The sequence below is a fragment of the Lissotriton vulgaris genome, chromosome 11, assembly GCF_964263255.1.
Source record: "Lissotriton vulgaris chromosome 11, aLisVul1.2, whole genome shotgun sequence".
Taxonomy (NCBI): Eukaryota; Metazoa; Chordata; class Amphibia; order Caudata; family Salamandridae; genus Lissotriton; species Lissotriton vulgaris.
Genome location: NC_141699.1, coordinates 119,234,591 through 119,378,769, shown reverse-complemented (window position 1 = coordinate 119,378,769; position 144,179 = coordinate 119,234,591). Strand labels below are relative to the sequence as shown.

The following is a 144,179-nucleotide window of genomic DNA, read 5'->3' as shown; positions in this document are numbered from 1 at the left end:
TCCTTAATATCTTGGCTGTGGCGGCACATAGAGTGCGCATTTATCAGCCCTCCTTTAAAAGTAGGATTGCCAGCTGATACAGCGACTCTAATGGAGACCATGATGAGGTCCATTTACAAGATCTGCATGTTAACGGGTCCCCTATCTGAGCCATGGAAATGCCACGTGGACAGTTATTTCGAGCGTTGAGCCTGCGGAGGTCATTTTCCTGATAGGTTTGTGTTAGGGGTATTTGTCCAACCTGGCCCGCGCCTGTCGCGATCTTGGTGCGGACGGGCGCTGACGGGCTTGCCTTTGGCGCGCCCGCAGCGCCCGCCCGCTGCGCGGACAGGAGCCGGAAATCATTTTATAGGGCGGGAGGCAGCCGACAGCTGGTGCGCTCACCTAATTTCCCACCTAAGATGGCGTCCAGCCCTGTCTCCAACCGCGACAGCGCCTGATCCTCTGCGCGGGGAGCAGGGTTAGAAATGCGGCGAGGGACAAGAATGAGTTCCAATGTAAAATGCAAAAATAAAGGTTTTACATATGCACAAATTAAATTTTATAATGTTTAAAAATTACAAGCTGTCTAAACCCCCCGCTTTTCGCCTTAGGGGAGAGTGCTGCACACTTAGTCTGTGCCCGCGCATGTCAGCGCGCTTTAAGTACCTGGGAGGGCGGGAGGCAGCCAACAGCTGGTGCGCTCGCCTAATTTCCCACCTAAGATGGCGTCCAGCCCTGTCTCCAACCGCGACAGCGCCTGATCGTCTGCGTGGGGAGCAGGGTTCGAAATGCAGCGAGGGACAAGAATGAGTTCCAATGTAAAATGCAAAAATAAAGTTTTTACAAATGCACAAATTAAATTTTATAACGTTTAAAAATTACAAGCTGCCTAAACCACCGGCTTTTCGCCTCAGGGGAGAGTACTGCACACTTAGTCTTAGGCCCAAGGGCAGGGTGCATTGTAAGCATAAGGTAGGACAAGCCCTGATGTGTGTGGTATGTCCTAGTAGTGAATTACAGCCATTTTTGTTTTTCACTATTGTAAGGCTACCTGCTCTCCATAGGCCAGAATGGGCTGCTGGAATTATTACACTATATAATCCTATCAGACTCAGAGAGCATGGTAGAAAGTCAAGTTTAGTATGCCTGAACTCAGAATAATAAACTACTTCTTTTAGTAAAGTTTATTTTAATATCCTTTGTTTGCAAATGCTACTTTTAGAAAGTTAGCCTTTGCTTGTCTGACTATTACAGCCCGCCTCTGCTAAGATGTGTATCTGCTGTCTGGTTTCTGTGAGTGACAGGGCTGGGGGATACCAGGAGACAGTCTGGGCTGCCAGGTGGTGAATAGAGAGATTACACCAGGTGGGTGGGAGGAGTGCCCCTTGACTCTGAATATGGCTGTGCTCTGCCACCACAATGCTGGCTCCACCTCCTGCGGAGCGTCTGATGTCTCTGCCCGACTCACTGAAAGAAGAATCCAGAGTCACCACAACCAAGTGCTCCAAAACTGGGCTGAACCAGGCTCAGGCCCCCTGACCTGCCAGAACTAAAGAAATGGTGTATAAAAGTAGGAGCCCTGCTCCCAAGAAATTAGATTCTGTTTACGCCAAGAAGGAACTCTGCCCGAAGAGAAGGACATGGGAAAGCTGCATGGAAGACTACTGTCTCTAGCCTGAGAGACCGGCCTGTAGAGGGTGCCTTGCTGCAAGAAGGAGAGAAGACAAAGACTGAGAAAGACTTTTTATTTTCAACTTATGCATTTTTGTGAACAATCTCCAAGGGCTTGCATGTTAGCCTGCCCCCTGAACTGCGCTCCAGGCTACCCCCCCTGAAGGAAGAGCTGTTAACTGTGCTGCCTGTCCCTGCTGTACTGATCAAGGAAAGCAAAGTGCGCTGTGAAACTGCATCACGCACTCTGAGAACCTGTGCACCCCTGTCCCGCCGAGCAACGCGACTTCTGCCTGGCTGCGCCGCAACTCGCACAGTAAGGACCAGCCCCGCTGGCCCGAGCACCGTGACTGTGGCCACAACCGAGCCGTAGCTCGCAACGTAAGAAGGGACCCGTCCGGTCCAAGCACCACGATCTTCTGGCCCCGAGCCGTAGCTTGCAAAGTAAAGATGGACTCCGCCCTGCGTTCGCTTTCCGATGACCAACGTTCTGCTGAAGCGCCCCGCTGCTGTTAAGTGAACAGCTGTGGCGTGTACTGTGGCTGGGTACGTCTCATACCTGTAGATCGTACCGCCGCTTGCACCGCAGTCAGCCGCCCCCCTCCAGGGTCGATGCGTACGCTGCATCGAGGACCTGCCCCCACAACACATCCCTAACCCGAACGCACCGTGACTACCCAGCCCCTCGAGCCGTAGCTCGCATCGCACCGGGGAGGCACCGCGACGTGGGATGTCTGACCTCCGCACCGTCCGCCTCGAACTCCCAAAGACCAAAGGTACTGTGAACGTGACGTGTGCCTCGGACTAGAGAGTCTGCGAGGCATGTGAGACTCTGGATACCCTTTTGTTTGTGATCATCCTACGAGTCATCCCAGAGCCCTACGACTCGCACCGCCTTTGTGTCAACAGTCCCCCCTGTGATCGCCTCGTGTTGTGCTGCGCCCTGGACTGAAGTGTACGCGAGGCGCTTACCATTTTGCAAGCCTTTGTGTCCTTTCAACGAGGTACGAGTCGCACAGAAGTGTTACGACTCGTACCCCAGTGTAATCCGGCAGCGCCGTACGCGTCGAACCGCGAGGCACGTGAGACTTGGCAAGGCCTTCGGGCTCGCACTGCACAAAGCGCACTGGAGCGTTACAAAGCGCACAGAGTGTGAAGTAAGCATTTTCTAGGAACTAAAACATTGCCAAAAGATCAGAAGCCTGCATTTAGTATTGTGGAACCGTGTTAAAAGTTATTGGAACTTGTGATTAAGCCTGCCTAAACCTATATATAAAGTAACTATATTTTTACAGAAAATTAGCCTGGTGTTCATTTGTGATGTGTCAATTGGTTGCTGTGTGTATTATTACAAATGCTTAACCCTACATGCTCTGGAGATTAGCCTTGTCTGCTCGCCCCAGGCCGCCTAGAGGGTGAGCAGGGGATATTTCTAGGAGTAGTCCTTTGCCCTGATTAGAGGAGAGGGTCCCTGCTTGTCACAACTGCATACCTGTTCCAACCAGAGACCCCTAATTCTAACAGCCTTCCTGGAGCTCAGGCACAGTTTGTGAATCACACTTGCTCTAGAAATGCCCAACTATGAGGTAGCTTTATTTATTTTGTCATGGAAAGGAAGTGTGAACATTTTCTGTTCTTATACACAAGCCTGGCTCAGGGAAAAAAACTCATTGCATACTTTTCTGTAACACCAGATCCAGTAGCTGCTGCTCTGTCTGGCTGTTTAAAGAACAGTGCAACTGCTGCTTTTGCAATAGTACAGAGTGGGAAAATTGTAATGGGGCATACACTTATTGTGTTGGTTCCACATTCACTTGCGACATTACTAAATCATACATGCACTCAGCATCTCACTAGCATCTTCTTGACTAAGTATGAATAGATTACATTGGAGGTAGAGAACATTTAAATTCAATGATATAATATCCTGAATCCTGCCATACTGTTGCTGCAAGGCTACAGACGGATTTAATAGAAAAGCCTGTTTGCAATTAACTAGCAACATCTTAGTGGTGATGTGTTTGTTCAGTAGATAGATTGAATCATGTATCATAAGGTGTTATAACACACTCACTGTTGCCAAGCTGTTACTGAGGTAATCGAGCCCTAGAGTTGGCTTGCCAACTTCACTAGATTCAGATAGGGGAACTCATTAAAAAAATAGGTTATGATGGTGCTATGCATTTCACTGAAAATGCACCAAAAGTTCCATTGTAGTTACTACCCCCAAGCAGCAGGTGTATGGAGAGTGCAAATAGTACAATGTGCTCCTCTACATCACTTCCTCTAGTTCAACTTGGTATGAGAAGCACCCCAAATAAAATACAGACTAACACCTCATGAGGTGTCAATGGGGAGAGCCATGAGGATACCTTGTATTCCTTTAGTTACTGGATTACTACAAAGGTTTGGCTGATTTGGTATGCTCTTTCTCTCACCTCCATCAAGCAACGAATCCCATTATAACATAGAACCTGGAGACTGGGTATGGAGAAGAAACATGTTAAAAAACATGCCCAAAGCCTCGGTGGAAGGGGTCTTATCAAGTCATATTGGTGACAAACACTGCCATGAAGTGTGGATGTTTGTTGAATAGGCTCCATGCATCTGGACTGAAGATGAAGAGTCAGGATACAAATTGTTGATTAACAGAGTCAAGCTTGAGTTCGTTACGTGTATCTTGAGGGGGAGAACAAAGAGTTAAAAAAGAAAAAGAACAAAAAGAAAATGTGTTTTTTAAAAATCAAAAAGCAAGAATTGACGCCCTCATTCAAACCTCTGCCCACAACAAAATTTGTCAACTAGAAGAAAATCGAATCACCACCATAAATCAGTTATCTAGTTGCAAGTTGTGCAAATCAAAGATAAAATCTTAATACAAGCTGAATGGTCTGAGGGTGTGAGAGAAAGTAAGAGATCATTGTAAAGGTCGAACATCCTAGAGAAACATGAGGAGAAAACATCTGAAGCAGAGATAGATCTACAGGACAAAGTACCTAAACCATTTGAAGTAAGAAAATGTACAATAGTAGTAGTGCCAAACATTAAGAATACAGCTCCTGAATAGACATATCTCACAAAGATTGAACCAGAAGTAAGAGACATTGACCTGAGAGGTTTTAGATTTTTGTTTGAAGAGCCTCCGTAAATTGACTTGTGAACTGAAAATAAAGATGATCAACATTGACTATTTTTCTGATGAAGTAATGGAACTTAATTTGTTTGAAGAAAAATCGGGATTTTTTATGTTCTTTAAGTCTATCTGCATAAATTTCTTAGGTAAGATTTTTTTTTTTGCCTACATTTTAAGAGAGCCTTCATCTTAAAAAAAAATAATTTTGTACCTACTTAGATTTCCAGCTCAAAATAGTTTTGAGTTTGTAGAGCTCGTTGTGAACAATTAAAGTGAGCTTCATTTCTTGCCTGCATGATTTTTATGAAGCTTTTAACCTAATTTCATGCTACAATAAACTGTTTCCCATGCCTTTATGATTTTTGGGAATATCTGAGTTGATGAATTATATGCCTGTATTTATTTTATTTTCTGCTCACATCAACATTTCTGAAGGACTATTTTACTGAGGCCCACAAGATTTCCCAGTATATTTTGTTATAAGGATTGCTGGCCACTTGTTTGTGGGAGCCAAGCTCCTATTGTCAGGCTCAGGGCAAAGGGGGATCCGGTTTAGCACACAAAGTCCACCCACAGTGGCGCAGGGGCGGCTGGGTGCAGGGTGCTGTTTTGGCATTGGGTGCCCTGCTCTTTTCAATGGGGATTTTCGGTTTAGGTGCACCGCGGGTTCTTTTCTCCAGGGCACGGGGCGGCAGGATGCAGGGGTGTCTTTTGAGATCGGATTTCACCTTACCGGGCAACCCAGGGTTGGGGGGTCTCCGTGAGAAGGCTGTAGGTGACATCGGGGAGTCCTGGAGGGGTCATCCCACAGTGGACTCTGACCCTGGAGTGCTGAAGGACCTCACTGGGACAGGTGGGCCACTCGAACTCGGGCATAGGCGGCAGGTGCAGTGGTAGTTCCAGGTGTCGGGTTTCTTTATCCTCAGAAGGCTCAGAGTCTGTTTTCAGAGTTTCTTTTCAACATGGCTGCTGGTCACAGGAGATCCGATCTTTGTTGAAGGCAGTCAGTCCTCCCAGGGATCCTGGATGTCGATGGCTGCAAGACAAGACAATTTTGTGGGGAAGGATCTCCGGAAACTACAGACAGGCCTTTAGGGTTGGGGCCAAATCAGTTGTTCACTGCTGTCTCCTCTGCTGGGCATCTTCTTTCATCCTTTTTCTTGTTAGTTTGCGGGAATCTCCCTTTTTGGTTCAGGGCTGCCTCCTAAATACTGTATTTAGGGGGCGTTTTAGGGGTCTTCAGGTCAGTAGCCAATGAGCTACTGACCTTAGGGTGACTACACCCTTGGTGTTCTCACCCCACGTGGGGGAGTGAGCACAAATCTTAATCTGGATTGGGGAGTGCCTGCCATCTGCAAGATGGCCAGCACTGAAGAGTGGGCTCCACCTCGCCAACCCCACCTGAGGGGTGGAGTTGGCGGTGTACAACCGTTACAACGAAACTTTTACAACGCACTACCATTACAACGCGACCATTACCACGCATACCATTACAACGCATTGCGCTGGGGAGCGCTCTAGGATAGGGAATAAGTTTAATTTACTATCCAACACCTTCCCTCGTGTCCACGGGGACTGGAGTTGGAATAGTAAATTAAACTATTCACTATCCAGCACCCCAAAGCGCTATGCGTTGTAATGGTATGCGTGGTAAAAACCGCGTTGTAAAGGTATGCGTGGTAAAAGTATGCGTTGTAACGTCATACATCCGGAGTTGGCTGCTCTAAATTTTCCCACCGATAAGGAGGGGAGACAGGAAGGGGCCTGCTCCTGAGAGCAGGAGAGGCTAGGGGTTGCATTATAAAGTCTGCCAGGCCTTTGAAGCTCCCCTGCCCCAGATGGCTCTTCCTGGCCTGGGGGAGTTGTGAACACCTCCTCCCAGGAAAGGCTTTGTTTCTGGGCTCAGGGAGCGAAGGCTCCCGCCCCAGGGGTCCAGAACCATGTCTCATGGTGGCAGGCTGGTGTGTACTAGTGAGGGAACTGACCAGAGGATAGTCATTTTTCAAGGGGCATCTTTCAGTTGCCCTCTGACTGCATTTTTCATTAAATCCCATACTGGCACCTGTATGGGTTTAATGTGCTGAGACGTTTGATACCAAACTTCTCAGTTTTCAGTATAGCCATTATGGTGCTGTGGAGTTCGTAAGGACAAACTCCCTGTACCATATACTCTTAATGGCAGTTCTGTACTTACAGTGTCTAAGAAGGGATTTAGGGCTAGATGTAGGTAATTCCCATTTACAGACTCTTAAATACCGAATTTTACCGAATCGGTATTTAAGAGTCTGTAAATGAAAAGGGGCAGATTTAGGTAATTCCGAATTTAGAAATACCGAATCTGTAAGATTCGGTATTTACCGATTCGGTAAATACCGAATCGGTATTGCCTATTGATTCCTATGGGCCTTGAAGCCCATAGGAATCAACGGTAAATACCGATTCGGTATTTACCGAATCGGTAAATACTGAATCCTGCAAGGGTGCAGGGGGTGTCACTTTGACACCCTCTAGTACCCCAAGTACAGGCTTGTGTGACATGTGGCACACAAACATGCCCTAAGGGCATGTCTGTGTGTCACATGGCACAGGTGTGCATGCACAGATGTGCATGCACAGATGTGCATGCACACCTGAATTCGGTATTTTACCACACAATAGGATTGTGTGGTAAAATACCGACTCTTCAGGGCCTGTGGCACTCTTAGGAGTGTCAGCTACATATGGATTTACCGATACGGTAAATATACCGATTCAGTATTTTACCGAATCAGTATAATTACTGAATCTGTAAAATTACCGAATCAGTAGGCCCCCTACATCTGAAAAGCCTAATACCGGTCGGAAACGGCCGAAATCGGCCGTTTCCGACCGGTATTAGGGCTCCTACATCTGGCCCCTAGACACTGTAGGGGTATAGGGCTCATGCACATGTAACCTCACCACTGGTATAGTGCACCCATCTTGAGGGGTGGCTGATCTATGCCAGATTCAGAAAAGGGGGTGGTGATGGCAAAGTATCTGAATTAAGCAGAACACTCGTACCCAGTCAACAGATCAGGGCATGATCCATCACCGTTTTTTAGCTCACTGCACCATCCCAGCTCAGAACCTGGCTACATGCAAATTAGTCTATCCCTGGCCCAGTGCATCATGGGAACAGGGCAGACCAAACTACCAAGCCAATTCTTTTACTGGAAAAGAAACAAGCTTCCGGGGACCGGTTTCTGGCATTACAGCCGTCTTAGGCCCGGCTTGCTTGAATCCTGATGGTGCAGTGAGCAAGGGACTCATGTCTGAGCATACCCTTCCACGCTTATGGTGGACAAAACGATTCAGAAAAGGGGGTGGTGATGGACAGAGTATCTGAATTAAGCAGAACACTCGTACCCAGTCAACAGTTCAGGGCTTGATCCATCACCGTTTTTTAGCTCACTGCACCATCCCAGCTCAGAACCTGGCTACATGCAAATTAGTCTGTTCCTGGCCCAGTGCATCATGGGAACAGGGCAGACCAAACTACGAAGCCAATTATTTTACTGGAAAGGAAACAAGCTTCTGGGGACCGGTTTCTGGCATTACAGCCGTCTTGGGCCCGGCTTGCTTGAATCCTGATGGTGCAGTGAGCAAGGGACTCATGTCTGAGCATACCCTTCCACGCTTATGGTGGACAAAACGATTCAGAAAAGGGGGTGGTGATGGACAGAGTATCTGAATTAAGCAGAACACTCGTACCCAGTCAACAGATCAGGGCTTGATCCATCACCGTTTTTTAGCTCACTGCACCATCCCAGCTCAGAACCTGGCTACATGCAAATTAATCTGACCCTGGCCCAGTGCATCATGGGAACAGGGCAGACCAAACTACCAAGCCAATTCTTTTACTGGAAAGGAAACAAGCTTCCGGGGACCGGTTTCTGGCATTACAGCCGTCTTCGGCCCGGCTTGCTTGAATCCTGATGGTGCAGTGAGCAAGGGACTCATGTCTGAGCATACCCTTCCACGCTTATGGTGGACAAAACGATTCAGAAAAGGGGGTGGTGATGGACAGAGTATCTGAATTAAGCAGAACACTCGTACCCAGTCAACAGATCAGGGCTTGATCCATCGCCGTTTTTAGCTCACTGCACCATCCCAGCTCAGAACCTGGCTACATACAAATTAGTCTGTCCCTGGCCCAGTGCATCATGGGAACAGGGCAGACCAAACTACCAAGCCAATTCTTTTACTGGAAAGGAAACAAGCTTCCGGGGGCTGGTTTCTGGCATTACAGCCGTCTTCGGCCCGGCTTGCTTGAATCCTGATGGTGCAGTGAGCAAGGGACTCATGACTGAGCATACCCTTCCACGCTTATGGTGGACAAAACGATTCAGAAAAGGGGGTGGTGATGGACAGAGTATCTGAATTAAGCAGAACACTCATACAAAGTCAACAGATCAGGGCTTGATCCATCACCGTTTTTTAACTCACTGCACCATCCCAGCTCAGAACCTGGCTACATTCTGTCCATCACCACCCCCTTTTCTGAATCGTTTTGTCCACCATAAGCGTGGAAGGGTATACTCAGATGTGAGTCCCTTGCTCATTGCACCATCAGGATTCAAGCAAGCCGGGCCGAAGACGGCTGTAATGCCAGAAACCGGTCCCCGGAAGCTTGTTTCCTTCCCAGTATAAGAATTGGCTTGGTAGTTTGGTCTGCCCTGTTCCCATGATGCACTGGGCCAGGGACAGACTAATTTGCATGTAGCCAGGTTCTGAGCTGGGATGGTGCAGTGACCTAAAAAACGGTGATGGATCAAGCCCTGATCTGTTGACTGGGTATGAGTGTTCTGTTTAATTCAGATACTCTGTCCATCACCACCCCCTTTTCTGAATCGTTTTGTCCACCTTAAGCGTGGAAGGGTATACTCAGATGTGAGTCCCTTGCTCATTGCACCATCAGGATTCAAGCAAGCCGGGCCGAAGACGGCTGTAATGCCAGAAACCGGTCCCCGGAAGCTTGTTTCCTTCCCAGTATAAGAATTGGCTTGGTAGTTTGGTCTGCCCTGTTCCCATGATGCACTTGGCCAGGGACAGACTAATTTGCATGTAGCCAGGTTCTGAGCTGGGATGGTGCAGTGAGCTAAAAAACGGTGATGGATCAAGCCCTGATCTGTTGACTGGGTATGAGTGTTCTGTTTAATTCAGATACTCTGTCCATCACCATCCCCTTTTCTGAATTGATCTATGCCAGGGCAGTGGGTTGTAGGCATGGCACACAGGGGTGTTTGCCATGTCGACTCTTCACTTTGTTCTGCACCAAAACATGCAGCCTGCAAAGGCAGTGTGTGAATGTAAAGGTACAGGACCGCTAAGAGTGGCATAATAAGTGCTGCATCCCTTAGAGGCCTTCCCTGGTCACAGTGCCCTGGGTACCCGGGGTAACATTTACCAGGGGCTGACCTGTGGCCAGAGAATGCCAATTGGGTTTGGTACAGTTTTGGGGAAAGAACACAAGCCCTGAGAGCCTGAATGGCAGGGACCCAGGGCACATCACGTCAAAGTGCATCAGGGGTTCTGGCAAAAAGTAGGGGGGTTACTGCAACAGAAACCCAGCTTCTCACACTCCCCCAATAGAGGGTCACGTGTAGTGTAAAGTTTGGTATTAAAAGACAAGAATGCCAAAGTGATCTCCTCCTCCCCCTCATCAGCGATGTTTCATCATCCAAATTTAGTTGTGTTAAATACATTGATTGGTGTTGGGGGTGAAGTAATCTGGCAAACGTCCTTCTGGGCCATTCACCTTCACCATATGCCCATGCTCTAGCGTGCTGGCCCAGATAGTGTACCTCGCATGCTGCCAATTTGTGGAATTCCGTTAGGAATGTCGCTCGTTCATGAAGCGAAGGGGGGGGGGTCGGCTGTCTGCACATCTATATCTATGTTCCGGAGTCTCCCCTCCACTGTTTCGAGCTCCCTGCGCATGGTCCGCAGCACTCCCACCGGTTTGTCTATACACGCCCCTCCAATATAGGCATTAAACACTTCCTATAGTGTGGACTGTCATTCCACTGTACCTGCGTTTAACTGAAAGTATTCACGAATAGCCACCCCAACCTTGCTATGATAGACCACATCTAACAGCGCCTCAGCATGGAATCTCCAGGATGAATAGGGATTTGCTACACTGGGCACCTACAGTGTCAGGAGGACAGGTGAGTGATCTGACAGTGTTCGCGGCAGATAGTCGATTGAGGGGACCGCTAGCAGGAGTCCGGGCGCGAGATACCAGTGATCTATTCTCGACCACGAGCTATGTGGGGCCGAATAAAATTAGTTATCTCGCGCCGTGGGGTGCTGAGCCCTCCATGGATCCTTAAGAAGAGAAGATTGTAACAGTATGGTGAGGGTTGCATAGCATGTGGTTTGTTGATATGCCCTGTACCCGTTGTGTCGATTGCGGGATCTAGGGTAAGGTTAAAGTCACTGCCCATTAGTATGTTATTGATATCCAAATGTGCAATGTGTGTGGTTACCCTGGGAAAGAACTCAGTAGAGTCCACATTTGGGGCGTATATATTAATCAATAGAAGCGGGTCATTTCCCATCACACCCGCCACTAGGTGATACCTACCCTCCTGATATTCCACAACTTCCCAAACTTGGAAAGGGAGCGTATTGTGAACCAGAATGCATACGCCCCATGAATATGCACTATAGTTGGCAAAGAATCGATTGGCATCCCAGTCTGTTGCAAATTGGTGTGAGGGGAGCCCTGCATAGTGTGTCTCTTGCAAGAAAGCCACCTGTATGGCATGTCTGGTCATATATGCCAACACTTGGCATCCTTTGCGGAAGTTAGAGAGCCCTCCAACATTCCATGACAGACATTTTAGTCGCAATCCCTCTTGTTTCACGCCTAACGGGGACATGTAAATGGCATAGTGTACCATGCACTGCTACACGAATGTGTGTTATGCTTACGATCATTTACCCATATAATCATTGCTCTGCATTCTAACATATGATAATATAACATTTTTGAAGAACTAGAACCCCCTCCCCACCTCCCACATCGGATATAAATAAACCAGCACCCAGAGAATCCCTTTATGTTCCCATAAAATGGAAACTTCTAGTCAAACAAAACAGGAAAATACTTTCTAGGGGGAAGGCAACACTCCCAGGATCCCATCTATTTAGAATTCAAATTAACAACGGTGTTCTTTACCGCCTTGTACAGGTAGTGTCTGCAGGTAGCAGGTTCTTCTGCCACTCAATACTATTGCGTCTTTTAGGTCATGGATGCCCATCGGTGTCCACCCGGCCTGATCTTTCCGTTCCGGCTCGGCCCTGGCAAATTGACAGAGAGAAAAAAACTGAAAAAAGCATCAGTCTGCCGATCACGGTTGTGATCCCATTTCCTCCTCTTCTCCCTCCGCTCGAGACTTCTTCCTGTTGGTGTTGTTTCCAGAACTTTGTGGCCTCTTCTGGTGACTCGAAAATGTGCACTTTTCCATTTATTTGAATGCGTAATCGTGCCAGATAAAGCATGGCATAGTGAATGTTTGCCTTTTGCAATGTTCGTTTAATGTCCCCATACGTTCGGTGTGCCTCTTGCACCCCCGGTGTAAAGTCTGGAAATAGCACTAGTTCAGAGCCTTGATATATGTTTGATCCCCGTTCTCAGGTAAATCAATGCGCCATGTTTCAATCCTGGTAGTGGAGGAGTCTTGCTATTATTAATCTCGGAGGTGCCCCTTGTGCCGGTGCGACCCTAGTGTTCTGTGTGCTCTCTCCACTGCAAACGTTCTGGAAAAAGTTTCTCTGCCAAATACGTCCGTCGACATATGTTTGTGGACTCGGCCACACCAGCAACACGTATGTTGTTGCGGCGCAAGCGTTCCTCCAAATGTTCAGCTTTGGAAGCCACTGTTTTAAGTAAGTACTCAGCTCTCTCCAATCGCTTGTTGGTAGAAGGTTGCGAATCCTCCAGGTTCGATACCCGCTGTTCCACGTCACCAATGCGAGTTCTGTGTTGCTCAAGTCACCAAAGTATGTCACCTAGTCAGGTTGTTAGTGCATCTAAGCACGTGTCAATGGCTTTAAATCCAGCGCGCAGTTCTGCCATGATGACAGCCGTGCCGTCCAGTGGAGGGGCTTCAGCTCCAGGAGGGCCCTCTGTTTCTTCTTGCCTTGGGGTCAGCTGGTCCTTCTTTGGGTCCGTACGTCCCATCATTAAATTCAGCTACTTGCGGCAGCCCAGAGAATATACGTTGGTCCGCAAGCCCCACAGTATATTCCAGTAATATAGTTCCAGTACCCTCAAACCAGGGGGCAGTGCAGCTCAAGTGGGCAGCGAAGTCCATCCAATTCTATCTATATGGGGCCAGCCTTCGCTGTAAATATAGCAGCCACGGGAGGGGGGGTGCAGCATACAACACAGTTGTCCATGAAGCTCTGTGCTCGATAGTTTACCCCCTTTACCCCGAGCCAACAGGGGGGGGGGGGGGGTTTGAAGTTTAGGTCACTGCACTTTATTCGAGCCACATAGGAGATCCATGCACCATTCCATCTTCCAGCATATTACGGTAGTGGCCCCTCTTGCCTTGCATTCTGACTTTCAATTGGCACTCCTGCCGAGCCTCCCAACGATGGTGGGGGGGTCTCAGTGCGGTTCGTCGCATGTAGTTTAGCCTTTAGGCACAGCAGCAGCTCTGTGTGCTGGCCCATCTCCCAGACCTTAGTCTCTGGCGATCCCCCCTGCCCCATGTACTCACTGGAAATCACTGCTGCAGTCCTTTGTCGAGTCTGCCGTGGTGGTCTGTGGCATCACCGGCAGCTCCGCTACCAGCAGCAACGATCCCCGCAGGTCCCAGCAGTTTGCGGGCCCTCCGGAGCTGGGGGCAGTGCTCTCTGTAGCTCTGCGCACCTGAGGCCCTGCCCTCAGGCTCACCCAAGACCCCTGTCATCTCGGGGCCTCCGAGGGCCACGTCAGGCCTCAGAGAACGTGTGCCACAGTGCTGTCGTCCGAGGGCCGATCGGGTCCATTAGCAGCACCAATTGTGCCCCAGTTTATCTGGAACTTACTCCTCACCCTGTGCCCTTTCAAGAACAGAGACGACGCAGCGGGCGGCCGATAACGCAGTAGGCGGCTTCAGAGCTTCTGAGTCAGGCGGCCATCTTGGTCGCCGGCTCGGCCATGCCCCATCATAATTATATAATTGACAGAAATGTTATGTTAGCTGAATACTCTATACTTACAGCCATGTATCACATCTTTGGTAAAACAGCTTATTTAACATTCTAAGTAACCGGGTAGGTCCTTGTTAATTAGCATTATTTTTCCTTAAAATCTATCATGTAAATAAATAAGTTGAATGAAAGGAGTGAAGTGAGTTACATATCAGTGAACGTGGGTTTGGCAAGTGCTTATGCATGTGTTTGGTGTATTGGTTCCTCTTATTGGTGTGGCTTTGAATGATGTGAAAATAAGAAAGTTGTCTAGTTTAGTGAAGTGTTTGCCTAAATACTGGAGGTGCATTCATTACATTAAGTAAGAGATGATTGCCATTCATGCAATGGTTATCGAAAACTGATTCGTTTTAGATATGCTTTTGACTAAAGAAGGTGGTTTGTGTTTTGTGATTAAGGTTCAACATTGTAATACGTTTTTGCCTGGTAACGGATAGTATGGCTATTGATAAATGTATTGATAATATAATTAACATTGGGAAAGAGGTTCATTCTTTGAGAGAAACTGGTATTTGGGAATTTGTTGGTGAAGAGATTAGTAAAATTGGTGAGGGACATGGGGAATGGTTAGGAAGTATTGGTGCTGTTTTCCTTCAGAAAATACTAACAGTAATAATAATAATAAGAATAAGAATAACTTTTATCATAATGAGCCTGGCACTTATATTGAATTTGTTGGAAGGTATTTGTTATAAGGGAGGTTTAAAATCTTGTTGTGAAAAGAAGAAGAACATGACCAGATGAAGGAAGAAGGAGGAAATCAAACTTGATGGCTTTAAAGGAGAAATGTTTGATTAATCGAAGGCCTTGAGTAAGATTAAATTGAAGGAGATGCAAATGATTACTGTAGCAGTGTAATGTAGTGTAGTATGATGATGTCAAAAAATCATCAGCGGGGGGAGTTGTGAGAAAATGTTTAATTTAAATTTGTTTTTAGTTACCCTGACTAGGCCTCAAACAGCTTGCACTGACATTGTTCACATTTGCTAAAGTCTTTTAAAAGAGCGTAACCTAATAAGAATAACTACTAAAGTATACAAAAAGTCATGGATGGATTGAATGAATTCATCTCAGCCACTGGTATTACTCATATCCTTATCCCAAAACATCATTATTTTGCACACATTGCCACCTGAGTTTGGACCAGATATATGCAAATTAGTCTTGACCCTCCTCTGGTGGGAACTGTTTAGCCCTAATTGCCAAGCCAGGTCCTCCCTGAGCCCTTGTTATAGGCTCATCGGCCGAGTATAGCTTGGTTCCAGTGGCACAGTGTGCACAGGATTCACATCTGGGCATAACTGTCCTACTTAGGGCGACATACTACAGTATATAAAAAGTGATGGATGGAATCTTTGCCACTGGAACCAAGCTTCACCTGGCTGAAGAGCCCCTATAAGGGTGAAACCTGTCCTGGGTTACTTGTTTTGCAGTTCAGGTAGCACATGACCTGGCAGTTCGGGCTTGACTGTTCCCATGAAGAGCAGTGTCAAGACTGATTTGCATATGATTGGTTCTAAACTAAGGTGGCATGGTGGGCAGAAAATGATGAATTGGGATGCGGCCTGAGTGAATGCCAGTGGCTGAGAATAATTCAAGGATTCCATCCATCACCTTGCTTTTGCATTTGATGCCCTAAGTGTGCTGGGTATACCCAGAAGTGGGTCTCGTGATCACTGTGTCACTGGAACCTAGCTATTCCTGGCAGAAGAGCCCAAATAAGGGGCCTGGGTTGCTTGTGTTCCAGTTTAGGGAGGACCTGGCCTGAAAGTTCAGGCTGGACTGTTCCCATGAGGAGCAGGGTAAAGACTCATTTGAATATGGCTAAGTCCAAATTGAGGCGGCATGATGGGTGAAAAACAATGGATTGGGATGCGGCCCAAGCGATTGCCAGTGGCTGAGATTAATTCAAGCATTCCATCCATCACCTTGTTGTTTTTGCAGAGTAAACGTAACCAAGCATAACTAACACTAATGTTCATGGGGCATGGCCTATGTAATTAAGGACACAGCTTAATGTATATATTCGCTAGAAGTGAACATTTCTATATTATTTGTGAACAAGATCTATTAAGGTCAAGAAGTTGAAGATTAATATGCAGATGATGTCCTTTTCTTTCTCACAGCCATGGATAGAACAGGGCTGCGGCTGCTGTGTATCATGCAGATTTGGCATCTGGATTATATATGAATCCTCATAAGTCTACAGCATGGATTCTTGGAGATCGGACGACTGCGGGCGAGTGGACCTCTTCTGTACAATTGGCGGTAGGGGGACTGAAATACCTAGGCGTATTTCTGTCAGATGTCCCAACGATCTCCTGGGAGCGCAACTTGTTTCTGGTGTAGGAACGCATACAGGAGGATATCAGGTCCTGGTCTCGAATGCCCCTGTCCATATATGGCAGATCTGCCATTTTTAAGATGGTGGCACTCCCCCAGTTTCTTTAACAGTTACAGAACCACCCTTATCAGATCCCACCCTGATGGTTTAGAGAGGTTAATGAAGTGCTTGGGCAGTTCCTATGGGAAGGGGGAAGGGTACGGGTAGCTTTGCGCACTTGCTTCCTGTCCAGCTACTGTGGGGGGCTGGCATCTTCTGATATCTTATCGTATTATCAGGCCTCACATTTTCACATTTGCTGTTCCTTAATGAGTGGTGGTATGGCAATAGGGATGACCCAGCATATGCGGTAGAACAGCGAGTTATGGGCACTTTCTCGCTGCATACACTCCTTTACTCTGCGCCATTGCGGAGCTCCCTTCCACCGGTTACACGGGTGGTGATCCAGATCTGGAGACAGGCTTTGCAACAAATGGGGTGGTGGGAATGTTGACCCGGGAGACTCCCCTCTGGAATAATGGGCGCTTACCATATCTGGCGGCCCTGCAAGGTTTCCGGGGAATGGACAATATAGGTATCTCAGCCCTAGGGGACATGATGAGGGGGCCGAAACTCAAATCTTTTCAGGATCTACAGAAGGAATTCCTTATGCCACAGTCCCAGTTCTATTGTTACCTCCAATTCAGGCATGCCCTGTCCCCTAACTTGGAGGGCGAGGAGTCCCTGCCAGAATTCAGCCCACTGGAGGCTAAGATATTTATGGGGGACCTCAAAGACGATACAATCTCCCAGATTTATCAGTCCCTGGTTACCCACTGCTCTTCCTCGCTTCAGAAACTCCAGGGGGACTGGGAGGGAGATGTGGTTCCTCTGGAGGAGGCGGATTGGACTGAGGCCTTGGCTGCTCCACGTGGGGAGATCATAGCCATTTGACTCCGCCTCATCCAATTCAAGTACCTCCACAGGGTATACTTTAAATGAGCACGTTTGTGGAGGGCGGGGCTGATAGCCTCTCCCTGGTGTCCCAGATGCAGTCGGGAGGAGGGCACCTTTATACACACTGTTTGGCACTGTTCTTTCCTTGATCGTTTTTGGAGGGGTGTGTTCATCTGCCTTTTCGGAGGTCTTTGGGTGGGAGCTCCCCTGCACATCACGGTTGGCTCTGCTTCACTTTATGGAAGGGATAGGGGGCAATATCTATAAGAGGGACCTGATGCAATTAGGCTTCATTTTAGCAAAAAGAGACATTGCCAGGGCATGGAAGGCGCCGAGGGCTCCCTCAGTGGCCGTGTGGAAGAATGGCTTGGATTTTTGAGGGGGCTGGAAGAACCCATCTTTGTTGCTAGGGGGTGCCCGCACAAACACACCATGATCTGGAACCGATGGGGTGATTACCGGGGCTTGTTGCTAACAGAAACATGGATGAATGCCTCTTCAGCCCCAGACATCACCATTGCCATCCCGGAAGGCTATAAGATCATTCGCAAGGACCGTACCGGCCACACAGGAGGAGGCATCGCTATCGTCCATAAGAAATCCATCCGCATCTCAACCAGCTCAGACGTCAATCTCGCCAACTCTGAACACCTTCACTTCCAGATCCACATCGACCCCAAGACCACACTCATAGGCACCCTCCTTTACAGGCCACCAGGACCCCGCGCACAATTTAGTGAAGACATCACGGACTTCATCACTCCACACGCGCTCCCCTCCGAGGACTACATCCTTTTGGGAGACCTCAACTTTCACCTTGAAAAGAACAACGACCGCAACACCACCACCCTTTTGGACAACCTCGCAAACCTCGGACTTAAACAACTTGTCACTACCCCCACCCACATCGCAGGTCACACACTCGACTCTATCTTCACCTCCAGCAAGCATGTTTCCTTCAGCCACACCACAGCTCTCCTTTGGACTGACCACAGCTGCGTTCACATCACCTACAACAAGCCCACATCCAACAACCACCCCAACCCACTCTGCAAAGAAACTGGAACAAAATCACCATCGACCAGATCTCCTCATCGCTTCTTCAAAAGCCCCCCGCCCACTCCTCAAACCCAGACCAAGCAGCCACCAACCTCACCCAATGGTTATCCAACAGCGCCGACATCCTAGCACCACTGAAAAAACGACAAATCAAACTAGGCAGCAAGAAGGCCTCCTGGTTCAACGATGACCTTAAGAAATCCAAGAAACTCAGTCGCTCCCTCGAGAAGGCCTGGAAAAAAGACCCAACCACCAGCACCAAGGACGCCTTCAAAAACGCCACCCGCATACACCACCAACTAATCCGAAATGCCAAGAAAGCAGCCTTCAAGGACCGTCTAGATAACAACTCCCACAACAGCAAGGAATTATTCAACATCGTCAAGGAATTTACCAACCCCTCAGCCAACTCCAACGAAATCACCCCCTCTCAAGCCCTCTGCGACTCCCTAGCCTCATTCTTCCACAACAAAATTGCAGACATCCACAACAGCTTCGACAACCAACCCGGAGACCAACCCACCCAATCCCCTGCAGGACCCCCACTGGGTTGAATGTGTGACATTGATCCTCATTCGGTCCATCACCTGTTGTTTTTGCAATTCCCCCACACACCCTGAACATCCTCAATAACTGGAAGCCAATCTCCACTGAGGACACCATCCGTCTGATGAACTCTATCCACTCAGGATCCCCCACTGACCCTTGCCCTCACCACATCTTTAACAAAGCAGACTCCATTATTGCACCGCACCTCCGAGACGTCATCAACTGCTCCCTCAACTCCGCAACTTTCCCGGAAAGCTGGAAACATGCCGAACGCAGCGCCCTCCTGAAGAAACCCACAGCTGACCCCACCGAACTCAAAAACTATCGCCCTATCTCGCTCCTTCCATTCCCGGCCAAAGTCATCGAGAAAGCTGTCAACAACCAGCTCGCCGCCTTCCTCGAAAGCAACAAATCCCTCGACTCCTCACAGTCCGGTTTCCGAGCCAAGCACAGCACCGAAACCGCCCTCATCGCAGCAACAGACGACATTCGAACTCTACTGGACAATGGAGACACAGTCGCCCTCATCCTCCTCGACCTCTCCGCAGCCTTCGACACAGTCTGCCATAGCACCCTTCTACAGCGCCTCAAAAACATCGGAATCCAAGGAAAAGCACTGGAATGGATCACCTCGTTCCTCTCCGGAAGAACCCAGAGAGTCCGCCTTCCACCATTCAAGTCAGAGGCTACTGAAGTCATCTGCGGCGTACCTCAAGGGTCCTCACTCAGTCCCACCCTCTTCAACGTTTACATGAGCCCCCTCGCGGCCATCGCACGCCAACATAACCTCATCATCATCTCCTACGCCGACGACACTCAACTGATCCTATCACTCACCAGAGACCCTAACACGGCCAAAACCAACCTACACGAAGGAATGAAAGAAGTAGCCGAATGGATGAAGCACAGCCGTCTGAAACTGAACTCAGACAAAACAGAAGTCCTCATCTTAGGTACCTCCCCCTCCGCCTGGGACGACTCTTGGTGGCCAGAGGCCCTTGGAAAAGCACCCATCCCGACGGACCACGCACGGAACCTGGGCGTCATCCTGGATTCCTCACTCTCGATGAACAGACAAGTCAACGCCGTTTCTTCATCTTGCTTCAACATTCTTCGCATGCTCAAAAAAACATTTCGCTGGATCCCTACCGAAACTAGAAAAACAGTCACCCACGCTCTGGTCACGAGCTGACTGGACTACGGAAACACCCTCTACGCCGGCACCACCGCAAAACTCCAGAAAAAACTACAACGCATCCAGAACGCCTCAGCCAAGCTCATATTAGACATCCCGCGTAAAGAACACATCTCTGATCACCTGAAAAACCTCCACTGGCTCCCCGTCAATAAGAGGATCACTTTCCGGCTCCTAACCCACGCACACAAAGCACTCTACGAAATCGGACCCGAATGCCTCAACACACGACTATCCTTCTACACCCCCTCCCGCCAGCTACGATCCTCCAACCAAGCCCTTGCCACTGTACCTCGCATCAACAAAACCACCATGGGAGGTAGATCCTTCTCCTACCTAGCAGCTAAAACTTGGAACTCACTTCCCACTCACCTTCGCCTTACTCAGAACCACCTAGCATTCAGAAAGCAACTCAAAACGTGGATATTCGACAAGTAACTCCCCACCCTTCTTCAAGCGCCTTGAGACCCTCTGGGTATGTAGCGCGCTATACAAATCTTTTGACTTGACTTGACTTGAATCCACCACCTGCGACTGTTGCTCATCCGTCGAGCTGATTTATTTGAGCAACTGGGAGTGTGGAGATGCTGTGGTGGGGGATACGTAGGGAGCAGGACTTCCTGCTGTATTTATAAGCTTTAATCAGGAATGTAAGAACTAAGTGCGATCGGGGGGAGTTGGGGTTAATCGCTATGTTGTTATTCATGTTTCTTTTGCATTTATGTGAAAACTGTCAAAGCCCAGATTTTATACAGTCCGATTGTGCAGTTGTCTCTGGAGTGTAGAGCCCTGCAGTATATGTGAACCTTGACAAATAAAAATGTGTTTAAAAAAAAAAGAAGGTGGGGATTATGCATTTTCCTTCTTGTATTTATTAAACAGCACTCATAAATGAATGACAGTAACTCAATGATATGGGGCAACTTCATTATCTGATTCATTAATGGAGGCACTTTGATTTTGGACCTATTTTCTATCCCAGTCCGACAGTGCAGTGCGAGGACTTTATCCGAGACCATACTGGCCATTTACCCCTGCTTAAGATCTGCAACTAAATCAGAGTAATCAATATTCTTGGATAAACTATCTATCTAACAAATGGGAAGGAAAACCATAAAGACAGTGAAGATAAACATACGTGAAGGTCTAGTTACAGTGTTGTTGCCATTACAACCAACACAACCATGGCATAATCCTTGCCTCCATGTCCTGAATAGAATTCGAAATTCTAGTTCACAAATCCTTAAAAAATGTTCAGTTCTATGGTAGGTCCACATGCTCCAGATTATGTGTTAGACCTTGCATCTTTTAGCATGGTTTCCCCTGTCTTTCTGCTTCTAGCCTCCTGTGTGCTGAACTTCATTTCTGCTGACTTTAGGACTCTGGGCACTTTACCACTGCTGACCAGTGCTAAAGTGCATGTGCTCTGTGTCTAAAATGTAAGGGGGTTTGAAGGCTTATTTACAAGCCCCATGCACCACCGGTACGTCATTTTTCCCCATATTAAAAGTGATGCACTGGTGGCGCAAGGGGCTTGTAAATAAGCCCATTGGTTTCTCCATGGTTGGCATATTTGATTTACTAATAAGTCCATAGTACAGTGCACTGTGTGTGCCCTGGGCCTGTGAACAAAATGCTACTAATGGGCTTCAGCACTGCTTGTGTCACTCACGTGGGTAGCCCTTCAAACTTGTCTCAGGCCTGCCACTGCAGAGCCTGTGGATGCATGCTATTTTAAACTGCCATTTTGACTGGGCAAGTTCACCAGGCACAAACCTCACCTTTTATTACATGTAAGGCACCCCGAAAGTAGGCCATAGGTAGCCCCATGAGCAGGATGCAGTGTATTTAAAAGGTAGGACATGTGCTTTTTAAGTTTTACATGTACTGGCAGTGAAAAAACGCTAAATTGTTTTTCACTACAGCAAGACCTACCTCTCCCATAGGTTAGCAATGGAGATGTCTGGTAACATCTTACAAGTGTATCTTCCGACTGGGAATAGATAGAAAATTGGAGTTTGGTGTCTCTGGACTAACAATTTGAAAACATATATTTTAGTATAGTTGTTTTTTAGATTGCAAGTCTGAAAATGCCACTTTTAGAAAGTTCGCATTTTCTTACTTAAGCATTCTGTGCTTTTGGCTGTCCGTAGAATACATATGTCTGGGTGGGATGACAGTTGGGCTTTGTGAATTCACTGTAGGCAGTCACACACAAAGGGAGCTGAGGTGTGCTCTGCATATCCTGATGTCCCACCTCCCGGCTGATGGGTCTTTCTGAGCTGGAGTGGTGGGAGGAGATGAAACTTGCACCTGAATAGGGTTGTGCCTGTCCCCACACAAAGAGCTGCATACCCCCCTTAGTGTGTCTGGAGCCAGGGCAGGGAGGTGCAGGGTCTTGTGCACTATAAAGACCTTTCTTTGAAGTCTCCCTACTTTAAAGGATAAAATGGGTATAAGTACTGGACCTCTGACACCATATAATCGGAACACTTCTGGACTGAGGAGATTCTGCCAGGAAGTGCTAGAAAGTAGAGCTGTTGTGCTGCCAGGATGGACTGTCACTTTGTTGTGTTGACCTGCTGACCGCTGCTTCTTGCCTGGGAGTGAGAGGACTGGACTTTACTCTATGGATTTTGCTTTCTAAAGTTTCTCCTAAGACTTGACTGAGCTTGCGTCCTGTTGCTGAAGTCTCAGGGACATCAAGCACTTCACCTGTATCTTGCTACAAGCATATGAGCACCTCTGCTGTGAGTTCTGTCCTCCTAAGTGGTGCCAAATCCAGTTCTGGGTCCTTGGAGGTGAAACTTGAGCGGCAATCAAGAAATCAACGCATCCACTCCAAGCGTCAGGAAGGAATCAGCAGCTTCCTGCGACATTCAACCCATTGCCGCTGCCTGCACCGAAGCCATGGTCCTCGCTCGACGAGTGCACAACACAGCGCTGCGACTTACACTGCAGCACCAACTTTGTGGAAGCAGTGCGGAATGATAACACAAAAGTTGAACAGAAGACAAGGTCGCAGAGTGTTAGATCATGGGAACGGATGGTGAAAAGTTCAATGAAGTGAACATACATGCAGAATGTTATAATAATGTAACAAATAAAAATAAATGCGTGTGTGAAATAAAACTTATGAATAAAAATGAAGGGGACGGGTTTACGAACAATAGTTGTATTGCTTCTGATGACATGTAAGCATGATTTGATGATCTACTCCCTTTGCCTGACCAATCATGTTTCGTATTTTTACGATATTGAAACTTTAGTGGGTGGAACATGAAGAACGAAAGGTATAATTAGATAGCATTAGTTAGTTAGGGGCATATTATCAAGCAGGATGTTAAAATTATCGCCATTTTAGTGGCAGAAAACTGCTGCTAAAGCGGCGATAATGGGCTTGATAATATGCCCTGGAGAATTCCAATAGACGCCCATGTTCACACCAGAACATGGGTTTCTATTGGAATTCACAAGGCCATATTATCAAGCCCTTTATTGCCGTTTTAGCAGCAGTTTTTTTTGCTGGTAAAACGGCGATAATTGTTAGCGCCCTGCTTGATAATATGCCCCGAAGTTAGTTAGCACAAGAGCGTGCAAGAGTCGTAGATAAAGATTTGGCGAATGCAGAGCTGTCTGTGTAGCGAGAGATGCTGTTGCTGGAAGAGATGCTGTGAGATACTGATGAAGAACCGAATGCAGAACTTGAAGTAGAACTTACTATCCTAATTAATTGGGTTAGATCAGAAGATCACAGAAGAAACTCGAGGAGAAAGAGAGTGTCACAGAGGGGTGCGGCGCAATCGTCGGTATTCTAGAAAGGTCCACTATATTGTCCTAATCCCTGTCCTGAAGCCTTTGTCTCCTGATCTATCCCAGGGGACCTTCATCAGCCCTTTTGCCAGGGGTTGGTCTTCACACCATCCTTGGAAAATATATCTTTTCGTAATTTAGTGATATGCTGTTTTCTCTCTATCCTCTTCTTTTCCTTTGACATTTTCATTGAGTAAGACAGTGTTACATTTGATGATTTAATAGATTTTTCTCTCCACTGAATGATGGTGATTGCACTGTGTATTTGAGATGGTTCACATGCACTTGAAACTTAGATAAAGATTTAAGCTTTTCCCGAGTCTGTGGGTATTTACTTAAAAAATTAATTAATAGTTAGAAATCTTGTTCTTTTGCACCATCAACTAGTTCAGTTCAACTAATGGTCCATCGACCAGAGGAAAGAACTTTTTGATCAGTGAAAGCAGGGCTTAATTTGAGCCGGAGCTTTCCGGTGCTTAGCACCGGCACCTAGTTATCAGGGCCGGGTCTACAGTCACGCTCATTAACCCTATCCATGCTGATGACGAAACCGCTCCGTCATCAGCCGCAGTGACGCTGTGCTGATGACGGAGCGGTTCCGTCATGGCCCGTCCGCCGCCCCTGCGCGGCGCGTTCTATTGAGCGGGCGAGGCCATGACGGAACAGCTCCGTCATGAGCACAGCTCAACCGCGGCTGGTTCCGTCACCAGCATGCGCCCGCCGCGTGGCCGCCCTGCCCCTTTAGCACTGCGGCGGAATAACCGCCGCAGTGAAGGGGTTAAGTGCACCGTTGTTAAATGGTTCCAAGCACATAAACACTCCTGCAAATAACTTCAGAATAAATAGATACTGGCAGGTGTCACAGGCCTGGCTGCCTCGGGTGGAGTAAATGTTTAATAGTTTATTGGCCCCATGAATCTTCTTCTTACGAAGTCCGTCAGTTTCTTTTAATTCTTTTGTATGTCTTTGTAACTACTGTATGGCCTAACTCTGTAGAGCATTGGATTCCGGGGCAGCTTAAACCCCGGCCTAGGTTTAGTGTAAATCCACCCGGCTTTTAACAACACAGCTGTCCCTGCAGGAATTCTAAATAAAGTTTGATGGCTGAATAATTCCTCTGGAGAAAGTGTAAGGGCAGCGTGTGCTCCGAAGGTGCTCTGCAACGAAATACGAAAATGACATCATGTCTGTCACTGGGTGGAACATCTCTTTTTAAAGGGATGAGAATCGCCAGCTTTGCTGGGAGTGACCAGAAAAAGAGAAAACTATAACTTATATGGTGTGGATGAAACCCACGAAGAATGTTCCGTTTTGAAACTATGAGTAAGACACAATTAGCAAGTAATTTCTCGTTCCAACAAGTGCATTATTAATTTATTGTTATATAAAGGTAAGTGAGTAACTACTAAATATTTGTTTCTTTTGACATTCTCATAGAAACGGCATTATTTTTATTATTATTCACAGTTCAGTAAGCAAATATAAATGTGTTTCTTTTGTTATTCAAATGAGAACATTTATCGTGTTTCCCATCGCAGTCCAGCAAACAACTACTAATGTGTTCCTCGTTCCACTGTATTGGGAAAACGTTTTTGTTTACCAACTATTTCACAGTTAGGCGGAGTTATAAAAAATTCTGTGCTAATTTTTAATTATAAATAAGTCACCGTTCGCGATGACAAATGCACCAGACAGACCCCTCTGTTCAGGGTTTCACCCCAGAACCAAAATCACAAATAGGAACATGAAATATTAACCCACGGGGCACCTACTATTTAACTTCCACCATTTCTAATAAATGCACATAATAATGACAGTGGGCTTTATCTCTTCACCTGAGATCAATATACAGATTTGTTTTGATTTTTTGGATGCTTACTTTCTATTGCAATGTTACCTTCATTTTTGCATTAGATGTTTATACTACCAGACTGAACATCTAGCTCTAGGGTACTAAGCAAACCAGGTTGAAAACATAGGGCCTGATTCACAGAAGTAACTTAAGACAAAATCCTAAACTTACTACTTTTGGTATTCACAGAAGTTAGGATTTTGTCTTAAGTTTGTCTTAATTTTGTCTTAAGACAGACTTAAGACGGACTTAAGACAACATCCTAACTTAAGTCTGTCTTAAATCTGTTTTAAGTCTGTCTTAAGACAAACTTAAGACAAAATCCTAACTTCTGTGAATACCAAAGTAGTAAGTTTAGGATTTTGTCCTAAGTTAGTTCTGTGAATCAGGCCCATACATTTTATATACAAGGGCAGAGAAAGCCACAGCAGAGAGTGGACTCAAAAGGGAATCACACTCTGCCATAATGAGCAACAAAACAGGCCCATTGGGACCATAAAACCACAACAAAACCAAAGTACTGTCTGTGCTTTTATTGAAGACTATGGAATACTCTCGCCACTTGACCAGTGTGAACCCCTACAGGCTACGAGGGCTGAAGAACCGGTCCTCCCCCTGGGGGTGCAGGACTCCTCTAGTTGATGAGTAGCTCCACAAACCACTCAAAAGATATGGAGAAGTGAGGCTTACCACGGGTTGGTGTGAATTCTGGTTGCTTTGTGATATCCTGCAGCAGTTGTGTAACCTGTCTGTGTATGAGCCCTCTGGTGGATGCTCGTGGCAGAGACTGGTCTTCTTCTGCAGAGGCAGCGAGGCATACACAAATTTGAATGTACGCAAATTCGCTGCTTTAATTTTGCCACAGCACGCCCGCACGGCCGCTCCTTACCGACCACCGAGTATCCACTGTTGGTTGATGAACTACTTCAATGCCGCCGTTCGAAGAAGCGGGAGTCGGACCTGGTTGGACGACTTTGAGGTTGGCTATAGAGACTACTGCTGCTTAGTTCTGCTCACCAGGTGAGGACGAGCGAGGCATGATCTAGGGTTGGCCGCTTGGCCGGCAGCATATAAATAAAGCTGCGCAGGTGAGGTAGGGCCTGGCAGGCCGTGACGGTGATTATTGTTTTTTTTATTATCATTATGTTGATTGGTCTGGTCATGATGGCCTGGGGTAGGCGGCGTGATTTAAAAAATAAATAAAGCTGCACAGGTGAGGCATGCAGGAGCAGCAGGACACACCAAAGGCTCCAGAAGTGCTTATCAACCTGGGGCCTGACACTACACCCACACGCAACCAGGGAGCCTGTGAAAGGGTTAGTTTGAGATGAATAGAGGTAACAAATAACTAATCCTGATTAAAAAACGCAGCGGTTTACTCAATTGTGTGTTTATGATATCTGGTGTTGGTGCGCCACTGGATCACACCCACAACAACACCCATGGAAAGCCCGTTTTTAAAGCAAAGTGCTGCAAGTAAAGGGGCCGTATTTACAATGACAGGAAAAGCCACACAGGGTGGCTTTTCCTGTCCTTGTAAATATGGGCAAGAAAACGCGCTGCCGGTGCGTCACAAAAAGTGACGTGTTGTCGACGCCAGGGGCTTGTAAATAATTCCCTTAGCCTCTTTCCCCTGTGTGGTTTGCTACTTGCTTTCTGCCAAGTCTGCCCTTTGCTTTCCCTTCTTACCCGTTAAGCACTCCTCCTTACCAGATCCTTGTCTATTGTGGCTGTGTGTTTTAGTTCTCCTCGCTTCCTCTTACTGCCTTGTGTGTTTTTGTTTGAGCACCAGGATTTATGGGAACAGCTGACAACCTAGGTGGTGTTTCTTGTCCAGTGTGAGTATTGTCTTTATGTTGCTTTTATAACACCAACAAAGATAATGGTTCCACGCACCCTGCTTTTGCTTATATGTGGGTATTTGCAGTCAGTTTGAGCGTCAGTCTTACTGTGTGGAGCTTCTGAGTACTTTACCCCAAATTCCTTCTACTGTGAATGCTGTCATATGCATGTCTTGTACATCTTGGTTGTTAGTTATTGTGAATGCTGAATTGCATTGAGTGCCTGTTGTTTCTGAGCTTTGACTTTCTTGTTTGCTTGTGTAGAGCTTCCCCAATGGATCTTGTTAGATTTGGGGGTCTCTAGCTGGCATAGGTAGGGACCTGTGACAAATAGGGACCCTTGCCTCTAGTCAGGGTAAGGGGTACAGTCCTAAAATAACCCCTACTCACCCCCTTGGTAGCTTGGCACGAGCAAACAGGCTTATCTCAGAGGCAGTGTGTAAAGCATTTGTGAACACATACAGTAACCCAGTGACAACACTACAGATGGACACCACACCAGTTGTATATTAAAAATAAGTATTCTTTATATAGATTTAATACAAGACCACAAACTACACACATCCGCAATATAAGATGGTAGAATTAGCTTAGTTCTCTTTAGATCCTAAAATGCGACACTTTGTGCCAATGTACTTTTAGATGCGTAACGCTATACAATGAAAATGTTGCAGGGAAGGTGATGCGTCGGATCCTGGCTCGCAGGGAAGGTGATGCGTCGGTTTCTTACTGCGCTTCTGTGGCGGTGCCGCTAGCAATGCCGTGATGCGATGAAGATCCGGTGCGATGAAACAAAGATGGCGTCTTCTTTTTGATGCAACACGCTTCTCCGATGGTGCGAGATGTCTCGACTCGATGCGACAGCTGCAGCGGCGACACCCTTGTTCCGTGATGCGATGACAGCGGCTTTGGCGGCGACACTCTTCTCCCATGATGTGAGATGCTTCCGCTCGATGTGACAGCTGCAGCAGCGACACCCTTGTTCAGGAATGCGACGACAGCGCCTCCGACGGTGGCACGCTTCTCCGTGGATGCGAGACGTTTCTTGTGATGCAGTGCAATGCAGCAGCTGCAGCGGAGACATCCGGGATGCGATGGCAGTGGCTGCGACGGCGACACGCTTCTTCTTCAGGAGTCGCGCTTCCAGCTCCTTGCGACAGCAGTCCCTCAGAAGGCCCAAAACAGCTGCAGGCACTTCCAAAGAACTCTGGTGGTTGAAGTCTGTTGTCACTGAGACTTCAGCAGGAGGTAAGCTCTTCTCTCAAGCCCTTGGAGAGATCCTTTACAAGTTGAAATAAAGCACACAAAGTTCCTTTCTCCTTTCTTTGGCAGTTAGGCGTCCACTGCAGGCCAATCCCCCGAGCAGCATTTCAGCTTCAGGATAGCCTCGCCTCAGTTTCTTCTGGTTCCTCTCCTCAGCACAGGTTTCTTCTTGTTGTCCAAAAGTGATCTAATTCTCTGTGGTTTGGGTCTCATCTTTTATACACAGTTTATCTATGTTCTCTGAAGGCAGAGAGGCCTTTGCCTAGTCCAAACCAGTTCTGGTCAGTCCCGGGGCACTCTGTTGACATGACTCCTTCTTTCCTTTCACAGTGCAGGACAGAGACATCAGACGCACCACAGGAGGTGGATCCAGCATTGTGAAGGGAAGGCACAGCCCTATTCAGGTCCCAGGTGCAACTCCTCCCTCCCATCAAGATGCAGATCTCTCTATTCACCACTGGGCTGACTCACCCTGTCTCCTGGAATCCCCCAGCCCCTGTCATTCAAACTACAGACAAGGAATACACAACCTAGCAGAGGCAGGCTTGGATAGTTAGACAAGAAAATACCTTCTTCCTAAAAGTGGTATTTTCAAACACAGAATGTTAAAATCAACTTCACTAAAAGATGTATTTTATCATTCTGAGTTCAGGCATACTAAACTCGAATTTCTACCATATTCCCTGAGTCAGTTAGGATTATGAAATGTAATAATCTAGCTGCCCATTCTGGCCTATGGGAAATAGGTAGCCTTGCAATAGTGAAAAAACGAAAATGGCTGTAATTCACTATTAGGACATGCCACACACATCAGGGCTTGTCATACCTTATTCCCACAATGCACCATGCTCTTGGGCCTACCATAGGGCTGTCTGATTTGAAGAAAAGGGAAGGTTTAGGGACTGGTAAGTGGGTGCACTTGCCCAGTCAGCATGGCAGTGCCAGACTGCACACAGGCTCTGCAATGGCAAGCCTTAGACACACTTTTACAGGCTGCTTCTGTGGGTGGCACAACCAGTGTTGCAAGCTCACCAGCAGCATTTTGATTACCAGCCCTGGGCACTCCTAGTGCACTGTGCTAGGGTCTGAGAGGTAAACCAAAAAGGCCAATCATGGAATCACTAATCCACACATCAATTTACAATAGGGAGAGCATATGCACTTTAGCACTGATCAGCAGTGGTAAAGTGCCCAGAGTCATAAAACTAACAAAAACAGGTCAGACAAAATACAGGAGGAAGGCAAAACGTTCAGGGATGACCCTGCAACAAGGGCCAAGTCCAACACATCTCTTTTCTCTTTTGGGTCCCTGTGTGATCTTGGGCAGCTCAGTACCCAATATTCTGTTTACTCTGTCTACCCTGCCACTCGTGCTTGTCAGAGTCACCGACAATTCTCCATACAAGATACTGTGGAGTGTTGGGAATTTTTGGGGTGAAGAATAGGCAATTGCTTCATCCTTGGCATTCCTTCAGGGAACTGTAAGCCCCTCTGCTTGTGCTGGTTCTGATGCTACTCCCAGCGATTCTCTATATGCTCCACATACCTTCCTAGTCTTCTAGCCAACTAACATCAGACCGCAGACTGCAGTGGGTCATGCCAGATGGTGGCATGTTCAACCAGCCACCTTGTTCCTCCGATATCTACTAACTTAAAAGACATGTTGAGCCAAATTTGACAACAACGCCGAGCTCTGACATTTTTAAAATGCAGGATCGGCTGGATTTACAAAAATACAGTACACCAGAGTGTTTCCCCTAGTGCTGGCGCTAAAAGAGGTGCCTAGCAACAGCACGGGCTCCCTGCTGCCATGTTGCAAGGGTGCCTGCGCTGGAGAGATGATTGTTTATGTGCAGGACGGGACACCTTCCTACACAAAAACAATCAATAATGGTGATTTGCTCTTTCTATGTGAGCTGCAGAAGGGAGCACACACAGAAAGAGCAAAGAATGAGGAGAAATTAATAATGTCTCCTCGTACCACCATCCTAAGACCAGGTATTCCCTGGCCTTAGTTTTTGGGGCTGCTCCAGCCTTGTAAATCTGGGGCAGCATCAAAAAGCAATGGGTGTAGTGGTGGAACGCCCATAGCATCACCCATTCTCTCCCCTTTGCTGTAGCCGACTGTGGCAGAAAGAGGCATATTTACAAGGTCATGTTAAGCCACGTTAAGTGGCTTAGTGGCACTGTCTGAATATGAGGAATGGCGCACGGCCACCAGGGTTGCAAAAAAAAGTGACGCTACTGTGGCAAAAGGGGCTCGTAAATATGCCCCTTATTGTTTCATGATGATCCAAACAATCTAAAACGTACCGTAGAAGGGTCTTGCTTTTCAAAGGAATGTCTTCAAATAACATCCCACTCCCAAGGCAATCTCCTTTTCTATTCTCAGGGGTAAGACAAGTTTCATTGCCAATTCAATATATCTGTCTGGATTTGTGAAAAATGGGCAAAACAAGCAACTGTGGCTGGCAGCAAATTTATGACAGAAGAAAGAAACATGAGCAGGGGATAGCCCAGTTTTAAGATTACAATGAAATTTATCACCACTCTACCACTCATAACACCTATAGATGTTGGAAAACCTAGCCACAATTTCAGCGGTTTCTTCTGTTGTACAATTCCTGTCAGTTAAACTAGATTTTTCAGCTCATTCTTAGTAATAGTTAATAGATATGAGATGTTGGGCCTCATTTATGAGGCCTTGCGTCAGTTTAGCGCTTCCGATGCTTCACTTTGTGCGATGCATCGGCGGCGTAAAACATGCCTCCTGTTGCGCACTATTTACAAAGTGACGCATCTAAGCAGATGCGTCACTTTGTAAACCCCTCTGCTACATTATACCTGCATCAGGTATAACATATGCAGGGGAGGGGGGGTGTTCCCCCGCCAAAATCCTCATAGAAGTGACGCAGTGAAGTCCATGAATTTTACTGCGTCACTTCCAGGACACCGTTGCGTCAAAATCTTGCGCCTGCCTCACAGCAGGTGTAAGACTGACGCAGGCCCCATGTGAAAGGACGCATTGCTGGAGTTGCGTCATTTTTGTGACAAACTCCAGCAATGCGTGTCTTTTGCGCTTACAGATACGTCAGAAATACTGACATATCTGTAACTCTTCGCGACCTGATGCATCATACATTAAATATGACGCATCAGGTATGTCGCAAGCAGTGCGCACTGAGAAGTGACGCATCGCTGCTTTCACGCAGCGATGCATCATTTCTCATAAATGAGTCCCGTTCACTTTTGCAGGTTTCAATCTTGCCAAGTCCAGGAATGTGTGTGTAAATCTCACACATGCAAGCTCTTCTACACACAGCTTGCCTTTCTGTAGTAGATTTACAGAGAATGTTGTAACTTGTACATCAGCAATATCACTTACACACTGGAATCCGATTTCCATAAGCAGTGCCTGAATTACTGTGGGTGTGTAACACCCTGGCCTGTTTCAGATACTTACCTTCCAATCAGTCGGAGTTACCCTCATCCACGATAACCAGGCCATCACCGCACAGGACATATTCATGTGAGATGCTCCAACTTTTGAAGGACAGGTATGAGTATTTTCATGGGTTGGGGGAGATTGTGAAGATAAAGGGAGCTAGGTAGGGCACAAGCACACACCCCTCCTTTAGTCCACCCAGTACAAAGTGCTATTCATGTTGACAGTACGAGGGAATTGTCAAGCTACACTTAAGCCCAGCCTCCATCATTCAGCTGCTTTACTAAATGCAGTAGACAGGCTGGGATCCCAACTGAGACAACCTGTCCACCACAGCCCCCCGGTAATTGAATCAAATACAGCCTTGAAGATGACAGAACAAGCAGATTTCCCCTGCTTGAAGGGCTGAGGCATGGTGCAAGTTCCTCGCCTTGTGATGGAAGCTGTCTATTCCCAAGACATTGTTAAGCCAATGAGACCCAATCTTCAGGATGGCTAAAAAGGCAATGCAAAAAATATTGTCCCTGTATGCAAAAGGGAGATCTATTGGTAAGCAGCATGGCCACTTCTGTCCTCCTTTAAAATTTGGGGTTAATATTACAACCTCACTAGGAGGCCACATTTGGTCCCTAAGAATCACTAACTAAAACAAAAGTAGTGGGCGTCGCCTTGCCAGCGGCAAGATGACTGGGCTCCAAGCGAGCTCTGCCGGCCGAGCAAGGAAATCTGTTAGCATTCGCCAGCAACAAGGAGGTGCAACCATGCAGTAGACAAGCTCACTCTGCTTATTACCCCAAGAGCTTGTGGCGCTGGTTTTTGACTGTCCTGGTGTCCCGGAACACCGAAACCCTGAGAACTGCCGGCCGGGGGGAGGGGTCACCACAGCACCCACGTGGTGACTGCTGCCTGTGAAGGAGGAGGTGGATGCGCTCTCCCGTGACGGGAGTTGAAACAGGAACTCCAGGTCCACTGCCCATCTGAACTTGGGCGAATGCCTCTGCCCAGCTCCGGGCTCCTGGCTCCGATGCTGACCGTGACGGGGTGCGCCCTGTGCTGGGCTGGGCCAATGACTTGGCCTCCCGTGGTGTGACCTGGATGTGCATGTGGGCCCGGGATCTGGGCCTGAACTGAATCGGAGGAGCCGTGGTCTGCCCGGCTACCGAGTAGTCTGACGAGAGATGGCTGAGATGTGGCACTGAAAGATCCTAGACACCGAGCAAGTCAGGTGCGGCATGGGGGGACACGCTGCTGGGTCCTGAAGAGCTGCGAGGGGTGAAGAACCCAGGACGTCCAGGCCCTGAAGATCACATGTGCTATGGTGCCGCAAACTGACACTGAGGGTGCCTCCACATGACCCTGTTGCTGCCCTGTCTGCACGGTATGGCACCCCAACCATGGCGCCAACCTTGAAATAACTCTGCTGCTGAACGCCTACTCCCCCTGCGAGGTCGCTGATATTCCACTCCTGGAAGCGCGGGGTAAATACCACAAATATTAAGGCCACAAATTTGCTCAGCACCGCTGACCTTGATCTGCCTGCGAAAGGGCGGGCAGCCTGACCACGCTAGGCCCGCTGGTGGTGGGAGGAGGCCTGCAGGGTGGACCCCATTCCTATCCAGACTGAGATCACTGGGCTGGCGCTGCTTCTTGCACCCTCTGGCTACTTGCACACGTGACTGATGGATAGCGGTGGGGTGAACGGCCTGCTTGGTAGATTCAGACAGCTTTACTCCCGTCCTAAAATCGTTGTGCATTGCCACTGTTGACGCTCCCCTTGTTGGGTTCGGACCTCTTAGACGCTGATGCAATGGGTAAAGCTGATACAAAACAGCCCAAGCTAACATTTGAGGGCCGGAGAACCAACAGGGCTGGGGATTCGCCTCAGGAGGCCGGTAAGCAGGCCACACACATGGATACAACTGAAATGCAAGACAACAGCATTCTCTCTCTATTACTTGAGATCAAGTCCAGCCTAAAGACTATTGATTCCAGGATAGACCACTTGACATCCCACCTTGGCCAGGTCAAACACCTGGTGGACTCTCACCACACCCTTATCACACAGCTGGAGGCCAGGGTCTCTGAGGAAGATGATACCGGCGCAGAAAATCGACATCGACTCTTGAAAATGGATAAAGTGCTGGAGATGATCTCGAATCTGGCTCCCGCAGGAATAATATCTGTATCGTAGGCATCCCCAAATCCACCACAATCATTAAAACGGAGATATATCTTGAATCCTTGATGTGAAAACATTTTGGCACAGCTCTATCTGATCTCTTCATCGTCGAGAGGGCACACAGATCACTCGGCCCACCGCCATCGCCGGGGACTCCTGCGCGGCCACTAATAGCATGCCTGCTGAACTACCGCGACCGCAACTCCATTCTCCAGAAGGCAAGAGAAATGGGAGAAGTCAGATATCAAGGCAACACACTCGAATACTACCCGGATTTCACATTGGTGGAGTAGTGTGTTGCCGGTGGCAGAGGCAGCCCCCTTCACTTTGCGCTAAAAATTTGCAGTTTCTGTGGGACACACTGTGCGCTTTTGTAACAGCGAATGTTTTTAAGTAGCACTTAGGCTTTACTTTTAAAACGCTCAGTGCGGGTGAATCTCTGTGTTTTTACTTTCCTGCATACTAACTCTCCCTCTCCCGCCCCGGTCCGCCGCGTCCAATCATGGACGATTGATGCGGAGGGCGAGGAGGAGCCTTGTACATCCGGGCTCTGGGAGCTGAGGTCAGCGCTCTAGCGACCCCTCCCCCCTTTAGGATAAATGTGCTTAGGACAGCGTCCGCGCAGCGGACGCGTGCAGCGGGCGCGCCGGAAGCGCGCCGAAGTCGAGCCAAAGTCCAGCCCGTCTGCGCCCGTCCGCGGCCGGACGGGGCGCGGGGCCACAGACCCTGGCAGCCTGACACTAACCTCTATAAGGTATGATAGACATGCTTTACTAGCATTACAACCTGACACGTATGCTACCTGCAGGCACACCATGATGGCCCAGTCACTCACAAAATGCGGGAGGTGTAGCTTCGATCCCCGCCCCCAAGTCCCTGATACTAGCTCCGGGCCTATCATTAAGGCAGCTCTACTGAATTGTAGATCACTGCGCAAACATGCGCTGGAAATCTACCACTTGATTGACGACATGAATCTTGACATCCTTTTCTTAACGGAAACCTGGCTGGATGAATATTCGGATCCGGACATCATTCAGGCGTTACCTAACGGATATTCTATATCCAGGTTAGATAGAAAGGACGGTAGAGGAGGTGGCATTGCCATTATTACTAGAGCACCTCTCGTCTGCTCCCTTGCACAGATACAAGTTGATCATAGTGAAGCTGGCATCTTTAATATCAACACTGGTCCTAATCACTCGATATCAGGCATTTTGATATATCACCCACCGGGTAGATTATATGATTTCACTTCCACCCTCATGGAGGCGGTCACCCATCTTGCTCTAAGGAAATCTAAACTGGTAGTTCTGGGTGACCTTAATGCTCACTTTGATGATCCTTTAGATAAAGATGCAGCTGACATACGTATGGAACTGCTATCGGTTCAAGTTGACCTAAAAAATAAAGAACCCTCACACCAACACGGGCATCTATTAGACCCCGTCTTTGGTAACTGGCTGGGAGTACATACTACTGATCCCATACCCATACCCTGGTCGGATCATTATATCATTCCCATCTCAGTCCAACTTGAAAAAACTGAGCTTTTTCGGCAACAATCTCTGCGCTATAAACGCAGGAAATGGAAAAACTTTTCCTTAGACTCCTTCACTCAAATTGTCCAGGATGAAGGTCCTCCGAAAGGAGCTGACTGTGAGGCTGCCAATGAAAACTTAAACAATATTGTCACAAAGGCTCTGGACATCACAGCCCCTAGCCGCACCATGTCCAATGCTAGGAGGTCTCAGAAAAGTGCTCCTTGGTTCGGACAAGATCTACAGACCATGAAAACGGCCTGCAAGAAACTTGAGAGAGCCTGGCGTTATCATTTCTGTGCAGATATAAAAATACAGTATAAAACTGCACAGAAAGAATATAACAAAGCCGTCCGCCTGGCAAAAGCTGAGCATTATCATATTCGTATTACGGAAGCAGGCAACTCCTCTAGGGAATTATTTCAAATATATAAGGAGATATCCATAGTGGAGATGTCCTCCTCTATCCAAAATGACTCAGTGGAGTCATGTAATAACATTGCTCAGTACTTTGCTGGTAAAATAAGTAAGATCTATACCAGCTTCTCTAAACAGGGAGCCCCGGCCGAAGATTTCGTTGAAAATGAGAAAATTGTAAACACACCGGTCTGTCTCAAATCTTTTGAAGTCCCTTCCTATGAGATGCTGTCCAAGATGTGTAACAAGATCAAGTCAGGATCGCCTCGAGACCCGGCTCCTCCTAAAATATTAGCTGAAGCTTTCTCAGTTCTGGAACCTCACTTGAGGCACCTGTTACTAACTTCCTTTTCAACCTCTTGTCTCCCGGAGGAATGGAAACAGGCTATAGTGCTACCTATTAAGAAAAAGCCCAATATCAGTGTGGACGTATTGGATAACTTACGACCCATATCCCTACTACCGTATGTAGCCAAGTTGGCAGAGAAAATCGCTAACACCCAACTGATGGAACATCTTGAGACCCATAATGTTTTCCATAAATCCCAGTCGGGTTTTAGATCAGGGTTCTCAACGGAGACAGCTCTCCTGAGGGCCACAGAAACCCTACGTGAGGGAGCAGATGAGGGAAAGACAATGGCCCTCATCATGCTTGATCTCAGTGCCGCTTTTGACACTGTAGCACATTCCATCCTGCTACAGTGTCTAAATAAAGCTGGAGTCACCAATAAGGCACTGGGATGGCTGAAGGCTTTTTTGCTTAACAGAAGCTTTCAAGTCCAAAGGGGGAGCTCTCTCTCCGATAGGGTGAGGCTTGAGCAGGGGGTGCCTCAGGGCTCTGCCCTGAGCCCTACCCTGTTTAATCTATATATGGCCCCACTGGCAGAGGTAGTACAGTCGTTCGGCGTGGAGCTTGTCTCCTACGCCGACGACACGCAGCTGCTTATATCTCTGACCCAAGCCCCTTCCAAGGAAGCTGATAATTTCAATGCCTGCATGACTAAACTTGCCACTTGGATGAACGACCACTGTCTGAAACTTAACGGGAATAAGACAGAGGTCCTCATCATGGGAGGCAATGAGGCTAAATGGACGACTGAGTGGTGGCCCAGCTGCCTTGGTCCTTTGCCCTCCCCTTCCCGAGAGGCGAAGAATTTGGGTGTGTGGGTGGACAATAAATTGTCCTTTGACAGCCACATAAGGAAAATGGTGGGCAAATGCTTTGGGGTAATGAAAACCCTGAACCGCACCCTTGACCTATTACCTATTAATTCCAGGCGTACCATGACGCAAGCACTGATAACGTCCCGTATTGATTACGGAAACGTGCTGCTCATGGGTACATCCGAGAAAAATATTAAAAAGCTTCAGGTGTTACAGAATTCGGCAGCTCGCCTGGTCTTAAGGCTCCCTCGGCGAGCTCCATCTCGCCCCTCTCTTGTAGCCCTCCACTGGCTGCCCATCAGGAAGAGGATTGATTTTAAAGCTATGCTGTGGTGCCATAAAATAATTCATCACAGAGCACCGGCCTACATGTCGGATTTGGCTACTGTCTATGAACCGAGCAGGTCGCTTAGATCTAAAGGTATGGGTCTGCTCAGAACCACACGCCCCAAAAAAGCCAGAATGGGAGGCAGATCCTTCCGGACTCTGGCGGCCAGGAAATGGAACCTTCTTCCGGTGGATATCAGGATGGAGAATAATGAAATCCTGTTTAGGAAGAAACTAAAAACCTGCCTCTTTACTTGGTGATGGGTTTTCTTCTACTCCTTCTCACACTCTCTCCACAGCGCGGGGACACGCCGGGAGGCGTCACCAGGCGCTCTACAAGCTCCTTTAAATTAAAATTGACTGTGTAAGCTCACCAGAGGGACTTCCTTCCGAACAAGAGTTTGCTCCAACATATGCACATTACATATGCCCTTATGCACCCGGCCAAACTACGCATTGACTCCGGAGACAAACCCTGATTCTTTACAGACCCGAAAGCTGCTTGTACATTTACTAAGCAACTACAAAAGACCCTCCCCTGAAATAGACATGCATGTACCGAAGATGGCCACACAAGTGACAATGATTGACTTTGCCAAATGAGAAACAACGTTCCAGAAGTTTTCCTCCCTATGGTAGGCCTAAAAATGAATATGTACTGAGGTCATAGTTCTTTATCACTGTCTTGCCTAAGTTCAATTGTTATCTACTAACACTACACACATTCCTCCTCGCTGCAAACTTAAGCGTTCGGCCACCCTGCCTCACAGGCATGGGGAGGTCTGGCTGAGCCAACGTACCCCATAGGTATAATTACTATGTTGGTACTTACCAAGTTGGGGATCCTTGGGTTAATGTTAATGTTAATGTTAATGTTACTGTTAATGTGAATTTATTAAGCGCACTTACACCGGGTGGCTTCATGGCGCTGACCAGAGAGCAGAAAAGTACTGAAGGCGGACTGAACAGACTACAGCTTGGGTGGGGGGCAGTACGATTCTCATGGGTGGATTGGAGTGGGTGGGGGGAGAGCGGGACAGCTCTGAGAGGGTTTAACTCTTTTAATTTGAATCTGACAGTGATTTCATTCAATTACACCCACACTGTGCTCCATGACATACTATCTCCTGACACTTGGACAGACAACGGACGGCACGTTTTTATACTCTCACTAGACTCTGCTCATAAGGGGCGTGGCTAGGGCGCAGATGGTGGAGGTCGCCTGAGCGCTTGGCTCCGCGATCGAGCCGCCATTAATCCTGATTCCTGGGCGACAAGGGCTTCCCGACCCCCCAGATCGTTGGGTGAAGTGGGTGCTGAGCCAGGGGGCGACTTTGGAGTCCCGCAACGAGGCACGATCGAGGTGAACGAGGACTGAACGAGTGCCCACAGAGCGAGCGGCGCTGAGCTCAAGATGGCGCCCGCTCCGTCTTGATGGTCCTGAGGCGGCCTATGGACCTAGGAGACCGGCGACTCAGGCGTAGCCTTCTTTTTCTTTCCCCTTATGGAGGAACGACGCAGATGCCGGCTGCCTGAGTGACCGATGACACTTGTGAACTTCCCAAACGGTGTCCATCGAGACCGCCACTCGGCTGGGCCCTTAGCACGCTGCGGAGTTGAGTAGAGAGGGGGGAGATGCCCAAAACCCTGTCATGCTCGAGACGACATCGGCCTCCGCCACCTCGGTCCTTGGGAACGTTAGCGCGTGGGCCCACTTGGCCCGCGCTGGAAGGGACCCAGGCCCAGCGCGAGAGCTGGAGGCCGGGAGAGTGGCTGGACAGAGATTGGCCTAGCCACCGTGTCTACGTAGTCCGGTAATGCCGACTGGAAAGGCCTGTAGTTTGTGACGAAGGTGACGGTGACTCGAGGAGATCGATGGCCCCGACAGCGCACTACGGACTGATAGGGACCCTTCTCCCCCCCCTCCGCCCTTTTGCTTCCAGGGGGTGTGCTGCCGACCTCCGCTGGGCCCATTGCTACCGCGGCCTGACAAAGGGGATGACTCGTTGGTGCCCGTGCCACGTGGCATCTACAACGGGCGCTATTGTTGCTTGATCCACACAACCTTGTCGCGTCTGCAAAGACCCACCAACAGTTATCACTGAACTCCCATACTTTCTGCGGGCGGAGGGACCCGCTTGGGTGATCACCCAGTTCTGTGCTCCTGGTCTGCGAGCGGCCGTGACCTACCCTACCGCCACACCGGAGACTGGTCGGCGGGCCGCGCCGATACGGGAGCTGAGACGGGAGTTGAAGGCATTCCGATTGACCCCCCCTTGTCTGGGCGATCACCAGATCCACCGCTGGAGACCGCGGCCACCATGGTGAAGTCGAAGGGCACTAATGGTGGTACTCAGGCCACCTCGGACGTGGAGGCGCCGGACAAGGAAGACCGATTGGACCCGGAGACATCGAGGGGCCCACACCTCCAGCAACAACTGGACAAGATTCTGGCGGCGATAACTGATACGAGGTCGGCACTCCAGCAAGACATTGCCCAAGTCGCGACGAGCCTGGGCTTGCTCAGAGCGGACCACGGTAAGCTCTCGGACAGAGTCAAGGAGGTGGAGAGCTCAGTCGGAACCCTAGAACCTGCGCAAAAATCATTAGCCGCCGCCATGAAGGACGCTTTGACCCGCATAGATGCTCTGGAGAGGAGGGCAGAGGACGCGGAAGGACGCAATAGAAAGAACAACAGAGTGTGTGGTGGGCCTGCCGGAAAAAACCGCAGGTGGGGACATGGTGGCTTACTTAGAGGACTGGCTCAGGACGGTGGTGGCACCTGAGGGGCTCTCCTCTTTTTACACCCTAGAACGGGCGCACAGGGTGCCGTCCAGGCCGCCACAACAAGGCCGACCCCCGCGTCCGTTGGTGGCGCGGTTGCTACACTTCCGAGACAGATACCTGCTTCTTAATGCCGCCAGAATAAATGGACCATATCAGGTGGCAAACAGTAGAGTGAACATTTTTCCGGACTACACCTATGAGACCCAGCAGAGGCGAGCCTCCTTCTTAGCGATCAAACGTGAACTGAGAAGTGAGAGCATCCAGTATTCATTGCTATTTCCGGCAAGGCTCCGCATCATCCTGGATGGCACGACCAAATTCTTTGATACCCCTGACGAAGCGTGTAGCTGGCTGGAACTGTACAGGGCTGGCAAAGATGGCCCTGGGTCCTCCTTCCCAACTACCTCGGAGGTGGGCCTACGGCGGAGGTCTAAGAGGATCCGGAATCGCCGGGGCAGACTTGGCCGACCCTCGACTGTGGAGAGTGCAGCAGAGTGGCGGGGGGTGTTGGAGATGGTATCCAGTATGTCAAGCTCTCAAGGTGGACCCATAATTGAGGATTCAGAACCTGGCGGTGGTGAGGGCCACACGGACACGGAGGACTCCGAGACTGATAGTGTGAACCTCCCTGTGATAACCCCAGAGACGGCAGAAGGTCTGCTTGATGGCCAAGGGTGATTTCGGGTGAGCCGGTTCCAGCAGAGGGGGAAGTGGTAGGAGGAGGGGTGAGCCCTCGCAGGGACTATTGGGTAACTGGATGAGGAGTGGGTTGGGGACAAGTCCTGTATCAGCCCTCGTTACTTATGGCTCAATCGCAATTAGGTAGCTCTGAGGTGGGGAGACCCCCTATCGACTCTCGACCCCCATATTGCCCCTAAGGCACGCCTGCGGTGGCTACCGTCAGGATAGTTTTTGGTTTTTTGGGTACAGTTTGGATGGGAACTAGATGGCACTATTTGGGACCTGTTCTGGGGAGGGTGGGGGGGGACATGCTTGGCGGTTGCATTGTTGTTGTTGGGGGGGTTAGGCCATCAGTGCGGGGCAAACACTGTGTTTGACTTTACTTGAGCACGACTGGGAGAGACTTGGAGAGACACAATGGGACAATGGCTGACCTATCCATTTTGAAATGCATTACCTGGAACGTGCGCGGGCTGCATTCCATGTCCAGGTGACATAAGATACACGCTTACCTAGTGCGTAGAGGAGTACAGATTGCGCTTTTGCAGGAGACGCACCTTACAAAAGCGGAGGGACTAGCATTACAGCGCAGGTGGAGAGGACAGTTATACAATACCACTTACTCAGCTTATGCTAGGGGTGCGCTGATCTGGGTGCGGGCTGGGGTTCCCCTGCAGGTGACTAAACACACTGTGGATCCGGAAGGGAGGTTTGTGGCCATAGCGGGTAAACTGGGGGGAAAGGATTTGAACATCTGCAGCATTTATGCGTCTAACGTGGACCAGCTGGCCTTCTTCGCGGCGCTGTCGGGCTCCCTGGCCCACTATCTAACGGGGCCACTCTTGATCCGAGGGGACTTCTACTCAGTGGTGGACATAGATCTTGATAGATCTCACCCTCCCCTGGCGGACTCACCAACCCGCCGGGTAGCCAGGGGTAGACTAAATGGGGACCGGCGGATATCTGGCGAGCCCAGCACCCGCATACCCGGGACTACTCCCACTTCTCCGGCATGCATAAACTGCATGTGCGGCTGGATGGGTTCTTGGGATCTGCGGAATTAGTGTCCTCTGCTGCGAGGTCTGAGTATTTGGCGAGGACTGTCTCCGACCATAACCCTCTTCTGGCCGACTTCAGGTGGTTCCGGGTATCCCCTGTGTTCCAACTTGGAGGTTACGCCCCGAGATGCTGGAGGATCTAGTGTTTCGGAGTGAACTGGAAGACAGAATCACCGCGTACTTTGCGGAGAACGAGGGTACGACTGGTGCAAGGGCCACGGAGTGGGACGCCTTTAAGGTGGTAGTTAGAGGCTATTGCATCACGAAGAAGGTGGGGATGCAACGGGTCCTTCTGGAGGACCTCGGTAAAGCTGATCGAAAACTTCGCGAGCTGGAGCTCCTCCGGCCTGGCCGCCCGGAGCTCCAACAACAGACCGCGGCGGCGAAGGAAGCTGTAGCTGTTGAAGTCGAACGGCTACGCAGTTTTGACTACAAGGCTTATCTGACCAGATTGCTAGCTGAGGGTGATAAATCGGGGGCGCTTCTGGCTTGGCTGGCTAACCCTACGAGACGCACCTCTCCCACGGTAGCTATGCGGGACGCTGAGGGAGTGGAGGTTTATACCCAACCCGAAATCCTTAGTTGTTTTCTGAGCTACTACGAAGAGCTGTACCGGAGTAGGATGACACCAGACACTACCCCCATTGATGACTTCTTACGGGATTTACCTATCCCCACTCTGGAGCCCGAACAGGCGAAAGAATTGGGGAGAGACGTGGAGCTAGGGGAGATCCGCAGCGCCATAAAACGAATGGCACGAAACAAAACCCCGGGTCTGGACGGACTTCCTGTGGAGTTCTATTCCACCTATATTGACCTCCTGACCCCGCGGCTTTTGATAGTCTACAGGGAGGCGAAGCGTCTGGGGCGCCTTCCGGGCTCAATGCGTGAGGCCCTCGTGGTCCCCCTGCTCAAGCCCGATAGAGAGAGCAACGACCCGGCGTCTTATAGGCCGCTCTCGATGCTCACGGTAGATTATAAGATACTAAGCAGCATCCTAGCGTCGAGATTGCTGGGTCACATGGGCTCTCTGGTGCATAAAGACCAGGCGGGGTTCATCCCCAACCGTAACACTACAATGAACATCCGTCGCCTGCTCCGCCTGTTGGAGGGGAACCACGACGAGGCCCCCCAACCTATGATCCTCTCAATTGACCTGGAGAAGGCTTTTGACAGTTTAGAGTGGGAATACCTCCGTAGAGTGCTTGGTTGCTTTGGGCTAGGGGAAGGATTCTTGCGTTGGACTGCAGTGCCCTATGCCTCGGCGATGGCTAGGGTTAGGTCGGGCCCGCTGATCTCCCAACAATACCCGGTAGAGCGAGGCACGAGGCAGGGCTGCTCATTATCTCGCTGCTCTTCGCGCTCGCAGTAGAACCCCTGGCGTTATCGGTTCGCACCGGGGCCCACTATGGAGGACTGCGGACCTTGTCGGGCGGCAGTTTATCTCCCTATATGCTGACGACCTATTGATTTTCCTAGAGGATGCTGGGGGGGCATTGGCCGGTGCAGACGCACTACTCACTTCTTTCGGTGAGATATCAGGCCTCAGGGTGAACTGGTCGAAAACTTGCTTGTTTCCGGTTCGCGGGGGAGGGCCCCAACCTGACACACCTAGGGCGATCAGATGGGCGCCCAGCTGCCTCAAGTATCTGGGGGTTTATATCTACCACAGCCCTGCTGACGTCCTGGAGGGCAATATCTCCCGATGCATTCGGGCACTAAAGGGTAGCATGTCCTTCTGGGCCACCCTGCCGTTGTCGGTGGCAGGACGTATAGCGCTGCTAAAGATGGTGGCGCTTCCCCGGCTACTATATTACTTTCGGACGCTTCCGATCTGGATCCCACCGGCCGTAATCCTGAACCTGAGTTCACTGCTCGTGGCTTTCCTTTGGGGATCGGGCCGCCGCAGAGTTGCGCTTAAGACCTTAATGAGACCTAAGGCGGAAGGGGGGCTAGCTGTTCCCGACTTTGAAACATACTACTTGGCTGCCCAACTGCAGACCTACACCCAGGAGATAGCACGGGAGTTTTGGGGTCCGGAGGAGGAGCGGGGGCTGGGCATACCCAGACACGTTCTTTCCTATATTGCACTGCAGTAGAGGCTGGCTATGAGGGACCTCACGCAGGAGGAACGCACTATCAGATCGTGCTGGAACCGTGTACAACGCAAGTTGGGAATGAAACACCCCTATGCCCCCGAAATCCCACTGGGAATGCTCACAGCATTACCACATGGTGGAGATTGGTCGCAATTACGAGTTTGGGAAGAGGCAGGCATACAGGTCATAGGTGACCTATACCAGGATGGAGTGCTGCTGCCCTTCCAGGCAATTTTAGACCGCTTTGATGTCCCCCGGGGCGACTTCCTGCTCCACGCGGCGGTCACGAGGGCACTCCAAGCGCACTGGCAGAATGGTTTTGAAGAACCACAGACGTCTATGGCATGTCAGTATGTTATGATGGCGGCTGGAACGGTCAAAGCTGTAACGTGCTTATACTCCAGGATGGTTAATGAGCGGTTGCCTCCATTGGAGGCAATCAAGGCCCAGTGGGAGGCAGACATAAGGAGGGACATCCCGGAGACCACGTGGGCCCAGCTGATGCGCCGGGCTTGGAAGAGCACGCGTAACGCTCGATTCCAATTGGTCCACTTTTATATATTACACCGAGCATACCTGACCCCGGAGAAGATACAAAAGTACTTCGCCTCTGACACTGCGGCCTGCCCTAGATGTCGGACGATTGGGGCTGACCTTACTCACATGCTATGGTCCTGCCCCGCTTTGTCCTCCTATTGGACATTGATAGGGGACACCCTTAATGGGGTTACAGAGCTGACCCTACAATTCAACATTGCAGTAGGGATCTTGCATTGGTTTCCACATACCCCCAAAAACAAAGTTACCAGTAAATTTATTGACATGGGACTGCTCTTGGCGAAACGAGAAATAACACGACACTGGAAGGCACGAGTTGGTCCAACGGGCACTAAATGGCGCAACGAGTTTCTTAAGTGGGCTGAGGGAGTGAGCACCCTGAGATATCAACTAGCGAGGCGGCAGCAGAATGAGAGGGTGTTGGAATCTGCACAAGCATGGGAAGCATTGGTGCAGGCCCTGCGCGATCACAGCACACCTAGCGACACTGATAGTGATGCCAATGAGCAGCCTGCGTCCCCGTAATGCAATAAGTTCACGGCATTCCCTTCAGAATGCGTAAAGTCTCCTGCCACACGCTCTTTGATCATTTACCTAAGCACCGATGGCGTGGGGGGGAGGAGGGAGGCGGATAGGGGGAGGAGGGAGCACTATAAGCTTCCTAATAAACTGTTGGGTTCTTGAACCTGCTGCTTGGACACTAGACCTCTGGGTGAGTTTTGTTAAGTTGGAGGGGGGGGGTTTCTTTCTTTCTTTTAGAAAAGCAGAAGTGAAACTTTAATTTATAACTGGTCATATTTGGATGCCCGCAGGACCCACACGCATCATTTAAGTACAAATTGCCGCCCAACCCCCGGGTTGTGGGCTGAATGGCCGTGTAACAGTGCTACCATCACCGATTGCCTTATCGTTGACCAATGTATAACTATAACTGATTCCTGCAATAAAAATATATTTACAAAAAATATATATATATATAGACTCTGCTCATGACTGAACTGAACTTTTAATGTGGAATATCAGAGGCATGAACGATCACCGCAAAGCATGTCTCATACATACATATCTCATTAGGCAAAGACAGACATCTGCTTTCTCCAAGAGATTCCTCTCATGGCTGCTGGGGCAGCCAGATTGCGATCGAGACACTGGGGGACTCCTATTCCTCATTCTACTCTAACTATGCAAGGGGACTCACCTCATAGACACTGAAGGCAGATAAGTGATTCTAACAGGACCCTATACGCCCAGCCCGTAATCCTGGCAGCTCTCTATGTACCGAACACAGATGACTCAGATTTCTACACTCACTTGTGGAGGCTCCTCAATCGGCCCTCTACCGCTGATATGGGGTGGCAATTTTAACGTTGCACCGCAAGGCACACTAGACCGCTCTGGCGTGCATCTGCACCACCATCAGGCCACCGTTACACCTTATACCCTTATACAAGATAATATCTCAGTTGATGCCTGGTGGCATTCCCACCCTAAAGGGCACCAGGACACCTGCATCTCTAAAATCTCACGGCTCCTGGTCCCGCATCGACTTGTGGTTGGTCACTCAAGACATTTCCTGCTGGGCCACGTCTTTCAAACATCTAGCGTGCACCTGATCAGATCTTTCCCCGGTGAACCTAACCGTGCAAATCTCACTGACTCCCCAGCGCATGTTTGCATGGCGCCTACCATGCCACGCGCTCCGCAATGGTGCATTCAGGAAAGAGCTATGGGGCGCCATCAATGAATTTTTTAACTGAACACTGGCTCGGTGGACTCGCCCTCTATCCTCTGGGGGACCTTTACGGTGGTGATCCGGGGGAATGTATCGCAAGGCAATCCCGAGTGCTCAGATTCACTAGGGGCACCCTGGAGCGGCTGGAGGCAGAAATTAAACTGCTCGACCAAAGCTACATTAATGACCCTTTCTTTGCTATATTGGCAGACATAAGGCTAAAGATGACGTAAAATCATACTGACGATGAGCGTGAGGCGACATACCTCGGTCGTAAAGAGTAGGTCCACCAATATGGAGAGGGCAATTGCTCTGGGAAAACTCTGGCGAGTCTACTGAGGTGACATACCTAGGTCGTAAAGAGCAGTTCCACTGATATCGAAAGGGCAACCGCCCTGGGAAAACCTGGTGAGCCTACTGAGGAAGCCACATACCTCCTCATACATAACGGAACTACTAGAAAACGCTGATGGCGGAACCACATCCCCCAGCGAAATAACCACTAGAATCTCTTCATTCTATTCCCAACTTTACACCGCTGGAGCTGAGACACCCCCGGAAGTTATAGAGCAGTATTTTGACTCTATTGAGCTGCTGTGGCTAAATGACGAGCATCGCAAGTACTTAGATGAACCATTCACCACTGAGGAGATTGCAACGGTCATTGCTGGCTTTCTGAGCGATAAAGCTCCCGGATCAGACAGGCTGATGCCCGTGTTCTATAAAAAATATGCACCTATCCTTAATCCCCACCTTGCTGAAATGTATAATCAATTCCCTACGACCCTTTGTGAGGCGCTGATCACTCTAATCCTCAAGCCTGATAAAGCGCCGGAATGCTGCTATTCGTATCGCCCATTACCATTAATGAACACAGACAATAAGATATATGCAAAACTGCTAGCTAACCGACTTCTCCCTCTTTAGCCTTTAATAGCTGGCCCCAACCAGTCTGGCTTCATTCCAGGCCATGCCTCGTCCCATAACTTGCACACCATCTTCTCTATAATGCATCAAATCAATCCACTCTGCCGGTGGTAGGGGCCTTGCTGGATGCCTCTAAGGCATTTGATTCATTATAGTGGCCTTTCCTCTTCTCTCTGCTCAGCAGCTTGGGTTCAGCCGAGCCTTCATACAAAATATCAAGCTATTATATACAATGCCATTAGCGCACATAAGAATCAATGGACAAATTACAAATCCCATACTTATCACCAGAGGTACTAGGCAAGGCTGCCCGCTATCACATATGTTATATGTCATATCGATGCAGCCACTTGGAGCACGGCTGCGGCAGCACCATACGCAGAGAGGCATTGGATTCTCAACAAGCGGCTTGGTGACCTCTTTTTGTGTAGATTATGTTGCATTGTATATCCGTGAGACCCAAGAAAACCTGGCACTAATGACTAGAGAGGTAATAAGATTTGGGGGTTATTCTGGGATAGAAATAAATTGGAGTAAATCCATTCTATTTCCCTTAACTGATGGAACCCAGCCCTTCCCCACTGAATACCCAATAAATTGGGCAGCGGGTCCGACTAGGTATCTCGGCATATGGTTGAGTAGGGATACGGAGGAGTTCTGGAAAGCAAATTACGGCAAAACTATGGAATGGTTGGAAAACAAAATCCTTGCATGGAAGAATCTCTCATTATCCTTGGCGATCGCCCAAATGGTGGTTCTGCCTAAGCTTCTTCATTTGTTTGTAAATATTCCGTTGCCACTCACCTCTCACTTCTTCAAAAGGCTGCGCTCCAACATGATCACTCTACTATGGGCCGGCCGACAACCGAGTATTGCCTACGAAACCTTGATTCTGCCTTTCTTGTGAGGCAGGATGGGCGCTCCAAATTTTAAGCTCTAGGCATACTGTGCCCAGGCAAGTTTCCTCCATTTTTGGCTATACCCCACGCCCTTCGAGCCACACAAGTCAAAGTCGAAGAGGTTTATTGCATAATTAATTAAAATCATTACAATTTCCACATGTCAATATTGTGATACGAAAAATAAATGCTACTAAAAAGAAGATTGAACTCTTCCATTGTTAAAATGATTACACAATTTTAAAACAAGGTTCCTCAGGTAAGCTCCCACTGGCATTAAGAGGTCAGAATGTTTGGTACAAATTAATGCAGGGTTTACCGGTCTTAGGGATCAGGGCAGAGTTATTACACCGCGTATTTCATCATGTCCTTGTTCCACAAGACTTAGGCATTTATTCACTTCTGCCATGAATTTTATTCCCCGGCATGCTAAAATGATTGAACTCCCTCCTAGCCAGCAAGTTACCGCTTGCCTAGAGGTGCGGATTTTTAACTCGTTACAGATCTGTTTCAATAATCTTCGACGTTGCACCAGGAGAGCCGGACAAACGCACAAAAAATGGGCTAATGATTCCGTTTTGTAGCCACAAAGTCTACAGCTCTCGGTCTGGTGTTTCTCTTTCCAAGAAGGTGCTAAGTCTTTCAAACTGTGCATACCCATCCTGTAGGCTGTAAAGGCTCTTTTTATGTGCACGTTAAAATGCGAGGTTAAATATGCGTGTGGTCGACCAGCTGTGAAGGAGTTGATTATAGTCCAACCGTGTCTCCGCTTGAGCAGTAACGCTTTGTCCTCTTGGAAAGATTTCAACCTTGCTGCCTTATTGGCTAGTCTACTTATTGTTGCTTTGTCCGTCACAGTTTCCCAAATTCCTTCCAGCCCCAGCTCTTTCACGCAGGTTTTCAGGTATTTTCCCCAAGGACAAGGGGTTCCAGTTGCTCCTTGATTTTTTATGGCTTCCCAGTTTAACCAATCCATTGAATCCGGATCTGCAGATCTTAATTTGTGACACAGTTTTATGAAGCCGCTCATGCTCCTGTATTTCTGGTTTTGCAGACCGAATTCCAGCCTTACTTGCGGAGCTGAAGCACTCTTAGGGAGGTTAAAAACTGCTTTATAAATTTTTGTTTGGAACTCGTTGAGCAGGTCTACTTCCTTGCCACACCAGGTGACGAGACCGTAAGATAATGATGGTAATATTTGTGCTGACATGACCTTCAGGAGGTGACTGTAATTTGGGCAATTCATTTTTGCTTTTAGCAATCGGTACGCAAAGATTAGTTTTTGTGCTTTTGCTCGAATTGCAGTTTTGTGCTCCGTTAGTTTTGCTCCCTGGAATATTGTTACTCCAAGATATTTATACGAGCCTTGTTCGTTCACCTTTGTCCCGTTAGATGACCATGTGTAACTAAGTTTTTTTGGGTCCACTAAACGTACTACTTTTGTTTTTTCTTTGTTTAAGTCCAATCCTTCTTGTCTTAGGTATTCTGCTAAGATGTTTAAAGCTCTTTGTAAACCCACTGGAGTTTTACTCAACAGGACAATGTCATCTGCATATTGCAGACAGGGAATTCGCCGGTTTGCCAATGAAGGTGGATGCACCTCATCTGTGTCCAACACTGTTGCGAGATCAGAAAGGAATAGATTAAAAAGGGTAGGCGCTAGAACACAGCCTTGTTTTAGGCCCTGGAATGTTGGTATGTTCCTCGTTGTATACGCTCCGTCTCCCAATTTAACCTTTGCCCATGTATCTTCGTGCAAAGCTTTTATTGCCTGTATTAATTCGAGCCACACGTTGCAGTTGAGACGGATCTCGCTTCCCCATGGTCACTTCATAGGGCACTGTTCCTGCCATACACGGCCCCACAAAGCGAATTCAACACAGTTGAATGTATACACTGGGCTTGGGAGGGAATCTGCAGACACATAGAGGATAAGACCCTTTATGTGCCGGTGATCTACCCATCTTTCTCTCCCTGACAGACCAGTGGTATGGCGTGCCGGGCAGCGGGACTGGGTATATGCACTAACGCCAATTTCTATCCTAATGGACAGTTCCTTCCTCTTCCAGGAAACACAACCCCACTAGACAACCTGTTATATTATGAAATACGTGCACCCTGCAGAAACATGAAAGATGCATTCCCGGACACCCCATCACCAAATGCAGCACTCAAATATATCCACACTGCGACCTCCCCACTCAAACTTGTCACTAGGCTTTATGTGCTGACCCTCGTGGCCTCTCCTGTGGAGACTGAGCGGGCGCGCTGTGCATGCGTGGCAGATCTAGATGGCGGACCTTCACCAGAACCGTGGCAATACTCTTGCAATCAGTCCCAAAAACTCTCGCCCAATTAACGACCGAACAGTTCCAATTTATCCGAGTGGAAAACAGTGTAAAGCCACTCAGCCGAAAAAAATAAAGCCTCAGCAGGTTTCTTAATCTGGCACCACCCTGCTTGTTTAGATAGTAGGTGGTCATCTTATTGCTTTCAACTTCTGAATTCATTCATAATACGTCTTTTCTGTGTGTGGATCAAAGAGAACTGGACAAGAGAAAAGAAGATTCCAAACTTTTCAAAGTGCATCTTTTTTTGAAGAGGGAAGCCTTAATCTAGAATGCCCTTGGAAGGGTGAGGCCATTGCAATATTCCAAAAGCACACGATCCATAGAATTTAAAGAAACCCTTATAACTTGGTTTGTTAATAAGAGGCTACAGTTTAGCACTTATATGAAGTATTTTTGTTTATCTTTAGGTATGTCATCCGCTCACATTTTCCCCTAAAGCTATATTATTGCGCTTCAGTAGAGTTGATGTGATAGCCGCCTTTAGAGCTGTATCTCCAGTACCAGGAATCTTCCCGATCAGTGCATTTTGGCCTTTGCCTTCCTTGATCAGGAGTATTGCAGGTTCAGATCCCAATGAATGGTGCTTCTGAACCACAGGAAAATGACAGAATCAGGCCGGGGTCATCTCCAAAGAAAAGCCAGACGCTGCTCTTTGGGTTTGAAAATTTTGACCAGATGTGTTATGTTATGTTATGTTATATTTATTCTTATATAGCGCACGGCTACTCAAAAAGAGTGTCCCGGCGCTTTTGCTGACAAGACCTACAGCAGAATAACACAACACGGTGATAAAAACATAGTGGGGAGCAGAACAGAAAAAGAAAAGAAAACAGCCTAGAGGGTAAACAGCCAGGTTTTAAGGCCCTTCCTGAATGCAAGTAAACTAGTAGCTCCGCAGAGTGTCAGCGGCAGAGTGTTCCACAGCTGTGGCGCCAGCAGTCCAAAGGAGCGGCCTCCAATGCGAGCTCTCTTTACGCGCGGCACAGCTGCCAGAAACAGAGATTCTGATCTGAGAGAGCGGGCCGGGTGGTAAAAGGCGAGTCTCCTTTGGAGATACTTAGCTCCCACAGCATGCAGAGCTTTGTAGGCCAAAGTTAATGGCTTAAACGCAATCCGTTTACGGATAGGCAGCCAATGTAGAGTCTGCAAAAGGCCAGCAGCACTGGCTCGCCTGTTTAGTCCATAAATGGCCCTCGCGGCCGCATTCTGCACAACTTGGAGCCGCTGCAACAGATACTCTGGCAGGCCCAAGTAGAGGACGTTGGAATAATCCAATCTTGAGCCGATCAGAGCCTGCACAGTCAGCTTCCTATGTTCCTCAGACAGGAGAGGCAGAAACCTCCGCAACACCTTTAGGAGGCCGAAACATGTACCCGTCACCCCAAGGATCTGGGATCTCAGTGTCAGACCCTTGTCCATCTTAACCCCTAGGTTCTTAGCTAATTGGGATGAGCAGGACGGAGGAAACATGTTAGTGGGCCACCAAGCATGCCAGTCTGGATCCGAAGCACACCCGAAGAAGAGTACCTCAGACTTATCAGAGTTGCACTTGAGGCTGTTCAGCTGGAACCATTTAAAAACAGCCCCAAGGCAATCCCGGATACTCTCGCCATCAAAGTCTCCTCCCTTCTTACAAGAAAAGAGGAGCTGGGTGTCGTCGGCGTAAGATACAATCTGGGCCCCGAACGACTCCGCCAACGCCGCCAGAGGGGTCATAAAGATGTTAAAAAGGGTGGGGCTCAATACCGAGCCCTGCGGAACCCCGACTCCTAATGGCGGCATCACGGCAGAGTCTGGGGAGGCCCAGCCCGTTTGTCGGCGGCCAGCTAAGAAAGATGAAAACCAGCTGAGCACCGTCCCCCGTAAGCCAATCTCGTAGAGTCTTGCGAGAAGGCCCTCATTGGGGACGGTGTCGAAGGCCGCCGACAGATCTAACATAACCAGCATGGCTTTACCCCCGGAGTCCAGTACCCCTTTAATGGCTTCTGACACCTCCAGGAGCGCGGTCTCTGTGCTTAGATTTGGGCGGAAGCCGGATTGGGTGGCGTGAAGAATCTCATGGGTTTCCAGAAAATTGGAGAGCACCGTGTGTACATGCTTCTCCAAAATTTTCGTAAAAGCAGGCAGAAGAGAGATAGGCCTATAATTGACCAAAGGCTCCGGGTCGAGACCAGGCTTCTTCAGCAAAGTGATGACCATTGCCTGCTTCCAGGCCTGCGGAACCACTCCCTGGCTCAGCGAGAGATTCAGGAGTGGATTCGCCAGCAGGTTTATAACTTCCGCCATTCTTCCCAAGAATTTGGCAGGGCAAGAGTCCAAGGGCGACCCAGATTTAAGATTGCCCATAAGCGCCATGGAAGCAGGGGCTGAGATGGATGGAAAAACGGCCAGCACCGGGCCCAGCGGGGCCGAGAAGCCTGAATCGTCCTCGGGGTTGGAACCCGGTTGCTCGAATCGGGAATCTCCCCTTCACAATCCCCGCAAACCCCTGTATCAGGATCAAACATTTAGACAGCCCTGTTTTTAGGAGCGTGTCCATAATAACTACAGTGCAAAAGACAGAAGGGGCATATTACCAAGGGCATTATCGCCGCTTTAGCTGGACTTTTTCCCGCTAATGCAGCGATAATTTTATCGCCCTATTACCAAGCTGTCGCTAACACCAGTTAGCGACAGCTTGTAGGCGATAGCGGGCATTTAGGGGCCCACTTTGCATGTCAGCGATAATTATCGCTAATGACATGCAAAGTGGGCGTGCCAAGATGTTAGCGTCTGAAAACAGTCGCTAACATCTCTAACTCCTATTAACAACTTTTGGAAATATTCGCGCTAAGCGCGAATATCTCCAAAAGCTAACGCCTGCTAAAAGCAGTTCTTAGCCATGTTATCCAATGGGAGGTGGATAACATGGCTAAGAGCATTGTCACGATAATGCATGAATATCGCTGATTTTTCAGCGATATTCATGCATTTCGCAGGATTTTTACCGCTTTTGAGATAAACCTTGATAATATCAAGGTATCTCAGCGGTAAAAATTCTCGGTGCTCGGCGATATTTTTTTCCCGCTAACCAAGCAATAGCGATAATTATCGCTATTGCTTGGTAATATGCCCCAAAAGTTCTTTCAGAGTATATTAAAACTAAGGGCCTCATTTATGAGAAGTGTCACATCGCTGCGTGCAAGCAGTGATGCTACACTTTTCAGTGTGTCCACCTTGCGACATGATGACGCGTTATATCTTTACCGTATGATGCTTCATGTCGCAAGTAATGACAGATACGTCCGTATTACTGGCGTATCGGTCGGCGCAAAAGTGGCGCATTGCAGGGATTGTGTCTGAAAAAAGACACAACTCCAGCAATGTGTCCTTTCACATGGGGCACGCCCCTTGTGAAAGGCCTGTGTCACCCTTACGCCTGCCATGAGTCAAGCATAAGGTTTTGACGCATTGGCATCCTAGAAGTGGCGCAGTGAAATCGTATAGATTCACTGCGCCACTCCTACAACCCGTTCTTGCGGGTGAACCCGCACCCTGCATACATAATACCTGACAGAGGTATATTGTAGCACAGGGGTTTACGAAGTGACGCATCTGCCTAGATGAATCACTTCATTATTATGGCTCAACATGGCTCATTATTTACGCTGCCGCAGGGTCACAAAAAGTGACGCAACGGCAGCTTAAATGTGACACCGACCTTCATAAATAAGGCCCTTAATTTAATATATTATGTAGGGAAGGCTGCATTCCATTGTGCCTCTCCTATTGCACTGATGAAGACCTCATTTTATATGGTTTTATAGGGGTCAAAACATGTGTCAATGATTATCAATGCTTGCTGACCGTTTACCTATTATTATCATTCACTCGAGCAAACGGATTTCTTGTGCAAATAAAGCATGTTATTTAACATTCTGAAGCTACAGATAAAAACATCTTCATACTAAATTGCCTTGCATTGCACTTCTTTTATACACCAGTGACGAGCACTGCTCAGTCACTTTAGCGTTTTCATTGTAGCACTTTGTTTGACTGACTGAACACATCTATGTTTGTGAACTTTATATTTATATATATATATATATATATATATATATATATATATATATATATATATATATATATATATATATATATATATATATATATATATATTACCTACTGGCGATTGCCAGTAGGTAGTTATAGTTAGGATTATTTTCAATGCAAAATCTCAACATTCTATTGTGAATAACTTTGGTGCCGGTTGAGGAATCTGCCTGAAAATTTCCTCAAATTTGCCTCGCGGCGCCCCGGTCCTTCCCTGAAAGTTTGGGGGGGATTTATCAAGCGGGGGCCGAGATAAAAGGGGGGTCCCAAAACGTGTTTTCCCCATGTTAATTTCCATATCAATCAATCAATCACAGGCATTTATATAGCGCACTACTTACCCGGAGGGTCTCAAGGCGCTAGGGGGTGGGGGGGAGTGCTGCTACTGCTCGAATAGCCAGGTCTTGAGCTTCTTCCTGAAGGAGAGGTGGTCTTGGGTCAGGTGCAGGTCGGTCGGTAGGGAGTTCCAGGTCTTGGCGGCCAGGTAGGAGAAGGACCTTCCTCCTGTTGTCGTTCTTCGGATGCGGGGGACGGCGGCGAGGGCGTGGCTGGCTGATCGGAGATGTCGTTTGGGAGCGTAGAAGTTGATGCGGTTGTTGAGGTAGCTGGGGCCTTGATCGTGTAGGGCTTTGTGTGCGTGGGTGAGGAGGCGGAAGGTGATTCTTTTGTTGACGGGGAGCCAATGCAGGTCTCTCAGATGTCCGGAGATGTGGCTGTGTCGTGGGATGTCGAGGATGAGTCTGGCTGAGGCGTTCTGGATCCGCTGGAGTCTCTTCTGGAGCTTGGCGGTGGTTCCGGCGTAGAGGGCGTTGCCGTAGTCCAGTCGGCTGGTGACGAGGGCCTGGGTGACCGTCTTCCTGGTCTCGGTGGGGATCCACCGGAAGATCTTCTGTAGCATGCGCAGGATGTTGAAGCATGACGAGGAGACGGCGTTGACTTGTCTGGTCATGGTGAGGGAGGAGTCCAAGATGAAGCCCAGGTTGCGTGCGTGGTCTGTCGGTTTGGGTGCGCTGCCCAGGGCGGGGGGCCACCAGGAGTCGTCCCAGGCGGAGGGTGAGGAGCCCAGGATGAGGACTTCCGTCTTGTCTGAGATCAGTTTCAGGCGGCTGGTCGTCATCCACTCGGCTACGTCTTTCATCCCTTCGTGAAGGTTGGCTCTGGTGGCGGCGGGGTCGTTGGTCAGGGAGAGGATCAGCTGGGTGTCGTCAGCGTAGGAGATGATGTTGAGGTTGTGTTGGCGTGCGATGGCTGCGAGGGGGCTCATGTAGATGTTGAAGAGGGTGGGGCTCAGCGAGGATCCTTGAGGGACGCCGCAGATGACTTTGGTGGCCTCTGACTTGTACGGTGGTAGACGGACTCTCTGTGTTCTTCCGTTGAGGAAGGAGATGATCCAATCCAGTGCCTTCTCCTGGATTCCGACGTTGCTGAGGCGCTGCACTAGGGTGCGGTGGCAGACAGTGTCGAATGCCGCGGAGAGGTCTAGGAGGATGAGGGCCGCTGTTTCTCTGTTGTCCATCAGGGCTCGGATGTCATCGGTGGCAGCGATGAGGGCGGTCTCGGTGCTGTGGTTGGCTCAGAAGCCAGACTGTGAGGGGTCGAGGGATCCATTCGTCTCGAGGAAGGCGGCCAGCTGCTTGTTGACGTCTTCTCGATGACTTTGGCTGGGAACGGGAGGAGCGAGATGGGGCGGTAATTCTTGAGTTTGGTGGGGTCCGCTGTAGGTTTCTTGAGTAGGGTGCTGAGTTTGGCGTGCTTCCAGCTCTCCGGGAAGGTGGCGGTGTCGAAGGAGGTGTTGATGATGTCCCGCAGGTGGGGTGCGATGACCGTGTACGCCTTGTTGAAGACGTGGTGAGGGCAGGGGTCGGTTGGAGATCATCAAGCGGATGGTGTCTTCGGTGCTGATCGGAGTCCAGGCGCGGAGGGTGGTGGTGGGGGGCGGTGGTTCGGTTGTGGCGTGCGTCGGTTGAGTGCTGAAGCTGTTGTGTATGTCCGCGATCTTGTTGTGGAAGTAGGAGGCGAGGGAGTTGCAGAGGTCTTGCGATGGGGTGATGTCGTTGTTTCCGGCGTTGGGGTTGGAGAGCTCTTTGACGATGTTGAAGAGTTCCTTGCAGTTGTGTGCGTTGTTGTCCAGCCGGTCCTTGAATGCGGTTTTCTTAGTGGCGCGGATCAGTTGGTGGTGCTTCCGGGTGGCAAGCTTGAGGGCGGTCATGTTGTCCGGTGTTGGTTCCCTTCTCCAGGCTTTCTCGAGGGCTCAGCAGTTCTTCTTGGAGCTCTTGAGTTCGTCGGTGAACCATTGGGCCTTCTTGCTGCCGGTTCTGCTAGGCGGGGTCCTCAGTGGGGCGAGTTCGTCCGCGCAGTTGTTGATCCACTTTGTGAGGTTGTCGGCGGCCTGGCTGGGGTTCGCTGAGCTGGCGGGGGGGTGCTGGCTCAGGGAAGCGGCGAGCTGGTCGGCTGTGATCTTGTTCCAGCTTCTTCGAGCAACCGGTTGCTGGTGGTGGTGGATCGTCGTTCTTCTGAAGGTGAAGTGGACGCAGCTGTGGTCCGTCCAGTGGAGTCCAGTGGCGTGGCTGAAGGCGATGTCTTTGCTGGATGAGAAGACGGCGTCGAGTGTGTGTCCGGCGAGGTGGGTGGGGGTGGATGCCAGCTGCTTGAGTCCGAGGTTGGCGAGGTTGTCGAGCAGGGTGGTGGTGTTGCGGTCGTTGTTGTTCTCCAGGTGGAAGTTGAGGTCCCCCAGGAGGATGTAGTCAGCGGAGGGGAGGGCATGCAGGCTGACGAAGTCGGCGATGTCCTCGCTGAATTGTGTGCGTGGTCCCGGGGGTCGGTAGATCAGGGTGCCTCTGAGGGTGGTCTTCGGGTCGGTGCGGATCTGGAAGTGTAGGTGTTCGGCGGTTTTCAGGGTGTCGTCGGTGTTGGTCGTGATGTGGATGGTGTCCCTGTGGATGAAGGCGATGCCTCCTCCAGTCTGTTTGACGCGGTCTCTTCGGGTGATCTTGTAGCCCTCTGGGATGGCGATGGCGATGTCGGGCGCTGAGGAGTCGTTCATCCAGGTTTCCGTGAGGAAGGCGACGTCAGGAGCTGTGGTGTCGAGGAGGTTCCAGAGTTCGATGGCGTGCCTGTGGACGGAGCGGGTGTTGAGTAGGATGCACTTGAGGTGGTTGCTGCTGGTGTTCGACTTGGCGGGTGCTGGTGTGGGGCAGGTCCGGATGCAGGTGAACTTGCAGGCGTGGCAGCTGAAGGGTCCGTGGGTGCGCCTCGGGGTGGCTCGGTAGCATGCAGGGATCCCGCCGGTGTTGAGTGCGATGAGTTCGGTGGCGTTGTAGGACAGTCGGGTCGTCTTCCGTCGGTGGGGGCCAGGGGTCCTGGTGCTGGGCGCGGTACGGTCACGGACGGGTGGAGACGGGCTTACCTTTGGCGCGCCTTCGGCGCACAATCGGCGCGCCCGATGCGCGTGACCGCTGCTCGTTCGCACGGTCGCCAAGTGCAAGGGAGGGCGGAGCCGCTGGGAGGCGGGAGCGGGGAGGGTACAGAAAGAAAAGGGGGCGTGGTTAGCGGCGGTGGCGGGGAGCGGGGAGCGGGGAGGGAGGAGACCGAGAAGCAGGGGGACAGGCGAAAATACAGGCACAATACAAATGTACAAAAAAGAACAAAAATTGAACACAATATAACTCAGCAGTCAGGGGGGCACACAGCAGGAGAACGGGGTACAGGAGCCTGTGGAGCAGGCGAGCACAGCGCTATCACGCAGGAGACCACGCCGCTCGGTGGCAGGGGGCGTGGTCACATGGCGGCAGCAGGGGCAGTGAGGAGGCACACGCAGCAGCTGGTGGCCGTGCGGCGCGGGGGTGTCCTAGACTAGGTCACACTCACCTGCATCGCACGGTCGCCATATATGGCCAAGTGCGAGGGAGGGCGGAGCAGCTGGGAGGCGGGAGCGGGGAGGGTGATCGACCTCACTTTTAGCCCGAACGGCTGAATGGATTTCCACCATACTTGGCAAAATAGTAGGGACTGGTGCCCCGATGTGCCTTTGCTATGTCTCAAGATATATGCTCCAGTGGTTTTTAGGAAAATTAACTTTGAAAAAATATATATTGGGCTACATTGGGCTATATATATGTTAGAGCCCAAATGTAGCCCAATGTAGCCCAAAGATGGCCACCAGAGACAAAAAAACCCCAAATGTAGCCCAAATATCACCCAGATGTAGCCCAACTATAGTCCAATGACAGAATGTCCCAGAGTGTTCTAAAGAACAACTAGAGCGCTAACAGTCTTACTTATGACAAAAGTATGGCACACCTGAAGTCATCTTGATTGGAATAAAGTGTTAACACTTAAAACATTTAATTTGCAAAGGAATAAAATGAGGGGGTTCATTTTGCCATAGAAATTATGATTAGTGCTGAAGAAAGAAAAATTAGGGCACATTTTGAGTGACTTCTCAAATCCTCTTATATTTCATTAAAAAAATTCTGATATGCAGTCTCCCAAGATGGCCACCAGAGACAAAAGAGCCCAAATGTAGCCCAAATATCAGCCAGATGTAGCCCAACTATAGCCCAATGCCAGAATGTCCCAGAGTGTTCTAAAGAACAACTAGAACGCTAACAATCTTACTTATGACAAAAGTATGGCACACCTGAAGTCATCTTCATTGAAATAAAGTGGTAACACTTAATACATTTAATTTGAAAAGGAACAAAATGAGGGGTTTCATTTTGCCATAGAAATTTTATATATATATATATATATATATATATATATATTCACTGAAAAAACCATAGGTTTCACACCAGTTATAGTTAGGAATTAGCATTTAAAAAACCTATTAAATTCACTGAAAAAACCATAGGTTTCACATCAGTTATAGTTAGGTGGAAATTTTACTCGCATAAAACCATTGAAATTCCCACGTTATAGTTAGTTGGACTCACTATAACTTGCGCGTGCAATGCACTGCTGATGACGTCACATATTATATCACTCATGACATGGTCAGTGACTTCACTCATGACATCACTGATGACATCTCAAATGACATCACTGATGACATCATCCAGTGAATGTGTATCTTTCTGAAAAATAAATATTTTTTATATATGTATATCTAAAGGTTGATGGAAGAATAAATGGGTAAATAAATGTCTAAATGGATGTTTTTTTGTGTAAAATTGATTGGTTAACTGACTTATTAAATGTATCTTAGTGAATACATATATTAGCGAGTAATGTTTAAATATTTAAATATCTGTATCTGTGTCTCACTTTGTGTATAAGTGGCTGCATGGGTTGGTGAGTAGCTACATGAGTGTGTACATGGGTTATTAGTTGTTTTTTGAGTATCAGTATCAGTGTCTGTATGGTTCGGTGGGGGATATTACTTAGAGCACAGATGCATGAATGAGTGACTCACTATTTGTATGTATTTTGAAGACAGCATGTGTGCAAGACTATATGGGTGGATGATTGTGTATATGTGTGTGTTAGTGAGTGAATGACTGTCTCACTAGTGTCTTTATTAGTAACGACATATGTTTTAATCTAGTATATGTGAGTATTGATGTATATAAGTGAGTATATGTGAGAGTGAGAGATTGTAAGAGTTCTGTTTAAATAAGTATGTGTTTCTATAAGTGATTGTTTAAGAGAGTAAGTATGTGTAAGTTTCCTTAGAAGTAAGGTGGTAGTGTGTGTATAGTTGTATATGCAAATAAATGGATGTTCAATAGTTTATTTGCATGTGTGAGTATGTGTGTGAGTAACTTTTGGATGACTGTCGGTGTGTAACAGGATGTATAGGTGTATCACTACATATGATGAGTGAGTATATGTATGAGTGACTATATAGAACTGTTGGTGAATGAGTGGATGTGTATATAGATGGTGGAATTACTGAATTGGTTGTTGTAACTGGTATGGGTATCTCCATTTTTTTGAAAATGTTAGTTTATATTTTTGAATATGTGTTTCAAGGGTTACATTACACTGAAAGGAGGTCTGTCACTCTGTCACAAGGATGGTGTCATCAGTGATGTCATGAGTGATGTCACTGACCATGTCATGAGTGATGTAATATGTGACGTCATCAGCAGTGCATTGCAGGCGCGCAAGTTATAGTGAGTCCAACTAACTATAACGTGGGAATTTCAATAGTTTTATGTCAGTAAAATTTCCAGCTAACTATAACTGGTGTGAAACCTATGGTTTTTTTCAGTGAATATATATATATATATACTAGCGGCCCGTCCCGACGTTGTCCGGGTAAAAAAAGGCTAGGCAGCAATGGTTTTAGTATCATTGTACATTCGTCCCACATGATAAGAGACACATTTTGAAGCAGTGTCCCCAAAGGTCCGTTTTTCCGAATAGAGCATATTGAATCCCTTTCAAGGGAAACTGTTAGATGCAGTTCAAAGGTAGAATGTGCTGTTTTCCCAGCTGTTCGCAAAGTGGCATCTATTCCAGATGAAGCAACAGCTAGAGCCAAATTCCCAGAAGATCGAACTTTGGCAAGTATGAGTTTGATTAGGTAAGTCTTTCCTGTGCCACCGGGGGCGTCTATGAACAATAGTTTGCCTTGCTTCTTTTCAACACTATCAACTATGGTGTTGTAGGCGAGTTGTTGATCGGGAACTAAGTTAGGCAAGTGTTGAGCAAGGTAGTTATTTAGCTCTGGAATATTGTGTGCGGTAGCGATATTGTGGTATCCAGTTAGGTTAGTTCGGACCACTGGCGGCAGGCTGAAATCTTGTAAGGACTTCTCGCTTAATAGATACAGTGAGTCTTCAATTTCTATAAGTCCTTGGTTTATGATTTCATTGTTGATAGCAGCCTGTGCCGACGTTGTCCGGGTATGAATTGCTGCCGGCCAGTAGTATATTGTTTTGTAGATTTCGTTTTGATAGCATTTCTTATCTGTGACAGGCCTGTGAAACGCTCCGATTCACAGTGCACTGCTGATGCACTTAAGAGTGCGCGTTCAGTAGTGTGTGAACCGTTTCCCTACTTTATATTTCTTTGCAATATTATATAGCGCAAACTCGACAACATGGCATGAGCACAATTTACATTACAGAAGAACACATTCATTTGTGGTAGGCACGGGGAGCCAAATCGATTTGCCTGGAATCACAGGATGTTGAGCTGATGCCGAGATTCGTTCGTAGCTCCCCAGCTCTAAAGTTCGCAATTCTAGAACTTGTGGTGGGAGGTGTGTCTAAAAGTGTATGTTGGTGCTGGCCATCAATGAGAGAGACCTGTGTATTTTTCAAATGGGTGGTGAAAAAATATGAGTATGTTGCTGGAGATGTGGGCCGCCGTGCCACCAATGTACTTACCGGGGGAGGGTAAACACCAATTATTCCGCAACTTTCTTTCCGCATACCATCACTCCGCATACTTTCATTATGAAAGTACCATGACTCCGCAATGCCATTATAACGCATGGCATTACATTTTATATGCTTTTACTACGCATACATTTACAACGAAATTCGTTGTAAATGCATGAATGGTAAAAGCATGTTTTTTAAAATGTTTGGATAAGGTAAGTATGGGTATGGGGTATATGTTTTGGGGTACTGAGGTATATGTTTTGGGGTGTTTTAAGGGTTCATATATAGTTTTGGGTTATGGGGTACAGGGGTAGTTTTAGGGTTTAGAGATAGGTATGGGTTTTGGGGTACAGGGGTATTTTTAGGGTTCAGGACTAGGTTTGGGTTTTGGGGTATAGGGGTATTTTTAGGGTTCAGGGGTAGGTTTGGGTTTTGGGGTATAGGGGTATTTTTAGAGTTCAGTGCTAGGTTTGGGTTTTGGGGTACAGGGGTATTTTTAGGGTTCAGGGCTAGGTTTGGGTTTTGGGGTACAGGGGTATTTTAAGGGTTCAGATATAGTTTTGGGTTTTGGGGTATAGGGGTATTTTTAGGGTTCAGGGGTAGGTTTAAGTTTTGGGGTACAGGGGTATTTTTAGGGTTCAGGGCTAGGTTTGGGTTTTGGGGTACAGGGGTATTTTTAGGGTTCAGGGCTAGGTTTGGGTTTTGGGGTACAGGGGTATTTTTAGGGTTGAGGGCTAGGTTTGGGTTTTGGGGTACAGGGGTATTTTAAGGGTTCAGGGGTAGGTTTGGTTTTGGGGTACAGTGGTATTTTTAGGGTTCAGGGCTAGGTTTGGGTTTTGGGGTACAGGGGTATTTTTAGGGTTCAGGGGTAGGTTTGGGTTTTGGGGTACAGGGGTATTTTAAGGGTTCAGATATAGTTTTGGGTTTGGGGGTATAGGGGTATTTTTAAGGATCAGGGGAAGGTTTGGGTTTTGGGGTAAAGGGGTTTTCTAAGGGTTCAGGGCTAAGTTTGGGTTTTGGGGTACAGGGGTATTTTTAGGGTTCAGAGCTAGGTTTGGGTTTTGGGGTACAGAGGTATTTTAGGGTTCAGGGGTAGGTTTGGGTTATGGGGTACAGTGGTATTTTTAGGGTTCAGGGCTAGGTTTGGGTTTTGGGGTACAGGGGTATTTTTAGGGTTCAGGGGTAGGTTTGGGTTTGGGGTACAGGGGTATTTTAAGGGTTCAGGGCTAGGTTTGTGTTTTGGGGTACAGGGGTATTTTAGGGTTCAGGGGTAGGTTTGGGTTTTGGGGTACAGTGGTATTTTTAGGGTTCAGGGCTAGGTTTGGGTTTTGGGGTACAGGGGTATTTTTAGGGTTCAGGGGTAGGTTTGGGTTTTGAGGTACAGGGGTATTTATAGGGTTTAGGGATAGGTTTGGGTTTTGGGGTACAGGGTATATTTATAGGGTTAAGATGGGTTAGTGTTTAAGGGCATTGGGGTATTTTAAGGAGTAAGGGTGGGTTATGATCATGGGGTGCAGGGGTATTTAAAGGGAGCAGGGTGGGATTAGCACACAATATGAGACATGGCATGAAGGGTGGAACGTACCACACGCCCCCAGTGTTTGTCACGCCCTCAGCACACGCCCCCAGCACACGCCTACAGCACAACGCAGACACGCCCACAAGGGACTACTTTGCTGGCACTGTTCTTTTACCTTTTAAATGTATATGGTGGGCGTCTGTATAGCCTATGTCCTTCTGCTGCAACTGCCCTTTCCAACGCTGTATTGGGTGTTGTGATTGGTGCTGTGGTTCCTAAGATTACCCGCCTCAAAGGTTTGGGCTCTCTCTTTATATTATTAGTATGGATATATATATATATATATATATATATATATATATATATATATATATATATATATATATATTTTCCATCGCCGGTTCCTTTTGCCACTTAGACAGCGCTCAAGACGGGTGCGGCGCCCTGCAGCTGAACCACGCTGCTAATATATTCTCCACAGCTCCCTCACGAAGGAAACAAATGGGTCGCACTCCACGGGTTATCTTTTGCAGTTCTTTTTATTTTTTCATTACATTGCACAGGCAGATGTTACGATCTACGCGTTTCGGTATTTCAAATACCTTGCTCACGATCAACCGCTCACTTGACTCCCCCTCCCTGATATACTGCAGTACATTGTATTCAATACATCACTTCCTGTTAGGGGTTTGTCAGTGCCTCTTAGCTTTATGGGACATGTAGTTTTTTTCAAAGTGTTAACATTACTCCATATTTGCCCAATTTTTCCACATTTCACATCACATTGATTGAGATTGAGTATTTTATGACACACTGGTGATGCTAGGATCCCTCTGGTGGGTATGCACCTGTTACAACGCATTTTTTACAACGCACTACTGTTACAACGCATCCATTACAACGCAGATACTGTTACAACTCATGTTTTTACAACGCATTTTTTTACAACGCAGGTACCTTTACAACGCATACCATTACAACGTAAGTATTGGTAAGTGTTGGACAGGCCACCTGAAGGGCCGCTCCCCCCTCGGCCCGACCAGGCCCGAGCCCGGTCACACAAGTGCCACACACCACCACTGCTCGTCTTCCGTCCCCTCCGGGACACCGGCCCCTGAACATATCGACCTCGTGGGCCCGACCCACTACTGGCCCACGCGCCCAGCCTGGGCGCCATCTTGGACACTCCACCACGAGGCCGCCTGGCCCCCGATCGACCTCAACCCTGGGCCTAGCCAGGCCTCAGACATCCCGGCACCACCATCCACCCAGGAGGTGAGCGGGCTACTTGGCAAGTCAATGGGAGAAAGAGGCGTCGATGGCTCTCCCCGCCAAGTGCCGCTCGCCCATCGCCTCCCCGGGCGCTGGCTCCACCCCCCTGCTGGGTGTCTGGACTCCCTCATCCCGGACCTCCCGACCTCCAAGTGCGAGGGTCCGGACATCAAAGGGCACCAGCCCTATAACTGGGGCAGTTCCAGAGCAGGAAGGCAGTTGTATCCTGGAGTCGAGAGACGCAGAGAAGAACTCATCCTTGACGGACTACTGGCGCTGCCATCGCTCTGCCTTGCGCATCATCATCCTGCCTGCTGGCGCTGCCGCAACCTTCGTAACCTTCGTAAACCATCATCGTCGTCGGGACCTGCTGGCGTGGCCGCGGACCGTTTGTAACTACCACCTTCATCGGGACCTGCTGGCTCCGCCGCGGACCGTCGCTTCCTTCGTCCATCTCGGGACCTGCTGGCTCCGCCGCGGCCCGATCATCTAGAACGCCGAGCTCGAGGATTGAGAGCTATTTCCACCTTTTGGTAACAAGACTGTCCCGCTACCCTTTTCCCAAACCAGAGACCAGAACCGAGGGGACCCCTGAGTCCAGACCTCCTTGTACCATCATCGTACCTAAAGAATTGCCTATAAAGTATCGTTGAACTTTGCCCTTGTGTGGTGTCCGTCTGTGGGGGGGGAAGTTACTTGTCTGTACGATCGTCGGAGGCGGCTCTCCCCGGAGACCTCTCCCCTTATCCTCGGCCGACCCTCCCGGTCCGTCTAACATTGGTGGCCAGCGGCGCGATCCGAATCACCGCATAATCGTACAGAGAGTAGCTCACCCCACGACCGAATCACGATGTCAAACAAAGAAAGCGGATCCACCGAGAAATTTCAGATGGAGAAATTGGACGAGTACAGCCATCGTGAATTAAAACAATTCTGCATCGAACTAGGTATCGCTACCACCGGTCTAAGTACCAAAGACGATTTCAAGCATGCCCTAGAGTCTTGGGCAGAAACAGGGGCTGCCGGAACCCCCGATCAAAACATCGCAGCAATAGAAAAAAACACCACGGCCCCTGAGGAGCGAAGAACGGGTCTCTCGCAAGACGAGATCCAGGAAAGAGAAAAAACCCGACTACACGAGCTAGAAATGGCCCGGCTCAAAATGGATGTTGAACTTAAGTTGGCCGAACAAAAAATAAACTTAGAGCACCTGCGTCTCCGAGAAGAAAGAGAGGAAAAACAGAGACAAAGGGAGCTCGAGGAGAAGAAATTGGCATATGAACACGAGCGGAAATTAGCGGAGATCGACCTACGCAAGCAGAATAAAGAAGGAGGGGTGCCCGAGCAACCCCACACCCCAGGGGCAACAGAGAAAAAGGTACACATCCCCAAGGATGTCGTTCGAGAATACTTCCGAGAGGACGACATCCAGCAATGGTTTAAGGCCTACGAAATCGCTATGACCGCCCACCGGATCGATAGAAGCGACTGGGGGGCCGGTCTATGGGGGAGATTCCTCAATGAGGGCCGCGACGCCCTGCTACAGCTCCCGGACCACCAGATGACCTCCTATGACCATATGAAAGCTGCACTCCTCACCCGCTATGGCCTCACACCCGAGATGTACCGTCAGAGGTTCCGAGACTGCACCCGCATCCCGGGTACAACTTGGGTGGACTATGTAAACTATTTTAGCCGAGCCTTCGAGGGCTGGATCAAAGGAAGCAAGGTCACAACTTACGAACAACTCTTCAATCTCATGGAATGGGAGCATCTATCGAACAATTGCTTCATTGAGCTCCGCCAGCACCTCCTCGACAGCAAATTGACCGATCCCCGGCAGCTCGCAGCCGAAGCTGACCGGTGGGAAATCACCAGAGTGGGCCGGAATGGGTCCTATGAACAGAGCCGGAACAACAACGGTCAGCACCGTCCCCGAGGAGGAGGAGGAGGCCAAGGACGCGGAAGAGACAACGCTCCGGTCGCCCCCGCTACCAGCACCACCCCCCCGGCCAACCGGGGCAGCACCCCGGCGCGACCGGGATATCGAGCCAATGTTACGTGCCATCGATGCCAACGAGTCGGACACTATGCAAACGACCCAAACTGCCCCCAGTACCAGAGCCCAAGACCCCGCCAAGTAGCCGCTGCTGCTCTGGGGGAGGAACAGATCTCAGAGGAACAAGAAGAGTATGAGCAAGAACATCAAGAATGGGAGCCAGCTGCCATGGCTCTAGCCTGCTTAGGGGGGAAAGACATGGTCCCGCGGGTCCCCCTACCCGCTAACACCCAGAAGTACAGCCAATGGGTGAGCATCAATGGACGCCGGGCCGAAGCCCTCCGTGACACCGGGGCCAGTGTGACAGCCGTCCGCTGTCACCTGGTGGCACCAGAACAGTTCCTACCAAACATTCTCTGCCCTGTCCGTTCAGCCGATAATTCAGAGAGTCTGTGTCGGATGGCCTGCGTCCCTTTCGAATGGGGAGGGGTCTCCGGCATGTTGAAAGTAACGGTCCGAGACGATGCCCCCGTAGACTGCCTCCTGGGGAATGACCTTGAAAGCTCTCCGTGGGCAGCCGTAGAACGACGAGAACACCTGGGGATGTTAGGCATCCCGGACTGGGCCTGCGTCACCACCCGGTCCATGGCCGCCCGTACCAAACCCCGACCCGAGGAACCCGAATGGCCGGCGCCTCCGCCTCCGGTCGCCCCAGCCGAAACCACCGACCGTGACGTCCCCCCAGAACCAGCTCAACCTCCAGACCTCGCTAACCTCGACCAGTGGCCTCAAGAGGGGGGGCCCACGCAAGAACAGTTTCGCCAAGAACAGAAGACCTGTCCCTCCCTCGAGGGACTCCGCCAACAAGCCCTCGCCCAAAGCGCAGGGGATACCTCCGGAACACATTGGATCTACTGGGACAATGATCTGCTATACAGTGAACAAAGAATCGCGGAGTTGGGGGCCAGCCGAGTGCTAGTGGTGCCCCTCCGTTTTAGAGACTTTCTGCTAAACCTGGCCCACGATGTCCCCCTGGCTGGACACCTGGGTCAAGATAAAACCTACAGCCGCCTGGTGACCCACTTCTTCTGGCCTAAAATGAGGGACGATGTCCACCAGCATTGCCGATCTTGCCCCACGTGCCAAGCCAGTGGAAAGAGCGGCCGCAAACTAAAAGCCCCCCTGCAACCTTTTCCCGTGGTCACCACCCCGTTCGAGAGAGTCGGGATAGACATTGTGGGGCCCCTGGACCCGCGTACAAAACAAGGCCATAGGTTCATCCTGGTGCTAGTGGACCACGCCACCCGCTACCCCGAGGCTGTTCCCCTGCGGACTGTGACAGCCCCGGTAGTCGGCCGGGCTCTGATGGGAATCTTCTCCCGTGTGGGCTTCCCCCGAGAAGTCGTCAGCGACAGAGGCACGAACTTTATTTCCAAATATATGAAGTCCCTCTGGCAACAGTGTGGGGTTACCTACCGATTCACGACCCCCTATCACCCTCAAGGAAACGGACTCGTTGAGCGGTTCAACCGCACGCTCAAAGGGATGATTGGGGGGTTGGAAGAGCCCCTCCGTCGCCAGTGGGATGTACTGCTGCCGTGCCTCCTCTTCGCATATCGGGAGGTCCCCCAGAAGTCCCTCGGCTTCAGCCCGTTTGAACTGCTGTATGGACATCCAGTACGGGGGCCGCTCAGCCTAGTCAAGGAAGGCTGGGAGATGCCCCCTCTAAAGAACCCCCCAGATGTCTTCCGATACCTCCTAACCCTCCGCAACCAGACCCGGCGGTTCCGAGAGCTGGCAAAAGCCAACCTAGAGGCCAGTCAAGAGGACATGAAAAAGTGGTATGACCGGAATGCCTCCTCCATCGAATTTGAACCTGGGCAACAGGTATGGGTGATGTCCCCCACCGAACCCTGCGCCCTGCAAGACAAATGGACGGGGCCCTTCAAAGTAGTCGAGCGCAAGGGCCCTGCCACCTATCTCATCGACATGGAATCTGCCCGGAACCCCCTCCGGGTCCTCCACACCAATAGACTGAAACCCCACTTTGTGCGTTCAGAACTCAGCCTCCTGATGGCCACAGACAATGGGGCCGAAGAAGACTCCGAACCCCTCCCTGACCTCCTACGGACTCGGGAGAAAGACGGCTCCGTGGATGGGGTCCGACTCTCGGAGGCCCTCACCCGGGAACAACGCCAGGAGTGTCGAGACCTTCTGTTGCAGTTCGCCAGCCTGTTTTCCCTCACCCCAGGTGTCACTTCCTGGTGTGTGCACGACGTGGACACGGGGGACAACCCCCCTATCCGCCACCGGGCCTACCGCGTGCCAGATCGGGTACGGGCCTGCATCCAGGAAGAAGTGACCAAAATGCTCACGCTCGGGGTCATCGAGCCCTCAGACAGCCCCTGGGCCAGCCCTGTAGTACTGGTCCCCAAAGCAGCCGCTCCCGGCACCACACCAGAACTCCGGTTCTGCGTCGACTACCGGGGCTTGAATGCGGTCACTCGAACAGACGCACATCCCATCCCCCGGGCAGACGAACTAATCGACCGCATGGGAGCTGCCCGCTACCTCAGTATTTTCGACCTGACGGCGGGCTACTGGCAGATCGGCCTCACACCCCGGGCCCAAGAACGTTCTGCCTTTTCCACCCCTGATGGCCATTACCATTTCAAGGTCATGCCCTTTGGCATGAAGAATGCTCCAGCAACATTTCAGCGACTCGTCAACCAGGTCCTGGCAGGGCTCGAAGGATTCAGCGCCGCCTACCTAGACGACATCGCTGTATACAGCCACCATTGGCCCGAGCACCTCCACCACCTCAGAGCGGTGCTACAGGCCCTCCAGCGGGCTGGCCTCACGATCAAGGCCAGCAAATGCCAAATTGGTCAGGGGTCCGTAACCTACCTCGGACACCAGGTGGGAAGCGGCCTGGTGGCCCCTCTGCAGCTCAAGATTGCCGCCATCCAGTCCTGGCAGCCCCCCATCACCCAGACCGAGGTGCGCGCCTTCCTGGGCCTCACGGGCTATTACCGAAGGTTCGTGAAAGACTATGGTACCATAGTGGGGCCCCTCACAGAACTCACGTCCAAAAATCAACCCAAGAAAGTCAACTGGACCCCGGATTGTCAAACAGCCTTCGAACAATTGAAGGCCACCATGTGCTCCGCCCCTGTGCTCCAGGCCCCCGACTACAGCCGGGAGTTCGTCGTCCAGACGGATGCCTCCGACCATGGCATTGGGGCAGTCCTATCTCAAATGAACACCGAAGGCCTTGATCAGCCAGTGGCCTTCATCGCAGGCGACTCCTACCCCGAGAACAACGCTGGAGCACCATAGAGAGGGAGGCCTTCGCTGTGGTATGGGCCCTCAAAAAGCTCCGGCCCTACCTCTTTGGCACACACTTTCGGGTGCAGACCGACCATCGACCCCTGCAGTGGCTGATGCAGATGCGGGGGGAAAACCCGAAACTACTACGTTGGTCCATCTCCCTACAAGGAATGGACTTCACTGTTGAGCACCGGCCTGGGCCAGATCACGCCAACGCGGATGGCCTGTCCCGGTTTTTCCGCCTCGACGAGGAGAGTCCCCAAGAGGATGGGTGACTCTCCCCGCCTTCAGCTGGGGGGGACGCATGTTGGACAGGCCACCTGAAGGGCCGCTCCCCCCTCGGCCCGACCAGGCCCGAGCCCGGTCACACAAGTGCCACACACCACCACTGCTCGTCTTCCGTCCCCTCCGGGACACCGGCCCCTGAACATATCGACCTCGTGGGCCCGACCCACTACTGGCCCACGCGCCCAGCCTGGGCGCCATCTTGGACACTCCACCACGAGGCCGCCTGGCCCCCGATCGACCTCAACCCTGGGCCTAGCCAGGCCTCAGACATCCCGGCACCACCATCCACCCAGGAGGTGAGCGGGCTACTTGGCAAGTCAATGGGAGAAAGAGGCGTCGATGGCTCTCCCCCGCCAAGTGCCGCTCGCCCATCGCCTCCCCGGGCGCTGGCTCCACCCCCCTGCTGGGTGTCTGGACTCCCTCATCCCGGACCTCCCGACCTCCAAGTGCGAGGGTCCGGACATCAAAGGGCACCAGCCCTATAACTGGGGCAGCTCCAGAGCAGGAAGGCAGTTGTATCCTGGAGTCGAGAGACGCAGAGAAGAACTCATCCTTGACGGACTACTGGCGCTGCCGTAGCTCTGCCTTGCGCATCATCATCCTGCCTGCTGGCGCTGCCGCAACCTTCGTAACCTTCGTAAACCATCATCGTCGTCGGGACCTGCTGGCGTGGCCGCGGACCGTTTGTAACTACCACCTTCATCGGGACCTGCTGGCTCCGCCGCGGACCGTCGCTTCCTTCGTCCATCTCGGGACCTGCTGGCTCCGCCGCGGCCCGATCATCTAGAACGCCGAGCTCGAGGATTGAGAGCTATTTCCACCTTTTGGTAACAAGACTGTCCCGCTACCCTTTTCCCAAACCAGAGACCAGAACCGAGGGGACCCCTGAGTCCAGACCTCCTTGTACCATCATCGTACCTAAAGAATTGCCTATAAAGTATCGTTGAACTTTGCCCTTGTGTGGTGTCCGTCTGTGGGGGGGGAAGTTACTTGTCTGTACGATCGTCGGAGGCGGCTCTCCCCGGAGACCTCTCCCCTTATCCTCGGCCGACCCTCCCGGTCCGTCTAACAGTAAGTATATAGTTATATTTTAAATGTTATATGTTTGGGGTAAAGGGGTATTTTTAGGGTTTAGGGACAGTTTTGGGTTTTTGGGTAAAGGGGTATTTTTAGGGTTCAGGGTCAGTTTTTAGTTTTTGGGTAAAGGGGTATTTTTAGGGTTCAGGTCCGTTTTTAGTTTTTGGGTAAAGGGGTATTTTTAGGGTTCAGGGTCAGTTTTCAGTTTTTGGGTAAAGGGGTATTTTTAGGGTTCAGGGTCAGTTTTCAGTTTTTGGGTAAAGGGGTATTTTTAGGGTTCAGGGTCAGTTTTCAGTTTTTGGGTAAAGGGGTTTTTTTAGGGTTCAGGGTCAGTTTTTAGTTTTTGGGTAAAGGGGTATTTTTAGGGTTCAGGGTCAGTTTTTAGTTTTTGGGTAAAGGGGTATTTTTAGGGTTCAGGGTCAGTTTTCAGTTTTTGGGTAAAGGGGTATTTTTAGGGTTCAGGGTCAGTTTTCAGTTTTTGGGTAAAGGGGTATTTTTAGAGTTCAGGGTCAGTTTTTAGTTTTTGGGTAAAGGGGTATTTTTAGGGTTCAGGGTCAGTTTTTAGTTTTTGGGTAAAGGGGTATTTTTAGGGTTCAGGGTCAGTTTTCAGTGTTTGGGTAAAGGGGTATTTTTAGGGTTCAGGGTCAGTTTTTAGTTTTTGGGTAAAGGGGTATTTTTAGGGTTCAGGGTCAGTTTTCAGTTTTTGGGTAAAAGTGTATTTTTTGGGTTCAGGGTCAGTTTTCAGTTTTTGGGTAAAGGGGTATTTTTAGGGTTCAGGGTCAGTTTTTAGTTTTTGGGGTACAGGGTAAAAATATATTAAAATTAATTAATAATTTTTTTAACTGAAAATATATTACATTAAATTACATTACATTATTTTAGGGGTTGTGGGTCAGTTTTGAGTTTTTGGGGTACTGGGGTACAGGGTAAAAATTAAGTAAAATTTATTTTAAATTAAATTAATTAATTGGAATTAAATTAAATTAAATCAGTTTAATTAATTTTTGGGGTTGAGGGTCAGTTTTGAGTTTCTGGGGTGCAGGGGTACAGGGTAAAAATAAAGTAATATTAATTTAAAATAAAATTAATTAATTGTATTTATATTAAATAAAATTACAATAATAATTTTAAATTACATTTTTTACAATTAATTTACCATTATAATATTAATATTAATATATACTTACCAATACTTACGTTGTAATGGTCTGCGTTGTAAAGGTACCTGCGTTGTAAAAGAATGCGTTGTAAATACATGCGTTGTTACAGTATCCGCGTTGTAAAATCCGCGTTGTAACGGTATGCGTTGTAAAAGTCCGCGTTGTAACATCATATATCCCTCTGGTGGGATTAGTTGATGGTATTTCATGTTATGTTAATTTGATGACTGATTTAACTCCATTAGTACATAAGCAGTTGCAATATCTACTCCTGATATTTTCCCTCTAGTGGGAAGACATTATATATTTTAAAATCTTATTTCAGAAACAGTGCATTTGGTATCTCTGATTATTGAGAATTAAACTTATATTCCCACTTAATGTAAATGCTTTCTAGACACCAAAGTTTAACCATAATGCTTTTTCCAAGTTCATATCATAGTATTAGAGCCCCGCTTATGAAATTCAACCATTGGTAACATTTCATTTTCATCATTACATTTTTTTCTCTCCTCATATTGACACCAGTCATGATGCTGTGGGTATATATTGGGCAACAAACAATTTATCAAAGCGAAACTCTCACAAATGTATGTAAAGTTCTTCAGACTGATTCAGCCCATAGGGCGTTAAGGTTCGTAGGTTTAGGATATGGCGGGATTCCTTTTGTCTCAAGAGCCTTTCTCTGTCTCCCCCTCTTTCTTTCTTGGGGACACTTTCCAGACCAAAGAACTTTAATTGGCTCCAATCACTTCGATGATACAGTTCCATATGTTTAGCTATTGCATTAGCCTTATCTTTATGGATGGTAGCACGAACGTGTTCAAGTATACGTTTTTTCAGTTCACACACTGTGCTGCCCACATACCTCATGGGGCATGGGCACTCAACGACATAAACAACATGTGTTGTTTTGCACGTAATCAATTCCTTTATCTCCCAACGGGGTTTGTGAAATGTTATGCCTGTAAGGTGTGTCAGATTTCCAAACCGACCAAACAAGTACAAATGTCAAACAAAAAGAACTGGGAGATAAAGGAATTGATTACGTGCAAAACAACACATGTTGTTTATGTCGTGGAAAAATTGGGCAAATATGGAGTAATGTTAACACTTTGAAAAAAACTACATGTCCCATAAAGCTAAGAGGCACTGACAAACCCCTAACAGGAAGTGATGTATTGAATACAATGTACTGCAGTATATCAGGGAGGGGGAGTCAAGTGAGCGGTTGATCGTGAGCAAGGTATTTGAAATACCGAAACGCGTAGATCGTAACATCTGCCTGTGCAATGTAATGAAAAAATAAAAAAAACTGCAAAAGATAACCCGTGGAGTGCGACCCATTTGTTTCCTTCGTGAGGGAGCTGTGGAGATATATATCAATAGGAGGGCGGCAAGATTTACATTTGTGATGTTGGAAGCCTCCTGGATTTTTGGGCGCTGATGAAGGCTGACAAATTGCCGAAATGCATTCGCCAAATAAGAAATAAAATCTGCTTACAAGGTTTTCCCCTGTGTGGTCTCTGCTCTCTCGAAAGAAGGGGTTCTGTTGATATTCAGTAGGATATAATGAATTTGATTTCAATATACTCCGAAGGAAGCATTGTTCTATGCACCGCTGTTTACCCAGTGTCTTATGTTTACAGGGCTGCCCCTTGCTTCCTGACCCATCAGAACTATGACTGGTGTTTGAGATGTCTGCAACAAGGCACTCAGCTTTGTGACCCTTGCAAAAATCACCTTGTGAAAAGAGAAATCCTCAATTGTTGGTTACCTAGATGAAGAGCCAGGTGGAGATGTGGGTTTACACGGAATGTCAGAGCCTGTATCCGTGTCAGTATGCCTAGGAGGAGTTGGAGTTCTCTTTTTCTGCTACGACAATGGCCCCATCATTGGATCAATGGTAGGAAGCACCTGTTCCTATTAGGGGACATGGGGGGGGCTTGCCAAATTTACTGGGAGGTCAAAGAGATCCGTTGGAGAAGATACCACACTTCTAGGGTCTGATGTGCGGTGTAACTCTTCCCAGCGGAGACGTGAAACTCCTAAGCACCTTGTGATCTGTTTGGCATTCCAGATGCTCTAGAGGAGTCCGAACCAGGACATCTGTAGGGATTACAATGACTGGAGGAGAAAAACGCAGCGGAAATCTTATCAGAGATACAGAATATTACACTAGTTTCCTCACCTTAGAAGATTTATGCTTCAAAGTTAAAGGCCTAAAGCTTCACTTTGAATGTTTCAACGTTGATGGTGTCCTCAAGTGCCTACGGAATGACTGTTTTAATGTCGATGTTGTAAAAGACACCAAATCCATCCGTTACAGCAAACAAGTCAGGAGTGCACCGGTCCTCAATGTTGATGTCACTGCGGTTGTATGAAACAGCCTCCTCCTCTCCCTGGAATAGTCAGCGGGAGTCCTTAGGAGTGGGCAGCGCTGTCCCAGGTGAAAGTGCCCATTGACCGGCTACCTTTGCGCTCCTGTCTCCTTGTACATCTGCTTTCGGAGGTCACTACGCATTCTTCCTCTCAGGCTAATGTCCTTCCTTTGCAGTCCTGAGAGTCCCCTGGGGCATTTTCTGGCACAAACTGCATTCTGCTGTAGTACTGAAATTAGGTGAATAGATCACATAAAAAGACTGTGGGTTGGTACATTTGCAGATTTCTTTTTTCCATTACTGGGTCATTAGACCAGCAGTTATGGCATGTTTGCAGTTGTCTGAGAAAAATAAGTGTGAAAGAATTGAATATCCACAAACGTTCTGCCAGAAAACACTTTAATTCACGTCAAAACTATGAGTGAAATTAAATTGTATCTTCACAGAGAGAGAGCGAGAAAAAATCTACCCAGTTGCATTCTCCCAAAATCACTATTATCACACAAAGGTAAACTGCAAAACAAGAGAAGCAGGGTGACTGACCAACTGGAATACTACTTCCTAGGTACACCCAGGTATCAAAAGATATTGAAATAGATGCCTCACACACTTTATTGTGACATGCTTCATCAAGGGCACCTATCCAAACCCTGGTAGGGTGGTATCACCAGGGGGGACTCAACCAAAAGGATGGGAATTCCTAGATACAATTTTGCTGGATAACATTTTCTTTCAGGGCTCTTGTTGAATCCAATTGTTCAGTCAACCCTAACACGTCAAATCTAACATGTTTCAGCCCACATTTTTAGCCCCTTCCTGCTCTGGGGCTTTCACCAGGGCTATATATTGTGTATCCCTGCCTGCATTAAGCATGCATACCATGCACATACGTGAGGCCTAATGTTGTCACCTGACTTGCTCTCCCATCACTTAAGGATACACTGGGTTGTTCATGGGTCATGTACGTCTGGAGCATGGTGTCGTCCTATAGTCACACTTGCGTCAAGGATCATACACTGCTTGTGCATCTAAATAGAACCACTTCACAGACCACCGCCCAGGAACCACCCAGAGTAAGGATATCCTTCAGATATGGAAAATCAAGTCAGGTGAGAGCATTAGCCGAAACATGTTGGCTTTGACTTATTAGGGTTGACTGAACAATTGGATTAAAAAAGAAACCTGCCAATTTTTTTAACCTATACCCCAGGTACCCTACAAATAAAGGAATTCTTTGATTATACCTTGAGGTATTTTTAAACTTTCCACTCTCTATCTGAAATCAAACTGTTACTGAAAAAATGACTTTTCAGTGAAAAAACGGACCAAACACGCCAGAAGTGTTCAGAGATCACCTCACATGAGCCAGAACAGAACTGGAGCGCTGCAGCAACTGCTCCTACAAGGCACAATGTGACAGGGAAGTTGACGGCTCCTTAAATGCAAGTGTGATGTTTTAACATTTTAGAGTAGCTTCTTTACATCTGCATTTCCCCTTATTTCTTATATGCTTTTAGAGGGGATTCAGACAGCAAGATGAGGTTCCGTTTCAAATTGGTTGACTTTTAATTTCTTTTTCTTTTAAAAAAATCTGGTTCATGCTGTTTAAAATTAAAAGTACAAAAACAGTTGAACATCTGAAAATTCACTTGATGATAGGCTCCAATTTTCTGTTTGTTGCATGTAAAATCCAGTTAGCTTATTGTAGGGTCTTGCGAATTAGACAAGATGGAACCCTCGTGGCTCCAGATGGACTACGTAGAACTGTGACATAACTGTTAGAGTGGAATGCAATTCTAGTGTTTATGATCATCGATAGAGCGTGAACCTTAAAAAAACATATACAGGATTAAAACCAGAATTGACAACACTAATTTGGAGATGATATATTGCACACATTAGTTAGAAATATTATGAAAAAGAAACAAGAGTAGTAGAAGCACTGTAAAAGAGTGTGTCTAAACATAAAGGATAAGTATACATGCACATTTGTACACTAATACATATAAAACGGGATATGATATGTGGGAGATGAATCATGGCATAGTACTATTGAAAAGTGTTATGGATAAAATCTAATACATAATAAACATAGGTGTTATAGCTATTAAATAATGAAATATAAGCTTGAAATTGTACAGACTAATATTAGGAGTGATACAGATTATGAAATGATTTTGATATCATGTACGTATGAACGTGCATTTATATAGGATTAATGAAATTTGCAGAAATGGAGCATTCCAATGGCTAATTGGTGTGTTATGATGAATGTGTACATGCTTCTGTGATGTGTAGTGTAATTAGAGAGCTTGAGTAGAGAGAAATACAATCTCAATCACTATCAATGAAGGCCTAACAATGAAGAGCAGAAAGGTGCCGCCAGCTTGTAACTGGTAGTAATTGCCTTCACAAAAGAGTGAGGGGATAACGAGGGGCAAGACTGGTGAAAATGTTTTCGTGTGTGTGATTTCTCTCTACTTATAACCCAGGTTACAACCAGGTATAAAAACATACTCTGCACTGGGTGCTAATGCTATTTGCACCTGGATGTTTCTGCACCGATTATGTATTCTTGGCTCTAAATAACCCAGTATACTTCTGATATAGGGTCCGACATCACAGTCTCTAAATGCCATACACATATCTGCATGTATATGGACACCTGCACTGCACTGCCTTACAAAACCTCTGCATCTATCAATTACCATCCCATCCTCACATAATCACCGATGACACCTTCGGCTCATAGAGTCTGGCACATTTGCAGCACGCCGACCTCCAGGCACAGCAGCTTCAAGCCTCACTCCAAATGAGTGAGTGGAACATCTAGAATGAGAAGCAGTGACCTTTGTATCCATGGGCACACCATGTGCATCTCAGGTAACACCTTCCCGTGGTCCACGTGGTCCCTTGGTCAAAGTCCAAGTCTGACCTCAACTTCCCTCAAGGGGCGTAGCTTCAGGGGAAGGGTGTGGGGTGGTACACCCGCCCAAAAAGTGTATTCTGTAGTAAATAGTTGGGTACAGGTGCTTTCAGTCAGGTATGGTCACGTGTCTGTCGGATTTCATTCCGGATTTTACATGCACACAGACAAAAACACACACACTCTTTTTTAACTCTGCCTTAAAGTTTGGTCAGTTTCAAAACAATTGTGTTTTAAGTACCCCTAACAATCCGCACTCCTCTCGCTTTCCACTGCCTCTTAAGCCCCCCTCGTATCCTACTTCTTCTACTGTATTTTAACAAGAAATGCCAGCGTGATTGATGGGAAATCTAAGGCTTACACTCCCCCTAACCTTACTGACCCAGCCACGCCCCTGCTTCTCACACCTTTGTGTCCTTCAGTGAAAGCCTGCAAGGCCTGGATACATGTGCTGGATACATGTGCATGCGATACCAGGCCCAGACTTTCCCTGGGCCTCATTTATGAGGCTCTGCGCCACTTTTACGCCGCCCATGCATCACTTTTTGTGACGCACCAGTGGCGTAAAAAATGCGCCTTGTTGCGCCATATTTACAAAGTGACACATCTAGGTAGATGCGTCATTTTGTAAACCCTTGCACCACATTATACCTGTGCCAGGTATAATGTATGCAAGGGGGCGTATTGACGCAAGAAAGGGTCGTAGAAGTGACGCAGTGAAATCTATGAGATTTCACTGCGTCACTTTTAGGACGCCGTTGCGTCAAAATCTTGCGCCTGCCTCATAGCAGGCGTAAGACTGACGCAGGCCCTTTCACACGGGGCTTGCCCATGTGAAAGGACGCATTGCTGGAGTTGTGTCACTTTTGTGACACACTCCAGCAATGCGTCACTTTTGCGCTTACAGATACATCAGAAATACTGACGTATCTGTAATTCCTTGCGACATGATGCGTCATACAGTAAATATGACGCATCAGGAATGTTGCAAGGACGGGGCACTGAGAAGTGACGCATCGCTGTTTTCACGCAGCGATGCGTCATTTCTCATAAATGACGCCCCCTGTATCTGTGAAAAAGTATTGTCATTAAATGTTTTTTGTTCATACGGATAATTCTTGATACGTTAAGCGTGAAGCAGGAAGAAACTTTAAAGTAAGTGTTGGGACCTTCTGTATTATTTTGCTGCATGGTGAATACACAACATGAGATGGAATGATATTCAAAATGTCACTTTCGCATAAAGATGTGGTATAGAGCAAACTTGTAGAATACATGTCCAGCGATGGAAAGCATTCCTTCTAGCTCCTGATAAATCCTGGGGCCACCTGCAGACCTTGGTTGCCCTTTTTCTTGACGCAAAAGATGTGAGGTGTGCATGCCCGGGCAGGTCCTGCTCCTTTGTGACCCTAATGGCAGTGTTTCTTTTTGTCCACGTTCTTGTACGCAGAGTTGTAGCCAGCCTTGGAGAAGCAATTGGCCGCATTGCGGTCGCAGTCACAGATAAACGCCTCACAAGCGTTGTTCTTACCTGGAGATAGAAGAAAAGACGTTGTGAAGAGGTTTGTGTTACCAAAAAGGGTTAGGCAGATCTAGGGGCTTGGGGCCAGATGTAGGTGGGAGATTTTGGCCATTTACCGGCCGGTAACGGCCGAATTCGGCCGTTACCGACCGGTAAATGGCCATGGAGATGTAGGGGGATAAAAAACATGCATTTTCGTTAATTTTACCGAATCGGTAATTATACAGATTCAGTAAAATTACAGAATCGGTAAAATTACCGATTCTGTATATTTTACCGAATCGGTAAATATACCGGTCGGTAAAATTACCGAAAATGCATGTTTGGTATGTTGGTGCCAATTTTAACATTGACACAGGGCTTTGAAAATCGGTATTTTACCATGCAATACAATTGCATGGTAAAATACCGATTCAGGTGTACATGCACATCTGTGCATGTACACCTGTGCCATGTGGCACACATACATGCCCTTAGGGCATGTATGTGTGCCACATGGCACACAAGCCTAAAACAGGGGTGCCAGAGGGTGTCAAAGTGACACCCCCTGCACCCTTGCAAAATTCGGTATTTACCGATTCGGTAAATACCGAATCGGTATTTGATATTGAATCCTATGGGCTTCAAGGCCCATAGGATTCAATAGCAAATACCGATTCGGTAAATACCGAATCGGTAAATACCGAATTTTACCGATTCGGTAAAAGGGAACATCTGGATTCCCTACATACCAACCCCTCACATTTACCGAATCTTAATTACCGAATCGGTAAAATTCGGTAATTTTCGGTAATTAAGATTCGGTAAATGTTACTTACCTACATCTGGCCCTTAAATACTAAGGGCCCGACGTAGGTCGGTCGGTAACGGCCGAAAATCGGTATTTTCGGCCGTTACCGATCGGTAAATAGGTGATTGGCATGTAGATGTAGGGGGCTTTATTTTACCGAATCGGTATAATTACCGATTCGGTAATTTTACCGATTCGGTAAAATAAAAAATCGGTAAATTTACCGAATCTGAGCCACCCATATGTAGGTGGGACTCTTCAGAGTCCCAGGAGCCTTACCGAATCGGTATTTTACCATCAAATCCAATTTGATGGTAAAATACCGATTCCGGTGTGCATGCACATGTGTGCATGCACACCTATGCCATGTGACAGGCAGACCTGCCCTTAGGGCATGTATGCCTGCCACATGGCATCCAAGCCTGTTTTGGGGGTGCCAGAGGGTGTCAAAGTGACGCCCCCTGCACCCTTGTGAATTCGGTATTTACCGATTCGGTAAATACCGAATCGGTAATGCCCATTCATTCCTATGGGCTTCAAAGCCCATAGGAATGAATGGGCTTTACCGATTCGGTATTTACCGAATCGGTAAATACCGAAATCATCCGATTCGGTATTCCAGCACATCTGGAATACCTACATGTCGACCCCATAGATTTACCGATTTTTAATTACCGAATTGGTAAAATTCGGTAATTTAAAATCGGTAAATCTATTTTACCTACATCTAGCCCTAAGGGCCTTATTTATGAGGCCGTGCGTCACTTTTACGCCGCCGGTGCGTCACTTTTTGCGACACACCAGCAGCCTAAAAAATGTGCCTTGTTGCACCAAATTTACAAAGTGACGCATCTAGGTAGATGCGTCACTTTGTAAACCCCTGCGCTACATTATACCTTCGCCAGGTATAATGTATGCAGGGGGAGTTCTGACGCAAGAAAAGGTCATAGAAGTGACACAGTGAAATCTATACGATTTCCCTGCGCCACTTCTAGGACGCAAATGCGTCAATTTCTTACGCCTGCCTCACAGCAGGCGTAAGACTGACGCAAGCCCTTTCACATGGGCTTGCCCCATGTGAAAGGACACATTGCTGGAGTTCCGTCACTTTTGTGACTCACTCCAGCAATGCATCACTTTTGCGCCATACAGATACGTCAGAAATACTGATGTATCTGTAACTCCTTGCACAATGATGCGTCATACTGTAAATATGACGCATCATTGGTGTCGCAAGGAGTGCGCAATGAAAAGTGACCCATCGCTGTTTTCACGCAGCGATGCTTCACTTTTCATAAATGAGGCCCTAAGTAGGATGGAATCAAGTATTGAGATACCTGTGACTCACACTCCCAATCCTCTCAGCTTTTCAGAGGCACCTGCCTGCCAGGAATCCATCTACAACTGATGGTCCACGGTAGGACTGGGTGATGGGCACCCAGCTTTCTTTCCCAAGCTTCAGAGGGTGTGGTACCAGAATATTGTCAGAGAAATATGGGTCGACAGAAACGTTGTTTACAAAACTATTGCCCCAGTGGAGCTAATAATAGACCATCTACACTCAAATATGTTTGCAAATGATAAGTAGTACACAAAGACATTTTTGCAAATGATATTATGACATTCAGCTCTTCAGAAAGCCCAGGTCATGCCTTGTGGCTGGACATTACCTTGAAATACTGTGATCCCCAACAGCAAAAAATGGTGACAGTGCTGCTACAATAACCCTCATTTCGTGATTAGAGGAAATCTCGAGTAAGGGGCAATCAAGATTTTGAGTTCAAATTGGGATTCTGACGTGTGCTGTTAAGCTGAATTTGTCATGATACCCTGAAGGACTTCCTCCATGTGTCTGCCAAAGAAAAAACATCATATCTAGAATCTTTCCCTGAACCTCCTGTAAGAAAGATGTGCTGCAAAACCAACTTTGCTGCAAAGATTGGCTGCACCTGCCAGTAGCTGAGTCTGTGTTGTAACCCCATATCCGCATCTCTAATGGCCGATGCAAATCCCCTTTTTGAAGGTCACTGTCTGCTTTTCCTTTGGTATCTACAAATTGTGAAATGTAAAGCCACATCTGAAAAGTCATAGCATCTCAACATGGGCATGGCCTTCGTCTGCCTTTCCCATAGCTGCCAATGTTTTTTTATTCAGATGTGTGACATTGACATGCCTCATATGTGACACTAAAATGCAAGCAGCTAATTAAGAAAGCTGATGCTATGCATACATCACCAATCTTTTATTCGTTAACTTGAAGTACCTGATATTCTGTGTTTATGCGGTGAATATTAAAACTCTATCTATCTGTCCACTCGTTTACTCATCCATCTCTCAATCCACCCTTTCACTAATCCATCCATCATCTACACTTTCACTCCATCCACCTATCCATCCACCATTTCACTCGACCCATCCTCCCTTTCACTGATCCATCCATCCACCCTTTCACTGATTCATTCATCCACCCTTTCACTCATCCTTCCACTCATCCATCCATCCGTTTACTCTTTCACTCATCCATCCACTCAATCACACACTCACTCACTCACACTCCCTCATCCATATATCTACTCACTCATCCATCCAGGCTTTCATGCTTTCACTCATCCATCCATCCATTCTCACTCCCTTTTCCACATCCATCCATTCTTTCACTCATCCACCCTTTCATCTATCCACCCTCCCTTTCACTCATCCATTCTCTCACTCATCTATCCATCCACCCTTTCAACCATTTATCAATAAAATCCACCTTGCACTCATCTGTCCATTTTTTCACTCATTCATCCTTTCACTCACCCATCCATCCTTTCACTCATCGATTCTTTCACTCAGCCATCCATTTATTATTTTACTCCATCCATCTATCCAGTAATCCTTTCACTTCACCCATTCGTCCATCCTCGCTTCCCCTCATCCCATCCATACATCCACACTACCTCTAATTTGTCGTTTTATTTTCTCCCACTCAACCATACAGTAGAGCTGTGTAGTCTGAACACAGGTCCTCAGGTGCGAAAGCACCGGACCCCCTGCACAGGGCAACGATAGAGCAGCTCGTTAGCCAGACTCTGGCTCTTACTTGCCAGACAAACTTGTTATTGACCGCCTAATTTAGTAGCATGAGTGGAAGAGACAATGGGATCACCTGGAACCGGTAAACCAATATGGGAAACCTTCATCAAATTAGTGGCCACCCAACTTAACCAGGAAAAGTGAATCATATGCCGCCTTTGGAGAGTCTGTCTCAGCTCTGAGCAGAGGGGAATAGTTGAGCTCTATGGCCTGTGGCATGGTTGGAGTTAGTCGTGCATGTTGGTATGCCACTGACTCAGGATCCCTTGCATCAAGGAAACATTTTCATAGAGCCCCAGCCAGGGATGAAGGCGGGTTGAGCAGGAGAGCTTTAGACTTAGTGAGATTCATTTTAAAATGTGATATTGCACAGTTTGGGACTGATTCAATACGGGGTAAACGTACTCTTTTGTGTACGTTTACAATTTTTTGATAATCACAAACTACCAGTTTAATTTTACTAATAGTAATTTTGCGGCGGTGGAGATTCGGCAGTTGGTACGGAGAACACCACGCATAAAAAGATAGGACAGGTCTATCTCTTTATGTAGTAGAGGCAGCTTTATAAGCCTCTTGCAACACTTTTGCGCCACCATTGCCTCACTTTTGTGACGCAGCAGCGGCATAAACAATGGGGCCATTTTACAATGTGACGGCTCTAGGGAGAAGTGACGCAGTGGAATCTACAAGATTTCACTGCGCAACTTCTAGGACGCCACTGCGTCAACACACTTTACCTACTTGAAGCAGGCGTAAGGAGTGACGCAGTGTAGTGAGAATAAGCTTCCCTGTGCATTGCTGAAGTTGCACCATGCTTGCGACACGACTCCACACAATGCGTACCTTTTGCACCAACAGATTCTGTTGCATCTGTCAATCCTTGCGCCATGGTGTACAGCGCATCCATGGTGCACAAGGGTTTTGCAGGCTGGTGCAGGGAAACTGACGCATCTCTACAGCTGTGTCAGTTTCTTGTAAATCTGCCTCGTAGTCTCTGCCACGAGTGCGGAGTCTTTGGAGTCGTAAAATTACTATTATTAAAATTAAAGTTGAAGTTTGTGAATAACAAAAAAATAGTGAACTCCCAGAAGAGTGTAAGTTGGCCGTTGTGAATCAGGTCCTGAGTGATTATGTCCTCTAACCAGTGGGGCATGGATGCCAGGGCTACGACAGAGACACAGTGATGTTGTTAGCAAACAGCGTGAGCCTTCAAGGCATCTTCCCCAACTTGCACCCACTAATGACCTTTCAGCTCCTAAAAGCTTCCACTAACAGCTCAAAGATGAGAGCAGCTCCTCCCATCTGATGGGACCATCAAGATATTCTGGGCCTCATTTATGGGGCCCCTTGCGGTTCCGGAACATCACATTTTGTGACGTTCCTTGGTTTTTTGGCTTAATGCTGCCTCGTAAATATTGTCCCCTTTAATGCAGTTTTCTGTGTTAAAGTAGCAAGGAGTGGGTGTTGCTGGGGGTGCTCCCAGCAACATCCATGGCTTTTTAACACTGACCCAGATTTACAAGCAATCGTAACTCTGAGGCAGCAACAAAAACGTACTCCTTCCCAGGCGTAAGGGAGGCACAACGAGGAGAAATATCTTTATTTCTTCTTGTTTTTCCTTTTTGTATGTGTGCAGCACACATAGAAAAAGGAAAGAAGCCTCTTGTGATTGTTTTTGCGCAGAAAGATTTCCCTTCCTGCACAAAAGTAATCATCCCCTCAATGGAGGAACCCATGGTGCAAAGGTGCATGCGCTGGCGCACGGCAGTCCATTGTGGGCCGGCGCAGGGGAAAAGGACAGGAATGCGCCACATCTCGTATACATGACGCATTCTGTCCTTTTCTTTTGCTGTAGGTCAGAGCGGCAGGGAGGCCTGCGGTGCTGCTCTACGGTCTAACCTCATAAATCAGGCCCTGCGGTTGGATGTAATCTTGCAAGCGAGGTGGGTGTGCAGGTAGACCTCCTCCCGAGGGAGCACACTGGTTCCTCCCTCTATAGGTACTGATGGAGGTCTCCAAAGGTCAGCTGCTGACCAGAAAGTGAAACTTGTCTCTTCCCAATGAGTTTCCCGCCAAGCGTCTACGAGCGCCATGTCTGCTACCCAGTCCCTGAATATTGGGCAAGCTGGTAAAGCAATACTCAAATAACCGGGTGAACCGTGATTATGGGCCATATTGTGAAGTGCTTAGAATAATTAACGGATTACATGGACAAACTGATGCAGCAATAGCCCGGAAAATAGAGGTGAGATTGTCTCTGCTACAGGTTTATACGGATTTAAGGGATAGTAGGGTAAGTAAAGGTTGAAGTGCATGTCAATACAAATATAGGAGGGTTTGAGGTAGTGTGAACAAACCAATACAGAAACAGAAGCTAATAATTGTTGTAGGACAAACATCTGCACGTCTAAGAACGGAAAAGAGGGCGGTAAATAAACGAATACAAGAAAAGCAGAGTAAATTGGGGTTGTAGCGCTTACGGCTACAGGTATAGAAGAGATAAGGGACAGTGTGAAGATCTGAAATATCATGGTAAATTGAGATAACTATACATACTGCTGCAGGTGATGGTGGTCCCAGAGCATGAATGGCTGTAGTTCTCAGTATAGGGGTTATCCACGATGGCTCCACAGCTGGGATGTTTTTTAGCTTGTCTATAACAGCTATCATGGACCTCGCAGCATCTGCAAAAGAGTGTGCAGCTATTAGGATGCTTGGTAGCAAAATAGTTTTTTTCAAATCAATCTTTGTATTGGTTTCAATGGCTCAAAACAATGCATACAGTACCCTCGGATAGCTATCAGGATACGTATGGAAGTGACCAACCTACCTGACCCTTTCCATATGTCCCATCGCTCCATGGCCTTGTCCACATCTCTTCCCTCAGTTCCCCCACTCTGGAGCGTCCAGTGGCAGGATGGGGCTCAGCCAGGGGCCCCACAGTTTGCAGGGTCACCCTGTAGTGCATCAAGTCCATGGTAGGCTCTCCATTTTCCCCAAACACTGTCAAATTTCTTGGGGCCACCCCTGCCTCCTTACCCCACGCTTTCCGCTTCCATGCATATGTTCATGCCCTCTTTCCACCTCGCATCAGTGGGGGCTTGTGCCTGGAACCCACAATTTGGCTTCATCTCCCTTGGTGTCAATAAACCCCAACATCCAGAACCCCAAGAATGTTCATATCGGGCCCGATTCACAGAACTAAATTAAGACAAAATCCTAAACTTACTACTTTTGGTATTCACAGAAGTTAGGATTTTGTCTTAAGTTTGTCTTAAGACAGACTTAAGTTAGGATTTTGTCTTAAGTCTGTCTTAAGTCTGTCTTAAGACAATAATCTAACTTCTGTGAATACCAAAAGTAGTAAGTTTAGGATTTTGTCTTAAGTTAGTTCTGTGAATCGGCCCGCAGTGTCTACATCTTTCGGGGTTACTCAGGTGTTAAATAGGCCAACACCGCTGAGCTCTGCTGCCCAGAGCCAGGTCACCTGAAACAGGGGATCTTAATTAAGGTGCAGCAACCTGACTACAGGAAAGGGCTACCTTTTTTGTTTGTAAAATATTTTAATAACGAGCATCCCAAAAAGTATGGGGCTTATTTACAAGCACCTTGCGCCGCTGGTGCATCACTTTTTGCCATATTAAAAGTGACGCACCTGCGACGCAAGGGACTTGTAAATAAGCCCTTATGTACCATCAGCACAAGGCGCAGAATTGGTCCAAACAATGGATAGTCAGGCGTCTCAAATCCAGAAATCCAGAACTTCAGAGACAGATCTGTGGAACCAGAAATGGTGCAGAGGGAGTAGGGGCAAGTGGCGAAAGCACTGAAAGTACACTCCCCCCCCCCACAGATCGTTGATCAAAAAAGAGTAATTTATCAACCAACAGTTAAGTATAAACCAAAAATCTCAAGCGTTAGAGCCCCCAGGCCTACGGGTTCATTTGGCCGTAGCCTTCGTCCGTCTCTCCCTTGAAGGCTCACCCAGCTCTTGAAATAATCTTCTGACTCCTGGGGTTCTCGGGCCTGAGTCCTTCGTTTACATTCTGTGCGCCTTGCACACCTTCAATGGAGCCTCTGGGATGGACGATCAACTGACCTTTCCCTCAGGAACTGATGTGCCAGGGCTACAAGTTCAAGACTCTAATTATAGCAGCTCTCACACTTTGGTCCAGCCATTCCATTTCCTGCTCCCACCTAATGATGTTAAAGAGGCAATGTCCAATACCTGAAGGGCCCGATTCACAAAGGTAAACTCAGACGAAAGTCTAACTTTACGACCCGTAAATGCCGTTTATGAATACCGAAAGTCGTAAAGTTAGGCTTCCGTCTCAGTTTACGTGTGTGAATCGGGCCACATGTAGCCACACGCAGCAATAGCCTCACCATGGGGCCTTATCCTCAAAGGAGATAATAACTGCCCCTTCTAGAACCTGCCGCTCATCTCTTCTAAGAGGCTCTCCATGTATTACTCCATTCTGAAATGACCATATATTCCATCCAAGAAAGCAACGTTTGGTCTAGTGCTATCCTTGGATATGGTGTGACCCAGATCAGATCCCATCACTGCCATCACAATTTGGCGCTTATGCCTCTGTAATGTGAGACCGGCACCTTTCCGCTTTTCAGACCCTGCTTTAGGAGGCTTTCATGTGGCTGCACCCTACTGTAGGATATTGTCTTAAAAAATCTATATGTTAGAATACCTTTCCAGACTTTTCTGTGTGATGCTCTGGAAAACGACTGCAGCGGAAGTCAATCCAAACTGGACTTAAAAGAACCTGAGGTGGTAATAAAAGAGGTGAGTGGTGGCAGACCAATTTGGTGGTAGGATGAGGACAAGTGTATCACACTAAACATTCAACAATACAAACCGTACTCAGCATTTCCACTTGACACACACACGGAAATCTGCTCCCCCGTCTTCTTAGCCAAAACCACCACTATGAACACACTCTGGGGCATATTATCAACAAATAGCGATATTTATCTGCAATTTTTTTATCGCCGCGCATCACAGGATTTTATCGCTCAGATAACGTGCTATTAGCAACGTTTATCTCAAAAGCGATAAAATTCCCGGCGATGGCGGCAAAATCCGTGAATATCGCTGAGAATACAGCGATATTCACACATTGTCGCTAACAGGGTCTTAGCCATTATATCCACCTCCAATTGGATATAATGGCTAAGAACTGGTCTGAGCAGATGTTAGTTTTTGGAGATATTCGCGCTTAGCGCAAATATTTCCATCGCTACGCCTGCCTTGCTAATAGGCAATAGCGATGTTAGCGACTGCTTTCAGTCGCTAACAGGTTGGGTACGCCCACTTTGCATGTCATTAGCGATAAGTATCGCTGACATGCAAAGCGGGCCCCTAACCGCTCGCTATCGCCTACAAGCTGTCGCTAACTGCTGTTAGCGACAGCTTGCTAATAGGGCGATAGTATTATCGCTACTTAGCGGCCAAAAACGGCTGCTAAAGCGGCGAAAATTGCCTATCGCCCCCCTTGATAATATGTCCCTCTGTTCTCAATCAATGCCTCCATGATTGTTTGTGATTCCACCTCTAAGGGTTCTCCAAGTATGTGGGGACATATTTACAATTACTGGCGCATCTATGCAAATTAGCAGGGATGTGCCAGTAATTGTGCGCCATGCCTCCGCCACCCATGATGCGCCGCATTTACAATGCGGCGCACCATGGGGCAAAAAAGGCACAGATGCGTCACGCATCTGTGCTGTAAAGGTATCGCAATGCTGGAGTTGCGTCACATGCGCGACGCAGCTCCAGCAATGCTCTGGGGGGCCCATTCTACTAATGCTGCGTCAAGCCTTACGCCTGCTTCAAGCAGGCGCAGGGTTTTGACGCAGCATGGTCCTAAAAGTGACTGAGTGAAATCTTGTAGATTTCACTCAGCCACTTTTAGGAGGCGTTCCTGCGCCGGAACGCCCACCCCCCTGCACCAGAACGCCTCCTTAAGGCGCAGGGCTTAACAACGTGACGCATCTCCCAGATGCGTCACGTTGTAAATAGCCCGCACCATGGCGCATCTTTTGTGCCGCCGCTGCGTCACAAAAGTGAAGCAACGGCGGCGCAAAAGAGGCGGAAGGGGCTTGTAAATCTGCCCTGTGGTGTATAGGATGGACTATGCGAGCTACAGGGACTGCTCTGTCTCTTAACTTTTTGCAGTGTTCACAATTCTTGGGAAACCTGGGATTTTTAGAGCAACTCTCAGGGTATGCTACGCACATGTCAGCATTGGATAAGGGTATCTCCACCAACCACACCGGGTCCAGTTTATTGGCATCAAGCTTAACGCCAAGCTCTTTTTGATGTCTGCATCAGAGTAGGCTAGAATCATTTTTTGAAGCTGTACCCTTTCCCCACGGTGGATCTCCCACTGAGGGATTTGCCCATGACAAACATTCCTTCCTGCAGAATGGGAACTCCGCTATACCCACCCGGTCTGATATAAGTGTAGGCAAAGACACGCCACCTCTTGGGGAATGTCTCTTCAAAAGAATTGTTACAGATAAAGGTGAACAGAGAACATAAACATGAGTCCACCGGGACTACTAATGCTCTACCATTTAATGTTAGATCACAATTTGGTAAGATTATATTCCCACTATTACTTTTAATTTAAATAACCGTTGCACTCAAGCTTTCTTCTAAGGGTTCAATTGAATCCCTCACTTGGTAGTTATCTCCTTAGACACAGAACAAAAATGTCCTTTTCTATCACACTTCCTACAGGTAGCAATTATAGCCAAACAGAATACATTGTTGGCAATTTGTTCAGAATTACCAAGGGCAACATTTAAGTTTCAGGTTATTGTTGGTTACCCTGGTTTTAGTCAAGGATCCTTCATAAGTATGTGCTATTAGTTCTCCCTTGGTATCATCCTTAATCACATAATGAATGAATGAATGAATGAATGAAAGTCAATTCACAAAGCCTGAACAGTGCCCCCAGTGGCATTCCGGCGCTGGTGCATAGGAGTAAAGTTGACCTAAACGTGTACAGACATAAGGTTGTCGTTCAGGAGGTAGCCTTGTGTATTTAACACAGTTTGCAGTGTATCCAACTCCTTCAGCTAAATCACTGGACTCTTTTATCCTAGGATTGTTACTAAGAGTTGCTCCAGGATGAGAGAATTAATAGAAGTCCTCTGATTAGAGATTGACAAAACTCGCCAGTTTTGGAGAACCATTTTCAAACAACGCTATAAAGTAAAACCTTTCCAAGCACTCTTGAACTCTTCCATTTTTTTAAGGTTGTCTGAAACACATCAGTACCTTCTTCCTCCGCCCCTGCAGCTCTCATGCACTTTCCTATCCTCCACACCCATATTATGAAGTAAAATGTGCGGCATCCTCAGCGTGGAACATTTCCCCCCACTAATTGCAAACAAATATGATTCCAAAAGCTTGACTCATTGTTGAGACACCCAAGGGTATTTGCGTGCTCTACAAATCGCTTAAATAAATAAATAGTCTCCAAGGCATGTTTAGCTCATGAACCTCAAAGCCGGTGCTAGGGCCATTGTCGCCGCAGGGATGACAAAATAACTAAGGGCCATATTATCAAGAAAGGGCGATACATTATCGCTGCTTTTATCGGCAGGAAACTGCCGCTAAAGCGGCGATAATGGGCTTGATAATATGCCCTTGTGAATTCCCATAGAAGCCCAGGTTAACACCAGAACCTGGGCTTCTATGGAAATTCACAAGGGCATATTATCAAGCCCATTATTGCCACTTTAGCGACAGTTTCCTGCCGATAAATGTGGCGATAATGTATCGCCCTTTCTTGATAATATGGCCCCAAAAGCCCTCCTTAGGAAATGCAGAAAAGTTCAATGAACTACAAGGAGGAGAGATTAGTAATACAATATTGGTGATACGGGTAATACATGTATCACATTAGAGTTCATAGTACTGAAATCAATGAAGCTGCTTTAATTTTAAATGACATTTCTCACTGCAAGGTTACCAGTACAAATGGCAAAATATGTAAATAAAACGAAAACTATCGTATTAGTTGTCTGACAGTCTCCCTCATTGGTCATTCCCTAAGAGAAGGAAACGGGGGCAGGAACTGCATTGGGTATGTAAGGATCTTCCAAGGAAACAGCCTACAAAGGAGTGAGTGCCACTGGGGTCAGAGAACACATAGGCTGTGCTGACCCGCTGACCCGGAAGGACATCGAACCGATCTTAGGGCCTCATTTATGAGGCCGTGCGTCACTTTTACGCCGCCGGTGCGTCACTTTTTGTGGGGCTTGCCCCATGTGGAAGGACGCATTGCTGGAGGAAACAGGTTGGTCGGAGCCCTTGGGAATTACTTTATATAATGCACTTCTTGCCTGAAGATATCTAAATGTTTCCCCCTCGTGCAACTGGTACTGTGTTTTTAGCTCATCAAACAGGACAACCCTGTCCTTTGCCCACAGGTCCCCAACTGTAGTGAGACCAATCAGGTCCCATTTGTCAAATCCCTGCTGTTTTGAAAGCATACCCAACTATCAAGACTCCAGTAGTGGAGTGACCCGCGTAATCTTACCCTTCCAGCCTAAGGCCGTGTGCCAGATGGAAACCGTGGTAGAAGTCGGCGTAAATTTAGGTGCGTATCTCGTCCCTTCATATAGGGCCCTCAGGTGAATGCCAGCAACCATCTTATATCTGTCTATTCTGTATGCTGGGTCTGTAATGGGACGATGTGTCCAATGATTAAGGACCACTAACTGTGAGGCCCAATAGTACAGTATGATGGCCGGCAAGGCAATACCCCATCATACCAGCTTTTTGTGAGTTTGTTAAGAGAGATTCGGGCGTGCCATTATTCCAAAGTAGAGTGCGCACTTCGGAATCAACCGACTGAAAATAGTGAAGTGGGATTGAATATGGTGTATTCTGTAAGGCGTAAAGGAAGCAGGGAAGTGCCATCATTTTTTAAAGGGCAGCTCTACCTAACAACGTAAGAGGTAGTGTTTTCCAATGTTGTACATCGGTCCGAAGACGATGTAAAGGAGGTAGGAGATTCCGTTGGTAGAAAATCTCTGCGTCTCTCGTAATATATATGCCCAGATATTGGAAACCGCCTGTGACTATGGTGGCATCACAACCCATGGGGAGAACAGTGGGGTCCCCGCTTAAAACATGTACCAAAGATTTATCCCAGTTGATGACGTAACTGGAATATTTTTGGAAGAGGGCAAAAATATGTAATACACCTTGGATCGAGAATCGGGGCCTGGCTACGTAAAGGAGGACATTGTCGGCGTAGAGGGAAATTGTATCCGACCACTCTGGCGACCTATTAAGTCTCCGAATAAGGGGGTCTCCCCTGATCCATAGGGCCAAGGGTTGTAAAGCTAAAGCAAACAACATTGGTGACAGGGGGCAGCCCTGTCGTGTACCCTTTCCCAATTAAAAGATTGTAGACCTGCCACTGTTAACCGTAATCAGGGCCAGGGGTTTTGAATAAAGGAGACGCACTCAGGATAAAAACCGCTCACCAAATCCGTGTCTCTCGAGTGAGGCAAACAAGAAGGGCCATTCTATCATGTTGAAGGCCATCTTGGCGTCTAGAGACATAATCACAGAATCTTCCTGATGGTGGAAGCTCTACCGAGTAACCCGAAGAGGCAACAGAGATTGAGTGCGGTGTTTGTGAATCAATTTGTGGAGATTTGGCAAAAGGCGGAGAGCCAAAATTTTGGCTAATATCTTAACCTCTGGGTTAAGAAGAGGTATAGGTCTATATGAACAGCAGCGCTCCGGGGGGTTGCCCTTTTTATGTATAACGACAATATTTACCAGTCTCTGCGTTTCAGGCAGGACCCCTCGAGTGACACCTTCGTCATACATTCGGACGAGAAACGGAGCTATCGTCGCGGAGACAGTTTTGTAAAGTTCAATTGGGAGGCCACTCAGGTCCATGGCTTTCCCAGATTGTAATGCACCATTCGCCCTAGATACCTCCTCAGGAGTTAAATTGGTGTCGAGCTATTTCACGTCCTGTCTAGTGGTAGTTTTGACTCTTCTAAGTTAGCGCAGAGGGTTTATATGCCCGCTGCAAAGAGAGTGTACTATACAGATCACAGAACAATATTTTATGTGCAAAGTTCAGTGGGTTACTGTTTTTGCAACAGAGATCCTTTTGTTTCTGTACAGTTCATAAGTTACAATCGAAATCTAGGTTAGGAAGTTATGTTTTTTCCCAGTCTTTCATTATCATAATGTTACTAAAATGGGTTTGTTCAGGCAGAAATACATTCTTATTAGTAAATCCAACCACTGTGATACGTTTTGAATCCTGAATTTGTGCATCCCCACACCAAGCACTCTTAAAAAACTCCTACCAGTATGGATGACATGTGAATCCTAAACCTTGTAGTCCCCTTTGTCTTATGTAATATTTTTATACACTGATTTATGCATGTATACTTCATTGTCTCTGTATGTGTGCATGATATGAAATGCTTCGACACACAACACTGGTATGAAAAGCACTAAAAAAACAAACTAAATACTTGTGAGAGAGGGGCTATGGAGAGATGATAGGCACCGTTGGAGGGAGATAGTGAGGGACTCATTGAGTAGCGCTAATAACGATTGCCGTATCCTGATGCACTGTAAGGTCATCATTTACTATGCTTTAAAAACTAATACAATTGAATATATAATGAAAATTGTGCTGTAAATTGCAGCATTTTTGCCATTATTTCCCACATTTTCTTGGGGAGAGAACGCCCTCAAGCCACTTTGTAGTGGTCAGGCTCGCTTGCTGCGCTCGCTTGCTATGCACTGTATGGGGGATGGTCTGATAAAATTTGCCAGGGTGGCTTTGGGTTCCCAGTCCGGCCCTGCACTCCAGTCTGGGAATGTGCAGCTGTGAGGCTGGGAAAGGAGACTGTGCAAGAGCACGAGGCAGCCATCCCTCTTCTTAAATAAACAATGCCACGATGCTGTTTGATAAGTCCCCTTGAATAAACATCAAATAGACGCATTGAATTACAGCACGCAGTTTGAAAGCCTTCACCTCAAAAAACAATATGGCATCCATGATGATTCTTCTCAAGTGAGAACTTTGGGGCATATTACCAACCTACAGCGATATTTATCGCTAAGTAGGGTTAGCAGTAATATTTTTATCGCCACCCTTCACCTGTTTTTATCACTGAGATAACTTGCTGTTAGCAAGGTTTATCTCAAAAGCGATAAAAATCAGGCGAAGTGCGTGAATATCGCTGTCAATACAGCGATATTCACGCATTAGCGTGACAATGCTCTTAGCCATGTTATCCACCTCCCATTGGATAACATGGCTAAGAACTGGCCAGGGCAGGTGTTAGCTTTTGGCGAATATTTCCAAAGCTACGCCTGTGTTGATCATAGGCGATAGCGATGTTAGCGACTGTTTCCAGTCGCTAACATTTTGGCACGCCCACTTTTCATGCCATTAGCCATAAATATCGCAGACATGCAAAGCGGGCCCCAAAATGCCCGCTATCACCTACAAAGCTGTCGCTAACTGGTGTTAGCGACAGCTTGGTAATTGGGAGATAAAATTATCGCCGCTTTAGCGGGAAAAAGTCCTGTTAAAGCGGCGATAAGGGCCCTTGGTAATATGCCCCTTTATTTCCTCAAAGGCAATGGTAGTAAAACGTTTGGACAAGAGATAAACTTTATTTAAATCTTTCTAGCTCTTTTTGTTTCTCTTTTTCTTGTTTCTTCTCTTTCTTTCTCGCTGTTTTTCTTCTCTTATGTTTTCTTGCTTTTTCTCCCACTTTCAGTCTCGTTATTTTGTTCTATCTTTACACTTTCATATTTCGCTAAACTCTGATCATTCTTTCCTGTCTGTCTCCTGATCAATCTTTCATTTCCCCCTTCTCTGCTTTTTCAATTTCTTCTCTTATTTGTTCAGTTTTTACTTTCCTTTGCCACTTTTTTCTTTTTCCTTCCTCTCCTTTCTTCATCCCTTCTTTACCTTTCATCTTTTCTTCCAATCCTTCCCTTCCCTTCCACCCTCCCTCCTTCCAGTCTCCTACTGTTCATTCCTCCTGCACCTCTTCCCTCTCTTCTGTTCCTTAGTTCCCTTTTCACTTTACTTCTTCTTTTTCCCTTCCTTCTTTCTCCCCTTTCTGTCTTTTCCTTTTTCTTTCTTTCCTACTTCCTCTTCTCAGTTTTGTTCTTTAATATTATTTGACATCCTAAAAACAATCTCTTCAGTCATTACTTTGTGTTTCATCTTGGGCTCAGATGTACTCACAGATGTTGTAGGTATGGCCACAAAGGTATCTTTGGCTGCACAGCACTATGAAACCTGCATACATCTATTATTAATGTTGAATCATGAGGTCAGAGCCAGTTTCTAGACATGAACTAATGTATCTTAGGGAACTTAGACACATAATGAAAGTATTTTGGGCTGTAATGAAAGAAGTGCTGCCCCATGTACTGCATGATAAAGAAACGTTAAACTCAATCATACAGTCAATTCTCACAGATGATTCTAAAAGAAGAGTGACGGGAAAAAACTGGTCAATGGGAACTACACAGTCAAACCTTCCCCAATTCATCTCTTCTATCATTAATGATGTGTGCTGGCTGCAGCAGGAGTGGGTGCTCTAGGGGCAGCATTTAAGTGGCTTGGACTTTTGTGTTGTTATCAGATCCATAGGTTAGGCAGTGGTTCAAGATGGTTTTCATAGGTTAGAAGTCGCTCTCTCTACTGAAAAGGTTGTAGACCCCTGCAGATGCAGCCTGGGTTCCCACACATCAGTCAAGCAGTATAAGGTAGTGGCAATAGAGCTGGGCACAATGTGCAGTCACACAGATATGCAACAGTGTCTATATGGTGAGCAGCTTAGAAGATACCCAACCGCAGCGGTGACCATCACCACGGGAACAGATGTCGCACACAACGAAGCCAGGTGAAATAGTGAGTGGTGATGGTGCAGACTTCTGTCCTTTCACTGCATTAAGGGGCATATTATCAAGCGATTTATCTCCCTATCAGCAACAGGGTGCTAACACGCAAATTCGCATGTTGGCACCCTTTTTCTCTACGCTTCCCCTTACATCTCTAATGAGATGCAAATGGGGCGTTCCAGAGAAAAATAATTGGAGAAATATTGGGGCATATTATCAAGGGGGTTTATCTCCGCTTTTTTGGCTTTAAAAGCCAAGAAAGCGGAGATAAAATTATCTCCCTATTACCTAGCTGTCGCTAACACCAGTTAGCGACAGCTAGTAGGAGATAGCGACCATCTTGGGCCCCACTTTACATGTCAGTGATATTTATCACTAATGACATGCAAAGTGGGCGTGCCAAGATGTTAGCGACTGAAAACAGTCGCTAACATCGCTATCTCCTATTACCAACTTTTGGAGATATTCGCGCTAAGCGCGATTATCTGCAAAAGCTAAGGCCTACCCAGAGCTGTTCTTAGCCATGTTATCCAATGGGAGGTGGATAACATGGCTAAGAGCATTAGCTCGCTAATGCATGAATATCGCTGACTTTTCAGCGATATTCATGCATTGCGGCGATTTTTATCGCATTTGCGATAAACCTTGGTAATACTAAGGTTTATTTGCGGTAAAAATCGCCGCAGCTCAGCTGTAAATTTTTGTCTCTAACCAAGCAATAGCGATAATTATCGCTATTGCTTGGTAATATGCCCCATTGTTAAGCGACATTTCTCCTATTATCAAGGATTTCGCTAACCCTGTTAGTGATAATAATAAGCAGCGCTAAACGCGGTTAGCACTGCTTTTTTTTACACCTGGGGGCATATTACCAAGCAATAGCGATAATTATCGCTATTGCTTGGTTAGAGACAAAAATTTACAGCTGAGCAGCGGCGATTTTTATCGCAGATAAACCTTGGTATTACCAAGGTTTATCGCAAATGCGATAAAAATCGGCCGCAATGCATGAATATCTCTGAAAAGTCAGCGATATTCATGCATTACCGAGCTAATGCTCTTAGCCATGTTATCCACCTCCCATTGGATAACATGGCTAAGAACTGCTCAGGGCAGGTGTTAGCTTTTGGAGATATTCGCGCTTAGCGCGAATATCTCCAAAAGTTGGTAATAGGAGATAGCGATGTTAGCGACTGTTTCCAGTCGCTAACATCTTGGCACGCCCACTTTGCATGTCATTAGTGATAAATATCACTGACATGCTAAGTGGGGCTCAAGATGGTCGCTATCCCCTACTAGCTGTCGCTAACTGGTGTTAGCGACAGCTAGGTAATAGGGAGAAAATGTTATCTCCGCTTTCTTGGCTTTTAAAGCCAAAAAAGCAGAGATAAACCCCCTTGATAATATGCCCCCTGGTATTTTCCTGACTTAGCCATGATATCCTATGGAAGGTGGATATCATGGCTAAGTTTGTGAGCCCCTATCATCAACCTAACGCCAAACTTCGGGAGATTATCGTTGGTTTTCCAGCGATAATCTTTCATTTGGCAGTTAGCGTGAGGATTTTTATCACTTCTGAGATAAACCTTGCTAATAGCAAGTTATCTCTGCGATAATTTCAGGCGATGCTTAGAGTTAAAAAATGTGTTGCTAAGCATCGTTAGTGATAAATATCGCTAATCTTTATTTATTTATTTATTTATTTATAAATTTATAAAGCGCCTGGTGACCCGGAGGCATCCCCGCGCTATAGAGCTGAGATATCCAAAGAGGAGGGGGGACCGGAGGACTATTTGGGGAATAAGAAAGTTTTTAGTTTTTTCCGGAAGAGGGCGTGGCAGGGTTCCAGACGCAAGTGGCGAGGCAGTGCGTTCCAGCCTGAGGAGGCTTTGACCGAAAAGCGACGGCCACCGGTCCGAGCCTTCTTAAATTTAGGGACGATGGCCAAATGCTCGTCGTCCGAGCGCAGTGCCCTAGGGGCTTTGTAGGGGGCGACAAGGTCTTTCAGAGCGGCCGGGCCGGCACCATTAATGAGTTTGTGACTGGTGCACATTGCCTTAAACTCAACTCGTTGGCGGACAGGGAGCCAGTGCAGGGCCTTGAGGGCTGGTTTGGCAGAGGCTCTGGGGGGGAGGTCCATTATGATCCTTGCCGCGGCGTTTTGTGCCCGTTGGAGTTTGGCTAAGGTAAACTCCGGTGCACCGAGGTAGACGGCGTTGCTATAGTCGAGTCTGGCTAGGATGAGCCCTTGAACCAGCAGTTTCCTGGATAGCGGAGGCAGGAGAGGGAGAATTTTGCGGGTTGACCGCAGGAGGCCAAAGCATGATCCAGCGGTCTTGGTTGCCTGGGTCTTCATGGTGAGGCTTGGTTCCAGCCAGACGCCTAGCGTTTTGACTTCTGACTTTGGAGTGGGTATCTCACCAAAGGTGTCTGGCCACACCGAAGCGGGAATTGTTGACCATTTGTTGCCCAGGAGCATAATTTCGGTTTTAGAACCGTTCAATTTTAGGGAAGATTCGCACATCCAGGAGTAGATGTCTTGGAGGCAGTTCCGCAGGCTGTCTGGGTGTTTGTCCAGCTGGGAGAGGGAGACGACAAGTTGGGTGTCGTCAGCGTAGTTGACAATTTTGATCCCATAGGGGGTCACGACGTCTTCCAGGGGGGCCATGTAAACATTAAACAGGGTGGGACTAAGCGAGGACCCCTGCGGGACTCCACATGTGAGTGGAAGGGGGTCTGAGCGAGAGTTGCCGTCCCACACCTGAAATGAACGGCCTGATAGGAAGGAGTTAATCCAGGCGTGTGCTGAGCCCACAATTCCTGCCCTGGCCAGGCGATGTAGAAGGACACGGTGATCCACCGTGTCAAAGGCGGCACTGAGGTCCAGGAGGATCACTGCCACTGATCCTCCTGAATCCAGAATGCGCCTTGATTCCTCAATGACGGAGAGGAGGGCTGTGTCCGTGCCCTGGCCGGGCCTAAAGCCAGTTTGAGATGGGCGCAGGATTTTGTTGGTCTCAAGGAATTGGGAGAGTTGGGAATTAACTAGTTTCTCCGCCATCTTGCTGATGCAGGGAAGGAGTGATATGGGTCTATAGTTAGACATATCGTCAGGATTCAGATGGGGTTTTTTTAGCAGGGCTTTGACAACCGCATTTTTCCAGTTGGGCGGCACTGTGCCTTGGCGCAAGGAGATGTTAATGAGATCCCTGATGGTAGAGGCTATGCTGGGGGCGGCAGCTTTTAATATTCTGGCCGGGGCTGGGTCAAGAGGAGAGCCGCTTTTCATTTTGGCTAACGTGGCGGAGACCTCAATGAGGGAGGTAGCTCTAAAGGAGGACAGCCGCGGGCTGTTAATACAGACCTCAGTGTCAGTGAAGTTGTGGGGGGTGATGCTGGGGAGAGAGTCCAGTATTCGCGAGATTTTAGAGTCGAAGAAGGAGGCAAAGTCATTGCTTCTGTCTGAGGGGGCATGGGAGACGGTGGGTGCTGATGGAATGTTGAGGAGTTCTTTGACAATCAGGTACGCTTCTTTTGTGGAATTGGTGGCGTTTTGTATTCTGTTGTCATAGAATCCTGCCTTAGCAAGTTTGAGAGCTGATTTGTAGCGTCTAACTGCACTATTGTAGAGGTCTTTGTTACTGTGGAGCCAGTCCTTTCTCCACTGCCTCTCGGCCTTTTTGCACTCTTTGCGTAGGTCCCTGAGGTCAGGAGTATACCAGGGGGCCTGGCCTTTTATCCTGTTTTTGATCTCCCGATTTTTTATAGGGATAATATTATCGAGAGTGGAAGATATCCAGTCTCTGACTTGGGAGTCGGCGGTGGAGGGGTCCTCAGAAAGACTGGGGGTCGAAGCGTCCAGGGCTGTGGACCAATCCTCAACCGAGAGTCTGGCCCACGCTCTGTCTCTGGTGAAGGTGGGGGGTTTTTGAGGCATTTTGAAAGCTCCAGGGAGATGGGTCGTTGGTAATATGCCCCTAAGTCCTTCACTCTTCGTCACAGATAAGGCGAGGATTCTTGAGGTAAGTACAGTCTTTATTTAGAGTAAGAGTGCACATCACCAACTAAACGCCACCGCTCACGCGCCTTAGAGCTGGCCCAGCTATCATTTCTTACCCTCCATCAGCAGAGATATGCCTGCTCAAAGCAGGGAGCGACAAACATTTGAAACAGAGAAAAGCCTCGAAAAACCTGAAAGTATGAGGGACAGGGAGAGAAAGTGAAGGGTGAGGCACTGGAAAGAAAGGGAATAAAGAACAACAAATTATAACAGTACTTTCCATTAAAATTATACCGTTTAGGCGATGGCTCTTATTTTGAAGTAAGTCATAATTGAGAGATTTCCCATGAGACAGTCTGGTCAATCATAGATAAACGTCTGCATTATATGAAGATCCTTGGGCGGGGTGGAAAGCAGGGGTGGAAAGCAGATAAGGGCCAGATCCATCAATCTTTCACACAAGGCAGCAAGATAACTTGCTGCACTGCTCTGCGTGAAAGGGAGCAAGCAGAAATGTACCATATTTACCCGTGTATGGGCACATTCTTGCTCTCTGCCTGTGCTTGTGCACAATCTGCCACCTATAGGATGGAAGTTCTGAGCAGAGCTGGTGAAGGCAGGCTGGGTGGTTTCCGGGGGGCAGTCTAATGCTGCTTGTGCTTGATTTTGGCAATGACTTCACCCACTTCACCCCTCCTCGGCTCGGCGGAATTCAGGGCTAAATAGATGTGTCGGACAGCAAGCAAGCACTTACGGCGACAGGGAGCTGACAGTAGCTCGTGATCGACTGATTGGAGATCCCGGATTTAACGTATCTGACCCGAGCACGAATTACAGGTCTGAAACCAGTTATTTTTCTTGGGTGCTTACTAATATGCCGTTTTACTATAATGAATCCCTTGAATTTTAGATCTGGGTGTGTAATGATTGTAAAATATTTAAGCCAAAATTGTACCTGAAATCTTAGACTTGGAAATCTTAGACTAAAATTCTGCAAGTTCAACGGTGTTGCTCCGTGAAAAAAGCAGACCTGCAGTAAGGGCTTTATTAAAAAAGATGCAGTATTAATTTTATTTTGCTAAATTATTTCCACGCCTCCTTTGGTATATAGTTACAGACCGCGAGCCTGTAACGATCCTACTGCTTACATTTCTACAAAGCACCGGCTGCACCAAGTCCCAACATCAAACACCGGAACGAGTGTAGTGCTCGGTCTAACAAGCTACTTACCATGCAATTTCCCAGAGTGCTTTGCGCGTCTCAGGGACACGCTTGGCACCCGCGAGCTGACTGAATTTGCAGATATAAGGCTACTACATTAAATATTTCGACTGCCATAAGTCAACAGTGTGATACTAATCCTCCAAATTGATACATAGTTTCCTTGCTCTCGTTAACATAAGGTATTATGGCGAGGCGGGTTGTAATTCACAAATATTTCCTTAGCTTTGCGCAGTGGCAGTATCGTAGCCAATGAGGTTTAACCGAGGCGCGATTATTGCTTATTGAAAACTTTACCCAATACCCCGCTGTGGCGATTTGAAATATAGTCGCCATTGCAATTTTTGACAGTCTCTAAGGAGACTGAATACTTTGGTGAAAAAATAAGAAATTTTGATTTTGTTTCAGAGATCAAATGGAGAGTATAAATGCACTAGATGGTTGGTAATTTCGGGACGTTTTCGCTATGAAGTTTCCATCTTTCTTTGTCTTTGTTCTCATCTTCGCCCCCGGTTCTCTTCTACCCGCAAAGCATTCCAAAACCTACCAGCCAGGGGGGCACCCCCCAACCTCACTAAATTTCAAGCCCTTGTTCCAAAAGTGACCTTTGACCTGGCGCGGCGGTTGCTGGAACTATTTGAAAATGGCAGGGTAGAAAGAGCCGCGTTGAAAAATGCACCGGCGAGCAATTGAAACACGTGACCGCAACTCTTGCGAGGGATTCTGTGTCGTCTATTCCCAGCCCATATAGGAAATTAGCAACAATGCACAGCACACTGCTGACGCACGTGTTTGCTACCTATGCTTTTAAGTACAATGGAAACACTGCACTTCCTGGAGAGTTAATGACAAACATGTATTCATTTAATTGTATTTTGATACAATAAAAAAAACTGTTGCAGCCGTCCAGAAGGAGGCGCTATCTGATGACAGTACTTCACAACTGCATCACTGATTTTAGGGGCCTATTAGCAAAAAATAGCGATATTTATCGCTAAACGTGGTTAGCAACTTATTTTTATCGCTGGCTATCGCTGGATATTTTAGCAGAGAAAACATGCTATTAGCAACGTTTTTCTCCATTGTGCTAAAATATCCAGCGATAGCGGCGAAATGCGAGAATATCGCTGGAAATCCACCGTGAGGTAGTGTGGCTCACTGGTTAGAGGCGGCAGACCCGAGAGCAGAGGATGGCCTGGGACCAGGGTTCGATTCCCGGCGCAGCAGGTTTCTGGACCAGGGTCAGCGGACTCGATAATTCTCTCGCCTCGGTGCCCACTCTGATCAGCGATCACACTCGGCAACTCTGGGCATTAGCTTGCCTCATCTTCACTAACGGCCCCACCAGACCGCCGGGGATGCCTGGTCTCACCCTGGAGATACCCATTAAGGGACCATCTCTCAGGGAAGCCAGGAAGGGTTTCGCAGCGGTCGAAGCGCGGAGATACTCCCCCGGGAGTGATTCTAGCGCTATATAAACACGCAAATTAAAATTAAATTCTCGCATTAATGGAGGCTTTCCAATGGGGGCTTAATCTGATAATCCACCCCCATTGACTATACAGGTAAGTCAACTTTTTAGCAGGTGTTAGTTTATAGCGATTTTTTTTATCGCTTCGCCTGCCTTGCTAATAGGCGATAGCTGTGTTAGCGACTGTTTTCAGTCGCTAACAGTTTAGGTACGCCCACTTTGCATGTCATTAGCGATAAATATCGCTGACATGCAAAGCAGCTGTCGCTAACTGCTGTTAGCGACAGCTTGCTAATAGGGCGATAAAAATATCGCCGCTTTAGCGGGAAAAAGTACAGCTAAAGCGGCGATATTGCCCTTGCTAATATGCCCATTAGTGAACCTGTAAATAAAGTACCTGCTGTGCTGGAATTTAGTGGCGGTTTCTGAGTGCCACGAATGATCAGCTGCACCACAAGACAGCCAATGTATACAGCATGTCAGCTATGAAAAATTGAAGAGGGACAGCTGCGTAACGGATGCCTCTCAATGAACGAGTGACGTGGAGCATGACTTCATGACGTTCGCTGGGCTTCAACGTACGACGCCCTGTGGCACAGAATTTTATCAGCGTGATGGCGTCACTCCTGCAGCATATTTTACATGACAATCAAGGGCTTTGTACGTCGGTAAGCCCTAAGGGGGTGATTCCCGTACATTACAATGGTTATCTCACCATTGCTAGGCTGCCTGATAATCAGGGTCACTGGAATTATGCGGCAGTGGAGGGCCTGCTATGCAGCAGGGTTGAGTAAATTATCTGGCCAGAAAGTGCAAATTATGTGGCATGATGCAGCACATTTTAGGATAGTATTAGTTCGTTATTTTGCCATTTTATACTTGTAACACTGGGCATTGGTTGCACCTCATAAGTATCAGTTCAACATCCAAATATAACAATGTGCAACAGAAAGGTGATCGGTCAAGCTTTGCAAAGGGCATTCCAGTGTGCCACCACACTTGTCGCTGTGTTTTTAGTAACGTTTGAACTGTTTGATTGAGGAAAAAACTTTTTTTTGGGTTAAAATATACAAATTATGTTGCAGATGATGGACTATGTGGCAAATGCAGCAAGTCTATAATTATGTGGAAAATGCTTCAGCTGAACAATCGCATAAGCCCTGATGATCATGATCAGATGAGAGGTGAGGCAACCGGGCTCTTATTCACTGTAAAAGTGAGGAAAACATTTTACAGGCATGAAAATCAGAGGTGCGGAGCCCCAAAACTTAATACAGAAGCAACCACTGCACAGCTCCGTATTTGTCGCTAGAATGTTGGGGTAAGCGATCTGTAAGATGTTAAAATTAAATAAAAATGTGAAAATAAAAGAATACTTTGTCCGCCTCCAACATAACTAACGTATGCCGTCCAACACTGATTACAAATGAACTAGCTCTAAGCCTGAGAGGTTGTGTGGGCCTGGGCTTAATTTGTAAAAAAAAAAATAAGTGCCACGATCCTCATCAGGAGGCCACTGTAGCTTGTACAACCAATTGCCGCCTGCAAACGCTACAAATGACAACTGCTAATCATCACAGTACTACAACTGTGGCAATTCAGACTATTTCAGGCCCCCAGAGCTATAAGAATGGCTTAGGCAGCAGGTGTTAGCCACTTTTAATCAACCCCCTAGGATACCACAATTTTGCTATTTGCAAAATATCATGAAATCTGCACTTCTTTTTTTGATCTCATGATTTTTACAAAAGTGCCCCCAAAATGTGTGTTATTCCAAGAAAAATCATGGGCTTGATCCTCTCTTTACTGGCTCTGCACTCGCTGAGCCAGCAAAGGGGGTGAGCAACAGGCTAATAGGCAGCAGAGGTTTTAACATCCTCTGTCACCTGCCTCTCAAATGCAAAGAGACCCCTATTGTGTAACTAGCCTGCAGCCGGCCTCACCCGGTTCAGTGTGCCCCCTGTGGACTCTGCATGCTGTTAAAAGGTACTACTGGCCCCCATCCTACACTGCACTTCTCTCCCTCGGCCCTTGCTGTCTCTTGTTAACCCCAAAACCCCACCCCTGTCTCCCCTATTTTTTTGCATTTTGTTTATATGCCCCCAACCTCCTCAACCGCACCCGAGCCCCTGCTGCCCTTCACACAGCAAGGAACGCAGGTTGTCTGAAGACAGAAAGAGCAGGTTTCATTTTGTAATCTGCTCTCTTCGGCATCAGACATCCACCAATTTGAGGTGCTAGACTCCTGGAGACTCTGCAAGGGTAAAGACTGGGCCATAACATAGGGGCATATTATCAAGGGGGTTTATCTCCGCTTTTTTGGCTTTAAAAGCCAAGAAAGCGGAGATAAAATTATATCCCTATTACCTAGCTGTCGCTAACACCAGTTAGCGACAGCTAGTAGGAGATAGCGACCATCTTGGGCCCCGCTTTGCATGTCAGTGATATTTATCACTAATGACATGCAAAGTGGGCGTGCCAAGATGTTAGCGACTAGAAACATTCGCTAACATCGCTATCTCCTATTACCAACTTTTGGAGATATTCGCGCTTAAAGCTAACACCTGCCCCTGAGCAGTTCTTAGCCATGTTATCCAATGGAAGGTGGATAACATGGCTAAGAGCATTAGCTCGGTAATGCATGAATATCGCGGACTTTTCAGCGATATTCATGCATTTCGGCCGATTTTTATCGCTTAGGAGATAAACCTTGATAATAGCAAGGTTCCTAAACGATAAAAATCACCGCAGCTCGGCGATAAAAATATTGCCGCTAAGCCAACATAGCGACAATTATCGCTAGTTGTTGGTAATATGCCCCATAGTCTCCAGCAGTGATCGAGCACATGCCTTGCAGTATTTTTGTGGCGGACACATTTTTACCAATCTAAAAAATACAGTACATTTTGAGGTTTTGGGAAACAGATTTTTTTCGTGCAAAATTTGTCATCCAAAACTGCAACATTCTGGGATGATATGTCATCTGGAACGCAGACAAACAGCGCTATCATGTGGCAGGCTGTCTTAAGTGCCGGTGTTGACAATTAAGTGTTGGGCCGAGAATCGGAAACCACCTTCTCAAATTGAGCACTGAGGTGGACCCTGCACATCTAACCTGGGCTTCTATTGGAATTCTATAACGCATATTAGCAATCCCATTATCGACATTTTAGCGGTAATTTCCTGCTGCTAAAACAGAGATAATTTTAACAAAGTTCTTGCTAATATGCCCCTAAGTGAGCTAGGAGATGGGTGCTAATCCTGTTAGAGAGCTAGTTCCAAGTCGCTGCGTCGCCTTACTGTGCACAAGTGAGGTGTTCCATGGCTGGTGCATGGGTGTCCCCACGCAACACCCATGGGTTTTAGACACATTCCCGGATTCGCATAAGGCTTGTAAACCTGGGAATGCATCATAATCTTTGCCTCCCCAGGGTTGGTGTAAAGAGGAGAAATAGCTTTATTTCTGCTCGTTTTTTCCTCTCTCTAGGTGCGCTGCATAGCAGCCACTGGTGTGTCACTTTTCATGTGGGAAAAAGTGACGTACCGGTGGCGTAAGGGGCTTGTAAATACGCCCCTGTATTGCATAAATACAGTGCATTCCTGCCCTTTCACTTTGACGTAGGGTGTTACATTTTTTTCCACGGGGGTGTCCCCTGAGCCCCTGCCCTCACCCTACCAACCGCCACTTTCTCACCTGCATCTGCTGCGTTGTCTGTTTACAATGTGCAGTGCAAATGGCAATATGCCCCTCAGCAAGACGTGGCACAAAAACTGCATGCACACGCTTGCTGACAGCACTTGTGGAAATATTTGGTACAAAACAGAGGATAGAACTATAGGGGCATATTATCAAGGACGGCGTTAAAAATTATCGCCGGTTTAGCAACAGAAAACTGCCGCTAAAGCGGCGATAATGGGCTTGATAATATGCCCTTGAGAATTCCAATAGAAGTCCATGTTCTGGTGTGAACATGGGCTTCTATTGGAATTCTCTATGGTATATTATCAAGCCCATTATTGCCGCTTTAGCGGCAGTTTTCTGCTGCTAAACCGGCGATAACTTTAACGCCGTCCTTAATAATATGCCCCAATAGAGATTACGCAGGCAGGGCATGTGCTAAATATTTCTGAGACCAGCAAATAGCAGTTTTATCACATAACTCAAGGGCACTTATTTAATCAAACTCAGAAGGATGAAAGTCGGACTTGGTCAACCAAACCTGCTACCTGCACATCTCTCAAGTTTCCCATCGCCATGAGCAGCTTATCCAGGCCAGGATTTTTGCTTGCAATCTCAGGTTTGTAGTCTTGCGGATTCTATTGTATAACCCCAAATGCAAATACAAACCTGGAATAGATGAGTTTCTCATGCATGGACCTGGGACATTTTAGAGCGTTGTAGCTGTTCAGATTCAGGATCAGCAACAAACATTTAACTCACTGAGCTATCTCAGCAGGCACGATGCAAGATAATGATGGTACTCACCTGTCTAGCGCATCAAGTGGAGTCCCTTCCCCTCCCAGGCCGCAGTAACAGCCGTAGTCGTTGTAGTCCAGTAGAGGGTCGCTGGAGGGAATGGCGCACTTTATCATGGACCTGAAATTCCATAGCGCCTTCATGTCTGGGGCGCCATATTCAGCAGCGGCCACTGTAGAGGAAGAACAGGGTCCATGTCAGGTATTGTGCTGTAATCACCAGTAGAAGGAAAGAAAAGAAAATGGTGGCCTAATGCAGTATGAGGAAGGACTTTGGAGTGCGGCATGAGGAAAGGGACGATGGAGACCCGGGGGGGGGGGGGGCAGCAAGAGGGAAATGAGGATAGAGGCCTCATAACGCACCAAGATCTAAGGGATGTTGGACATAATACAGTGCGGCTTGACGAAATTGAGCACATGGGCTAAAAAGTGCAGCTAGAGAAAATGGCAGACGGAAGTCTCAGGGTGCAGCTTGAGGAAACAGAAGATGGAGGCCACCCTCAAAGTGCAGTATGGGTAATGGGAGCATGGAGGCCTGTGGTTATAGCATGAACACCTCATAGTATTGAACGAAGAAAGGGATGCTGGAAGAATTACACTGAAACAAGAAGAAAGGTAAGGCTTGTGATTGCAGCATGCCCTGCCCTGGCAGAGGTGCACTGGCCTCATATAGAGAACTTGAGGGCTTTCTCAAGAGGCAGTTCCTGTGCATGGCCATCAGAGCTATGGGAGTCATTTGCATGTGAAATAGCGTCTGACGTATGACAAACTCTCCCCAACCCTACTGGCTTGAGACTTACAGCCTTATTCATGAAGGCTAAATCGGCTCGCAAAGGGCCGGATTCTGAGAATCCGGCCCTTTGCGAGTGCGATTTTTGCATTTGGGATTCAGCATCCCAAATGCAAAAATCGGTAATTGCTAAATCGCTAAATTGCGAGGAATTACATTTAAGGAATCTCTATTTGAGATTCCTTAAATGCAATTCATGAAGCATTTGAAAATTGCGAAAATGCAATTTTGGGCCGCTATTTACAGAGAGGTCAGACCTCTCGGTAAATAGCAAAAACTTAGAAAAATGCTTTTAAAAGCATTTTTCTAAGTTGCATGTTGCACACACACATGTCCTTTGGACATGTGTGTGCGCAACACCTGTTTCAATTTGCATTTAAGGGGTGCTACAGGGTGTCCTTTGGACACCCCTGGCACCCTTTAAATCGCTATCTTATTTGCGAGTAGCAAATTGCTAATCGCAAATAAGGAATACTCCCCATGCATTCCTATGGGCCTTTTGGCCCATAGGAATGCATGGGGAGTTATTCCTTATTTGCGATTAGCAATTAGCTAATCGCAAATAAGGAATCAGTGGGAATCGCAATTAATATTGCGATTCCTACATGATTACCGTTTTGCGAGTCTCAAATAGCGATTCCTTATGATTCGCTATTTGAGCCTCGCAAAACGGCCCGATCATGAATCAGGCTGTTAGGGCCTTATTTATGAGGCCTTGCAACAGTTTTGTGCTTTTGTTGCGTCACTTTTTGTGACACATCGGTGGCGTAAAACATGCCTCCTGTTGCCCCCTATTTACAAAGTGATGGATCTAAGCAGATGTGCCACTTTGTAAACCCCTTGGGAACAAAAGGGGTTAGGTCCTTTATGTGGTGAGGGCTAGACCTAATATCAATAGTGAACAACACAAAGTACCCAAACCACAGTGACTCAATACGTTTTTTTGATACAGGGTAAGAAACCAATTTATTGTCGCTTCCCTAGACACCATTATTTTGTGTCAATCATTTTGTATTTTTTATATTTTCAAAGAATTGCTGACAGAAAAAGACATTGATTGCAAATATTTACAAGGCTAAACAAACTTTAACAAACATTAAAGGCAAAGACTATTTACACATTTAGAAACCATTATGTCACACATTAGAAAGTATTCTCACATCAGACATTAAATAAAACAATTATTGAAAAAATAATACAAACATTTTTATCACAAACAACAAAAAACTTGCAAACAGTGAATGAGAGAAACTAGGGGTTGGGAGGATAGAATATAAGTAATTAAATGACTTATATATATTTTAATGCTGGACCAGCCGGTCCTAGCTTTTGTACAACAATGATACTTTGTATCTCCCAAACAACACTGCCGACGCGTTTCTAGACCAGACTGGAGTCACTGGTCTGTCATCAGGGCTGTATGTGTCTTGTATCTGTAGGATACAAAAGCAATGTTTTGCTTAGTCTAATGTGTGGCCTCCTTATTACCATGAAGTAGCTATAATGACGGTGTGCGCACAGAGATATAAAATTCTCGATAGAAAATAGCCCTAGCCGAATGACTTTTTTGGATATTGAAATGAGGTGTGTGGACTGTCGGTTGGTTTCATCATTGTTCAGGAAAGACACTGACAGAAACACGATTTTACACCACAGGAGTGCACATCCCCGCAGTCACTGTATTGAGTCACTGTGGTTTGGGTACTTTGTGTTGTTCACTACTTTGTAAACCCGGCGCTACATTATACCTGCGTCAGGTATGATGTATGCAGGGTGGGCGTTCTCACGTAAGTAAGCCTCATAGAAGTGACGCAGTGAAATCTACGAGATTTCACTGAGCCACTTCTAGGGTGCAAATACATTATGCCTGCCTCACAGCAGGCGAAAGACTGACACAGGCCCTTTCACATGGGGCTTGCTCCATGTAAAAGGACACATTGCTGGAGTTGCGTCATTTTGTGACACACTCCAGCAATGTGTCACTTTTGCGCCTACAGATACGTCAGAATGTAACTCCTTGCGACATGATGCATCATACAGTAAACATGACGTATCCATCATGTCGCAAGGAGGGTGCACTGAGAAGTGACGCATCAATGCTTTCATGCAGCGATGCGTCACTTCTCATAAATGAGGCCCATAGACTTTCAGGAAATAACCCGATTACGCAATAATAGAGTGCCCCTGATGGACTGAACAGGTTAATTAAGCAAACCCCATCCAGGTTACGCTTTGCCAGTGAACCAAGAGATCACATCCCTGGAGAGACTGACCTCATAGAGCACCTCTCTGGTGTTAATGCACCGATGAGATGAAAGGGTGAGCTCCTGATGAGACTGTTACAATGAATTAAACGAGTGCCTCCCCAGTGATTAAGATGACTCCTAGCAGCAGACTCTGCTGATTGGCTAAATAGCCTCTAACTCCAGGACAGCAGGTTTTTTTTTTTAAAATCTTTTTATTAGCATAGTATGTAGAGCAGTAACATGCATACTTTTTCATATACGAGCTCAGTAGTAATCCTGGTGGTACATGCATGCGTTTGCCCAGAGCATATATAGACATAGTTACATCGATTTTCCATTTTGTCGTTGAACCAGAACAAACAAACGAACCCCGCTCGTACCCGGTCCCACCCTCCACCCCTAAGAAATCCCACCGACACTCTCTCAACAGGCATATAACTGAATTATAGACAATTGGGTCACCCCTGATGCAGTAAAACGTAGTTCAGATTGAACACACAGGTAGGGTGGGGTAGTGTGTTCGATGGGTCGGGGCTACCCGTACCCCATCGCAGTGCACCGTAGGCAGTGTCCGTACATGGAAAAGTGAATCAGGGCCTAATTGTACCACAAGTGGCTAGTCATGTGCATCCCCTCCATCCTCGTCATCTCCAACCTCAAATGCCCCCAATGTGTCAAACCATTCCAGTGAGATCGGCGTTTTTCGGAGGCCCCTACTTTCCTCCCGCTGTAGTGCTTCACCTTCTGCCTTACCCCATCGCACTACCTCCGCCTGCCATAGGTCAGGGCTGGGCGGTTTGGATGATTTCCATCTCATCGTGATGGCACGCTTTGCCAGCAACAGGGCTAGATCTGAGAAGCGCGTCGCCACGGTTCTGGTGCGTGTTGATGGCCCCAGCCCTAGGAGTGTATGTTCCAGTGTAGGTGATCGGGATAGAGTACCAGCCTTCTCGAGCGAGTCATGGACAGTGGTCCAGAAATACCCCAGTTTAGGGCATTGCCACAGCATATGTACCAGCGATGCGTCGTCAGCATCGCATCGGGGGCAGTTGCTTTTCGATTCAGGGAACATCACATGGAGGCGGTGCGGAGTCAGGTAGGCTCTATGTAGCAACATCAGTTGAATGAACTTGTATTTGGGGTTCCTAGCTACTTTTTTGGGGAACTGAAGTATGCGCTCCCACTCTTTGTCTCTCAGTGGCCTTCCAATATCTGCTTCCCATGCCGCCCGAAGTGGTGACAGTGTAAGTGCCCTCCCCGTTTTGATGCTAGCTGTGAGCCACCTGGTCAGATGGCCTGTGCCCATGAGGTAGAGCATTGTGACGAGAGGGTTCGTTACAGGCTCCCGCCCCTCAGGTGACCATTTGCGTGTGACATAATGGCGGAGTCCGGCGTGCATAAGGAATGAGCCGCTGGGGACGCCCTGTGTGGTTCTGAAGTCTTCGAAAGATAATAGGTGCCCCTCCGCAAACAGGTCACCCACATGTGTCACACCTGCGTCATGCCAGGGCTCTAACAAGGTCGTCGTGAGTGTTCCCGAGCCCAGTGGTATACCCAAGAGTGGGACCGTGGGGGCATAAGTTGTCTCGGGGGACGTGTACTTTAATGCCTTCCGCCAGTATGTTATCGCCAGCCTGAGAAGCGGCGGGGCGTTTCTTGGTAGATCCGAGCCAGGTAGGAGCAAGATGTGCACTCTCCCCTTAGCATGGTCGTCCTTCGAAACATTAATCTCATGAAGATTGCGGCCCGCCACCCAGTAAGCCAGCTATTGTAGCTGACACGCATAATTGTAAGCTCTAAAGTCCGGTAAGCCCATGCCACCGGAGTCGGAGGGAAGCTGCAAAGGACAGCAGGTTTACCAGGTAACTTCATGTCATCAAGGACACTGTATGCTAGTTCAGCATCTCCCTCTAGGAACCACTGTAATCTAGCAATCTGATGCATTGGATTTGATGGTCAGTCCAGGACTGCTCCTGCTAGCATGCATGAGGTTGTAAGATGGGTGCTCAGTCTGAACCATGTTGTCCCTGATGTCACAGAGTCAAATGTCACCAGACCTGTGGGTGCCCCTGGCTATCCCTCCCTGTAGTTCAGAGCTTTTTCGTAATGGTGGAGTTGATATACGCAACCTTCAAGAAGTTTACAAGTTGGATTTTGCCACATGAATGAGAGCGGTGTTGACCCATAGTCACTGAGCCACCCACAGAAGGCTGGTGCTAATAGGGGCCTTGCAGATCACCCCTTAATAATCCCAAACATCACACCATGGAATGGAGGGTCCCTTTAAAGTGGAAGAGGTGTGGCGCAGCGGCCAGGGTGCCTGACTCCAGACCATGGGGTTCATGGTTCAATCCCCGGCACCAGCGGCAGGTTAGCCCAGCACCATGTGACTCTGGGCATTAGCTCGCTTAATCTTCCCGATGGCCCCCAGCGCCTGGACACCTCTCTGGAGGTAGCTGTGCGCTACAAATGCTGGTATTTCCTTTCATTTCAAACAGGAGGGGACAGCAGCAGAGTCGCCCCTTCCCCCCAGAGACAGTGTGGCCAGGAAGAGGACCCTTGGGCCAGGAGGAGATTGGGGAATCTGGCCCCTGTACCAGGAGCAGAGCCGGGGGTCTGTGTTACCTGCCAGGAGGAGAGCAGCCAGGAACAGCTTCATGGTGATGGAGTGTGGGGCAGCTCCAGCAGACAGCTTGTCTATTTATTCCCTGGCATTGACCTTCACTCCAGCAGCAGATGATATGTTCGCAGTGTTTTTCCACTCCACTCCTCTCCTGGCCCGCCTTCTCTTCCTGTGGGTGTGCAGTGTACACAGCTCCAAGGCTTGGCCTTCATCACTTGGAAAAAGCTCTGCTCTTGGGGGAGTGGCTGTCACTTTTATAAAAAGAGCTGGCTCGCCAGGGCTGGGCGTAGCGCGTCCTGGCACTACTGGAGGGTGCTGCAGGGGAGAGACCCAATCGATCTGTTGGAAAGCCACTGAGCATTGATGTTGCACACCTCTTGTATAGTACAAAAATTCCAATCACTTGGCGCTTGTCTGCAGTTGTGGGTTTGCTCAAGGGCGGGAGCTCTGCTGTTTTGAGGGATATCCATCGACATACAGAATCATCGTGCTCCCAAAATATTGTAGCAAAATAGTGAGAAGGTTAATGCATACGGGTAAGTATAGATTTACTATTCTTAACTCCATATATACGTACATGGAAGGTGTGCGAATTGGGAGGAGATGTGGCGTAATGGCTAGAGCAACTGCCTTTTGCACTGGGAAACCAGGTTCAGGTCCTGGCGTCAGCTCAACATCATGTGATTCTGGGCAAATCACTTAGGGGCAGATTTACAATAACTGGTGCCACCCTGCATATCAGCAGGGACTGCGACAGTTATTTTGCGTGACGGTTGAAACCCCTGGCGCTACCATGGATGCGCCGCATTTACATAGCAGTTTTACAAAAAGGGGAGTGATTTAGCAATATACCCACAGGTCCTGCAGACCAGATATCGCCAAGACAAAGAAGTGCAAACTACAAATAAATCATAAAGCTGACAAGAACAACCCAAACACAAGAACTTAGGAGGGATATTGTACTCCGTCATGCAAACCAGATATGGCACCTAATGTACTACACTTCCAAAGCCCTTCCCTGATGAAGACCTTCGCACAAAATATTCTTCCTGGTCCAATCCATTGAAGGTCGAAACGCGTTGGCTCTTTCAAAAGAGAGGTTTAGAGCAACCGAACAAAACAAGTTTGCCCAATAATAGGTGCACTCGAGCTGATCAATTGCCACTCTAGATACAAGTTTGTAAACAACTCTCTGACCTCTCTAGGACCTGCTCAGTACAGCTAATTAAGGGCAAAACAGAGATAACAGTCCCAATTAAAATTGTAAAACAGTAGGACTTACTCATGTCGGGAATGATATTCGTGTAAAAGTCATTACAAACAGGATTGCTGTTGTCTATGCATGTAGTAATGTTTAAGGTCTTAGGTCATACCTATGTATGGTATGTAAACATTGTATATGTTTTTTGTTTTAGACTAGCTATGTCAAAAAGTAGCCGCTGTATATAATCACAAAAAACAAAAAGAGAGGTGCATGTCTTAAATGTGTAATGTGATGGGAACCTCTTTTTTGATTATGAAAAGATGAAGAATGAATCCTTAAATAAATGGAGCCAATGGTTAACAAAAAGAACCATTGAGTCATAAGTAAAAACCTATCTATGGTGACAGAGGTACTCTGTTTTTGCTGGCCTTTACTATGCGGGGCACCGTGGCGCAAGGTTAGAGATATGCGTGACGCATCTGACGGCATAATGGTGAGGCAGTGCTGGAGTTGTGTTGCAAGCGCGACGCAACTCCAGCACTGCTCAGGGGTGCCCTATACTTGCTGTGCTGCGTCACTTCTTACGCCTGCTACAAGCAGGCATAAGGAGTTGACGCAGCGGGGACGTTAAAGTGACTCAGTGAAATCTTGTAGATTTCACTGCATCACTTTTACGGGGCTTTCTTGCATCGGAACGCCCACCCTGCATACATTATACCTGACACACATATAATGTAGTGCAGGGGTTTACAATAAGCCCCTCTGTGTCCAATTATCGAAGCTTTTCGAGCATGCAAGACAAACTTACAAGTACGAATAACTTAATATATTGGTCGAAAAAACACTTTCCCAATTCGGAACTGTTGATTCTGTACACGTAATTGAATTTACTCACATGAAGATATTTGCGTGAGTCAATCTACGAGCAGGAGTGAGGAGTGGGTGAGGAGTAGGCATCAATGCAAAGTATGTAAAAAAAAGTACGTGCAAAAGCCCAACCTATTTCTCAAGAAGCCCCTGCAGCTTGTGCAAGCCACTGCCTCTGCCAATGCTGCTAAATTCCAGAACTACTAGTCATCACACGCCTATAACTGCTACAACTTAGACTGCCTCAGGCCACCCAAAACTGCAAGAATGCTTTGGACGTGCTGGTATTATTCATTTTAATGTATAGCTGTAAAACACTGCTGATGTGTTCACTTCAAAACTAGACAAACAGTGCCACCATGTGGTACACTGCCATAAGTGCTGGTGTTGAGAATTATGGGGAAGAATTATCATTATTTAATGCAGCGCAATTCTGCAAGACATCTTGCTGAACTGCCCTGCGTCACATGGATAGGGTAGGAATGCGCCATATCCAGCTGTGGCTCCTCTGTAAAGGCATAGATTTAGAATAATAAATGGTGAATACCATACATTTTATTATTCTGTGTGCCACCGGCCACAGTAGCACAAGTGTGATGGTGGGGGCAGGGTAGACATGATTCCTGCGTATTGCAGGATGACTGCTTCAAGTGCGCATGACAGATTGGCCGGCTGTCTACAACCTACCAATCTGTCATGCACACTTCAGAGCCTGCAAATCTAGTGCTGTAAAACAGCTGAGGGATTAAAGGCACAAGCCCCCATCCTCAAAATGAGCGCTGGCTTAGCCTGCTCCAACCAATCAGGATTGGCTGAATTTGGAAGCAGGAATTAAACCACTTTCCTTTCCTGCCTGTAGTCTTCGGGAAGGGCAAGAGGCAACATAACGGTGAGTTGCACGACGTGCCACGCCCGGCGATTTTAAAAGTTGCTTGCCGCCTCAGATCATATCTACCAAGATATGGCACATTCCTGCTCTTTCCCTGCGCTGGCAAACTATGTGCTCCCTAATGGCAATGCAGGCCCCCTTGCACCATGGTGCAAGGGTGCCTGCATAGCAGGCAGGATTGTTTGTGTACAGGAATGGAAACCTTCCTGCACAAAAACAATCCATAGAGGCTCAGCACATTTATTAAAAGGAAACAACCATGAGAAATAAACCTATTTCCCATTGTTGCACCTCTATCGAGAAGGCGTACAATATTGACACATTCAAAGGTTTACCTCTCCTAGCAAATCTGGGAACGCACCAAAAAGCATAGGTGGATGCACAGAAACAGCCAAGCTCCACCAATGTAACGTTTTCCAAGCACAGAGTATCGCGAGGCAGTGTTTTGGATTTACAAAGCCACATAGATTCACCACACAAGGAGACCTTGCGCGGCTTTGTAAATCTGGCTCAAGGGATGTTATTGCCCTTGCATTGCATTGCAATTCTTTGCTAAATCTAGGCCTAAATGTCAATGCCTCACATCAGCAAACAGCAGCTTAATTTAAGCACTGGAAGGCGTACAGGGTGGGAATGCTCTTTGACTACCCACAAACACACAGGGTTGAGGATAAGCCCCCACTATGCTTTGGCACTTTTCTACCCTAAACATTTTCAGATATTTGCACCTGTGAAACCAGGAGTAAGTCCCTTTTCAGGGTGCAAAAGGGACGGGAACACCGTCCAAAAAATGATTTCCCTTTAGCAAAAAAGGTACCAAGTGGATTTTTACTGCAGATTTTCTTATGCAAAAATGTAAGTGCAGATATTTTCTCATGAATAAATTGAATCCATAAAAATGTTCGGAGGTTTACAGTTGTAACCTGGAAAAACTTTTGTTAATTCTTTAAAGTGTTAAATCAGCACCCAATGTAATGTCTCAAACCTGAGGCTGTAGAATTAAAACATTTTATGACTCTGGCCTATTAGAACCACATCCCCAGGAGCAATGTTCAATGTGTCAGCTTCCATGCTCTGGTATGAGTAGTCTTTCATCTTTGCTTTGTCCATTCAATCTGTCTAAGCAGTGACTCCAAGCCTCTGAGTTGGGTCGAGTTTCATCTGTGAACGGTGGCATTGCGAGGTTTACACAAAAATGTATTTCAGTATGCTTTGTGAACTTTATTAATGAACTTTTCTGGTACTCTCTAAGCATGTCGCTTAGGCCCAGATTTAGCATAGGATTGTGTTGCCCTTGCATCACGCGAGTTGGCGCAAGAGCAACGCAATCCTTAAGTCAGATTTGTAAAGCCATGCAAGGCCGCCTTGCATCGCCCTGCACTCTGTGCCAGGAAGGCATTGCATGAGTGGAGAGTGGGTGTTCCCAGGCATCCACACATGTATGATGGCGCATTCCCAGATTTAGATTACAAAAGAAGGGGGACAAGTAGGGCTATTTTGAAGGAGGGTCCAGCGTACAAGCCCAGAAATATGACAACAAAGAGAGGTACGCAGCTCCCTAAATAAAGGGTATACTCGCAGAGTGGAACTAGAAGACCCAGGTTCAGGCCTAAGGAGAAGACCTAAAGAGGGAGGGGGGATCCTCCCTTTTGGGACTAAAACCCTCACACACCCAGCAAGCTAGGTGTCATGCTTCATCATCTGGGTTTTGCTCCTCGTCAAACTGGCGGTGCAATGACTGACGGGCTCCCAGATGGGGCTCTTTATCGGAGTTCTTTTGTCCCTGCCAGTTGGTGCATGTGGGTATGAGGGCCTAGTGAAAAGAGTGTAGATGTGAAAGGGTGGTGGTGGTGATTGTTAAAAAAGGTTAGGTAGTCCACAAGGAGTTTTAATGGTGTGGCTAACTACCTCGGTAAAAACAATGGGTAAAAAAAAAATCCAAGTGCTAGGATCCAGGGGAGTAGACTCTACCTAGTGGTCAAGTGGTGGTTGGTCAACATGTTTCATGCAATTGTTCTGAAGGTTACAGGGCAATTCCACAGGACCAAAAAACTATAAAATCTATCTACACTATGTGTAAGGACAGAAGATTACCTACTCCAGAGAGAGTTCGAGGTAGGCTTGAGGTCCTACCACTTCGTGTTGGAACCCTAATAAAGGCCGAATGCAGCTTCAACGGTCTCCTCCCGTGATCAAGAGCATGTCAAAAGTATGTGCCCTGTTGCCAATGCAAGCTGCGTCGGTAAACCTACCCTCACGCCATACGGGCAGTTGGAGCCGAGTATACCCTTTATTTAGGGAATTGCGTACCTCTCTTTGTTGTCGCATTCTCAGATTTCCCATGACAAGTAAAACTGGAAATGCATATAAATTGTACGCCTTCTGGTTAGAGGCGCAACAAGTAGAAATAACCTTATTTCTCCTTGTTTCTTCCTCTTTCGATGTGTGCTTCATTATGCAGCACATGTATAAAGAGGAAAACGCCTCTGAGGATTTTGCTTGTGCACAAAGGTATCCTTTTCTACACAAAAACAATCCTGTTTGCATCATAGTCACCCTTTCACCATGGTGCAAGGGTGCATGGTGCAAGGGTGCCCAGATTGGCACTAAGCAGCACACAGTGCACCAGCGCAGTGAAAGAGCAGCAGTGTGTCATATATTATAAATATTTAAACAACAAGGGGTGGTGATGGACAGAGTTTCTGAATTAAGCAGAATACTCTCACCCAGTCAAGAGATCAGGGCTAGATCCAACACCGTTTTTTAGCTCACTGCACCATCCCAGCTCAGAACCTGGCTATATGCAAATTAGTCTGTTCCTGTCCCAGTGCATGATGGGAACAGGGCAAAACAAACTACCAAGCCAATTCTTTCACTGGGAAGGAAACAAGCTTCCGGGGACCGGTTTCTGGCATTACAGCCGTCTTCGGCCCGGCTTGCCCCAGGTAGCTTGTCTCCTTTCTGGTGAAGAATTGGCTTGGTAGTTTAGTCTGCCCTGTTCCCATGATGCACTGGGCCAGGGACAGACTGATTTGCATATAGCCAGGTTCTGAGCTGGGATGGTGCAGTGAGATAAATAACGGTGATGGATCAAGCCCTGATCTTTGGACTGGGTAAGAGTGGTCTGCTTAATTCAGACACTCTGTTCATCACCACCCCCTTTTCTGAATCGTTTTTTGGCCACTATAGGTGTGGCAGGGTATACTCAGACATGAGTCCCTTTCTCACTGCACCATCAGGATTCAAGCAAGCTGGGCCGAAGAAGGCTGAAATGCCAGAAACCGGTCCCCGGTAGCTTGTCTCCTTTCTGGTGAAGAATTGGCTTGGTAGTTTAGTCTGCCCTGTTCCCATGATGCACTGGGCCAGGGACAGACTGATTTGCATATAGCCAGGTTCTGAGCTGGGATGGTGCAGTGAGATAAATAATGGTGATGGATCAAGCCCTGATCTTTGGACTGGGTAAGAGTGGTCTGCTTAATTCAGACACTCTGTTCATCACCACCCCCTTTTCTGAATCGTTTTTTGGCCACTATAGGTGTGGCAGGGTATACTCAGACATGAATCCCTTTCTCACTGCACCATCAGGATTCAAGCAAGCCGGACCGAAGAAGGCTGAAATGCCAGAAACCGGTCCCCGGTAGCTTGCCTCCTTTCTGGTGAAGAATTGGCTTGGTAGTTTAGTCTGCCCTGTTCCCATGATGCACTGGGCCAGGGACAGACTGATTTGCATATAGCCAGGTTCTGAGCTGGGATGGTGCAGTGAGATAAATAACGGTGATGGATCAAGCCCTAATCTTTGGACTGGGTAAGAGTGGTCTGCTTAATTCAGACACTCTGTTCATCACCATCCCCTTTTCTGAATCGTTTTTTGGCCACTATAGGTGTGGCAGGGTATACTCAGACATGAGTCCCTTTCTCACTGCACCATCAAGATTCAAGCAAGCCGGGCCGAAGAAGGCTGAAATGCCAGAAACCGGTCCCCGGTAGCTTGTCTCCTTTCTGGTGAAGAATTGGCTTGGTAGTTTAGTCTGCCCTGTTCCCATGATGCACTGGGCCAGGGACAGACTGATTTGCATATAGCCAGGTTCTGAGCTGGGATGGTGCAGTGAGATAAATAACGGTGATGGATCAAGCCCTGATCTTTGGACTGGGTAAGAGTGGTCTGCTTAATTCAGACACTCTGTTCATCACCACCCCCTTTTCTGAATCGTTTTTTGGCCACTATAGGTGTGGCAGGGTATACTCAGACATGAGTCCCTTTCTCACTGCACCATCAGGATTCAAGCAAGCCGGGCCGAAGACGGCTGAAATGCCAGAAACCGGTCCCTGGTAGCTTGTCTCCTTTCTGGTGAAGAATTGGCTTGGTAGTTTAGTCTGCCCTGTTCCCATGATGCACTGGGCCAGGGACAGACTGATTTGCATATAGCCAGGTTCTGAGCTGGGATGGTGCAGTGAGATAAATAACGGTGATGGATCAAGCCCTGATCTTTGGACTGGGTAAGAGTGGTCTGCTTAATTCAGACACTCTGTTCATCACCACCCCCTTTTCTGAATCGTTTTTTGGCCACTATAGGTGTGGCAGGGTATACTCAGACATGAGTCCCTTTCTCACTGCACCATCAGGATTCAAGCAAGCCGGACCGAAGAAGGCTGAAATGCCAGAAACCGGTCCCCGGTAGCTTGCCTCCTTTCTGGTGAAGAATTGGCTTGGTAGTTTAGTCTGCCCTGTTCCCATGATGCACTGGGCCAGGGACAGACTGATTTGCATATAGCCAGGTTCTGAGCTGGGATGGTGCAGTGAGATAAATAACGGTGATGGATCAAGCCCTGATCTTTGGACTGGGTAAGAGTGGTCTGCTTAATTCAGACACTCTGTTCATCACCACCCCCTTTTCTGAATCGTTTTTTGGCCACTATAGGTGTGGCAGGGTATACTCAGACATGAGTCCCTTTCTCACTGCACCATCAGGATTCAAGCAAGCCGGGCCGAAGACGGCTGAAATGCCAGAAACCGGTCCCTGGTAGCTTGTCTCCTTTCTGGTGAAGAATTGGCTTGGTAGTTTAGTCTGCCCTGTTCCCATGATGCACTGGGCCAGGGACAGACTGATTTGCATATAGCCAGGTTCTGAGCTGGGATGGTGCAGTGAGATAAATAACGGTGATGGATCAAGCCCTGATCTTTGGACTGGGTAAGAGTGGTCTGCTTAATTCAGACACTCTGTTCATCACCACCACCTTTTCTGAATCGTTTTTTGGCCACTATAGGTGTGGCAGGGTATACTCAGACATGAGTCCCTTTCTCACTGCACCATCAGGATTCAAGCAAGCCGGGCCGAAGAAGGCTGAAATGCCAGAAACCGGTCCCCGGTAGCTTGTCTCCTTTCTGGTGAAGAATTGGCTTGGTAGTTTAGTCTGCTCTGTTCCCATGATGCACTGGGCCAGGGACAGACTGATTTGCATATAGCCAGGTTCTGAGCTGGGATGGTGCAGTGAGATAAATAACGGTGATGGATCAAGCCCTGATCTTTGGACTGGGTAAGAGTGGTCTGCTTAATTCAGACACTCCGTTCATCACCACCCCCTTTTCTGAATCGTTTTTTGGCCACTATAGGTGTGGCAGGGTATACTCAGACATGAGTCCCTTTCTCACTGCACCATCAGGATTCAAGCAAGCCGGGCCGAAGAAGGCTGAAATGCCAGAAACCGGTCCCCGGTAGCTTGTCTCCTTTCTGGTGAAGAATTGGTTTGGTAGTTTAGTCTGCCCTGTTCCCATGATGCACTGGGCCAGGGACAGACTGATTTGCATATAGCCAGGTTCTGAGCTGGGATGGTGCAGTGAGATAAATAACGGTGATGGATCAAGCCCTGATCTTTGGACTGGGTAAGAGTGGTCTGCTTAATTCAGACACTCTGTTCATCACCACCCCCTTTTCTGAATCGTTTTTTGGCCACTATAGGTTTGGCAGGGTATACTCAGACATGAGTCCCTTTCTCACTGCACCATCAGGATTCAAGCAAGCCGAGCCGAAGAAGGCTGAAATGCCAGAAACCGGTCCCCGGTAGCTTGTCTCCTTTCTGGTGAAGAATTGGCTTGGTAGTTTAGTCTGCCCTGTTCCCATGATGCACTGGGCCAGGGACAGACTGATTTGCATATAGCCAGGTTCTGAGCTGGGATGGTGCAGTGAGATAAATAACGGTGATGGATCAAGCCCTGATCTTTGGACTGGGTAAGAGTGGTCTGCTTAATTCAGACACTCTGTTCATCACCACCCCCTTTTCTGAATCGTTTTTTGGCCACTATAGGTGTGGCAGGGTATACTCAGACATGAGTCCCTTTCTCACTGCACCATCAGGATACAAGCAAGCCGGGCCGAAGAAGGCTGAAATGCCAGAAACCGGTCCCCGGTAGCTTGTCTCCTTTCTGGTGAAGAATTGGCTTGGTAGTTTAGTCTGCCCTGTTCCCATGATGCACTGGGCCAGGGACAGACTGATTTGCATATAGCCAGGTTCTGAGCTGGGATGGTGCAGTGAGATAAATAACGGTGATGGATCAAGCCCTGATCTTTGGACTGGGTAAGAGTGGTCTGCTTAATTCAGACACTCTGTTCATCACCACCCCCTTTTCTGAATCGTTTTTTGGCCACTATAGGTGTGGCAGGGTATACTCAGACATGAGTCCCTTTCTCACTGCACCATCAGGATTCAAGCAAGCCGGACCGAAGAAGGCTGAAATGCCAGAAACCGGTCCCTGGTAGCTTGCCTCCTTTCTGGTGAAGAATTGGCTTGGTAGTTTAGTCTGCCCTGTTCCCATGATGCACTGGGCCAGGGACAGACTGATTTGCATATAGCCAGGTTCTGAGCTGGGATGGTGCAGTGAGATAAATAACGGTGATGGATCAAGCCCTGATCTTTGGACTGGGTAAGAGTGGTCTGCTTAATTCAGACACTCTGTTCATCACCACCCCCTTTTCTGAATCGTTTTTTGGCCACTATAGGTGTGGCAGGGTATACTCAGACATGAGTCCCTTTCTCACTGCACCATCAGGATTCAAGCAAGCCGGGCCGAAGACGGCTGAAATGCCAGAAACCGGTCCCTGGTAGCTTGTCTCCTTTCTGGTGAAGAATTGGCTTGGTAGTTTAGTCTGCCCTGTTCCCATGATGCACTGGGCCAGGGACAGACTGATTTGCATATAGCCAGGTTCTGAGCTGGGATGGTGCAGTGAGATAAATAACGGTGATGGATCAAGCCCTGATCTTTGGACTGGGTAAGAGTGGTCTGCTTAATTCAGACACTCTGTTCATCACCACCCCCTTTTCTGAATCGTTTTTTGGCCACTATAGGTGTGGCAGGGTATACTCAGACATGAGTCCCTTTCTCACTGCACCATCAGGATTCAAGGAAGCCGAGCCGAAGAAGGCTGAAATGCCAGAAACCGGTCCCCGGTAGCTTGTCTCCTTTCTGGTGAAGAATTGGCTTGGTAGTTTAGTCTGCCCTGTTCCCATGATGCACTGGGCCAGGGACAGACTGATTTGCATATAGCCAGGTTCTGAGCTGGGATGGTGCAGTGAGATAAATAACGGTGATGGATCAAGCCCTGATCTTTGGACTGGGTAAGAGTGGTCTGCTTAATTCAGACACTCTGTTCATCACCACCCCCTTTTCTGAATCGTTTTTTGGCCACTATAGGTGTGGCAGGGTATACTCAGACATGAGTCCCTTTCTCACTGCACCATCAGGATTCAAGCAAGCCGGGCCGAAGAAGGCTGAAATGCCAGAAACCGGTCCCCGGTAGCTTGTCTCCTTTCTGGTGAAGAATTGGCTTGGTAGTTTAGTCTGCCCTGTTCCCATGATGCACTGGGCCAGGGACAGACTGATTTGCATATAGCCAGGTTCTGAGCTGGGATGGTGCAGTGAGATAAATAACGGTGATGGATCAAGCCCTGATCTTTGGACTGGGTAAGAGTGGTCTGCTTAATTCAGACACTCTGTTCATCACCACCGCCTTTTCTGAATCGATATATTATAAATATGGCGCATTCCTGGCCTCTCTATTTGACACAGCGCAGCAAGTTGTCTTGCCGGGTGCTTTGTCAAATATTGATAAATCTGGGCCTTAGTGAGAGGCTAAGCAAGGTTGACTGGTCACTTGTCAGTTGCTTATCGTTGTATTTGGGTCTTAAATGGTTATTAATGAAGTGAAAACGTTTCTCAGACAGTGCTAACGTGTAAAAAGGCCAAAATAATGAAGCAATACTATGACAAGATGTGCTGCATTATTCTGAATTATTTAACTTTTTTTGCTGCATATTTTAGCCAACCCTACCACATACTATGGTCTTCCCTTGTCGCGTAACTCACATTTTCTGCTTTCTATTTGCTGGCTTTATTTGCTTTGGACTCTCTTGGTTCAGTTCGTCCCTCCTGTTGCCTAAGGTGTTTATTGTATTCTTCCACAAACTCGCTTTCTGTAAACAGGCCTTTAAATCTTCTTCTTATCTTGTCACATTTGCTGTGGATTCAAAGACAGAGGTCAAATGTCAAGCAGCACCTTTGAGGGAGCTTGATGTTTACTTTGCTTTCAGCTGACTTTAAAGTAAGAGTTTATAGGAAAGAGGAATGCAGATTACTCTCCCCATGGAGCCCACTCGTGCCCCTCCTATCCTCCATTTATGAGTTTGTAACATAAATCTTAAGTAGCATATCATGTAACATTTTTAAAAAATATATATTTATTGAGTTTTCATCCATATAACATCTCAGTATTGTATTGATATCAATTACAACTCATACACATTCCATCTGTCCCAATCCACAAATTGAAGCAACAGTACACTTCCCGCTGTTAAGAACCGAAGCACACCTAATATCCGGTGCTACCCACCTCATACTACAATTACCTATGGAAAACAATGTCCAAGAACTAATCTAGATAATTTAACTTTAAACCCCCCACCCCTCCACCCACACCCTGGGTCACCTTGGGATACACCTCCCGGCATCATGTAACACGGAGTATTCAGCACCGGTAGCTGGGGCTCACCCGTGGGCCTAATTTATCGTCCCTACGGACTCATCTCATGTGGATTAGTTCTGCTGTGGCCCATTCCCCCGGCATATCATGCAACATAGTATGACAGATTCTTTTTTTGCTAGATAGGTAAAATGTATGTTATGTAAAGTGGTTTGACAAAAGAACTGATAGGTAGTAGTGTTCCCTATGAGGGAGAGAACCGCACATCAATAAGAAAAACGTATCTATGACTGACAATATGTTATGTTAAAAATATTTATTAAGCATGTGTACACAAGCGGCTTCATGGCGCTGTGAGCAGAGAGGAAGAGGCATAGACTGGACAGTTGGCTTACTCATATGCCTGAGAAAATAGCCAAGTCTTGAGCTGTTTCCTGAACTGTGCATTGAGAGTCATAGACCTCAGTTCCGCAGGGAGCGAATTCCAGAATTGCGGGGCCAGGACCGCAAATCTGAGTGGTTAACAAGTTCAGGTTGGATGATGGTAATTCCCGAGTAGGGATATAACACTGGATCCTTGAGGAGATGAAAGCTGGGTCATTCCCGGCAAGGGCTTTAAAGATGGTGCATCCCAGTTTAAAAGCACAATGTTTAGCCACCGGAAGCCTACGCAGACTTTATTGAAAGGTCTAACATGGTGGTGTCTGCGTTGGCGATAGATTAGCCTAGCCGCTTGATTTTGCACCAGCTGCAAACAATGTAATTGATATGCTGGGATACCCACATATAATGAGTTGGCATAATCAATGCAGGAGATTACCAAGGCAAGGATAGCCAGGGTCAAGGTCTCAGTGGTCAAGAATCTACTGATCTTCTGGATTTGCGCAGATGGAAAAAGCAAGCAGAGACCACTGAGCCAATCTGGGCTTTCATAGACAGATCATTGCTGATTAGCCACAATAATCAGAGTGAATAGTTTTGTTGCTATATTTACAGCGAGGTGCTGAAGTAGCTTCGAACGGTATAAAGCATGAATATCGACGGGAAAATATCGACTAGCATTAATATCGAGGTAAGAATATCGACTAGTAAAAATATCGTAGTAGTAAATATCGTTGTAATAAATATCGTTTTTTAAGAATGACAAAAATATTGTCAAAATAAAATATCGATGAACAGAATATCGTTTAGTTAAATATCGTTGTATATAATATCGACCAAAAAATAGAATGTGTTATATAATTTTTTTAAAGTATGTATTATGTTTAAAAAAATATTACAAAATCTCTACTAGTATTAATATGTGTGTAAAATTAATTTAAAAAATGAATAGTACAAATTCTAGGAGCGGGTTATTGGTATTATAGGGGATAAGGGTGGGTAGTAATTTAAAAATTTAGTGTTAAACAATTGTATAGAATATTAACAATTTAGAATAATATTAAAAATTCGAAATTGCAATTCGAAATTTGAAATTTTGTACGAAATTAAAATTTTAATTATAATAAAATTATCCCCAAAAATTTTTTAGGAGCGGGTTATTGGTATTATAGGGGATAAGGGTGGGTAGTAATTTAAAAATGTTGTATTTAAAAATTGTATAGAATATTACCAATTTAGAATAATATTTAAAAAACGAAAATTAAATTCGAAATTTAAAATTATTTTAAGAAATTAAAATTGTAATTGTAATAAAATTATCCAAATAAATATTTTAGTGGGTTGTTGTTGCTACAGGGGATAAGGGTGTGTAGTATATTATAATAAGTGATAAGAATAGTAAATATAATAGTAAATATAAATAATTTAGAAAAATATTTTTTTTGTTTTATTTGTTTTCACTTGTAGATAATATCTAATATTATTTAATATTATTAATATTTATTATCTAATAATATTATTATTATTAATAAATAGTGTGAAAATTGAAATGTAAATTAGAAAAGTAAAAAAAATTAAATTTTGCGAAATTCTAAAATTTAAATTTTAGAATTAGTGAAAATAATTTATAAAGCAAAATATTTCTAATAATATTTTACAAAAAAATTATTATTATTATTATTAGAATATTGTGGTATAATATATGGTAATAATGAAAAACTAGTATGAAAATTAAAGAATGAAAATAAAAATATTAATTTTAATGTAAAAACAAAAATGTATTGCAAGTGTTAAATATTAATATCACTAATATTATTTATTGTAAGTATACAATTATTATTTTGTACTGTTGGAGTACAATAGTAAATTCTTATGGTTTACTATCCACTTATTTCCCTGAGTTATGTTGGATTGGAGTAAGAATAATAAATTAATATGGTTTAATATCCAGAATTTTCCCAGAGTTATGTTATGTTTGGAGTTAGAATAGTAAATTATTATGATTTACTATCCAGCACTTTCCCGGACTTATGTTGGATTGGAGTTAGAATAGTAATTTATTATGCTTTACTATCCAGCACTTACCCTGACTTATGTTGGATTGGAGCTAGAATACTAATTTATTATGGTTTACTATCCAGCACTTTCCCTGAGTTATGTTATGTTTGGAGTTAGAATAGTAAATTGTTATGGTTTACTATCCAGCACTTTCCCTGACTTATGTTGGATTGGAGTTAGAATAGTAATTTATTATGGTTTACTATCCAGCACTTTCCCTGAGTTATGTTATGTTTGGAGTTAGAATAGTAAATTATATCCTCTACCCCAGTGACTGAGTCCCGAGCCGGGATACGGACATGGAACTACGAGGGGCTATGGATGCGGAATGACCCTGGCGCCCTGACTGGCGCTACTATCTGCTGCTGTCCGCGCCTGCCCTTCACTTGCTCACTGAGTGCCTGCCGACCGGGAGTTTTCACGGGTGCCTCCGTACCGGGACCTTCAAGTAAGATACGCTGCGTCACTTCCATGATGGCGGACACTTGAATGCCACAAGTCCCTCACAAGCCTGCTTTCGCTCCGTTGTTACCATCGTGGGGCTTTTATTGCGGGTCATCCACTGCTTGCGTGCCCGCCCTGGCATAGCGACCTGAGTCCTCATTATTTTGGCGGTACTTGTGCCTATGCGCCCCTGTGTTTCCCCCGGTGGAGCAGATGCGATGGTTGATCCGACTGCGCTGAATGCCAACGCTGCCTCGGACAAGAACTGGTCTATGCTGCGGCGCCCCGGGCGCTATCCTGCCTTGGGGGCCGCGCCTGTGACCGGGGCGAGGATGGAACCCCCGGCCGCTCTGACCTATGGCTCTATTCTTGACGCAATTCGCGATCTGCGGGCAGAAACGCGTGTGGGCTTTCTGTCGCTGTGTGAGAAACTTGAGGCTGCTACGCCTGGGGCGGATTACACACCACCGGTTTGCTTCCCTCGTTGTGACGCTTTGTCTATCCTGACTCCGGACCGGGCTACATTGTTGCCGCAAGTGCCCATTAACTTCATCAGCGCTACACTGTTACCGCCTTCATCGGAGCCCATGGTTTCTGCCGAGACTTTGCTGCCTCTGGGAATGACGCCACGCACCCATCAACTACTTAGTCTGAGTGCCCATGCTTTTTTGGCTCAGCTTCTGACTCTCCTTATTTTACTACTTTGGGAGAATCTGCTGGCGCTATTCCGTGGGGTACATGGATCTGGTCGAGGATGGACCCGTCCATTTTGTATCGGAACAGCATCTCCCTGCCGGGAGCGGCCATCTTGTCCCTTTGTTTTGCCAGTGAAGATTGTCCTGCGTGGACTTTGGCCGGGGGGTCGATTGCGGACTGGCCAGGGTTAGCGGATTCCTCCTGAAAGAACTGTACATTCCTGGCTGGCGTGGGCTCGGTTTGCAACGCTTCTTCAATGTGTTCTAGTGTGACTCTCCTTGTTCTGTATGATGTTCACAATACATTGTTTTTCGCTGGTACACATGAGGGGATGTGACGAATCGACTTGAATGGCGGGTGGGGTCTCGGGATGGGCCACCCTTTCATTGCGTGCTGATATGGAACTTGTGATCTCTCCCTATTCTTATTTCGTACTGCATATTCTCTGTTCGTTTTGCGACATAGGGGGTGGGAATTTCTGTATGGTTGGGGTGTCCGAGAGACTTAGTATTCGTTTGGCTCCTCCCCTCATTTTTTCTTCATTGGGAGGTATAGATTAGATTTCTCTATTCTTCCTCCCTATATCTCAGGAGTTATATTTATTTTTTCTTTTTCTTCTTTATTAGGGATTCCTCCCTCTTTTCCTCTTTCCTTTTTCTATATTTCGGGTTCTTTAGCGGGCGACAGACACTCTGCCGGGGGGGGGGGGGGTAGGCCATAGCCTCCGCATTGGTGTAGGGTGGGGGGAGAGTTTTAGTTTTATACATTGGTTTCTATGGGCCTTATTTTTTCTATCTCTCTGCGCTTTTCTTACCTAATTTCTGTTCTGGGTCCGAGATAGGGATTAGGGGGGAATGGGCTGAGCTGTAAATGGCGTATAATTGCTACATGATGATCTTGTTGTTTTACTCTGAACCGCCATACTGCCTGGGTAGTAACTTTCACGGTTGGTTTCATGTGATGCTCTAGCCTGCTCATGTTGTGAGATAATTGTACGGACTCAGTTCTCCTTGGTTTCTATTCTTCACTGCTTCATATTTACGTCCGGAAAAATTTAAAATTAACCTTCATTACTCCTGTTTCTCGGCGACACGAATTTACTCAGTGTACGGTTAATTGATCGCTGCTTATCAACCCTGATGCCGCTGAGAAATTATATTGCTTGCTTCTGTGCTCAAAAGTATTGTGGCCGGCCTGATGGTTGTGGGCCCGTATTTGTTCTCTTTTCATGCACAATAAAGGTTTACAAAAATAAAAAAAGAATAGTAAATTATTATGGTTTAATATCCAGCACTTTCCCTGACTTATGTTGGATTGGAGTTAGAATAGTAATTTATTATGGTTTACTATCCAGCACTTTCCCTGAGTTATGTTATATTTGGAGTCAGAATAGTAAATTATTATGGTTTACTATCCAGTTTTTTCCCAGACTTATGTTGGATTGGAGTTAGAATAGTAATTTCTTATGGTTTACTATCCAGCACTTTCCCTGAGTTATGTTATGTTTGGAGTTAGAATAGTAAATTATTATGGTTTACTATCCAGCACTTTCCCTGAGTTATGTTATGTTTGGAGTTAGAATAGTAAATTATTATGGTTTACTATCCAGCACTTTCCCTGACTTATGTTGGATTGGAGGTAGAATAGTAATTTATTATGGTTTACTATCCAGCACTTTCCCTGAGTTATGTTATGTTTGGAGTTAGAATAGTAAATTATTATGGTTTACTATCCAGCACTTTCCCTGACTTATGTTGGATTGGAGTTAGAATAATAATTTATTATGGTATACTATCCAGCATTTTCCCTGAGTTATGTTATGTTTGGAGTTAGAATAGTAAATTATTATGGTTTACTATCCAGCACTTTCCCTGACTTATGTTGGATTGGAGTTAGAATAGTAATTTTTTATGCTTTACTATCCAGCACTTTCCCTGAGTTATGTTATGTTTGGAGTTAGAATAGTAAATTATTATGGTTTACTATCCAGCACTTTCTCTGAGTTATGTTGGATTGGAGTTAGAATAGTTATTAATTATGCTATACTATCCAGCACTTTCCTTGAGTTATGTTATGTTTGGAGTTAGAATAGTAAATTATTCTTGTTTACTATCCAGCACTTTTTCTGAGTTATGTTGGATTGGAGTTAGAATAGTAATTAATTATGCTTTACTATCCAGCACTTTCCCTGAGTTATGTTATGTTTGGAGTTAGAATAGTAAATTATTATGGTTTACTATCCAGCACTTTCCCTGACTTATGTTGGATTGGAGTTAGAATAGTAATTTATTATGGTTTACTATCCAGCACTTTCCCTGAGTTATGTTATGTTTGGAGTTAGAATAGTAAATTATTATGGTTTACTATCCAGCACTTTCTCTGACTTATGTTGGATTGGAGCTAGAATAGTAATTTATTATGGTTTACTATCCAGCACTTTCTCTGAGTTATGTTGGATTGGAGTTAGAATATTAATTTATTATGCTTTAATATCCAGCATTTTCCCTGACTAATGTTCTTTTTGGAGTTAGAATAGTACATTATTATAGTTTACTGTCTATTATATTTTTAATTAATATCTATTTAACATTTTTAATAATAATAATATATGTCATGTTGTAATATTCATTTAAATAATATAAATTAAATACATTTTAAAAACATTTTTACATACATATGACAAGTTTCTAATTTTTTTTAAAAAAGTCGTTTTTTTATTTTGTAATTTTTTTGTTTATTCATACTTTCATTTGTTAATGCAAACATTTTGATCATTTGATTACAAATTTAACATAATTTTTGTTACAAATTATATTGCAGTTTTTTACATATATACATGTTAAATAATGCATTAATTAGTATATTAAATTTTAATAATTTTTATTAAAATTTAATATGTCATGTCATTGTTTTTATAAAAAAAATGTACATAAAATAATTTTTATTTTTTTACATCAGAGAAATTTTTTACAATCAAAAACATATCTTAATATACAATAAACAATTAATACATAATTATATTAAACATATTATTGTATATTTTACAATATTCATATGTTGTTTCACAATAATAAGAAAATTATTAGTAAACATGGAAAACATTATGCTATTTAATACAATTTTTTTGGGGAAAAAGGGTATTTAGTCCTATTTTAGTTTTTATTATGCTGCCATTTTGTTTTTGGAACTTCACTTTGTAATCTATCGACATCGTTGTTTGGGTCATTTCAGAAAACGGAACCTCGCGGTTGGGAGCTGCTTCGTGTTGGTGAAGGTAAGTTTATTTTACATTATTTTTAAGTACATTGTAAGGTATTTTAGTGCTAGTTGTAGTGTGTACGTGTCGATATGTGTAGTACTTTACAGTTTATGTGATAATTACGTGTTATTTCGCGTCGTTATGGATAACGTACTTTGTTAGGTATTTCGAATGCAACTAAGGTTTAGTTTTGTATTAATGGATGAATTAAGGTGTTGTTATATGTTTTATATGCTATGTGTAGGCTTTGTGTATTTCGTATGTTTTGTGGGTGCCTTTTGTTTCTATTTATTTACAGGTGTTCATTTTGGTGAGCAGATGGATTTTATCTCGTTTTTTTTTAAAGCAGGTACATGTTTTTTACTTTCCCTGATTTTTCGGGTTTTTGTACCTTTTTTCTCGTGATTAATTATCGCGATTTAAATGGTTCCATTCTCGAGAGGATTGCGACGTGGGACTATTATCAAACAGTTTTATTTTTTGCATTTTGTTGGGATTTTTAAACACTATATGGATTGCTTTTGGTATTATTCCTGTGGCAATAATCACCTTGGAACATATTCTACAGCAGCAGAACCGTAAGTAAAAGTAATATTTAATTTTGGGATTGGATTCTGTTATAGTGTACTATTTAGTTAAATGTAGTTTTCTTATGTCTTGTAATAATATATTACATTTATTTTTACAAGACATAATATAACTACATTGAAAAAAATAGTATGTTTTGTTATGCCTTGCTACGTTTTTAGGTATTGATTCTTAAAGGATGGATTTTGCTATTAGGTCTAAGTATTCTAGACCTTCGATACTTGGGTACATTCTTGTTTTTTGCTGTAGGTATTCGTACATATTTAATGTTTGTTTACTTAGTTTAGGGCCAATTTTAGAAAGGGATTGCTCTATTCTGAGTTCTTGGTAGCTTTGTTCTTTTTTAATGCTTTGGATTAGTTTGTGAAGTGTTGGTTGAGTTCTTCCTAAAGTGGCTTGGAAGGCATTATGCCATCATTCAACTGCGTTGTTAGTTTTTGCTTTCTGTGCTATTGTACTAGCATACACATTCCACCATGGAATTTGAAATTTAGGTTGTCTGCGGTGGCCTGACCGATGTAATCTTCCCACCCAGGTATCTTCAAAATAGTCTAAGAAGGGAGTTAGTTTTTTCTCATTGGTGCGGTAGAAAGGGCTGTCAAGTAATAATTTGTAGTAGTTAGCTACTTCTGTTGTTGGCACATATGCCAATGCAATCAACATTTTAATTTGATAAGCAAAGTTACTGTTTGTTGAATATTCAATGCTTAAAGTAGATTTTTGTAAGTGCCTCCATATACTTTGGTTGTAGTGATAATAACAACCTTGTATTGAGGTATGGGGATATATTTTAAGGATAGCTTGAATCATGACCATTTCAAAGTCAATTATTATTCTTTGTGGATAGTAATTATCTGTTAATTCTTTGATAGTTGTTAAAAGTTCGACGTAGGTAGCATTTGTTTTATTTGGCAGCAGAGTATAAATTAGAGGGATATTTGTTTCTTGGTATTCACCATGGATGGTGTAAAGTTGATAGAAAGGTTTGGGACATACCTTAAAAGTCCCATCCATCATCCATGTTTCACATGATTTAAGTTTTTGCAAATTACTATTTGTTGCAAAAATTAAAATTCTTTTGTCATGACTGTGGTTGTCATACATCAAGAATGTATCCTCATTATGTGTAATGGTATATTCTGGATATATTTTTATGTCTTGAAAACTTTCTGGAGTTGGTGGAGTTGGATAAGAAGCACGTTTAGTTTTAGCAATTAATCTTTTTAAGTTGGGAATTGAAGGTAACTGTCCTGTGACATGTTCTGGCACTTTGCTTAAAACATTTTTCAAAATACTAGTGCTTGTTTCTTGTGACCCTGTACTAGCATCTCTCAATGTTTCCAGTGCTTCTCTAACTTCCACTTCTGTTACATTGGGTGGGTGGTTATGCTCACGTACATTTACCACATTGTTATCAACAGTATTTGCTCTACCATAGCATGCACTTGAGTAATATTTACTACATTTCCAATGGGTCTTATTCCCTTTGATTCTTTCTTGGGTGTAGGTGTAACCCATGTAGCTCAGCATTAGTTTCCCTTTTTGAGAAGTAATGAAAGTAGCTCCAGTTGCCATGTCTAAGGTAGATCTGTGGAAACATATATATGTATTTTTAAGAAAAGTGAAAAACATTTATAGAGGTGTGTATAAGAGCAGGAAAAAGTGTGAACATATACTTACTATGTAGCTTTACTGGTTATTCTTTAATTCTTATTTTCCTTTCTGGAGTTTCTCCTTTTAAAGTTCTGAAGTAGTGGTAAAGAATAATAAAAATAAATGCTTTAGTGTTATAGTTGTTTGTTTTTACTTTCAGAATTTTTATACATACAGTGACTATACTTACTTGATGTAGTAGAAGATGTTGGTAGTGTAGTTGTAGATTGGAACTGAAGTTTGTATAATCTGTTGAAAAAAGATTAATTGTGTTATTTATTGTATTAGGATAATAGTAGTTCATAACATATGAAGTCTATTGCACATGTACTTTGCTAATTTTAAATTTATTTAACAGCTATCTAAGTAGGCATGGATAAGGCAGTTCATAAATGTATTTAATTAAAATTTTCTGGTCGTTGTTGGTAAGTTCTATTATTTGTGTTTTAACACGACAGAAGCACAAGTTTTAAATTAGGGAGTTTAGGTAGTTTTTGCTAGGTTACAAATGATAAAAGAAATGGGATTTTACTTACTTGAAGTGTAGTATGACGTTTTGTAGTTGTTGTCGTAGGTTTGTATTCTCTTCTCTCAGCAAGGTAACCGTTTTTCTCCAAGTTTGGGCCAAAAATGGTAAATTACGTTAAGTGTGTAATAGTTTTTATAGTAGTGACTTAATTAATGGTAGCTTTTGATTGGTTTAATTAGTGAAAATTTAAATTTATTGGTTGAGAACATTATTTTGAATTTCAAAACCGTTATTTTGGTAAGAGTTTGTTGCATCAGTAATTGTTTGTTAATTGAAAAAGTAAAAAGTATTATATGTGATATCTTGTTTTATAATGAAAATGTTAAAATGTAGAAAATAGTGAAATGTGTTTTAAATTTATGCAATCGGAGTGTATGATAGTGTCAGTAAATGTATTTATTATTAACCTATATTGTATATTTATATATAAATAACTAATAGGAATACTAAATACATATATGTGCGAATAGTTATTTTTAAGTAAATAATTATAAAAAAGTGAATAATATGAAAGAATTGTGCATATAGTGTTGTTATTAATATGACGATATATTTTGTATATTTGTATAAGTAGAGAGGTAGTCGATGTTAGTGTAGTCGATATTTATGTAGAAGGTAATGTTATTTAAAAGAATGTCGATAATGTAGTAGTCGATATTTATGTTGTCGATGTTAGTAAAAATTATAAAAAAGTGAATAATATGAAAGAATTGTGCATATAGTGTTGTTATTAATATGACGATATATTTTGTATATTTGTATAAGTAGAGAGGTAGTCGATGTTAGTGTAGTCGATATTTATGTAGAAGGTAATGTTATTTAAAAGAATGTCGATAATGTAGTAGTCGATATTTATGTTGTCGATGTTAGTGTAAACGATATTAGGGTAGTCGATAAAAAAAAACAATATTTGTGTGAATCCTTGTTTAAGTATAGGATAACGATATTTTAGTAAACGATATTTTTGTGACGATATTTTTTTCTCACGATATTTTTGTAATCGATATTTCATCATGGAACCGCTTCGAACACCTACTACCTAGAGGTGCTATTAGCACGTTGCGAGATAACATGCATATCAATACACAAGAAAAGAAGCTGTTACAGCACACCCCTTACTATGTATACCAATCCAAAATTTTTTTTAAATGTAAGGCCAAATACTAAACACAGTATAGAATCCAATATATTACTAAACAAATGTAGATAATCCAATCAGACAAATTATGTATAGAGCATTAAAGTAGTCCAAAAACATATAATAGGATTCCACCCCTGTCTCATGTCAGCACATGCACAAGCAACCAAAGATGGCGGTGGTTAAGGTCAGAGAAAGAAACACACAAAAGAGTAGAACAGGTCTGTGCAGTACGGTCAACATGTTTCAGCCGATAGGGGAATTACCCCGGCATTCTTCAGGACCTTAAATAAGAATAAGCTACTGCAGCTGTAACTACACATGTTACGCTAGGTGAAAAATAACGCTAAGCTTACTAGTAGAAGGATACATATCTACCAGGAACATTAATGGTTAGGCGTCCACTGGCGGGAAAGAAGCATATCTTCTTCCCAGCTTTGTGTGGGTGAAGACCTCACCTCACCCGTCATCCGCTCGGGAGTATGAGGCCCCGCTCTGCCCGTCGGTACCTCTGTCAGTAAGCCAAGCGGAAGTGGAAATTTGACCGTACTGCACAAGCGCCATAGGGTAGTCATTCTACCAGGCGCGGTTTTTAATCCTTGACACACGGACTCCCGTACATACACTTTCTCAGAGCCTGTGTAGTCAATTTTATTTATCACCATCACTTTAGCACTGCACATTATCTAGTCCACTGTATGGCAAACATCATGGCTAGTCTTCTGACATCCAGCTCCATACCGGCACTATATGGCCGGTTACGACACGGATTGATCAGCAATTCCCACATGACGCATATTCCACCAAAGGGGTGGTCTGATGGGATTGATACTAGCTTTTTGTTTCCAATGATCTCCAACAACATTGGTTCACATATGCAGCCTACTGTCTCTTAGTCACTGACATAGTCACACACCACCAACAGACCTGTTCTACTCTTTTGTGTGTTTCTTCGAGTAATTGGGGAGCGAGTAGACAGGTCGTTAAATATTCCCCTTGGCCCTCCACACACCGTTTGTTTCCGGTGGTTAAGGTCACTCAACAAGGAGCCAGCTCTGAGTGACAGGATTCCACTAACTCCTAATTTTCCTTCAAGCACCTGGAGAAGTCCTGGTATTGCTGCCTGGGTTCATAACAGGGAGAATATTTATTCCTGTGATGGAGGTCAGCGAAGGTCGAGTTGTAGAAGTTGTCTAGGAGGCATTAATTCACTCGCAGCCATTGGAAGCAGGGACAGCTTCAGCCCCCTGTGCCATGTTCAGGGTACTTTCCTACAGCAGGTTGGTGGCCTATGCAGTTTTTGGCGGCCTTTCCCAGACGGACAAGCGGGATTATAATCTGGTGACTGCTAGCTGTGGCTTCGGCAAGGACATCCGAAAGTGGATCCTGATTGAAGAAGAGCATGTGTCACGGCGACGACACTTGCTTCATCACCCCCACCGGTCGGCTGCCATTCTCGTGGGTCGTAAAACACCTAAAGCCTGTTTGCTATCAGAACAAATTAAGTACAATGGGCCTCATTTATGAGAAGTGGCGCATCCCGGCGTGAAAGCAGCGATGCGCCACTTCTCAGTGCGCCCTCCTTGCGACACCAATGATGCGTCATATTTACAGTATGACGCATCATGTCGCATGGAATGACAGATACGTCAGTACAACTGACGTATCTGTTGGTGCGAAAAGTGGTGCATTGCTGGAGTTGTGTCGGAAGCCTGACACAACTCCAGCAATGTTCCTTTCACATGGGGCAAGCCCCATGTGAAATGGCCTGCGTCACCCTTACGCCTGCCATGAGGCAGACGTAAGGTTTTGACGCATTGGCATCCTAGAAGTGGCGCAGCGAAATCTCATAGATTTCACTGCGCCACTCCTACAACCCTATCTTGCAGGGAAACGCCTACCCTGCATACATTATACCTGGAGCAGGTATAATGTAACACAGGGGTTTACGAAGTTATGCATCTACCTACATGCGTCACTTCATAAATATGGCACAATATGGCACATTTTTTATGCCACTGGTGCGTCACAAAAAGTGACGCACCGGTGATGCAAAAGTGACGCAGGGGCTCATAAATGAGTCCCATGGTTGGTAGGCAGAAGGGTCAATGGCGGTCTTTTCAAAATGATACATTGGAAGCTACTGTAGGGTCTGTGACCTTCTGCTGCCGCGACACACCTCCCCACGCACCCCCACAGCGGTCCAAACCAAGAATTCCTCATGCAGACTTCACCTTTCTACTTGAAGCTTGCATGCTGTAAAGGTTTGCTGTTTGTGTGAGTGCTAGCCCTTACTCCTTGTGCACTTACTTATCCCCCGAGGGCCCGCTTGCGCAAGGTTAGTTAGCTTAAGTGCCACTGCCCAGCGAGAGTGGGAGGGGGTGATCTGTGTGTGTGAGTGTGTTGGTGTCGGTATTCCTCTTCAAACACTTGCAAAAAGGGCAGAAAATGACTGATCTTCGTTTTTAGAAGAGGCACCAGAAAACGGATCATGTAAATATTTTGAGGCAGGCGACAATGACAAGACAGACACACATTTTAGCAGAAATTGTGTGTGTGGTTCCCAAATGTGTTTTCGCTCTGGTGTGGGCCCTTGTCACTCTTTGGCATGGGTGGAGTGGGCCATCTCCCACGGATACTTTTCGCACCTCCGTGCCAGGCAGGGCTTTAAGTGGGCGGGTCTCACCGGGTATGCGCACCAGCAGTTTTTTAAAGGGGGCCACGAAACGGGTCTCTATCGGGCTCTGTTTTGTGCCCTGGCACAAGCGGTCAGTTTTTTTTCCAGACTGCGGTGACAGCAGGCCCATCGATGTGCGTGTGCTCACACTGCTCACTTCTCACTAGTGGAGAAGTTACGGCAGGACATCATGCCATGTGAGGGTTGTAGGGGAAGGGAACTCCTTTAAAGAGAGCCATTTTCTCTCTGTATTTCCCTTCTGTTTTTGAAACTCAGGAGCAGCAACATCCTTGTGGTGTCCCCAGGGCTTTAAGTGGACGTTTTTTCAATATAATATACAAGCCATAGTTTCTGCTTATTTATCTTATGCAACTAACCATTGCCAAAGCCAATAGTCCTGACTTGTTGTAGGTATGATGTTACTTGTTGTATCATATGTCTGGATGCAATGACAGAAACAGCAAAATACAAGTCGGGCGTCACACTATGCTAAGCACAGATTTTTAGTTTGCATGTTTAAACCACACGTTTTTCGGTAACTCTACAGAATTCTGCGGAGTGAAACACCGTGAGCTCTGCCTAGGCATAAACTAAACCACTGCACTCTACCCACTGTACTCTGCACCATTTTACTCAAAACCAATGCACTCTATGTCACTGCACTCCATACCAACTATTCGTCACCACTGCACTCTACACAACTGTACTCTACTCTGCAACACTTTACCTCACTCCACTGCACACTACACAGCTCAAGACAATTGTGCACTACCTCACTCAACTCTATGCAACTCTAGTCTACTCTGCACCACTGCACTCTGCACCACTGCACTCTGCACCACTGCACTCTATGATACTCTACTCTGCAAGATTGCACTCTCCACCACTGAACTCAATGCCACTATACACCATTGTGCTCTGCGTCACTGCACTCTATGCCACTCTAGTCTACTATGCACCACTGTACTTTATGCCACAGCTCTCTTTAGCATTCCACTTTGCAACACTCTATGCACCTGCACTCTACGCCAATGCACTCTACACCAATGCACTCTACACCACTGTACTCTAAGACAATCTACTGTGCAAGGTTCACTCTTCGCCACTGAAGTCTAAGCTACTCTGCACCACTGCATTCTACACCACACCACTCATCTCTACGGCAATGCACTCTACACCACTACACTCGACGTCACTGTAATTTACTCTGCACCACTACACTCCATGCCACTGCACTCTACGGTACACCTCTGCACTCTATACTGCAACACTCCATTTTACCCTGCACAGCTTCACTCCACTCTGAAACAATCTACTCTACACCACTGCACTCTACACCACTGCAATCTATTCCACTTCACTCCATTCTGCACCACTCCACTCTGTGCCAGTCCACTTTACTTCATTGCACTCTAAACCAATCCAATCTACTCTACTCTGCACCACTGCTCTATGCCACTCGATTTTACGCCAATGCACTCTACACCACTTTACTAAAAACCAATGCACTCTAACCACTGCACTTTATACCAATCTACTCTGCACCACTTTACTTTACACCCCTTTACTCATGGTCACACTACTCCACTCTATGACTCTGCACTTCACTCTATGATACTCTACTCTACTCCACTCCTCAACACTACTCCACTCTACGGTGCTCTGTGCAACTCCCTCTACGGCCCTCCATGCCCCTTTACTCCACTCTATTGTACGACACACTACTCCACTCTACTCCACTCTACTCCACTCCCCCGACTCCTCAATTCTACACCACTCCACTCTATGCCAATCTATGCCACTCCATTCTGACACTCTATGCCACTCCACTCCACGACACTGTACTCCAGTGTATGCCACTCTATGCCATTCAACTCTACTACACTACTCCACGCTGTGCCACAACACTCCATGACAATCTACTCTGCTCTACACCACTCTACTCTACAGCACTCTACTCAACTCTATGCAACACCCTCTGTGCCACTCCACTCTGCTCTGTACCACTCAACAACACTCCATGTCACTCCACGGCACTCTACTCTACGCTACTCAACTCTACTCTACACCACTCCATGCCTCTCTACGCCACTCCATAACACCCCACTCTACTTTATGATACTCTACATTAAGATGCTTTCATTTATGCCACTTTTAATCAGGCTGAACAGGTACCAAGCTGGTGTACAAAATGGCTAAATCATATTGGTAAAGCCAATAGCTCTTGCATAGGTGAGACCTATTGACTTTTCCAATGCTTGTTTTAGTGTACTGAGATGCCCCAGATGGCAAATGTGATCTAGGGCCATAGATACTGCAGTCGCATTAGTGGATGATATCTGGGCCACTAGAAGGGAACTGTAGGATTCTTCAGTGTCAACAAGCAGACATTGTGCAGAGTCCAACCACCCCTCAAAATCTGCTGCTAGTAAAGTCCACTCATCATCTAGGACGTTTGACATTTAGGACTCTGCTGGGAGCAGCAGCTTGTTTGTACATAGCACACTTCCCATGTCTATCTTCAGGAATCATACCTTTTCTCTGAGTAATAGCCCTGTGTGCGCCATTCCTCAGTGTCTTTAACCTGCTTCTGTAAAGAGTATGGGGCCTCATTTATGAGGCCCCTTGCGCCATCAGTACATCACTTTTTGTGTCGTTCCGTGGCGCAGAAGCCTGTGTGGTATTTATCAGGCAGCACTAAGCCACTTATTTTGGCTTAATGATGCCTGATAAATATCAGTCCCTTTAACGCAGTGTTCTGTGTTAAAGGGGCGTGTAATGGGTGTTGCTGGGGGCGTTCCCAGCAACATCCATGGCCTTTTGACACTGCCCCAGATTTACAAGAAATCGTAAATCTGAGGCAGTGCCAAATGCTTACGCCTCCCCAGGGGAGGCATAAGGGAGGCACAACGGGGAGAAATATCTTTATTTCTCCTCGTTTTTCCTTTTTCTATGAGTCTGCAGCACACATAGAAAGAAGAAAAGCCTCTTGTGATTATTTTTGTACAGAGAGGTTTCCCTTCCTGTACAAAAATAATCATCCCCGCTACGCAGGCATCCTTGCACCATGGTGCAAAGGTGCCTGCGTTGGCGCAGACTGCCCATTGTGCACCGGCGCTGGGAAAAAGGACTGGAATGCGCCGTATTTTATAGATACGGCTCATTCCTACCCTTTCCTTTTGCCGCAGGGAAGCGCAGCAGGAAGGCCTGCAGCTCTTCCCTATGGCAAAACCTCATAAATGAGGCCGACGGAATGTCTATACGAGCTCCGTACAGCTTCTTCAGCTACCAGTTTGAATGCCTTCAGATCTTCAAGACAATAGTTCATCAGACACCTCCTTGCATCCTTAACTTTCTTCCATCTTTGGAGCTCCAGTACTTGGTGCACTTCCCATAGGGTCAAGTCCTTAACTATTTTCAGGTAATGAAATTCACAACCAACATATTCCTCTGCCATTCTCGACAGAGCAAGTGGTGATCTTAGGTAAGGGGTGTGTGTGTTAATGTATTTTTGAAGCCATTTCCCATTGCACCCCATCTCCTGATGCATGTTGGAATGCTAACTCTCGAGTTCCTGTAGAACACCAATAGAACCTGCTGTTCATTACAATGGTGAAAGGGTTGAATGTAAAAACAGACCCAAACCCCCACCAGGGTCTCTATTTTTAGGTCTCGCCTGTGACAGCGCATGTTCTGCTTGTGCGCGTGATCCCACTTGCGAAACATAGTGTGTACATTAAGGAGCTTGCAGCCCACCCATTGCTTACCATTCGTTCAGTTAATTGTCACTCTACTTTACTGCCTCCTAATTGGCCAGCGTGTACCTCAACGCCAATTCCTGCTTCTTCTGTGGCACATGGACCAAGCACAGATTGATTCTACCTAACTAGTGTCCCTCCGCTGCTCGCGCTGTGATTCACGTACTGTTTCCATTGTCCGTGTTTCTTTATCCCTCTCCCCACACGCTGTTAGTTTCCTTATTACTGATGGTGCTTCTTTATTGCTCTTAATGATTTTCTCCCCAACCCGTCCGTTGTTTACGTCTTTATAATTGTTCATGTGTATTTATCCCTCTCCATAGTTGCCAAAGGGACAGTTTCGGCAAGTTGGATACTGTCCCGGGTAATATTTTTGCAGAAGCGGTTTCCTCTTTATTACACACAGGTACGCAAACAAGAACTTTCTATCTGCAGCAGCCATGTGCTGCTAAGGGTCCCGGTTTTCTTTTCTCCAAATGTTGGCAACTATGGCTCCCCTCCCACCCGTTATTTGTGTTGTGTTCTCCTGTCCCCCTTTTCATGCTGCTTCACCTCCTCCAACCCCGTCATTATAGGGTGTTGATTAATGTCGCGATTGCCAGCATTCATCTGGTCCTGCCAGGGCTCTGAGAGTGTGCATCAATCATTCCTTCTCCTGTTCGCAGTTCAAAGTCTCTCTGGGACACGGGGTTGTTTCTCTGATGTGTTGTTGTGGCAACTTCAAGGATTGGTTTCAGGAAGTCCTTTAATCGCAAGATTATATCCCATAGTAGGTTGTTATTAAAGAGTGCCATTGATTTAATATCTCTGTGTGGGGGAAGGTTTGGAGGGTGGAAGTTCTGCAGTTCAGTCGAAGCACTTCGTTGGTTCAAACCCGAACACTGCCCGTGTCAGTTTTTCTGTGTTTAAAATTTGTAATGTATGTCTCAAAATACCCTACAACGAGGCACACCCTCCTACTTGTATCCATAATTAGCCTACATAGACTGATTGAATTATGGGACATATTATCAAGAGGGTTTATCTCTCTTCTTTTTTGGCTTTAAAAGCCAAGAAAGCGGAGATAAAATTATCTCCCTATTACCTAGCTGTCGCTAACACCAGTTAGCGACAGCTAGTAGGAGATAGCGACCATCTTGGGCACCGCTTTGCATGTCAGTGATATTTATCACTAATGACATGCAAAGTGGGCGTGCCAAGATGTTAGCGACTGGAAACAGTCGCTAACATCGCTATCTCCTATTACCAACTTTTGGAGATATTCGCGCTAAGCACGAATATCTCCAAAAGCCCCCTGAGCAGTTCTTAGCCATGTTATCCAATGGTAGGTGGATAACATGGCTAAGAGCATTAGCTCGGTATTGCATGAATATCGCTGACTTTTCAGCGATATTCATGCATTGCGGCGATTTTTATCGCTTAGGAGATGAACCTTGATAATAGCAAGGTTCCTAAGCGATAAAAATCGCCGCAGCTCGGCAATAAAAATATCGC

General features: G+C 46.6%; 1 protein-coding gene and 1 non-coding gene across 2 annotated transcripts; one reads left to right on the top strand and one right to left on the bottom strand.

The window, feature by feature from the left end:
* Window positions 1-75,871: 75,871 nt before the first annotated feature.
* On the bottom strand, window positions 75,872-113,730 carry LOC147679104 (phospholipase A2, minor isoenzyme-like). Its single transcript, XM_086942867.1, has 5 exons — window positions 113,575-113,730; window positions 107,924-108,086; window positions 86,359-86,486; window positions 78,540-79,943; window positions 75,872-76,254 (listed from the first exon to the last, which is right to left on the bottom strand). Exons 1-4 carry the CDS (start codon window positions 113,606-113,608, stop codon window positions 79,822-79,824), a joined length of 447 nt encoding a protein of 148 aa, XP_086798993.1. The 5' UTR covers window positions 113,609-113,730; the 3' UTR covers window positions 75,872-76,254; window positions 78,540-79,821.
* On the top strand, window positions 102,190-102,329 carry LOC147679105 (U4 spliceosomal RNA). Its single transcript, XR_015301617.1, has one exon. It is a non-coding gene; the product is annotated as a U4 spliceosomal RNA (small nuclear RNA).
* Window positions 113,731-144,179: the final 30,449 nt, after the last annotated feature.

What these genes read in the sequence shown, in the direction of transcription:
- LOC147679104 (XM_086942867.1), bottom strand. Translation starts at nt 113,608, where the DNA reads ATGAAGCTGTTCCTGGCTGCTCTCCTCCTGGCAG. An exon ending in CCACTTGATGCGCTAGACAG is followed by an intron (nt 86,487 to 107,923) that starts GTGAGTACCATC and finishes ACTCTTTTGCAG; the next exon opens with ATGCTGCGAGGTCCATGATA. An exon ending in GACCACCATCACCTGCAGCA is followed by an intron (nt 79,944 to 86,358) that starts GTATGTATAGTT and finishes TTCTATCTCCAG; the next exon opens with GTAAGAACAACGCTTGTGAG.